Source organism: Procambarus clarkii, chromosome 74 (assembly GCF_040958095.1).
Source record: "Procambarus clarkii isolate CNS0578487 chromosome 74, FALCON_Pclarkii_2.0, whole genome shotgun sequence".
Taxonomy (NCBI): Eukaryota; Metazoa; Arthropoda; class Malacostraca; order Decapoda; family Cambaridae; genus Procambarus; species Procambarus clarkii.
Genome location: NC_091223.1, coordinates 9,964,397 through 10,100,824, shown reverse-complemented (window position 1 = coordinate 10,100,824; position 136,428 = coordinate 9,964,397). Strand labels below are relative to the sequence as shown.

Genomic DNA, 136,428 nt, shown 5'->3' with positions numbered 1-136,428 from the left:
TTTGCCTAATAAGCCAAGTTTTCATGAATTAATTGTTTTTCGACTACCTAACCTACCTAACCTAACCTAACCTAACTTTTTCGGGTACCGAACCTAACCTAACCAATAAAGATAGGTTAGGTTAGGTTAGGTAGGGTTGGTTAGGTTCGGTCATATATCTACGTTAATTTTAACTCCAATAAAAAAAAATGACCTCATACATAATGAAATGGGTAGCTTTATCATTTCATAAGAAAAAATTAGAGAAAATATAATAATTCATGAAAACTTGGCTTATTAGGCAAATTTGGCCTTGCATAGTAGGCTGAGAAGTGCGTTCTGGCTACTAGGTACGACATATATATATATATATATATATTTATGTCGTACCTAGTAGCCAGAACGCACTTCTTCTTCAATGAAGCCCAAAATTAACAGAATATGACACACTCCTAAGGTCAATAACCGTGAAAGTGTAAACCTCTCCCTGCAAGATGACCAATGGGACCAAGCAACGCTGCCAGTTAGACTCGGGGGAATAGGTATTCGCAAGGCGACACAGTTAGCATTGCCAGCATTCTTATCCTCGACCAATGCAACAGGTGAATTAGTTAAGGAAATACTACTGGAACACCTAAGGGACTCCATTGGGATTCATGATCCCAAATTCGCGGAAGGAGCCTGTCAGTGGGACACTCTCGTCAACTCTCATCCTCGACCGACTTTTCCAAATGACTGCAAACAGTCCAAATGAGATAGCCCCATAGTGGAGAACATCGCCACATCATTGCTGGAGGCAGCTTCCAGGAAGGACAAAGCGCGTCTTCTAGCTGTGCAAGCGCCCCATGCCGGGGACTTCCTGTTGGCAGTCCCTAATTCCGCCTTGGGCACCCGCCTGGACCATCGGACCCTAAGTATTGGTGTTGCTCTGCGCCTTGCCGCCCCTATCTCCACCGAACACCGGTGTATTTGCGGCCATGCACGGGCAGACCAATACGGCAACCATGGTCTCATCTGTCGCAAGACACAGGGAAAGATTGCCAGACATGAAGCAGTCAATGACATCATCAAGAGAAGTTTGGCTTCAGCTGGGTGCCCAGCACAAAGGGAACCTCAGTTGTGCAGGCCTGACAACAGCCAAAAACGCCCAGATGGAGTCACCCTGCAGCCGTGGAGAGAAGGTAAACAGGTCGTGTGGGACTACACGTGTGCATCCACATTGGCTGATACCTATCTACCTTACAGCGCAGCTGAGGGAGGCGGGGCGGCCACCTTCAGGGAGACCCAGAAAACTAACAAGTACAGGGACCTAGAACGTTGTTACAGGTTCATGCCAATAGGCTCTGAGACTCTGGGCGCCTGGGGTAAATGTGCACTTAAGTTCCTGAAGGAGCTGGGCGAGGAACTCATTGGGAAGACTAGAGACCCAAGAGCGGCCAGTTTTATGTTCCAGCGCCTCAGTGTCGCTGTTCAGAGGGGTAATGCGTGCTGTATCTTGGGTACGCACCCGACCCCCGAGGAGCTGGACGAGGTCTTCGAACACTGATTGGTATATTGTTATATAAGTGTGTGTTTTCTGTAAACTGTAGCATTGCAATAAAATCAAATAAAAAAAAATAATAGGGGTGGTAGGAGAGGAAAAGATTAAAGTATTCAGTGAGAATCCATAAGGTCTTCTCTGAACACTATTTATTTTCTTCTTCGAGGATGTGGGTCCCTTTAATTAAACCAGTGGTGGTACCCCTAAAAATATATATATATATATATATATATATATATATATATATATATATATATATATATTATTAAATATGACCGAAAAAGTAAGATTAATAATTCTAACACGAATTTTCTCAATCTTTCGTACATTTCTTTACACTGTTGGAGGTAAATCAAAAATCAATTCTCCAAAATTCATTTTTATTTCTAGTCTGACGCGACACGAGCGCGTTTCGTAAAACTTATTACATTTTCAAAGACTTTAGTTCACAAATAAACAACTGAATAGAACTTACGCATCTCCGATTTTATATCTACATTTGAGTGAGGTGGAAGGGGTGATGTGGCATTAACACAAGACAGAACAAGATGTGGCATTAATAGGGTATTAATTTCATCAACACAAGACAGAACAAGAAGTGGTATTAATAGGGTATTAATTTCATCAACACAAGACAGAACACGAAACAATGGATATTGAATAGAAGTGTTTGTAGAAAGCCTATTGGTCCATATTTCTTGATGCTTCTATATTGGAGCGGAGTCTTGAAGTGGGTAGAATATAGTTGTGCAATAATTGGCTGTTGATTGCTGGTGTTGACTTCTTGATGTGTAGTGCCTCGCAAACGTCAAGCCGCCTGCTATTGCTTTGTTTGGCACTTTGTTTGACGTTTGCGAGGCACTACACATCAAGAAGTCAACACCAGCAATCAACAGCCAATTATTGCACAACTATATTCTACCCACCTCAAGACTCCGCTCCAATATAGAAGCATCAAGAAATATGGACCAATAGGCTTTCTACAAACACTTCTATTCAATATCCATTGTTTCGTGTTCTGTCTTGTGTTGATGAAATTAATACCCTATTAATACTCTTGTTCTGTCTTGTGTTGATGAAATTAATACCCTATTAATGCCACATCTTGTTCTGTCTTGTGTTAATGCCACATCACCCCTTCCACCTCACTCAAATGTAGATATAAAATCGGAGATGCGTAAGTTCTATTCAGTTGTGTATTTGTGAACTAAAGTCTTTGAAAATGTAATAAGTTTTACGAAACGCGCTCGTGTCGCGTCAGACTTGAAATAAAAATGAATTTTGGAGAATTGATTTTTGATTTACCTACAACAGTGAAAAGAAATGTACGAAAGATTGAGAAAATTCGTGTTAGAATTATTAAATCTTACTTTTTCGGTCATATTTAATAATATATGTCTACAGGAAAGACTGCTACCAAAATATACTAATATATATATATATATATATATATATATATATATATATATATATATATATATATATATATATATATATATATATATATATATATATATATATTTATTATTAAATATGACCGAAAAAGTAAGATTAATAATTCTAACACGAATTTTCTCAATCTATCGTACATTTGTTTTCACTGTTGGACGTAAATCAAAAATCAATTCTCCAAAATTCATTTTTATTTCTAGTCTGACGCGACACGAGCGCGTTTCGTAAAACTTATTACATTTTCAAAGACTTTAGTTCACAAATACACAACTGAATAGAACTTGCGCATCTCCGATTTTATATCTACATTTGAGTGAGGTGGAAGGGGTGATGTGGCATTAACACAAGACAGAACAAGATGTGGCATTAATAGGGTATTAATTTCATCAACACAAGACAGAACAAGAAGTGGTATTAATAGGGTATTAATTTCATCAACACAAGACAGAACACGAAACAATGGATATTGAATAGAAGTGTTTGTAGAAAGCCTATTGGTCCATATTTCTTGATGCTTCTATATTGGAGCGGAGTCTTGAGGTGGGTAGAATATAGTTGTGCAATAATTGGCTGTTGATTGCTGGTGTTGACTTCTTGATGTGTAGTGCCTCGCAAACGTCAAGCCGCCTGCTATCGCTGTATCTATCAATGATTTCTGTGTTGTTTACTAGGATTTCTCTGGCGATGGTTTGGTTGTGGGAAGAGATTATATGTTCCTTAATGGAGCCCTGTTGCTTATGCATCGTTAAACGCCTAGAAAGAGATGTTGTTGTCTTGCCTATATACTGGGTTTTTTGGAGCTTACAGTCCCCAAGAGGGCATTTGAAGGCATAGACGACGTTAGTCTCTTTTAAAGCGTTCTGTTTTGTGTCTGGAGAGTTTCTCATGAGTAGGCTGGCCGTTTTTCTGGTTTTATAGTAAATCGTCAGTTGTATCCTCTGATTTTTGTCTGTAGGGATAACGTTTCTATTAACAATATCTTTCAGGACCCTTTCCTCCGTTTTATGAGCTGTGGAAAAGAAGTTCCTGTAAAATAGTCTAATAGGGGGTATAGGTGTTGTGTTAGTTGTCTCTTCAGAGTTTGCATGGCTTTTCACTTTCCTTCTTATGATGTCTTCGACGAAACCATTGGAGAAGCCGTTATTGACTAGGACCTGCGTTACCCTACAGAGTTCTTCGTCGACTTGCTTCCATTCTGAGCTGTGGCTGAGAGCACGGTCGACATATGCGTTAACAACACTCCTCTTGTACCTGTCTGGGCAGTCGCTGTTGGCATTTAGGCACATTCCTATGTTTGTTTCCTTAGTGTAGACTGCAGTGTGGAAACCTCCGCCCTTTTCCATGACCGTTACATCTAGAAAGGGCAGCTTCCCATCCTTTTCCATCTCGTAAGTGAAACGCAGCACGGAACTCTGCTCAAATGCCTCCTTCAGCTCCTGCAGATGTCTGACATCAGGTACCTGTGTAAAAATGTCGTCAACATACCTGCAGTATATGGCCGGTTTCAAGTTCATGTCGACTAAGACTTTTTGCTCGATGGTACCCATATAGAAGTTTGCAAACAGGACACCTAGGGGAAAACCCATGGCGACCCCATCTACTTGCTTATACATGTGCCCATCCGGGCTCAAGAAGGGTGCCTCTTTAGTACAAGCTTGGAGTAGTTTCCTCAGAATATTTTCTGGTATGTCAAGAGGAGTACAGGCTGGATCACGATACACTCTGTCGGCTATCATTCCGATTGTCTCGTCCACAGGTACGTTGGTAAACAGCGATTCTACGTCCATCGAGGCTCTTATCCCTGTGGCCCGTGTGCCCCGCAGTAAGTCAACAAATTCCTTTGGAGACTTCAGGCTGAAGGCGCAAGGAACATAAGGAGTCAGCAGGCCGTTGTTCCTTGCGCCTTCAGCCTGAAGTCTCCAAAGGAATTTGTTGACTTACTGCGGGGCACACGGGTCACAGGGATAAGAGCCTCGTTGGACGTAGAATCGCTGTTTACCAACGTACCTGTGGACGAGACAATCGGAATGATAGCCGACAGAGTGTATCGTGATCCAGCCTGTACTCCTCTTGACATACCAGAAAATATTCTGAGGAAACTACTCCAAGCTTGTACTAAAGAGGCACCCTTCTTGAGCCCGGATGGGCACATGTATCAGCAAGTAGATGGGGTCGCCATGGGTTCTCCCCTAGGTGTCCTGTTTGCAAACTTCTACATGGGTACCATCGAGCAAAAAGTCTTAGTCGACATGAACTTGAAACCGGCCATATACTGCAGGTATGTTGACGACATTTTTACACAGGTACCTGATGTCAGACATCTGCAGGAGCTGAAGGAGGCATTTGAGCAGAGTTCCGTGCTGCGTTTCACTTACGAGATGGAAAAGGATGGGAAGCTGCCCTTTCTAGATGTAACGGTCATGGAAAAGGGCAGAGGTTTCCACACTGCAGTCTACACTAAGGAAACAAACATAGGAATGTGCCTAAATGCCAACAGCGACTGCCCAGACAGGTACAAGAGGAGTGTTGTTAACGCATATGTCGACCGTGCTCTCAGCCACAGCTCAGAATGGAAGCAAGTCGACGAAGAACTCTGTAGGGTAAGACAGGTCCTAGTCAATAACGGCTTCTCCAATGGTTTCGTCGAAGACATCATAAGAAGGAAAGTGAAAAGCCATGCAACCTCTGAAGAGACAACTAACACAACACCTATACCCCCTATTAGACTATTTTACAGGAACTTCTTTTCCACAGCTCATAAAACGGAGGAAAGGGTCCTGAAAGATATTGTTAATAGAAACGTTATCCCTACAGACAAAAATCAGAGGATACAACTGACGATTTACTATAAAACCAGAAAAACGGCCAGCCTACTCATGAGAAACTCTCCAGACACAAAACAGAACGCTTTAAAAGAGACTAACGTCGTCTATGCCTTCAAATGCCCTCTTGGGGACTGTAAGCTCCAAAAAACCCAGTATATAGGCAAGACAACAACATCTCTTTCTAGGCGTTTAACGATGCATAAGCAACAGGGCTCCATTAAGGAACATATAATGTCTTCCCACAACCAAACCATCGCCAGAGAAATCCTAGTAAACAACACAGAAATCATCGATAGATACAGCGATAGCAGGCGGCTTGACGTTTGCGAGGCACTACACATCAAGAAGTCAACACCAGCAATCAACAGCCAATTATTGCACAACTATATTCTACCCACCTCAAGACTCTGCTCCAATATAGAAGCATCAAGAAATATGGACCAATAGGCTTTCTACAAACACTTCTATTCAATATCCATTGTTTCGTGTTCTGTCTTGTGTTGATGAAATTAATACCCTATTAATACTCTTGTTCTGTCTTGTGTTGATGAAATTAATACCCTATTAATGCCACATCTTGTTTTGTCTTGTGTTAATGCCACATCACCCCTTCCACCTCACTCAAATGTAGATATAAAATCGGAGATGCGTAAGTTCTATTCAGTTGTGTATTTGTGAACTAAAGTCTTTGAAAATGTACTAAGTTTTACGAAACGCGCTCGTGTCGCGTCAGACTAGAAATAAAAATGAATTTTGGAGAATTGATTTTTGATTTACCTCCAACAGTGAAAACAAATGTACGAAAGATTGAGAAAATCGTGTTAGAATTATTAATCATACTTTTTCGGTCATATTTAATAATATATGTCTACAGGAAAGACTGCTACCAAAATATACTAATATTAAAACGCACGACCCAGCAGCAAGGAATCAAGCCTTCACGATAAAATATCGCCAGGATCTGATTCGTGATCAGATATACAAGGCAGAGAATGAAATCAAAGACAACAAAACGCAACTACTTCATGCTACAAACGAGTGGAGAAATAGCAACATCGACGAAAGTATCCGTACCCGCATTGAACAACACCTCGACATCCTCACAGACCAACATCACCTCAGCACTGAAACAAGGATTATCAAGAAACTAACAACAATATATATATATATATATATATATATGTCGTACCTAGTAGCCAGAACTCACTTCTCAGCCTACTATGCAAAGCCCGATTTGCCTAATAAGCCAAGTTTTCATGAATTAGTGTTTTTTCGTCAACCTAACCTACCTAACCTAACCTAACCTAGCTTTTTTTGGCTACCTAACCTAACCTTACCTACATATATAGGTTAGGTTAGGTTAGGTAGGGTTGGTTAGGTTCGGTCATATATGTACGTTAATTTTAACTCCAATAAAAAAAAATTGACCTCATACATAGTGAAAAGGGTAGCTTTATCATTTCATAAGAAAAAAATTATAGTAAATATAATAATTCAGGAAAACTTGGCTTATTAGGCAAATCGGGCCTTGAATAGTAGGCTGAGAAGTGAGTTCTGGCTACTAGGTACGACATATATATATATATATATATATATATATATATATATATATATATATATATATATATATATATATATATATGTCGTACCTAATAGCCAGAACGCACTTCTCAGCCTACTATTCAAGGCCCGATTTGCCTAATAAGCCAAGTTTTCATGAATTAATGTTTTTTCGTCTACCTAACCTACCTAACCTAACCTAACCTAGCTTTTTTTGGCTACCTAACCTAACCTTACCTATATATATATAGGTTAGGTTAGGTTAGGTAGGGTTGGTTAGGTTCGGTCATATATCTACGTTAATTTTAACTCCAATAAAAAAAAATTGACCTCATACATAGAGAAAAGGGTTGCTTTATCATTTCATAAGAAAAAAATTATAGTAAATATATTAATTCAGGAAAACTTGGCTTATTAGGCAAATTGGGCCTTGAATAGTAGGCTGAGAAGTGAGTTCTGGCTACTAGGTACGACATATATATATATATATATATATATATATATATATATATATATATATATATATATATATATATATATATATATCTATATCTATATATATATATATATATATATATATATATATATATATATATATATATATATATATATATATATATATATATGTGTCGTACCTAGTAGCCAGAACGCACTTCTCAGCCTACTATGCAAGGCCCGATTTGCCTAATAAGCCAAGTTTTCCTGAAATAATATATGTTCTCTAATTTTTTTTCTTATGAAATGATAAAGCTACCCATTTCATTATGTATGAGGTCAATTTTTTTTTATTGGAGTTAAAATTAACGTAGATATATGACCGAACCTAACCAACCCAACCTAACCTAACCTAACCTATCTTTATAGGTTAGGTTAGGTTAGGTAGCCGAAAAAGTTAGGTTAGGTTACGTTAGGTAGGTTAGGTAGTCGAAAAACAATTAATTCATGAAAACTTGGCTTATTAGGCAAATCGGGCCTTGCATAGTAGGCTGAGAAGTGCGTTCTGGCTAATAGGTACGACATATATATATATATATATATATATATATATATATATATATATATATATATATATATATATATATATATATATATATATATATATATATATATATATATATATATATATATATATATATATATATATATATATATATATATAGCGAGTTTTTTCATGAGTAGTTTGGCCCCTTTTTTGGTTTTATAGTAAATCGTCAATTGTATTTTCTGATTTTTGTCTGTTGGGATAACGTTCCTATCAACAATATCACTCAGGACCCTTTTCTCCGTTTTATGAGCTGTCGAAAAGAAGTTCCGGTAAAATAGTCTAATTGGGGGTACATGTGTTAGTTGACTCTTCAGAGGTTGCATGACATTTTGCTCTCTTTTTATGATGTCTTTAACAAAACCATTAGAGAAGCTGTTGTTGACTAGGACCTGCCTTACCCTACAGAGTTCTTCATCGACTTGCTTCCGTCCTGAGCTGTGGCTGAGAGCACGTTCGACGTAAGCGATGATAACACTCCTCTTGTACCTGTTTCTATTGTGGTGCACATGGCATCTGATAAAACCTTCTTGGAAGCATTTTAAATCAGGATTGGTATTACAGTTCAGCGTTTTAAATATATAGAGTAAACTTGAGAGGATGTGCAGTGACTTAATATCTAACTTATTCAAAGATTTAAGTAAGGGGGCAGAGTGCTGTCTGGGGCTAGAGTTTGTTATTGCATTAATAGTAGATTTGTGCTGAGTAATTAGAGGACGTATATAATTTTGGGTAGTAGAACCCCAAGCACAGATACCATAACTGAAACAAGGATAGATAAGAGAGTAATAAAGCATTAACAGAGCAAGGCGAGGTACATAGTATTTGAGTTTAGAAAGAATGTCAACTGTTTTAGAAACTTATTTTGTGCAATATTTTCAATGTGGCCCTGGAAATTCAGCTTGTTATCAATGAGAACACCAAGGAATTTACCACCAACTTCTTTACTAATTTCGATGTTGTTAATTCTTAGATTAATTTGATCTTAGGATTTATTACCCAATAAAATATATATGGTTTAGTCAATGTTAAGGGTGAGTTTGTTAGCAGTTAGCCAAAGATAGACTTTATTTGGTTCAGTATTCACTGTATCATTCAAAATAAAACTGGAGAGAGAATGAAGGCTGTGTCATCAGCAAATAAAATTGACTTGTGATGTTGAGAGGCATTTGGAAGGTCATTTAGGTAGATGTGGAAGAGGAGACGGCCAGTTATTCTGCCCTGTGGAACACCAATGTTGACGGGTAGCGTGGGAGAATTGGAATTATTCAAATAAACATTCTGGAGCTTGTCACTAAGGTAAGAGTGGAGGGAGTGACTTCTGACTCCATAATGATCTCATTTAAGAGGATGGTTATTGTGGTTAACAGTGTCAAAAGCCTTTAAGGTCAACAAATAACCCAAAAGGAAACTCATCTTCATCAAGAGCTGCATGTATTAAGTTGATCATACTAATCAGCGCATCATTGGTACTTTTTTGTTTTAGCTCTGAAGCCATATTGACAAGAACTAAGTACGACTAAGAACAATCGACTTGAGAATGGTCCAGGACGGACCGAAACGTCGTCGTCTCTTCAATTTCTAGTGTGTGGTCTGGTCATCATACTTCTGCCACGTTATTGTGACTCATCGCCTGCAAGAACTAAGTATATTGTATTTAGCTAGTATAGCTGCTTATAGACTAGCTTTTCAAAATTTTAGACAAGGTTGGCAGAATTGATATAGGTTTGAAATTGTTGAGATCAGTGAGATCATCACATTTGTGGACTGGGGTTACTCTCACTTTTTTTGAATATCAGGAGAGGTTTGGAGTTCAAGTGATTAGTTATAGAACAATGCAATGGCCTGAGCTAGAAATCCAGAGGCATTTTTGTAAATTAGAGTTGGTATCTCAGCAAGGGCACTTGATTTTGTTTTAAGAGAAAGGATTTTCTTATTAACATCAGAAAAATTAGTGGGAGTTAGGTACAGAAACTCTGAATAGTTTCCTGTAATGTAGTCCTTAACATTAGTTAGGGAAGATGGGATATCATTTGCAAGGGATGTGCCAATGGATAAGAAGGGATACCTTGAAATGGAGAAAAATAAAAATATTTGTAGTTGTGCTGGAGAAAATGAAGTAAGAAGAGTTCTAAGTGAGGCATAGGTGTCAGACAACCATCGAATTAATTAGAAGCAAGGGAGAGATTCAGATCATATGTTGCCTTCTTTCAAGATGGCAAGTTGCAAATTAATGGCTGCCTGGAGTAATTGGAGTCAATGGCTTACTGGATAAATAACTGGGTGTCCCGGCGCCCGGGTGTCTTGGCACCGGGTAGTCAAAGTGGCCGGGAGTCCCAATGCCCGGGTGTCCCAGCACCTGGGAGTCCCGGCGCCCAGGTGTCCCGGCGCCCGGGAGTCCCAGTGCCCGGGAGTCATGGCGTCCAAGAGTCACGGCGTCTGGGAGTCCTGGTGCCCGGGAGTCATGGGTACGGGCAAGAAGTAGCTCCTCATCCCCGTCACCAGGCGGGAGTGCACGCCCCACCTGGTCGTTCAAGGATGCAGCACCTCGTTGTCAGGGGTGCTATTCAGGCCTCCACGTTCCTGCCAGGTGGATCCTTCTCCGTCTGCAGGCTGCGGGAGGACTCCTCCGTCAGCAGACTGCGGGAGGACTCCTCCGTCAGCAGGCTGCAGGAAGGGGTCCTCCGTCTGCAGGCTGCGAGAAGGGATTCTCCACGGTCTGCAGGCTGCGGGAAGGCCGCTTGTATAAAGAGTTATGGGTGATTTCGTACAGGATGTGGTACGAAAAGTGAATAAACGCCCTGGAAGGGGCAAACTTATTTTTATGGCATGAGTGGCCCCAGATGACTGTTGCAAAGAAGTCGTGATTATCCTACAACAATTGATGCCTGGTGGTGAGCTTCTTGATGTGGTACACTGTCCCGAGGACAGGGAGCATGCAGAACAGCCTCTTTCACCCAGTCCTGCAGGTGGATTCCTCCCCCAGGATGTAGGACTTGGCGGCGCCCGTCCACGAACTCTGTAAAGAGTCCACGTCGTGGCGGAGGTTGCAACACATCCAGTGCAAGACAATCCAGTACACCATCCACATCACCACTATCACTGTATCGTTTAGAGGAGTTTCGCTCATTATTCGTAAAGCAAAATAGATTAGTTTTATGTTATCCAAAAGGATGAGAAGCAACCATTGAATTTGGTGGCAGTGTCAGAGGCAGAAAACACACCATCCTCATTGAATCGGAGTATGGGCTTCTTATTCAAGATCTTTTTTGATCAAAATATTTGGGAGATAGTGCTCCATGTTTTCTTAATATTGCCCTAAATGTGATTAAATATATTTCTTTAGTGTATTATTTTAGCTCTCCTAATTATTTTGGACAGGATTGATGAGTATCTCCTTGAAACTTGTTTGAAGATTACCCCTAACCTATACTTCTTATGGTATTTTTTGTATTAATAGATTTAAGAATACCCTTAGTAAGCCATGGGTTGATGTTCACCATGTTGCCTATTTCAGACTCCCAGTTGATATCAGCAGCAATAAAGTTGCTTATAGAAGTTTCACTGTGCAGCCTAAAGCTTATCTTCATTGAATCTAGAGGTGGTTTGTTAATTAATGTTGGTTAGAGGAAATGTGGGGTAATGGTCTGTGGTCTTATCAGTGATTATTCCTGAGGTAAGTGGAGCGATTATGTTAGTCCAGATGTGGTCAAGAGTAAATGCAATCGCTTCAGTAATTCTAGTTGTTTAGTGATTAAACGTATAAGCAAGCAGGAATTCATACAGTTGAGGAAATTAGCAACTTTAGGGTTATCAGCCTTGGAGATGCCAATATTAAAATCCCCTAACACCATACACCATTCCTTCCCATCCCAAATCCTTATCCTGACCCAAGTTCAAGTTCAAGTATGTTTATTGAGATAAGCAAGAAATACATCTCAAAGGGATAGAGTAGCTTAGGCTATTTCTACCCCCCTCTACTTCAAGTCCCTCAAGGGGCGCACAAATTCAGTGAGTACAAATAGACAAATAACATTACAAGAATCCCATTTAACATTGCAGGTTAATATAGTAAGTACAGCATATAATTGTTACACTCTCGGGGCAAAATTCTTGTAGCTCCTAAGTATACTGTCTATCATACCATTATCACACATCCAAACAATTTGATGTGGTACACTATTTATTTCCTTATTTCTATAGTTTTCAATAAGTTGACACTCTAATACATAATGTTCTAAGGTGTGGGCGTGCGGCATACTACATAATTTACACTCCTTATCTTTTTCACTGACATCAACACCGTATTGCCAGATATATTTGTATCCTAATCTTAATCTCATGTAAATTGAATCCTTCCAAGTAGACTTTCCTTTACCATAAGCCCTGACCCCATCCAGTGCTATATAGTCGTAATGGCTTGGCGCTTTCCCCTGATAGTTCCTTCCTTCCCTGATATTATTAGTTGGTTTTTGTTAAATTTGTTCGTTAGTATTTGATTTCTAACGATAGAGTTGAATTCAGCAATATCAGTGTTAGGAGTTCTATAAACTACTCCCACAGTCAAGTCAGCCTCGACTCCCTTGACTCTGAAACGGGCAAAGATATACTCGCCACAGGTGTCTCTTAGTTTTAATTACTTTTAAGTCAGTTTTTGTGGTAGTAAAGCGCAGTCCCACCACCTCTCTGGATTGGCAGACAGTTGTGAATTGCCGAGTAGTGTGTATGTTAAAGACTTGTGTTGTATCCATTTTCAACAACATTTGAGTAAGTATAGTAAATGTGAATTTGTTGTCAACTGTTTGAATTAGAGCACTAACATCATCAAAGTATTTGCTTAGAGATTTTACATTCAAGTTAATTTTAGATACATTGTGATTATGTGTTGATACATTGTTTACATCGTTTACTGTGTAATACCTGCAATTTTGATTATTAAAATGATGGTTATCTTGAGGTTATCTTGAGATGATTTCGGGGCTTTTTAGTGTCCCCGCGGCCCGGTCCTCGACCAGGCCTCCACCCCCAGGAAGCAGCCCGTGACAGCTGACTAACAACCAGGTACCTATTTTACTGCTAAATGGTTGTCATGGTTGGTTGTCATAGATGCTTGTTAAGAGCTTTAGTTTTGAGTCTATACTAGGTTGCATAAGAAGACTGTTTGATGGTAAAATGGCTAAGGTACAATTACTGATACAAGGAAAAGAGAGAGAAAAAATAATTATATCAGTAGAGTAATGAAAACTGGAGCAATTACAGAAAATCTTGATATTAAAATAATTATAATATGAAATGCAAATAAAATAGGAACATGTAAAAATGAAATAAGAATCAATGTAATTAGATAAGTAGAATACAGATGACAAGTAAAACAAAGATTCAATAAAAATTGACTAAGTTTAGAACAAAATAAACATAGAACAATTACTAAAATTACACAAGAATAAATAAGGTAGATTTCTTTGATTGTTCAGTGTACTCAGGTACACTGAAAACAATAGTGTACAATACAGGCACAGACATGGCCAGAGTACAATGGAGCAAGAGAGTATGGGGAGGCTAGGTAACAATGAAAAGTAGGTTACCAAGTCTCAAGTGGGTAACAAGGGAGTTAATTAGGATGAGTCACTGATAGGGTTAGTCAGGTCTGATAAACCACATTGGGAGAGGAATATATCGAGGTTATCCTCATTTGATATCACAAAGGTTTTCCCTGTAGGAGTTTTTCCTCACCTTTATTATGTTATCTTTAACATAGCACTGATAGATCACTCCTTTGGTTTTGTTTGTGGATTTGCCCCAGAGGGTAGAGGAGTTCCTGCCTTTACTCGTTGATGTAAACCCATTTGTTTACTGGACATTGCTGACTGGTTAAGATTGGTTGAAGGAATGGGTGGGTAGTTTGAGGCAAATTTTTCTTTGATTTTACCTGCTGGATTCTTTTTGCTTACTCTGTAAGCAGCAACAATGTTTTATTGATCTCATAACGTATTTGGTCTTTTATGATATAATTTACAATGTCTATACACTTCTCACCTACGGTCTCCACAGAGACGGCTGAAGATGAGACAATAACAGAGTGTAGTCACCTTTGTCAGTCTTTTTCGCCCTGGAAGATACATTGTTGGGCGGTTATAGTACTGATGAATACAGTCATTTTGTCTAGCGATACCTCTTGTTTGTGTATGGAATCGATGGTGTTGTAACTCTGGGTGGGGGGGAGGATCGACTCTTATCGACTCTACCTTCGCCCTTACCCCTGCCCGTATTCTATTTACTTCAACTTAATACCAAGGGACCCCAGAGTTACTCTATCCGAATCCCGCGCCACGTGGTCTTAGCCGCTCGATCGGCTAAGATTCTACAGCCCCTGTGACGTGGTACCTGACTTCTAGCAAACTCAAGGATCTCCTTCTGCTGCTACCACCACACCATGAACCAGTAGCGTCAATTAATCGGGGTCTGGACCAATTAATCGATCATTAAAACCTTTGGGCTTTATCCCCAAATAACTCGGAAAAGGAGGGATGAATCTACGTTAAGTGTGGTCTCGGTCAACAACGGGAGAGGACATCCACCCTCACCTCTCCAAATAGATCAGTATAACATCAGCTGGTCGCATTGACAAGGTATAGTTGCTACGTTTTTGTATAGGTAAATAGTTCATTTCAAGCCTCGATAGGGAGTGTTAAGGTATAGGGAGTGATATTTCATTTAGCTGTTGTTTAGATTTTGCATTAATAAATAATTAGCTTGTTCTCTGCATTTTATTATTTCCATTAATGTGTTGAATGTCCTTGTCACGTGGTCTCCATGAGTCTGAGTTTTAGTTTGGCTGCAAGTCAAGCAAAGTTTAGGAGTTCATATATCCCTTTGTTTGCTATAATTCCCACACTTAACGTAGATTCATCCTTTCTTTTCCGAGCAATTTGGGGATCAAGCCTCAAGGTTTTAATGATCGATTAATTGGTCCAGACGCCGATGAATTGACGCTTCTGGGTAATGGTCTGGTGGTGGTGGTAGAAGGAGATCCTTGAGTTTGTTAGAAGTCAGGTACCACGTCACAGGGGCTGTAGAATCTTAGTCGATCGAGCGGCTAAGACCACTTGGCGCGGGATTTGGATAGAGTAACTCTGGGGTTCCTTGGTATTAAGTGAAGTAAATAGAATACGGGCAGAGGCAAGGGCGAAGGTAGAGTTGATTAGAGCCGATACCCCAGCCCCCGTGTTACAGTGTTCAGACGCATATTTTCCTCATGGAGTCGGTTTATTTCATGCTGACATAGTTGTTGGTTCGCTTGACAGGCTTTATCATCCTCGTAGAGAAGGGTTATTTGCTGTTGCTCTTGTTCCAGGTTCGCGCGGTAAGCTTGTTCATCACGTTGAAAGCCCCAAATGATCGTAATTTGAGCCTCATAGACGAAACACAGCTTTTGAACCACTGATTCTCACTCCAGCTAGAGAATTCCGGTGACGGACCAGCAGCACGCTTGAGGTGCGAGAAGTGGGATGTTACCGAGAAATTAGCAGTTGTTTGTGTGGACACATTAGCGTGGCTCAGTGATGGAGTAGAGGGGAGAGCAGCGCTGCCACTCACCCCAGAGGGTCACACTAAAAGACCGAGAGTGTGTGGGTGTGCAGGGAAGGTGGAGACATAGAGAGTGAGTGGGTGTGCAGGGAAGGTGGAGACAGAGAGTGTGTGGGTGTGCAGGGAAGGTGGAGACAGAGTGTGTGGGTGTGCAGGGAGGGTGGAGACAGAGAGTGTGTGGATGCTAGGTGGAAGGAGTGGGGAGGGTGTGTAGGGGATGTTGGTGGCGTTAAGGTATTTACAACCTGTTGTGGTGTTTCAAGCATCCTGGAGAGCTGATCATGCCAGAAAAACCCACGAGTTCTTCAAGAATCGTCAACATAATGACCAGTTTTACCGAAAGTAGTGTGAATGTATGTTAGATGTTAGTAGTCCATGGACTACTATGCTATTAGCATACCAGCTCTCGAGTAAAAACTTTTAAATATAGTTTAAAGAAGGATAACTAACTAATCCGGGTTTTATATCATACAAAGTAGGTCCGTAGGAACTGAATATTGCTCTATTTGAGATTTAGACATTGAATTTAGTTTCACTGAACTCCAGGCACTATTACTCAAATTTTTAAAGGTCACTGGACACTATTAATCTTTTCTCATTAGAACTCAAGACAAAATGAATCTTCTGTCATGACAGCAGATTCACATTTTGTTTAATAAGAACACATTTCCTTTAACCTTTTTCACCAAAACTCTTCAACACTTGTTAAAAACATTAATACTTTGATGCTTGTATCAGTAACCCCCATTAAACAATGAATACTGTCACTGTAAATCCCCTAATTTTATGAGACGAGATTTAATAAAAGCTTATGAAATTTTTATGCAAACTGAATTGCTAATTGGTTGATCCTGAAACTTCCCAAAAGTTTGTCAAGATTGTACAGCTGCGTTTGCTTCCAGATTTGGCATTCAAATTACAGGATAGTTAAAATATAATGAAAAAAAAATATAACAAGGCTAGTAGGTAGGGCACAAGGAGCTAGTCTCCACGTCTTCGAAAGCACTGTTAGGCAAGCACCCACACATTCGGGATAAATAAAATACATGTTGTTCTGTAGAGTTTACTTGTTCAGAACAGTTTTTGTGTATAAATGCTCAGTGCAGCACTCAAAAGGCCAATACTGGACCGAACTTGTGTGTATAACAGTCGTATGCATGTAATAAAATATAATTAAATTAATATATTTAACTTGATAAGTAAGTAGTTTTAATGAAGACGAGGAGTCACAGTAACGTGGCTGAAATATGTTGACCAGACCACACACTAGAAAGTGAGACGACGAAGTTTTGGTCCGTCCTGGATCATTCTCAAGTCGATTGCGAACGATCGACTTGAGAATGGTCCAGGACGGACCAAAACGTCGTCGTCACATAACTTTCTAGTGTGTGGTTTGGTCAACATAGTTTTAATGAATATAATATATAAAATAGTGAATGATATGTAGGAAATACTTCATCAAAGTGATGATATAATCATTAAATATAACTATCATATATGTAATTTTACAGATGGCTACGAAAATGCATTAGGGACGACATTTTTTTTTAAATAGTGAGCATTTAAAATTATCTAATATGAATAAACAAATTTGTGTTTGCCATAATATAGAACTAAAGATCTGATTTTATTCAACATTCTTTTAATGTTAATGTGTAATTCACGTGTTTTAATGTACACTTTTAACATGAACACTAGGCAATTTTAAAATGAGTTGACGTGTACTTTTACCATGTGTTTATGTTGTTTTAATGTTTGTCTATGTCGATTTTTAACATGACTAACGTGCACGTTTAACATGTGTTAATATTTACTGTTATAAAGTGTTAATGTGTACTTTTAACATGTGTTAATGTGAACTTTAGCATGTATTAGAGTATACTTTTAACATGTATTAACGTGTATTACTTTAACATGTATTAACGTGTATTACTTTACCATGTACTATTGTGTACTTTTAACATGGGTTAAAGTGTACTTTTAACATTATTAAATATTTACTTCTAACATGTGTTAATGTATTCTTTTACCATGTGTTAATTTCTTCTTTTAACTTGTGTTAATGAATACTTTTAACATGTGGTAAAGTATACGTTTAACAAGTATTAATATAGCCTTTTTACATGTGTTATTATATACTTTTAACATGTGTTAATGCATACTTTTAACATACTTTACCTTGTATTGCGGAAGCAAACTATTTTACCTGCTGAGTCAATATTATTTATCAATAATAATTATTGAGTTTTTGCTTCCTGAATTTTATTCTGAAATTCTCTGATCTTATTGAATTTCCGGTTGTAATCACCGAGGGTCTTGTATTTTTTGCTGTAACCTTCTAAATTGTCCCACTTCCTGTTGTAGTACTGTTAATTGTTAGCTATACTACCGTTCATTTTTGGTTGTACAACTTGAGATTGTTGATCTTGCTAAACTACCCGCTTGTTGAATTGGCTGTACCTCCTGAGGGTGGACCAGTTGTACCACCAGAGGTTGTTGGGCCCATTGTACTGCCTAAGATGTACCACCAGATGTTGTTGGACCCGTTGTACCACCAGAGGTTGTTGGACCCGTTGTACCACCAGAGGTTGTTGGACCCGTTGTACCACCAGAGGTTGTTGGACCCGTTGTACCACCAGAGGTTGTTGGACCCGTTGTACCACCAGAGGTTGTTGGACCTGTTGTACCACCAGAGGTTGTTGGACCTGTTGTACCACCAGAGGTTGTTGGACCCGTTGTACCACCAGAGGTTGTTGGACCCGTTGTACCACCAGAGGTTGTTGGACCCGTCGTACCACCAGAGGTTGTTGGACCCGTTGTACCACCAGAGGTAGTTGGACCCGTTGTACCACCAGAGGTTGTTGGACCCGTTGTACCACCAGAGGTTGTTGGACCTGTTGTACCACCAGAGGTTGTTGGACCCGTTGTACCACCAGAGGTTGTTGGACCTGTTGTACCACCAGAGGTTGTTGGACCTGTTGTACCACCAGAGGTTGTTGGACCCGTTGTACCACCAGAGGTTGTTGGACCCGTTGTACCACCAGAGGTTGTTGGACCCGTTGTACCACCAGAGGTTGTTGGACCCGTTGTACCACCAGAGGTTGTTGGACCCGTTGTACCACCAGAGGTTGTTGGACCCGTTGTACCACCAGAGGTTGTTGGAACTGTTGCACCACCAGAGGTCGTTGGAACTGTTGCACCACCAGAGGTTGTTGGACCCGATGTACCACCAGAGGTTGTTGGGACTGGTGAAGTACCTATGGTAGTTTGACCAGGTGTAGTACCAGGTACTGTTGTACCCTGTGGAGAACCTGGGCTTGAAGAACCCGGTGCAGTTCCTGTGGTTGATTGAATGGGGAATGTTGGTACTGAAGTGATACTCGGGACTGTTGGAGGCGGTGTAGTTGCAGGGAATGTTGGAGGCGGTGTGGTTACAGGAGACGGTGTGCTAACTGGGATTGTTGGAGGCGGTGTGCTAACTGGGATTGTTGGAGGCGGTGTGCTAACTGGGATTGTTGCGAATGGTGTTTCCGTGGGAACGATTGTCTGGGTTGGTGGGACTGGAGGTATAGTTACCGTGGTTCCTCCCTGTTGGCTGATGCTCACCTGAACTAAGATGATATTGTTCACTATAGTGGCTCTCATAGATCTTGCATCCACGACGATACTACTAATATAGGTAACAGATGTTATCACCGTCTTCCGGAAGTTCTCATCGGGTGTATATGCTCCAGAAGTAATATTTTCTGTTATTGTAGTCGCTTTGGTCACCGCCGTTCTCAGTGGCCCGTTCTGTGTAGCTACTTTGGTATAGCTTCTTTGGCTTATCGCTAACTGTGTATCTGAAATGGTCATTTGAATTAAGGCGAATTCATCTGCAAGGACGCTGCGTTTTCGTCTTCTTCCACCTCCTCCTAACGATGCGTTAATTGCGGCCACAAGTCTAGCCAGCTGACTCTGAAGGTTTTGAAGACTTGTAATTGCGTTATCGGTTTCATTTAAGGCGCTTTGCAGTTGGCTAAGCTGTGAAGTGAGATTCGCCAATGTTGCATTGCCGGCAATAGAAGTTGTTGTATTGGCCGTAGTAGTTACATTGGCTGTAGTAGTTATATTGGCCGCAGTAGTTATATTGGCTGTAGTAGTTATGTTGGCTGTAGTAGTTATGCTGGCCGGAGTAATGTTAGCTGTAGTAGGGACAAACGGTAGGTTTGTGAAGATGACGGTGGGCGGAGCGGTGGGTACAGCCACGGTTGTTCCCCCTTGCTGGCTGATGTTCTGCTGTACAGAGTTGATTTGACTGACAATATCGCCTCTACTTTTATACGCACTGGTTATTACATCATTGACAATGGTAACAGATGATTGAGCGGTTAATTGAAAGTCTGAATCGATTGTTAAAGAGTTATTTACAATCAACTGTATTATTAGGATCAATATATTCTGCGCTGCATTTAACTGATCATCAAGAATTGATAAAGTGGCAGTGTTTCTTGCTGTTATCGCATCTCTAGTTTTGTTGACGAGAGTTTGAATTCCCTGGATAACTTGAGAGGGGCTGCGTTTCCTCCTGCGTCCATGCATTGATGCGTTAATTGCGTCTACAAGATTTCTAAGTAAGGCTTGAATTTGGGCAAGAGCCGTAATTGCATTATCTGTGGCATTTAAGGCGGATTGCAATGAACTGAGCTGTGAATAGAGGGCAGTCAGTGTTGAATTGGTGGTTGTAGTGTTTACATTGGTAGTTGTGTTGAGTTGTACGGTTGTGGTACTCTGAGTAGTAGTAGTTGTGTTTGGTGCTGAGGTTGTTAACTGGCAACTGACCAAGGACTCCGGGGTGATTATCAGGGGCAAGATGGTAGGTACAATCACAGTGGTTCCTCCGAGTGGGCTGATCTGTGCCTGAATGGTGTTGATCTTGTCGACCGTAATGCTTCTCAGTGTATTAGCAGCGGATATAGCCTTGTTGACGCTGGCTAGAGCAGACTGTGCGACTGCCAGCAGGCCTGAATCAACTGACAAAGACTGACTAACTGCGCATGAAAATATTTGTCCAAATGTGGCCTGCGCCAGAATTAGCTTTGGAAGGAGACCAATGGCAGTGGCAAGGTCTCCTCGTGTCAGCGCGTCTGTTGTGTTGTCGATGTCATATTGGGTCGCCAGAATGTCTTGTGAGGGGCTGCGTCTCCTCCTCCCTCCTCCTCCTCCAAGTAGTGCGGTAATTGTGGTAATAATATTACTAATTTGAAGTTGAAGGGCTTGCAATGTTGTTAATATATTAGTTGTACCGTTTAAAGTGGCGAGTAACTGGTTGAGTTGCGAAGTGAGATTAGCCAGTAATGCTGTAGTGTTCACTGTAGTTGTGGTGACTACAGTAGTTGTTGTATTTACTATAGTAGTGTTGGCTGCAGTAGTCGTCGTGTTGATTGCTGTTGTCGTCGTGTTGGCTGCTGTAGTCGTGTTGGCTGCAGTAGTTGTCGTGTTGGCTGTTGTAGTTGTCGTGTTGGCTGCAGTAGTTGTCGTGTTGGCTGAAGTAGTTGTCGTGTTGGCTGCAGTAGTTGTCGTGTTGGCTGCAGTAGTTGTCGTATTGGCTGCATTCGTTGTCGTGTTGGCTGCAGTTGTTGCGTTGACTGCCGTGGTTGTCACATTGGTTGTCAAAGTTGTCACGTTGGCTGAAGTTGTTGTAGCGTTTGTTGCAGTAGTTGTGTTTGCTGTAGTAGTTGTTGTGTTTGATCCTGAGGATGTTGTATTTGACACTTGGGTCGTTGTCGAAGCTGTATCAGTCGAAGATGAAAAACGAAATTTAATTAGTAAAAGGAAAATAGAACCGTATATTTAAGTATTGTAAATATGGATTATTAGATAATAGTTTTTCATTAAATAATGATTATATGGTGATGTAGATATTCCTTGAATGAATGTATTTATATCTAAGAGAGAGCGTCTTTTGATTTGTTTGTTCAAGGTTGGGGCCAGACACTTGGAGGTAGTTAGACTCAAAACTTTGCAGGGGGATTTGTAAGTTTATGGCAATTGTCTTAAGGTGGTTAGGGTCGACTCCAATGTGTCTCATTAAGTAGGACTGGCTCATATCGACCTTCAAGACCATCGACCATCGTCTCGTAAGAAGTCTTAAATGTGGGTTTGGTTATCCTTAGTGTTAATATTAGATATTTCACCTGTTATCGACGTTGAATCAATGTCGATAACGTTGATTCAATGTCCATAACACTGATTCAACTTTGGACATGAGGCAAAAAGACCGGAAAGAGGAAGAGAGAACGTATGAGAGGGATGGAGATGGAACGTGAGACAAAGGCAATGGGAGGGAGGTAGAAGGAACAGATTAACTAATCTGTTCTCGCTCTCTCCCTGAGAGTCTGGCTTTTAACCTAACAAGGTTAGAGGCCCACTCTTGGGGCTAGTCTCATGCAACTTTGCATGGTGATTGGTGATTTTTAGCTTCACAGAGTGGTCGGAGTCATCCAGTTTGCCTCCGTTGAAGAGGCATCGGCCACCACACCCTTTTCCGGAAGTCAATATGAAATGTGCAGCCAAAGGTCCGTAGAATTCAGCATACCATTTAAAAAATTGCGTATTCAAACAATGACATGCAAAACGGATGTTTAGACGACAGATTTATATTCTCGGTACGACCTTTTGATTAATGTGATGTAGATAATGCGTAGTGAAAATAACAGCAATGACAGGGGGATATGTGTTGATGGAGATGCAAAGCGTTTAAAGATTGGTATGGCACGAAGAAGTTAGCAGTGATGAAGACAGTTGTAAAAATGGTTACAGTGATGTGGAGAGATATGGAAGGTGCGTGACGAGGATGATGCAGAGGGGATGTTAGAAGAAATGGGAGGAGTGTGTGCGGTGAAGGAGGGGAAGATCGTGTGGTTAGGTGTGGGGAAGACCTGGGAGAATGCAGGCGACGAGTCACAATAACGTGGCTAAAGTATGATGACCAGACCACACACTAGAAAGTGAAGGGACGACGACGTTTCGGTCCGTCCTGGACCATTCTCAAGTCGATTGTGATGAGGAAGTAGATGCAGGCAATACATAGACTAGAGAAAGGTGAGGAGCAAAGTGTAGTAGAGGGGATAGTAGTAGGAATAAGAACTGCAGAGGGCCTATTGACCCATACGAGGCAGCTCCTATTATAACCACTGAATGAGAAGGAGATAGCAATAAGAATAAGAAGAGAATAGTAAAGGAACGTAAAGAAAACATTGAACAGAAAAGGGAGAAGAGAGAAATAAAAGGAAAGAGAAAGAAAGATAAAGGAAGGGTAAGCTTATGTTATATCACGTTTGTTAGAAAGATTAGAGCATTTAAGTATATACTGTGAAAGGGAAGAATCCACAGCAACAAAGCCAGGACTCAAGTTCATGTTGGGTTCATTGTGTATTAAAGCCAATTCAACAAGACGGCGTCTGTGTAGAGTAGAGGCAGGAAAAATTATTTTGGAGGAAGACCAATCAATAGGATGATTGGAATCCCTCATATGACAGAAGAGACCATTGTTAGTGTCTGCAGACTTAACACTTCTCCTGGGTTCTTTAAGTCTGTCATTCAGTGTACGGCCAGTTTCGCCAAAGTATTGGAGAGGACAAGACGAACAGGAAACAGAGTAGACACCAGCAGCATTAGAAGCAGGAGGAGCAGTGTGAACTAGACTGCTACGAAGTGTGTTAGTTTGACAAATTAACTTAGACAGCGAGGCACTACACTTCAAAAAGTCAACACCAGCAATCAACAGCCAATTAATGCTCAACTATTTTCTACCCATTTCAAGGCACCGTATGGGCCAGTAGGCCCTCTGCAGTTACTTCTATTCTCATGTACCCACCTCACCCAATACTCACCTCACCCAAAACAAATAAAAAACAAGAGTTATGTTAAATGTTTCATACACAGTGTATCAAGTGTATCATAAGTGTAGTGTTAAGTGTAAAGAAGTCTTTGAGAATGTAAGAAGTCCTTACGAAACGCCTCTAGGTGTCAGAACATTATTAAAAATGAATTTTGGAGAATTGATATTTCCATTTCCACCGACAGTGAAGAAAAACATAAGAAATATTGAGAAAATTCGTGTTAGATAATATAGATATCTTATTAATATATTAATATTATATATATATATATATATATATATATATATATATATATATATATATATATATATATATATATATATATATATATATGTGTGTGTATATCACGAAAATAAACACGTGATTAAGAATGTGACAATGTCAGACCACGGAGGAAAATGAAACAGGAATTTCCTTAAGTACTTTCGTATATTAAATATTCCTTCTGAAGATGTATTTAATATACGAAAGTACTTAAGGAAATTCCTGTTTCATTTTCCTCCGTAGTCTGACATTGTCATATATGTATATATATAGAACTTTAGAACACTATCCCACCAGGAGACTCGAACCCTAGCCAGCACAGAAGCCTTCCAGCAACTGGCATAACAGGTACGCCTTAACCCGCTCCACCACCCGCTCAGACCCTTAAAAGAGATGGAAATTTCGGAGTATTTATATACACCAAAGATCACCACCTCCCAAGAGCACTAGAGCAAGTGAGGGGTCATTTAGTCGTTAATTTCATCAAGTCCCTGTTAATATGGGAAGACACAGTGTCTATGCTTAAGGCACAACTCTCCTAAACACGAGAGTGAAGTATAGAACTTTAGAACACTTTCCCACCAGGAGACTCGAACCCTAGCCAGCACAGAAGCCTTCCAGCAACTGGCATAACAGGTACGCCTTAACCCGCTCCACCACCCGCTCAGACCCTTAAAAGAGATGGTAATTTCGGAGTATTTATATACACCAAAGATCACCACCTCCCAAGAGCACTAGAGCAAGTGAGGGGTCATTTAGTCGTTAATTTCATCAAGTCCCTGTTAATATGGGAAGACACAGTGTCTATGCTTAAGGCACAACTCTCCTAAACACGAGAGTGAAGTATAGAACTTTAGAACACTTTCCCACCAGGAGACTCGAACCCTAGCCAGCACAGAAGCCTTCCAGCAACTGGCATAACAGGTACGCCTTAACCCGCTCCACCACCCGCTCAGACCCTTAAAAGAGATGGTAATTTCGGAGTATTTATATACACCAAAGATCACCACCTCCCAAGAGCACTAGAGCAAGTGAGGGGTCATTTAGTCGTTAATTTCATCAAGTCCCTGTTAATATGGGAAGACACAGTGTCTATGCTTAAGGCACAACTCTCCTAAACACGAGAGTGAAGTATAGAACTTTAGAACACTTTCCCACCAGGAGACTCGAACCCTAGCCAGCACAGAAGCCTTCCAGCAACTGGCATAACAGGTACGCCTTAACCCGCTCCACCACCCGCTCAGACCCTTAAAAGAGATGGTAATTTCGGAGTATTTATATACACCAAAGATCACCACCTCCCAAGAGCACTAGAGCAAGTGAGGGGTCATTTAGTCGTTAATTTCATCAAGTCCCTGTTAATATGGGAAGACACAGTGTCTATGCTTAAGGCACAACTCTCCTAAACACGAGAGTGAAGTATAGAACTTTAGAACACTTTCCCACCAGGAGACTCGAACCCTAGCCAGCACAGAAGCCTTCCAGCAACTGGCATAACAGGTACGCCTTAACCCGCTCCACCACCCGCTCAGACCCTTAAAAGAGATGGTAATTTCGGAGTATTTATATACACCAAAGATCACCACCTCCCAAGAGCACTAGAGCAAGTGAGGGGTCATTTAGTCGTTAATTTCATCAAGTCCCTGTTAATATGGGAAGACACAGTGTCTATGCTTAAGGCACAACTCTCCTAAACACGAGAGTGAAGTATAGAACTTTAGAACACTTTCCCACCAGGAGACTCGAACCCTAGCCAGCACAGAAGCCTTCCAGCAACTGGCATAACAGGTACGCCTTAACCCGCTCCACCACCCGCTCAGACCCTTAAAAGAGATGGTAATTTCGGAGTATTTATATACACCAAAGATCACCACCTCCCAAGAGCACTAGAGCAAGTGAGGGGTCATTTAGTCGTTAATTTCATCAAGTCCCTGTTAATATGGGAAGACACAGTGTCTATGCTTAAGGCACAACTCTCCTAAACACGGAAATTCCATCTCTTTTAAGGGTCTGAGCGGGTGGTGGAGCGGGTTAAGGCGTACCTGTTATGCCAGTTGCTGGAAGGCTTCTGTGCTGGCTAGGGTTCGAGTCTCCTGGTGGGAAAGTGTTCTAAAGTTCTATACTTCACTCTCGTGTTTAGGAGAGTTGTGCCTTAAGCATAGACACTGTGTCTTCCCATATTAACAGGGACTTGATGAAATTAACGACTAAATGACCCCTCACTTGCTCTAGTGCTCTTGGGAGGTGGTGATCTTTGGTGTATATAAATACTCCGAAATTACCATCTCTTTTAAGGGTCTGAGCGGGTGGTGGAGCGGGTTAAGGCGTACCTGTTATGCCAGTTGCTGGAAGGCTTCTGTGCTGGCTAGGGTTCGAGTCTCCTGGTGGGAAAGTGTTCTAAAGTTCTATACTTCACTCTCGTGTTTAGGAGAGTTGTGCCTTAAGCATAGACACTGTGTCTTCCCATATTAACAGGGACTTGATGAAATTAACGACTAAATGACCCCTCACTTGCTCTAGTGCTCTTGGGAGGTGGTGATCTTTGGTGTATATAAATACTCCGAAATTACCATCTCTTTTAAGGGTCTGAGCGGGTGGTGGAGCGGGTTAAGGCGTACCTGTTATGCCAGTTGCTGGAAGGCTTCTGTGCTAAGCGTTATATGACAAAGAGTACTGGGAAGACGGGACACCACGAGCGTAGCTCTCATCCTGTAACTACACTTAGGTAATTACACTTAGGTAATTACACACACACGCACACACACACACACACACACACATACACACACACACACATACACAGAAGGCCCAGTACTGGGTCGGTGGCTGAGCAGACAGCACGCTGGACACGTGATGTTGGGTTCGATTCCGGGCGCCGGCGAGAAACAATGGGCAGAGTTTCTTCACCCTAATGCCCATGTTACCTAGCAGTAAATAGGTACCTGGGAGTTAGTCAGCTGTCACGGGCTGCTTTCTGTGTGTGTGTGTGTATGTGTGTGTGGTGTGGGAAAAAAAAGAGAAAAAAAGTAGTTAGAAACAGTTGACTGACAGTTGAGAGGCGGGCCGAAAGAGCAGGACTCAACCCCCACAAGCACAACTAGGTGAATACACACACACACACACATGGGCACCCTCCACCCCACTCCCCCCCTCCCCAGGATCTCCCTTCTCCCCCACCCCCCTAATCCCCCATGCACTCCCCTCTCCCCCAGCCCCATGCCCACCATCCCCCCACCAATAAATCCTCCAGTATCCCCCACCCTCCTGAACCCTCCCATCTCACCCACCCTCCTAAGCCCTCCCTTCTTCCTCATTCTCCTCAGCACTCCTTTTCATCCCAAGCTCCCCCTTCCCAAGCCCTCCTTCCTTTTATGCTTCCCAAGCTCCCCCATTCCCCCAAGGCCTCCCTCCTCTCATAACCCCCCCCCCTCCAAGCCTTCCCTTCTCCCACACTCCCTAAAGCCTCCCCCCCCCCTCTCACCCACTCCCCCAATCCTCCCCTTCTCACCCCGCCAAGCCTCCCCCACCTCCCCACCCCCTAAGCCCTCTATTCTCCCCAACCCCCCCAAGCCCTCCCTTCTACACCACCCTCCGAGTACCAGATCCTCCCAGGCCCCGCATACTCCAGAACCCCCACGTCCCGCTTCATAGGCCCTCCCATCCCAATCCCTTGCTGTTTCCCTGCTTCAGGAGAAGCAATAGGATCTCAGAAAGGACAGAAGAGTTAGTTTCAGGGTGATGTACTCGAACATAGATGGGATCACAAGCAAGGCAAGTGAACTAAGGGAAAAAGCACAAGAAGTGAACCCAGATGTAATTGGACTCACAGAAACAAAGCTCTCAGGAATCATAACAAATGCTGTGTTTCCCCAGGACTACACTATAATAAGGAAAGAGAGGGAAAGAAGGGGAGAAGGTGGAGTGGCTCTACTAATGAGAAAGGAATGGAGTTTCAAGGAGATGGTCATCCCGGGCTGCGAGGGATTCAGAGACTTCATAACAGGCACCATGACAATGGGAGGACCAAAAGTAGTAGTAGCAGTGATATATAACCATCCACACAATGACAGAAGACCCAGTCAAGAGTATGACAACAACAACATCGCAGTTAACACTATAATTGACAAAGCAACCTCTGCTACCCGTAGAAATAGATCCCATCTGCTCATCATGGGGGACTTCAATCACGGAAGGATAGGCTGGGAGAACAAGGAACCGCATGGAGGAGAGGATACATGGAGAGCCAAACTAGTGAAGATGGCGACAAGAAACATTCTAAGCCAACATGTCAGGGAACCCACTAGGATGAGAGGAAACGATGAACCAGCGAGACTCGACCTAGTCTTCACTCTGCTCGACTCCGACATAAGGGAAATCGATTTTGAGGCCCTAGTAGGAATGAACGAACACAGTGCACCAATGTTCGAGTATCTGGTTGAAGAAGGATTATTGAACTCGAGGAGGGGTACTGAAAACAAAAGGCTGGCATTCAGAAAGGGAAACTATGAGGAGATAAGAAAATTTCCAACAGACATAACATGGGAACAGAGCTCAGGGGAAAGACAGCCTAAGACATGATGGACTATATCACGCAGAAGTGCAAGGAAGCAGCAAGCAAGTTTGTCCCAGTCCAAAAAGAAAACAATGAAATGAAGATGAGAAACCCATGGTTAAATCAGAGATGTAGGCTAGCTAAGCAGCAAAGTAAAAGGGTGTGGAGAAACTATAGGAATAACAGGACACTTAGCAGAAAAAATTACCAGACTGCCAGGAATGAATGTCATGATGAGAAATGAGGCAGAAAGACAATACAAAGACGACATAGCAAAAAAGGCAAAGACTCAACCTAAATTGCTAGAAAGCCACATCAGGAGAAAAACAACAGTAAAGAAACAGGTAATGAAATTAAGGATAGGGGCAGAAGGATTCACTACAAAGGACAAAGAAGTGTGTGAGGAACTGAATAAGAAATTCTAGGAGGTCTTCACCTTAGAGCAAGGAGAAATTCCAGATAAAAGGAGGGAATAGTTAACCAGGAACCTCTAGAAGAGTTTGGAATTACCAGTGGGGAAGTAAGGAAGTTTTTACTAGAGTTGGATGTGACAAAGGCTATAGGTTCAGATGGAATCTTCCCTTGGATACTAAAGGAAGGAGCAGAAGCACTGTGCCTGCCACTCTCCGTAGTGTATAACAAATCACTGGCAACAGGGGAACTGCCAGAAATTTGGAAAGCAGCTAATGTAGTCCCGATATACAAGAAAGGAGATAGACAGGAAGCACTGAACTACAGGTCAGTGTCCCTAACCTGCATACCATGCAGTGTCATGGTTAACCTGCATACCATGATGGAGAAGATTGTGCGAAGAAAGCTAGTGGAACATCCAGAGCGAAAGAATTGTAATACAGCATCAACATGGATTCAGGGATGGCAGGTCCTGCCTCTAGGGATTAATTGAATTCTACGACCAGGCAACAAAACTCAGGCAAGAAAGAGAGGGATGGGCAGACTGCATATTTTTGGATTGCTAGAAAGCCTTTGACACAGTACCACATAAGCGACTAGTGCAAAACTGGAGATGCAGGCAGGAGTGGAAGGTACTCCACTGGATAAGGGAGTACCTAAGCAACAGAAGACAGAGCGTCACTGTGAGGGGTGAGGTTTCAGAGCGGCGAGGCGTCACCAGCGGAGTCCCTCAAGGATTAGTTCCTGGACCTATGCTGTTCATGATATATGTAAATGATCTTCCAGAGGGTATAGACTCGTTCCTCACAATGTTGGCTGATGATGCAAAAATTATGAGGTGGACAGAGACAAAGGAAGAGAGTATGAGGCTACATGATGACCTAAACAAACTGAAGGAATGGTCCAACAAATGACTACTAAAGTTCAACCCAAGTAAGTGTAAGGTAATGAAACAAGGGGGAGGAAATCGGAGGCCAGACACTGGATATCGAATGGGAGACGAAGGCCTTCGCGAAACGGACAGAGAGAACGATCTAGAAGTTGACATGTCGCCAAACATGTCTCATGAAGCCCACATCAAAAGAATAACATCGGCCGCGTATGCGAGGCTGGCTAACATCAGAACCACCTTTAGAAACCTGTGTAAGGAATCTTTTAGAACCTTGTATACTATGTATGTAAGGCCAATCCAGGAGTATGCGGCCCCAGCATGGAGCTCGTAACTTGTCAAATACAAGACGAAGCTGGAAAAAGTTCAAAGGTGTGCAACTAGGCTAGTCCCAGAACTAAGAGGCATGAGTTACAAGAAAAGGCTTAGGGAACTACATCTCACGTGGCTTGAAGACAGAAGAAACCGAGGAGACATGATCACCATATACAAAAATCTCAGGGAAATTTACAGGGTAGACAAGGATGGCTTATTTCCCACGGGTGATACACGCACAAGGGGAGACAAGTGGAAGCTGAATACCCAAATGAGCCACAGAAACCTTAGAAAGAACTTTTTCAGTGTCAGAGTAGTTAGTAAATGGAATGCACTAGGAAGTGATGTGGTGGATGCTGACTCCGTACCCGGTTTCAAATGTAGATATGATAGAGCTCGAGAAGCTCAGGAATCTGTACACCAGTAGATTGACGGTTGAGAGGCGGAACCAAAGAGCCAAAACTCAACCCCCACGGAAGCACAACTAGGTGAGTATACACTCACACACACACACTCAGCTCGGCCCCCGGCCGAGCGGACAGCACACGTGATCTTGTGTTTCGGGTTCGATCTCGGGCGCCGGCGAGAAACAAAGGGCAGAGTTTCTTTCACCCTATGCCCCTGTTATCAAGCAGTAAATAGGTACCTGGAAGTTAGTCAGCTGTCACGGGCTGCTTCCTGGTGTGTGTACTCACCTAGTTGTACTCACCTAGTTGTGCTTGCAGGGGTTGAGCTTTAGCTCTTTGGTCCCGCCTCTCAACTGTCAATCAACAGGTGTACAGGTTCCTGAGCCTATTGGGCTCTATCATATTCTTGAAACTGAAACTGAAACATATTCAAGTGAAACTTCACTTGAAACTGTGTATGGAGACAGCCTCCACCAAATCACTCCCTAATGCATTCCATTTGACACTCTGACACTAAAAAAGTTCTTTCTAATATATCTGTGGCTCATTTGGGCACTCAGTTTCCACCTGTGTCCCCTAGTGCGTGTGCCCCTTGTGTTAAATAGACTATCTTTATCTACCCTATCAATTCCCTTGAGAATCTTGAATGTGGTGATCATGTCCCCCCTAACTCTTCTGTCTTCCAGCGAAGTGAGGTTTAATTCCCGTAGTCTCTCCTCGTAGCTCATACTTCTCAGCTCGGGTACTAGTCTGGTGGCAAACCTTTGAATCTTTTCCAGTTTGGTCTTATCCTTGTCTAGATATGGACTCCATGCTGGGGCTGCATACTCCAGGATTGGCCTAACATATGTGGTATACAAAGTTCTGAATGATTCCTTACACAAGTTTCTGAATGACGTTATTATGTTGGCTAGCCTGGCATATGCCGCTGATGTTATCCTCTTGATATGGGCTGCAGGAGACAGGTCTGGCGTGATATCAACCCCCAAGTCTTTTTCTTTCTCTGACTCTTGAAGTATTTCATCTCCCAGATGGTACCTAGTATCTGGCCTCCTGCTCCCTACACCTATCTTCATTACATTACATTTGCTTGGGTTAAACTCTAACAACCATTTGTTTGACCATTCCTTCAGCAGTCCTCCTCTGTCTTAATTCTTCTCATAATTCTGGCATCGTCCGCAAACATTGAGAGAAATAAATCTATACCCTCCGGGAGATCATTTACATATATCAGAAACAAGATAGGACCGAGTACAGAGCCCTGTTGGACTCCACTGGTGACTTCACGCCAATCTGAGGTCTCACCCCTCACCGTAACTCTCTGCTTCCTATTGCTCCCTTATCCACTGGAGCACCTTCCCAGCTACACCTGCCTGTCTCTCCAGCTTATGTTCCAGCCTCTTATGCGGTACTGTGTCAAAGGCTTTCCGACAATCCAAGAAAATACAGTCCGCCCAGCCTTCTCTTTCTTGCTTAATCTTTGTCACCTGGTCGTAGAATTCTACTAAGCCAGTCAGGCAAGATTTACCCACCCTGAATCCATGTTGGCGATTTGTCACGAAGTCCCTTCTCTACAGATGTGTTACCAGGTTTTTTCTCACGATCTTCTCCATCACCTTACATGGTATACAAGTCAAGGACACTGGCCTGTAGTTCAGTGCCTCTTGCCTGTCGCCCTTTTTGTATATTGGGACCACATTCGCCGTCTTCCATATTTCTGGTAGGTCTCCAGTATCCAGTGACTTACTATACACTATGGGGAGTGGCAAGCAAAGTGCATCTGCACACTCTTTCAGTACCCATGGCGAGATCCCGTCTGGACCAACAGCCTTTCTAACATCCAGATCCAGCAGGTGTCTCTTGACATCCTCTCTCGTAATTTCACACTCTTCCAAGGCCGCCTGGTTTACCTCCCTTTCTCCTAGCACAGTGACCTCTCCTTGTTCTATCGTGAAGACCTCCTGTAACCTCTTGTTGAGTTCTTCACACACCTCTTTGTCATTCTCTGTATACCTGTCCTCGCCTGTTCTAAGTTTCAAAACCTGTTCTTTCACTGTTGTTTTCCTTCTGATGTGACTGTGGAGTAGCTTTGGTTCGATCTTGGCTTTGTTTGCTATATCATTTTCATAACTTTTCTCTGCTTCTCTTCTCACCCTGACATACTCATTCCTGGTTCTCTGGTATCTCTCTCTTCTTTCTGGTGTTCTGTTATTCCGGAAGTTCCTCCACGCCCTTTTGTTCAGTTTCTTTGCTTCCATACATGCCCTATTATACCATGGATTCTTCTGTTGCTTCTCGGATTTTTCCCTTTGGGCCGGGATGAACCTGTTTACTGCCTCCCGACACTTTTGGGTAACATAGTCCATCATATCTTGTACAAACGTATCTCTGAGGTGTGTGTGTGTGTGTGTGTGTGTGTGTGTGTGTGTGTGTGTGTGTGTGTGTGTGTGTGTGTGTGTGTGTGTGTGTGTGTGTGTGTGTGTGTGTGTGGAGGAAAAAACATAGTAGTTAGTAACAGTTGATGATTGATTGACGGTTGAGAGGCGGGACCAAAGAGCCGAGAAGCTCAACCCCCGCAAGCACAACTAGGTGAGTACACACACATACATATGTCAGACCAATCCTGGAGTATGCAGTTCTAGCAAGGAGTTCATGTCTAATCAATCATAAAACTAAACTGGAGAAGGTTCAAAGGTTTGCCACCAGAGTAATCCCCTAAGTGAAGGGCATGAGCTACGAGGAGAAACTACGGGAATTAAACCTCACGTCGCTGGAAGAAGGAAGAGTTCGGGGAAATATGATCACAACATACAAGATTCTCAAGGGAACTGATAGGGTAGATAAAAATAGATTATTTACCACAGGTGGAAATTGAGTGCCCAAATGATCCATAGAGACATTAGAAACAATATTTTTAGTGATAGAATAGTTGACAACAGGAATGCTTTAGGAAGTGATATGGTAGAGACAGACTCCATACACATTTTCAAGTGTAGATATGATAGAGCCCAAAAGACTCAGGAACCTGTACACCAGTTGATTGACAGTTGAGAGGCGGGACCAAAGTGGCAGAACTCAACACCCGCAAGCAAATCTATGTGAGTACAACAAGATAAATACACACACACTCACACACACACACATCTCAGGACCTCGTTGCTGAATGGACTGCGCTCAGGGGTCGTAGTCTTAAGGGCCCGGGCTCGATTCCCAGCCGAGGCAGAAACATATGGGCAGAGTTTTTTTTCACCCAGATGCGTCTTTTCACCAAGCAGTAAATCGGTACCTGAGAGTTAGACAACCGCTGTGGGCTGCTTCCTGGGAAAGTGTATGTGTGCGTATGTGTGTTAGAGAGAAATATATGTAGTAGCGATAACAGAGGAAAACTAAATTGGTTAGAAAGGCGGGGTCCAAGAGCTAATAGCTCGATTCAGCAGGCACAAAGAGTAAATACACACAAACACACACACATATATAATCAAGAACTTTGATAAAATAGCAAAACTTGTAGCTTTAGATCTGAAATTTGGTTACCTGCGTTGTCTATAAAATAGCCACTATTGGAATATATATATACCAGCGTTACTGATACTACCAAAATCAAATAAGTGCTGTAAAAACAGTACCTTTGAGAGTACTTTCAGAAGCGACCGAAACTCTGACAGTTGAGCTTCGCCTTCCAAGGATACTCTTGAGGTTAATACCAGTTACTTAGGTTTAGATTCCTAACAACAGCTATGAGGAGTAAATATTTAATGTAAATTCGTTCCTAAATGTACACGTATGTGCTTAAGAGAGTGTAATGAATGTCTTACCTGGGTAACAACAGAGACACTTGGTTCCCTTGCAGCCCTTTTTGTTTATCAATCCCGTGCAGAGTTTCTTATTGTCAACACAGTAACCACCGAGAACATTGCAGGCGCTCAATGGCTTGCAAGGCTTGGCACAGCAGACGCACTTCTTCTTGGAGCAGCCTTTGGCTATCTGGCGCTCCGTCGACCCGCACTTCTTCTTGCACACCCCCTTGTATTTCTTACACTTCTTTTTGGGTTTAACTGCACAAGCTGTTTTGAAGATAATTATTACAAATTTATGCTTTTTAATACTAAAATAATATAATTATTTTTCCATCTCAGTTTGGGATTTCATATGAATTTAATCACTGTCTTTAAATATATAGTTATTGTTTTCTCTAGAGCTAAACAATTTTCTAAGATTCGGAGCATCACGTGAATAACCACATACAATTGCAGTTCATAAAGTGATGGCAATTATAACAATAGAATTGGACATTATTGCAGACTATCAATTCATAATCTCTCTACTCCATATGAACCCGCTCATAGATATTCAGCACTTTAATATAAAAAATCATTGTCTGAGAAAGCTAATAGAATCGTAACTACATTTGCAGATGTGTTTCGAGTAAATACTCTGTGATAGAGGTGGCCAATGCACAATACTACATCACAGTATCAGCAGAGGATTCGAGGATAAATAGTAATGGGCCTAAACAGATCCCCAGTAAACAGCAGGCGGTCCAGAAAAGTATACGGTAAGAACAACATAAAAAGTCTGTTGTTGTAAAAAAGACAAACATAAGAGGGAATTAGTAGCAACAAGAACGATTATAAAGATCAAACAGAAAGCATTAACAGTGACAAGTAGACTGGAAGCAAATGAATGACCGGCTCTACAATATTCAGCTCGGGGTCAGCTCGTCTCTACGAGCACAATAAACTGCTGGAGAAAGTCCAGAGCAATTTACTACAACATTGTTGTCAGCAGTAGGAGCGCTGAGCTCAGAGGAGAGATTAAGAGACCAGAATCAGACAATACTAGAGTCGAGTCTCGCTCAGTGCGTGACTTCCGGAAGGAGAAATAGTGGTAGTGATGACAAACAACTTCATACATCAAATGCATTCACAACTAATTACTATAATTGAGAGTCCAGCAAATGGGACATTATAATTATCTACTAAAAAATTTGGTTTCAATATTTATGTTTCGTATTTTGTCACTTAACCTAAATTGCCTCTAATATATCTAGTTTGTGACCGATGTATTTTTCAGAGATATCCTAGTCACAGACGTAAAATATATTTTTGAGCAGGTTTTGTATCTATCCATAGAACTGACATCAGTCATCATATGTAACTGTGCAAGTAAAGTAAACTTAAAACAAATAACTCTTGAACAACCTGGACCTTCAAGTACTAGAGTAATAGTTAAGACATGCAGAAAAAGTTGACATCTCTAATCCAAAGTTACTAATTTAAATAGTAATATCATCGTGGCGAGATACTATTACTATCCCACATATAGTAGAAAGATGATGGATAGATGGATTGATACACCAGGCACAAAATGTGGAGGCAAACGTTTGATAGTCATAAGCAACTGTCAGGTTAATAACTTCCTGCTCCTTCTATTCCAACAAAATGAACAAACAAACATTGAAAACAAATAGACACTTACATGAGAAGCAACACTCGCACGACTTCCCCTTGCACTTGACACCGGCCACTTTGGTGTTGCAGGTCTTTTTCTTCTGGCACTTCCCACCGGCTTGAGTACACTTTTTGTGAGGTTTGCACTTTATTTTAGAGTCAATATCGCCACCATGATTCTCACCCGAGTCTGAATACCCTTTGCTCCCGTCAGACTGCTTCCCTTCCTCCTTTACTGCCGGCTCGTCACCTTTCTTACCTGTCTTGGCTTTACTTTTCTTGGGCTTTTTATTGTTTTTATTAGAGTTCTTGCTGTTTTTAACTTTGGTTTTATTCTTCTTGGTATTTTTGTGTTTCTTGCGTTTGTCCTTATTTATTTTTTTAAGGTTTTTCTTAGTTTTTTTGTTACTTTTCATTTGGATCTTGTTATTTTTTTTTTGCTTCTTTTTGTATTTATCCCCCTTTCCTTTTATGCCTTTAACTTTTTTTGCTCTCTTCCCATTCATCATATTCTTTTGTTTATTTGACGCTGGCCTCCCTTTCTGATTTTTTTGGTGTCTTGTTTTCTTTGAGTTTGTTTTCATTGTTTTTTTATTTTTTTTCTGTTTACGGCCGCCTGTCTTACGGTTTTTGTGTTTTGACTCTTTTAATTTTTTTCTTGATTTCTTCTTTTGTTTTTTCTCTGTAGTGACTTTACGTCCCTTAACGATCTTTTTGGCAGTGGGAACTTCTTTATCAGTCTTGTCACGTCCCTTAGCAGCCTTCTTGACAGTGAAAACCTTTTTACCAGTCTTGACGCGACCATCTTTCTTCTTCTTCTGCCGCCGATGTTTGCCACGTTTGAGTTTATCCTTATTCTTGCCTCCGCGATCTTTCTTTCCGCTCTTGGTGCGACTAGTTTTTTTCTTACTTTTGATGGGTTGACCTACACTATTCTTTATTCCTTTCTTGCTCCCTCGACGTTTTTCTCCTTTCCTTTTGGTAGAACTTTTCCTCTTCTGCCCATCATGGCGCTTTCGTCCATTCTGGGTACGAAAACCCTTTTTCTGTTTTTTATTTCGATGTTTTAACGACTTCTTATCATTTTTAGCTTCTTTTTTCTTAGAAGGAACAGGTTTTCCTCCATTCTGGTGTCGGCGACCTGTTCCTACTTCAATTCTGCCGTGACCAACACCTTTCCCGCCATGTTTGTCAATACCAGTGTTTCCTCTTCTCTGAGTCAGCAGGTCTTGATCATTTACCTCCTGACGATTTGCTACATTTCTTTCCCCATGCACCTGTTCCTGCAGAGTGAAATACTTTGAACAAAACAAAACATATTATATATATATATATATATATATATATATATATATATATATATATATATATATATATATATATATATATATATATATATATATATATATATATATATAAATAGCAAGAGGCAAACGTTTTATCATTATAAGCAACAATCATGCTAATAACTTCCTGCTCCTTCCATTCCAACAAAATGAACAAACAAACATCGAAAGCAAATAGACACTTACATGAGAGGCAACACTCGCACGACTTCCCCTTGCACTTGATACCGGCAACTTTAGTCTTGCAGGTCTTTTTCTTCTGACACTTCCCACCGGCTTGAGTACACTTTTTGTGAGGTTTGCACTTTATTTTAGAGTCAATATCGCCACCATGACTCTCACCCGAGTCTGAATACACTTTGCTCCCGTCAGACTGCTTCCCTTCCTCCTTCACTGCCGGCTCGTCACCTTTCTTACCCGCCTTGGCTTTACTTTTCTTGGGCTTTTTATTGTTTTTATTAGAGTTCTTGCTGCTTTTAACTTTGGTTTTATTCTTATTGGTATTTTTGTGTTTCTTGCGTTTGTCATTATTTAAGGTTGTCAGGTTTTTCTTAGTTTTTTTTACTTTTTATTTGGATCTTGTTATTTTTTTTTCTGCTTCTTTTTGTATTTATCCCCCTTTACTTTTATGCCTTTAAATTTCTTTGCTCTTTTCCCATTCATCATATTCTTTTGTTTATTTGGCGCTGGCCTCTTTCTTTCATTTTTGGGATCTTGTTTTCTTTGAGTTTGTTTTCAATGTTTTATTTTCTGTTTACGGCCGCCTGTCATACGTTTTTTTTTGTTTTGACTCTTTATTTTTTTCTTGATTTCTTCTTTTGTTTTTTCTCTGTATACGGACAGGTATGGACGGCATGGCCTTCTCTGCCAAAGGACAGGAAGATGGCATGCAGGACACGGCGAGGTTAACGACATTATTAAAAGAAACCTTACCACAGCTGGTTGTCCAGCAGAGAGAGAGCCCCGTTACCTAATGCCCCGCAACTCTGATGAGCCTGTCAGTCACCCAGACGGGATCACGGTGAACCCCTGGAAGAATGGTAGACAGTTCGTGGGGGACTACACTTGCATTTCAACTTTAGCCAATACCTATGTTGACTTCAGTGCTTTACAGGCAGGAGGTGCTGCCAATCACCAGGAAGCAGCCAAGTCACGTAAATACAGAGACCTTGAGCACTACTACAATTTTGTCTCCATTGCCTCAGAGACACTTGGTGCCTGGGGTAAAAGTGCTGCTAGGTTTTTGAAGCAGTTGGGGTCCAAGCTAATTGAAACCACTAGAGACCCTAGAGCTATCAGTTTTCTCTTTCAGCGCCTTTGCGTGGCGATCCAGACAGGAAATTCTCACTGCATCCATGGTTCCTGCCCGCCATCTGAGGAGCTGGAGGACCTATCCAACTTATGACAAGTAGCCTTATACCCGGCATGTAACCAATGTTGTATCCCTTTTTGTGTAATGAAATTTTCAAATAAAGTTAGTTATATATACACACATACTATGAGAACAGGGGGTAGTAGGAGAAGAAAATATCAAAGTGTTCAGTGAGGATCCACAAGGTCTTCTCTGAGTACTCTTTATTCCCTTCTCCGAGGCTATGGGTCTCTACACTTGCACCAGAGATGGTACCCCTTCTAGGATAATATATATATTATCCTAGAAGTATCCTATATTATCCTATACTATCCTATATTATCCTATATATATATTATATATATATATATATATATATATATATATATATATATATATATATATATATATATATATATATATATATATATATATATATATATATATATATATATATATATATATATATATATATATGTCGTACCTAGTAGCCAGAACGCACTTCTGGGCCTACTATTCAAGGCCCGATTTGCCTAATAAGCCAAGTTTTCCTGAATTAATACATTTTCTCTAATTTTTTTCTTATGAAATGATAAACCTACCCATTTCATTATGTATGAGGTCAATTTTTTTTTATTGGAGTTAAAATTAACGTAGATATATAACCGAACCTAACCAACCCTACCTAACCTAACCTAACCTATCTCTATAGGTTAAGTTAGGTGAGGTAGCCGAAAAAGTTAGGTTAGGTTAGGTTAGGTAGGTTAGGTAGTCGAAAAACAATTAATTCATGAAAACTTGGCTTATTAGGCAAATCGGGCCTTGCATAGTAGGCAGAGAAGTGCGTTCTGGCTACTAGGTACGACATATATATATATATATATATATATATACACATATGTCGTACCTAGTAGCCAGAACGCACTTGTCAGCCTACTATGCAAGGCCCAATTTGCCTAATAAGCCAAGTTTTCCAGAAATAATATATTTTCTCAATTTTTTTTCTTATGAAATGATAAAGCTACCCATTTCATTATGTATGAGGTCAATTTGTTTTTATTAGAGTTAAAATTAACGTAGATATATGACCGAACCTAACCAACCCTACCTAACCTAACCAAACCTATCTTTATAGATTAGGTAGCCGAAAAAGTTAGGTTAGGTTAGGTAGTCGAAAAACAATTAATTCATGAAAACTTGGCTTATTAGGCAAATCGGGCCTTGCATAGTAGGCTGACAAGTGCGTTTTGGCTACTAGGTACTACACATATATATAAATATATAATATAATATATATATATATATATATATATATGTGTGTGTGTGTATATCACGAAAATAAACACGTGATTAAGAATGTGACAATGTCAGACCACGGAGGAAAAATGAAACAGGAAATTTCCTTAAGTACTTTCGTATATTAAATACATCTTCAGAAGGTCATTTTACAGATCGAGTGATGGGTATAAATAGGCAGGAAGGAGTGGTGAAGTAAGGTGAGGTACAATACTTGGACAACGCAGAAGGCCCATTGGCCCATCAGATGCACCCAATTGGCACATCCGATGTAGCACAATGGCCCATCTGATACGGCAGACATACAAGCATAATATATAGGTAATTATAACATAAAGAAGTAAATATTTACAATAAATTAGTGAGACAAATGTTTTTCAATGATTCTACTTAAATCGCCCTTTAGCTGATCTATTAGAAATGGATCTAAGTTATATAGACCACTGCTAATATTCAAATTACTTTCTTTGGTGATCTGTATCAAAGCAGATTCAATTATGTTTCTGTTATAGGTGCTTTTACAATTTGTTATTGAAGAAGCACTCTCCCAATCAATTTGATGAGCTTTTTCTGACAAATGCACAAACAAAGCATTAGACAATTGGCCATGTCTTACAGAGTATTTATGTTGCGATATTCTACATTTTAAATCTTTAGATGTTTGCCCGACATAGAACTTGTTACATTCCTTACAAGGTATTTTATAAATGACGCAATTATCACTACGAGGGCTGTTCCTTACTAATAGCTTACCAACAGTGTTTTCGTAGCTAAACATTACATCTATATTAAAAAGTTTCAAGGCCTTGACAATATTCTCAAACCCAGAGAAATATGGTAAACATAACACATTCTTTGGGCGAATCCTTTCAATGCATACATTATTATAATATGTACGACGAGCTTTGTTACGACAAACTTCCAAAAAATTCAGTGGGTAACAAAGCTTATGACCAATCGAATCAATATTCTTAAATTCTTCATCTAAGAATTCTGGACTCACAACTCGAAGAGCTCTTAAATACATTGAAGAAAAAATTGACTTTTTTACATTGTATTTATGCCCTGAAAAATAATGAACATAAGATAAATTGTTTGTAGGTTTTCTGTAAACACTAAACTTTAATGAAGAGTTTTCCCTATGAATAAGCACATCTAAGAATGGCAAACATTTATCAATTTCAGTCTCCATAGTAAATTTTATGGAGGTGACTTGGTCATTAAGTTTGGCTACAAATTCGTCTGTGTTGACATCTGAAGGCCAAATACACAAGATATCATCAACATATCTAAACCAAGGAATGATTCCAGGAGTTATTTTTGAAACAAATTTCTTTTCAAAGAATTCCATGTACAGATTTGAGAGCAATGGCGAAAGAGGATTCCCCATTGCCATTCCAAAAGTCTGTAAATAATACTCATTATTAAAGGTAATTTTACATTCTTTAATGCACAACTTAACAAGACTGACAATAATATCAGCAGAAAGAGGTAAGTCATGGCTCATTAGTTCACGAGCAAGATAATCGAGAATATCATCGACCGGTACCTTAGTGAACAAGGAACAAACGTCAAAACTGATTAACTTTACATCAGGAGTGACAGGAACACTATTCAATTTGTTAACTAAATCAAGAGAATTTGTCAAATGAGAAGAGGAGATAGTTCCTAACAAAGGGGACAAGATTTTGGTAAGCCATTTGGAGAGTTTGTAAGAAATGGATCCCACAGAACTGATGATAGGTCTCATGGGATTGTTAGGCTTATGCGTCTTGACAAGACCATATAGATATGGTAATGAAGGTGATGAAGTAGTAAATTGATTAAGAAGATCTTTATGTTTACTTAACAACTTCCTCAAGCTACTATTGAAGAACTTGATGATGTCCTCAAGAGGATTTTTCCTAAGCTTAGTGTACGTTGAAGAATCTAGGAGATCATTCATTTTCGAAATATATTCCTCCTTGTTTAAAATAACAATAGTGATGGATTTATCAGCCTTTGTTATATGAATGGAAGGATCGGCTCTTAGCTCCTGTAAGCTTCGTCTGAATCTTTCGGGAAAATTGTTTATTTGGGGCGTCAACATTGAACCATAAACAATACCTTTAACCAAGTATCTTGGTTAAAGGTATTGTTTATGGTTCAATGTTGACGCCCCAAACAAACAATTTTCCCGAAAGATTCAGACGAAGCTTACAGGAGCTAAGAGCCGATCCTTCCATTCATATAACAAAGGCTGATAAATCCATCACTATTGTTATTTTAAACAAGGAGGAATATATTTCGAAAATGAATGATCTCCTCCTAGATTCTTCAACGTACACTAAGCTTAGGAAAAATCCTCTTGAGGACATCATCAAGTTCTTCAATAGTAGCTTGAGGAAGTTGTTAAGTAAACATAAAGATCTTCTTAATCAATTTACTACTTCATCACCTTCATTACCATATCTATATGGTCTTGTCAAGACGCATAAGCCTAACAATCCCATGAGACCTATCATCAGTTTTGTGGGATCCATTTCTTACAAACTCTCCAAATGGCTTACCAAAATCTTGTCCCCTTTGTTAGGAACTATCTCCTCTTCTCATTTGACAAATTCTCTTGATTTAGTTAACAAATTGAATAGTGTTCCTGTCACTCCTGATGTAAAGTTAATCAGTTTTGACGTTTGTTCCTTGTTCACTAAGGTACCGGTCGATGATATTCTCGATTATCTTGCTCGTGAACTAATGAGCCATGACTTACCTCTTTCTGCTGATATTATTGTCAGTCTTGTTAAGTTGTGCATTAAAGAATGTAAATTTACCTTTAATAATGAGTATTACTTACAGACTTTTGGAATGACAATGGGGAATCCTCTTTCGCCATTGCTCTCAAACCTGTACATGGAATTCTTTGAAAAGAAATTTGTTTCAAAAATAACTCCTGGAATCATTCCTTGGTTTAGATATGTTGATGATATCTTGTGTATTTGGCCCTCAGATGTCAACACAGACGAATTTGTAGCCAAACTTAATGACCAAGTCACCTCCATAAAATTTACTATGGAGACTGAAATTGATAAATGTTTGCCATTCTTAGATGTGCTTATTCATAGGGAAAACTCTTCATTAAAGTTTAGTGTTTACAGAAAACCTACAAACAATTTATCTTATGTTCATTATTTTTCAGGGCATAAATACAATGTAAAAAAGTCAATTTTTTCTTCAATGTATTTAAGAGCTCTTCGAGTTGTGAGTCCAGAATTCTTAGATGAAGAATTTAAGAATATTGATTCGATTGGTCTTAAGCTTTGTTACCCACTGAATTTTTTGGAAGTTTGTCGTAACAAAGCTCGTCGTACATATTATAATAATGTATGCATTGAAAACATTCGCCCAAAGAATGTGTTATGTTTACCATATTTTTCTGAGTTTGAGAATATTGTCAAGGCCTTGAAACTTTTTAATATAGATGTAATGTTTAGCTACGAAAACACTGTTGGTAAGCTATTAGTAAGGAACAGCCCTCGTAGTGATAATTGCGTCATTTATAAAATACCTTGTAAGGAATGTAACAAGTTCTATGTCGGGCAAACATCTAAAGATTTAAAATGTAGAATATCGCAACATAAATATTCTGTAAGACATGGCCAATTGTCTAATGCTTTGTTTGTGCATTTGTCAGAAAAAGCTCATCAAATTGATTGGGAGAGTGCTTCTTCAATAACAAATTGTAAAAGCACCTATAACAGAAACATAATTGAATCTGCTTTGATACAGATCACCAAAGAAAGTAATTTGAATATTAGCAGTGGTCTATATAACTTAGATCCATTTCTAATAGATCAGCTAAAGGGCGATTTAAGTAGAATCATTGAAAAACATTTGTCTCACTAATTTATTGTATATATTTACTTCTTTATGTTATAATTACCTATATATTATGCTTGTATGTCTGCCGTATCAGATGGGCCATTGTGCTACATCGGATGTGCCAATTGGGTGCATCTGATGGGCCAATGGGCCTTCTGCGTTGTCCAAGTATTGTACCTCACCTTACTTCACCACTCCTTCCTGCCTATTTATACCCATCACTCGATCTGTAAAATGACCTTCTGAAGATGTATTTAATATACGAAAGTACTTAAGGAAATTTCCTGTTTCATTTTTCCTCCGTGGTCTGACATTGTATATATATATATATATATATATATATATATATATATATATATATATATATATATATATATATATATATATATATATATATATATATATATATATATATATATATATATATATGTATATATATATATATATATATATATATATATATACATATATATATATATATATATATATATATATATATATATATATATATATACATATATATATATATATATATATATATATATATATATATATATATATATATATATATATATATATATATGTATGGCAAATACGCGTTGCCAACTCCACTGAACTACCCACGTTGGTGTTTTATCACAAGGAAATAACTTGAGAGGATAAAAGATAAGAAGCTCTATGGTAACGTTATAAAACACATACAGTGAGAACCATTTGTAAAACACACCAACAAATAAAACTGTTGGCAAAAAAAAAAGTGTGTATTATCGTTATTGTGTCATCGTACACAAAAGTTTTAGTTAAATTAGAAGAGTCAGAACATATTGGAGAGTTCTTTAAATGCTAAGCAATGTATATGTATTTGACTCATTTTAACTAATGAACACTATTTAGATAAACAAATATTTGAAGAGCTTCCATTACAGAGAGCGGGAGGGAATTATCATGGGAAAGTGCCAAGCAATTACGACTATATAGCATTTGGTCGGGGTCAGAATTAAGGATTTGGTATGGGATGGTGATTGAACGGTTGGGGATAGAACGTCAAACTGCTTGAAACGAACCCGTCGCTCTACCGTCCAGCCTAAGTGATTGGACTTCCACCAGAGAGAGAAATAAGAGAGGAAAATACCCAGCAAATGGACAGATGATATAAATTTTCGGAACTGCATAATTATTGCAAAAACTGAGTATAGATTCCTAAGTTGTATAAAGTTTGCGAAAATATAATCTATTGTTGGTTCTAATTATTTATACCACTGCAGTAAAATTGTATATATGAATTGTATATATATGATTTGTTCATTGCTTATGATGGTATTATAATAAATAGTTGTCATCAATGTCCATTTTTGTGGTCATGTAAACACTGTTATCCTCTTAAGTGTAAAGTTTAAGTGGGTGCATAGAACAGCGCTTACTTGGGCTGCACGTAAGGGATCCTCCGTACCTGTGCCAGGAGGAAAATACAGAAGACCAAAGCAGCTAAAATGAAGGTCTTCATGTTGGTAGCGTACAGCTGGGACTGCAGGAGTGGGCTGCTACTGTCTCTACTGCCACTGCTGCAGGGGACTACACCGACGTGTAGCAGCAACAGGGGCTTGGAGCACAGTCCCAGAACGTCCGCTGACCTGCCAGGGACTAGATGTACTAACACCGTAGGTAGCTCGGAAAAGTCTTTTATACCAGATCAGGACATGCATATGAAGGCTCGTTGCATTAATCGGCAGGTGTTGGGTTCCGTGACACATGGTGCACAAGGCGCACCCCTCGCCTAAACCCTCATTGGTTATTCAGGCCGTTGTCACGATGCGAAGGGAGTCCAATTTATCTACGCTTACTAAACAGAAGCGATTTTAGGATCCAATACCGTCTCACCTAGTCTAAGGATATCGAATGGCATTTGTCATAGAAAATGTACTCTAATAATGTATTTTTTTTCCGGTGAATGGGATTCAATTTGTATCTTTTTACTTTTTATAATTATAATATAATTCTTCACTTTTTATAATTATTGTAAGGACGAGTTGGTTTTATGTATTAACCAGAAGCATTAATTCTCAACTTCACATAGTAAAAATGTATATAGTCACTGTCATAGTTATTTTTCTTCTGAAACTTCATTTAAAATACGTTCTCTCTAAATTGAAAAAAAGTAATTATCTGTTTTTGAGTCTATATAAGTGCGTTGAAAAACGATGGAACTGCACCTTAAGTAATATATAGTTTAAATACAATTTGTCGAATATTGAAAATATCTGATCAGTATACCTATACTGCATAATGCGGTGGATTTTCTCTTCAGTATTTATTAAAAAAAAACATTGCTATTTGGAATGTAAATGTTCTTTAAGATGTCCAAGAAGGTTATGTAGGCGTTGAGTCACAATAACGCGGCTGAAGAAATGATGACCAGACCACAACTCAGAAGATGGAGAACCGACGACGTTTCGGTCCGTCCTGGACTATTATCAAGTCGTGTCGAAACGTCGTCTTCGAAACTCCATCTTCTGAGTTGTAGTTTGGTCATCATTTCTTCAGCCGCGTTATTGTGACTCATCGTCTGAATATGGGTCATGAACATACTGAAGAACATTTACATTCCAAATAGTAATGATTTTCTTTTAATAAATGCTGAAGAGAAATCCACCGCATTATACAGTATATGTATACTGATCAGATATTTACAATTTTGAAAACATTGAAATCTCGAAATCATTAGAGAATCTTCCTCTGGACGTTTAGGAACAATATCTTGGGTTACTTGACACCGCAAAGCTAACAATGAATCCCTTAAGGGTAATAACATTAACAATAAACTCCTGTCATTACTCTGGCCAACAGAAGCATTTACCCGGCTGTTTACCAGATTGTATGTATACCAAGCTGACTCTCAGCTCACTTTAGAAATGTATAATAAAAATTATAGTGCGTCAATATATATAATGACTGTCAAGCAGTAGACATCCTCAGCGCATTTTCACGTACTAGTTCCTATATAGCAACATAAGACAATTTTCTCTTCGTTGCTTGACATTCCATATATTTTTTTATATATTGCATTGCATTTATAAATGTAAATTGACCATTAACACCAAATGTCTTCCTAATGATATTCAACCAACAATATTTAATGATTATATAAAGGTAAATTATGTAAATACCTTATTTGTAATTAAAAAAAAACATGCAGCAATTGACTATGACACAGATCACAGTAAGACTATGTAATGTCAGGATATCTTTGGTGCTGATGTGGCTTTGTGCAGAAATGATGTGATCCTTAATGGAGACTTGATATTGTGCATTGCCGGACGCCATGAAAGAAATGCCATTTAGTCTATATTTTGAGAACGTTGGGGTAAAATATTGAGAAAAAAAGTAGTTGTAGGTAATTAATTATTCAAATTAGATAAAGCGATCCTTACGCTGTTTATTTTAAAGATAAAATTTTTATGAGTGTTGGGAAGAGGAAGTAAAGAGGGAGATTGGATGAAGAGAGTGGAAAGTTTGGGGGAAAGGAGAAGAGATGAAAGGGGGAGTGAGGGAATGTTAGAGAGAAGAAAGGTATAGATGGGAAGGGGAGGATGATACGAAAATGGGGGAAGATTGGGAGAGAAGTTGGAGAGGAAGGGGGGGAGGGAGAGGTCGTTAGAAGGGATAGGGAGAAGGTGAACGTTGGGAGTGAGAAAGGTAGCGAGGGGAAGAGAAAGGAAAACATGTGGGGAAGGGAAAGAGATGGGGATAGGGGAGATATATTTGAGAAGAGGAGAGTGGGGAATAGGGAAAGAGATGAGGGAGGAAGAAGAGGCGGTAGATTGGAAGAAAGGAGGGGGAGAGAAGAGAGAGAGATCCGGGCACAGCCGCGTACCTCATTTACTTTAATATGTGTGGAAGATACATGAACTTCATACACAGCCACACAATCTCCATACACAGCCTCACAATCTCCATGCACAGCCTCACGACCTCCATACACAGCCTCACGACCTCCATACACAGCCTCACGACCTCTATACACAACCTCACGATTAGATACCAAGAAAGACCAGAGAGCAGATGTTCATAGCAAACATGTCGTCAATAATATAATACAGGATGGGAAGGTAATGCATGGTGATCATATCCTCGTATATGCTTATATGTATATATATGTATATATATATATATATATATATATATATATATATATATATATATATATATATGTCGTACCTAGTAGCCAGAACTCACTTCTCAGCCTACTATGCAAGGCCCGATTTGCCTAATAAGCCAAGTTTTCATGAATTAATTGTTTTTCGACGCCCTAACCTACCTAACCTAACCTAACCTAACTTTTTTGGCTACCTAACCTAACCTAACCTATAAAGATAGGTTAGGTTAGGTAGGGTTGGTTAGGTTCGGTCATATATCTACGTTAATTTTAAATACAATAAAAAAAAATTGATCTCATACATAATGAAATGGGTAGCTTTATCTTTTCATAAGAAAAAAATTTGAGAAAATATATTAATTCAGGAAAACTTGGCTTATTAGGCAAATTTGGCCTTGCATAGTAGGCTGACAAGTGCGTTCTGGCTACTAGGTACGACATATATATATATATATATATATATATATATATATATATATATATATATATATATATATATATATATATATATGTCGTACCTAGTAGCCAGAACGCACTTCTAGGCCTACTATGCAAGGCCCAATTTGCCTAATAAGCCAAGTTTTCATGAATTAATTGTTTTTCGACTACCTAACCTACCTAACCTAACCTAACTTTTTCGGCTACCTAACCTAATCTAAGCTATAAAGATGGGTTAGGTTAGGTTAGGTAGGGTTGGTTAGGTTCGGTCATATATCTACGTTAATTTTAACTCCAATAAAAAAAATTGACCTCATACATAATGAAATGGGTAGCTTTATCATTTCATAAGAAAAAAAATAGAGAAAATATATTAATTCAGGAAAACTTGGCTTATTAGGCAAATCGGGCCTTGCATAGTAGGCTGAGAAGTGCGTTCTGGCTACTAGGTACGACATATATATATATATATATATATATATATATATATATATATATATATATATATATATATATATATATATATATTTATATATATATATATATATATATATATATATGCAAACAAGCCTGAATGGTCCCCAGGACTATATACAACTGAAAACTCACACCCCAGAAGTGACTCGAACCCATACTCCCAGGAGCAACGCAACTGGTATGTACAGGGACGCCTTAATCCGCTTGACCATCACGACCGGACATAAGGAAGTGATAGCCGAAGCTATTTGAACCACTTCCCCGCCGGCACTCGGATGGTTTTCTTGGGCATAGCATTTTATCAAATCACCTCATTCTTTGGGGCACATGTGAGGAACACAAATAATGAGGTGATTTGATAAAATGCTATGCCCAAGATTACCATCCGAGTGCCGGCGGGGAAGTGGTTCAAATAGCTTCGGCTATCACTTCCTTATGTCCGGTCGTGATGGTCAAGTGGATTAAGGCGTCCCTGTACATACCAGTTACGTTGCTCCTGGGAGTATGGGTTCGAGTCACTTCTGGGGTGTGAGTTTTCAGTTATATATATATATATATATATATATATATATATATATATATATATATATATATATATATATATATATATATATATATATATATATATATATATATGTCGTACCTAGTAGCCAGAACGCACTTCTGGTACGATATATATATATATATATATATATATATATATATATATATATATATATATGTATATATATATATATATATATATATATATATATATATATATATATATATATATATATATATATATATATATATATATATATATATATATATATATGCTCGAAAAGGTAAGATTAATAATTCTAACACGAATTTTCTCAATATTTCTTATGTTTCTTTTCATTGTTTTAAAATTCATTTTTATTTCTAGTTTGACTCGACGCCTGAACGCGCTTTGTTATTACAAAGCTCGTTCTTATTACATTTTCAAAGGCTTTAGTTTACACACACAACTGTAACCTGTAAACACGCTACTCTGTCATACTTATACTCGCATTTGGGTGAGGTGATATGGTACATCACTTATGGGTAAGGTGAACAAACTTGTGACAAACACAAGACAAAACACGAAACTATGGGTATTAATTGGACATGAGAACATAAGAATGGAAGTAGCTGCAGAGGCCCTATTGGCCCATACTGCCTCTTGATGCTTCTATATTGGTTCGGAATCTTAATGTGGGTAGAATATAGTTGTGCATTAATTGGCTGTTGATTGCTGGTGTTGACTTTTTGACGTGTAGTGCCTCGCAGGTGTCGAGCCTCCTGCTATCGCTGTATCTATCGATGATTTCTGTGTTGTTTGTTAAGATTTCTCTGGTGATGGTCTGGTTGTGAGAGGAGATTATATGTTCCTTTATGGAGCCCTGTTGTTTATGCATTGTTAATCGCCTGGAAAGAGACGTTGTTGTCTTGCCTATATACTGAGTTCTTTGGAGCTTACAGTCCCCAAGTGGGCCTTTGAAGGCATAGACGACGTTGGTTTCCTTCAAGGCGTTCTGCTTTGTGTCTGGAGAGTTTTTCATGAGTAGTTTGGCCCTTTTTTTGGTTTTATAGTAAATCGTCAATTGTATTTTCTGATTTCTGTCTGTTGGGATAACGTTCCCATCAACAATATCTTTCAGGACCCTTTCCTCCGTTTTATGAGCTGTCGAAAAGAAGTTCCGGTAAAATAGTCTAATTGGGGGTACATGTGTTAGTTGACTCTTCAGAGGTTGCATGACATTTTACCTTCTTTTTATGATGTTTTTAACAAAACCATTAGAGAAGCTGTTGTTGACTAGGACCTGCCTCACCCTACGGAGTTCTTCATCGACTTGCTTCCATCCTGAGCTGTGGCTGAGAGCACGTTCGACGTAAGCGTCGATACCACTCCTCTTGTACCTGTTTCTATTGTGGTGCCCATGGCATCTGATACAACCTTCTTGGAAGCATTTTAAATCAGGATTGGTATTACAGTTCAGCGTTTTAAATATATAGAGTAAACTTGAGAGGATGTGCAGTGACTTAATATCTAACTTATTCAAAGATTTAAGTAAGGGGGCCGAGTGCTGTTTGGGGCTAGAGTTTGTTATTGTTTTAATAGTAGATTTGTGCTGAGTAATTAGAGGACGTAGATAATTTTGGGTAGTAGAACCCCAAGCACAGATACCATAATTGAAATAAGGATAGATAAGAGAGTAATAGAGCATTAACAGAGCAAGGCGAGGTACATAGTATTTGAGTTTAGAAAGAATGTCAACTGTTTTAGAAACTTTTTTTGTGCAATATTTTCAATGTGGCCCTGGAAATTCAGCTTGTTATCAATGAGAACACCAAGGAATTTACCACTAACTTCTTTACTAATTTCGATATTGTTAATTCTTAGATTAATTTGATCTTAGGATTTATTACCAAATAAAATATATATGGTTTTGTCAATGTTAAGGGTGAGTTTGTTAGCAGTTAGCCAAAGATAGACTTTATTTGGTTCAGTATTCACTATATCATTCAAAATATGACTGGAGAGAGGATGAAGGCTGTGTCATCAGCAAATAAAATTGGCTAGTGATGTTGAGAGGCATTTGGAAGGTCATTAAGGTAGATGTGAAAGAGGAGACGGCCAGTTATTCTGCCCTGTGGCACACCAATCTTGACGGTTAGCGTGGGAGAATTGGAATCATTCAAATAAACATTCTGGAGCTTGTCACTAAGGTAAGAGTGGAGGGAGTGACTTCTGACTCCATAATGATGTCATTTAAGAGGATGGTTGTTGTGGTTAACAGTGTCAAAAGCCTTTAAGGTCAACAAAGAACCCAAAAGGAAACTCATCTTCATCAAGAGCTGCATGTATTAAGTTGATCATACTAATCAGTGCATCATTGGTACTTTTTTGTTTTGGCTCTGAAGCCATATTAACAAGAACTAAGTATATTGTATTTAGCTAGTATAGCTGCTTATAGACTAGCTTTTCAAAATTTTAGACAAGGCTGGCAGAATTGATATAGGTTTGAAATTGTTGACATCAGTGAGATCACCACATTTGTGGACTGGGGTTACACTCACTTTTTTTAATATCAGGAGAGGTTTGGAGTTCAAGTGATTAGTTATAGAACAATGCAATGGCCTGAGCTAGAAATTCAGAGGCTTTTTTGTAAATTAGAGTTGGTATCTCAGCAAGGGCACTTGATTTTGTTTTAAGAGAAAGGATTATCTCATTAACATCAGAGAAATTAGTGGGAGTTAGGTACAGAAACTCTGAATAGTTTCCTGTAATGTAGTCCTTAACATTAGTTAGGGAAGATGGGATATCATTTGCAAGGGATGTGCCAATGGATAAGAAGGGATACCTTGAAATGGAGAAAAATAAAAATATTTGTAGTTGTGCTGGAGAAAATGAAGTAAGAAGAGTTCTAAGTGAGGCATATGTGTCAGACAACCATCGAATTAATTAGAAGCAAGGGAGAGATTCAGATCATATAATGCCTTCTTTCAAGATGGCAAGTTGCAAATTAATGGCTGCCTGGAGTAATTGGAGTCAATGGCTTACTGGATAAATAACTGGGTGTCCCGGCGCCCGGGTGTCTTGGCACCGGGTAGTCAAAGTGCCCAGGAGTCCCAATGTCCGGGTTTCCCGGCACCTGGGAGTCCTGGCACCCGGGAGTCTCGGCACCCGGGAGTCCCGGCACCCAGGAGTCATGGCGCCCGGGTGTCCCGGCACCCGGGAGTTACGGCGCCCGGGTGTCCCGGCACCCGGGAGTCCTGGCACCCAGGTGTCCCGGCGCCTGGGAGTCCCAGTGCCCGGGAGTCATGGGTAAGGGCAAGAAGTAGCTCCTCATTCCCATCACCAGGCGGGAGTCCACGCCCCACCTGGTCGTTCAAGGATGCAGCACCTCGTTGTCAGGGGTGCTATTCAGGCCTCCACGTCCCTGCAAGATGGATCCTTCTCCGTCTGCAGGCTGCGGGAGGACTCCTCCGTCAGCAGACTGCGGGAGGATTCCTCCGTCAGCAGGCTGCAGGAAGGGGTCCTCCGTCTGCAGGCTGCGAGAAGGGGTTCGCCACGATCTGCAGGCTGCGGGAAGGCCGCTTGTATAAAGAGTTATGGGTGATTTCGTACAGGATGTGGTACGAAAAGTGAATAAACTCCCTGGAAGGGGCGAACTCATTTTTATGGCAGGAGTGGCCCCAGATGACTGTTGCAAAGAAGTCGTGAGTATCCTACAACAATTGATGCCTGGTGGTGAGCTTCTTGTTGTGGTACACTGTCCCGAGGACAGGGAGCATGCAGAACAGCCGCTTTCACCCAGTCCTGCAGGTGGATTCCTCCCCCAGGATGTAGGACTTGGCGGCGCCCGTCCACGAGCTCTGTAAAGAGTCCACCTCGTGGCGGAGGTTGCAACACATCCAGTGCACGACGGCCCAGTACACCACCCACATCACCACTATCACTGAATCGTTTAGAGGAGTTTCGCTCATTATTCGTAAGGCAAAATAGATTGGTTTTATGTTATCCCAAAGGATGAGAAGCAACCATTGAATTTGGTGGCAGTGTCAGAGGCAGAAAACACACCATCCTCATTGAATCGGAGTATGGGCTTCTTATTCAAGATCTTCTTTGATCAAAATATTTGGGAGATAGTGCTCCATGTTTTCTTAATATGGCCCTAAATTTGATTAAATATATTTCTTTAGTGTATTATTTTAGCTCTCCTAATTATTTTGGACAGGATTGATGAGTATCTCCTTGAAACTTGTTTGAAGATTACCCCTAACCTATACTTCTTATGGTATTTTTTTTATTAATAGATTTAAGAATACCCTTAGTAAGCCATGGGTTGATGTTCACCATGTTACCTATTTCAGACTCCCAGATGATATCAGCAGCAATAAAGTTGCTTATAGAAGTTTCACTGTGCAGCCTAAAGCTTATCTTCATTGAATCTAGAGGTGGTTTGTTAATGTTGGTTAGAGGAAATGTGGGGTAATGGTCTGTGGTCTTATCAGTGATTATTCCTGAGGTAAGTGGAGCGATTATGTAAGTCCAGATGTGGTCAAGCGTAAATGCAATCGTTTCAGTAATTCTAGTAGGTTTAGTGATTAAAAGTATAAGCAAGCAGGAATTCATACAGTTGAGGAAATTAGCAACTTTAGGGTTATCAGCCTTGGAGATGCCAATATTAAAATCCCCTGACACCATACACCATTTCGTCCCCCCTTCCCATCCCAAATCCTTATCCTGACCCCATCCAGTGCTATATAGTCGTAATGGCTTAGCGCTTTCCCCTGATAGTTCCTTCCTTCCTTCCTTCCCTGATATTATTAGTTGGTTTTTGTTAAATTTGTTCGTTAGTATTTGATTTCTAACGATAGAGTTGAATTCAGCAATATCAGTGTTAGGAATTCTATAAACTACTCCCACATTCAAGTCAGCCTCGACTCCCTTGACTCTGAAACGGGCAAAGATATACTCGCCACAGGTGTCTCTTAGTTTTAATTACTTTTAAGTCAGTTTTTGTGGTAGTAAAGCGCAGTCCCACCACCTCTCTGGATTGCCAGACAGTTGTGAATTGCCGAGTAGTGTGTATGTTAAAGACTTGTGTTGTATCCATTTTCAACAACATTTGAGTAAGTATAGTAAATGTAAATTTGTTGTCAACTGTTTGAATTTGAGCACTAACATCATCAAAGTATTTGCTTAGAGATTTTACATTCAAGTTAATTTTAGATACATTGTGATTATGTGTTGATACATTGTTTACATCGTTTACTGTGTAATACCTGCAATTTTGATTATTAAAATGATGGCTGTCATAGATACTTGTTAAGAGCTTTAGTTTTGAGTCTATACTAGGTTGCATAAGAAGACTGTTTGATGGTAAAATGGCTAAGGTAGAATTACTGATACAAGGAAAAGAGAGAGAAAAAATAATCATATCAGTAGAGTAATGAAAATTAGAGCAATTACAGAAAATCTTGATATTAAAATAATTATAATATGAAATGCAAATAACATAGGAACTTGTAAAAATGAAATAAGAATCAATGTAACTAGATAAGTAGAATACAGATGACAAGTAAAAACAAAGATTCAATAAAGATTGACTTAGTTTAGAACAAGATAAACAGAGAACAATTACTAAAATTACACAAGAATAAATAAAGTAGATTTCTTTGATTGTTCAGTGTACTCAGGTACACTGAAAACAATAGTGTACAATACAGGCACAGACATGGCCAGAGTACAATGGAGCAAGAGAGTATGAGGAGGCTAGGTAACAATGAAAAGTAGGTTACCTAGTCTCAAGTGGGTAACAAGGGAGTTAATTAAGATGAGTCACTGATAGGGTTAGTCAGGTCTGATAAACCACATTGGGAGAAGAATATATTGAGGTTATCCTCATTTGATATCACAAAGGTTTTCCCTGTAGGAGTTTTTCCTCACCTTTATTATATTATCTTTAACATAGCACTGATGGATCACTCCTTCGTTTTGTTTGTGGATTTGCCACAGACGGAAGAGGAGTTCCTGCCTTTACTCGTTGATGTAAACCCATTTGTCTACTGGACATTGCTGACTGCTCAAGATTGGTTGAAGGAATGGGTGGCTAGTTTGAGGCAAATTTTTCGTTGATTTTATCTGCTGGATTCTTTTTGCTTACTCTGTAAGCAGCAACAATGTTTTATTGATCTCATAACGTATTTGGTCTTTTATGATATCATTTACAATGTCTATACACTTCTCACCTATGGTCTCCACAGGGACGGCTGAAGATGAGACAATAACAGAGTGTAGTCACCTTTGTCAGTCTTTTTCGCCCTGGAAGATACATTGTTGGGCGGTTATAGTACTGATGAATACAGTCATTTTGTCTAGCGATACCTCTTGTTTGTGTATGGAATCGTTAGTGTTGTAACACGTTAATCAGCTCTTATCGACTCTACCTTCGCCCTTACCCCTGCCCGTATTCTATTTACTTCAACTTAATACCAAGGGACCCCAGAGTTACTCTATCCGAATCCCGCGCCACGTGGTCTTAGCCGCTCGATCGGCTAAGATTCTACAGCCCCCGTGACGTGGTACCTGAGTTCTAGCAAACTCAAGGATCTCCTTCTGCTGCTACCACCAGACCATTAACCAGTAGCGTCAATTAATCTGGGTCTGGACCAATTAATCGATCATTAAAACCTTTGGGCTTTATCCCCAAATTACTCGGAAAAGGAGGGATGAATCTACGTTAAGTGTGGTGTCGGTCAACAACGGGAGAGGACATCCACCCTCACCTCTCCAAGTAGATCAGTATAACATCAGCTGGTCGCATTGACTAGGTATAGTTGCTACGTTTTTGTATAGGTAAATAGTTCATTTCAAGCCTCGATAGGGAGTGTTAAGGTATAGGGAGTGATATTTCATTTAGCTGTTGTTTAGATTTTACATTAATAAATAATTAGCTTGTTCTCTGCATTTTATTATTTCCATTATTGTGTTGAATGTCCTTGTCACATGGTCTCCATGAGTCTGAGTTTTAGTTTGGCTGCAAGCCAAGAAAAGTTTAGGAGTACATATACCCCTTTGTTTGCTATAATTCCCACACTTAACGTAGATTCATCCCTTCTTTTCCGAGCAATTTGGGGATCAAGCCTCAAGGTTTTAATGGTCGATTAATTGGTCCAGACGCCGATGAATTGACGCTTCTGGTTAATGGTCTGGTGGTGGTGGTAGAAGGAGATCCTTGAGTTTGTTAGAAGTCAGGTACCACGTCACAGGGGCTGTAGAATCTTAGTCGATCGAGCGGCTAAGACCACTTGGCGCGGGATTTGGATAGAGTAACTCTGGGGTCCCTTGGTATTAAGTGAAGTAAATAGAATACAGGCAGGGGCAAGGGCGAAGGTAGAGTTGATTAGAGCCGATACCCCAGCCCCCGTATTACAGTGTTCAGACGCATATTTTCCTCATGGAGTCGGTTTATTTCATGCTGACATAGTTGTTGGTTCGCTTGACAGGCTTTATCATCCTCGTAGAGAAGGGTTATTTATTGTTGCTGTTGTTCCAGGTTCGCGTGGTAAGCTTGTTCATCACGTTGAAAGCCCCAAATGATCGTAATTTGATCCTCATAGACGAAACACAGCTTTTGAACCACTGATTCTCACTCCAGCTAGAGAATTCCGGTGACGGACCAGCAGCACGCTTGAGGTGCGAGAAGTGGGATGTTACCGAGAAATTAGCAGTTGTTTGTGTGGACACATTAGCGTGGCTCAGTGATGGAGTAGAGGGGAGAGCAGCGCTGCCACTCACCCCAGAGGGTCACACTAAAAGACCGAGAGTGTGTGGGTGTGCAGGGAAGGTGGAGACATAGAGAGTGTGTGGGTGTGCAGGGAAGGTGAAGACATAGAGAGTGAGTGGGTGTGCAGGGAAGGTGGAGACAGAGAGTGTGTGGGTGTGCAGGGAAGGTGGAGACAGAGAGTGTGTGGGTGTGCAGGGAAGGTGGAGACATAGAGAGTGTGTGGGTGTGCAGGGAAGGTGGAGACAGAGAGTGTGTGGGTGTGCAGGGAAGGTGGAGACAGAGAGTGTGTGGGTGTGCAGGGAAGGTGGAGACATAGAGAGTGTGTGGGTGTGCAGGGAAGGTGGAGACAGAGAGTGTGTGGGTGTGCAGGGAAGGTGGAGACATAGAGAGTGTGTGGGTGTGCAGGGAGGGTGGAGACAGAGAGTGTGTGGATGCTAGGAGGAAGGAGTGGGGAGGGTGAGTAGGGGATGTTGGTGGCGTTAAGATATTTACAGCTTGTTGTGGTGTTTCAAGCATCCTGGAGAGCGGATCATGCCAGACAAACCCACGAGTTCTTCAAGAATCGTCAACATAATTACCAGTTTTACCGAAAGTAGTGTGAATATATGTTAGATGTTAGTAGTCCATGGACTACTATGCTATTAGCATACCAGCTCTCGAGTAAAAACTTTTAAATATAGTTTAAAGAAGGAAAACTACCTAATCCGGGTTTTATATCATACAAAGTAGGTCCGTAGGAACTGAATATTGCTCTATTTGAGATTTAGACATTGAATTTAGTTTCACTGAACTCCAGGCACTATGATTCAAATTTTTAAAGGTTACTGGACACTATTAATCTTTTCTCATTAGAACTCAAGACAAAATGAATCTTCTGTCATGACAGCAGATTCATATTTTGTTTAATAAGAACACATTTCCTTTAACCTTTTTCACCAAAACTCTTCAACACTTGTTAAAAACATTAATACTTTGATACTTGTATCAGTAACCCCCATTAAATAATGAATACTCTCACTGTAAATCCCCTAATTTTATGAGACGAGATTTAATAAACGCTTATGAAATTTTTATGCAGACTGAATTGCTAATTGGTTGATCCTGAAACTTCCCAAAAGTTAGTCAAGATTGTACAGCTGCGTTTGCTTCCAGATTTGGCATTCAAATTACAGGGTAGTTAAAATATAATGAAAAAAATATAACAAGGCTAGTAGGTAGGGCACAAAGAGCTAGTCTCCACGTCTTCGATAGCACTGTTAGGCAAGCACCCACACATTCGGGATAAATCAAATACATGTTGTTCTGTAGAGTTTACTTGTTCAGAACAGTTTTTGTGTGTAAATGCTCAGTGCAGCACTCAAAAGGCCAATACTGGACCGAACTTGTGTGTATAACAGTCGTATGCATGTGATAAAATATAATTAAATTAATACATTTAACGTGATAAGTAAGTAGTTTTAATGAAGACGAGGAGTCACATTAACGTGGCTGAAATATGTTGACCAGACCACACACTAGAAAATGAAGAGACGACGACGTTTTGGTCCGTCCTGGACCATTCTCAAGTCGATTGCGAATGATCGACTTGAGAATGGTCCAGGACGGACCGAAACGTCGTCGTCACTTAACTTTCTAGTGTGTGGTTTGGTCAACATAGTTTTAATGAACATAATATATAAAATAGTGAATGATATTTAGGAAATACTTCATCAAAGTGATGATATAATCATTAAATATAACTATCATATATGTAAGTTTACAGATGGCTACGAAAATGCATTAGGGACGATATTTTTTTTTACATAGTGAGCATTTAAAATTATCTAATATAATTAAACAAATTTGTGTTTGCCATAATATAGAACTAAAGATCTGATTTTATTCAACATTCTTTTAAACATGTTAATGTGTAATTCACGTGTTTTAATGTACACTTTTAACATGAATTATTAGACAATTTTAAAATGAGTTGATGTGTACTTTTACCATGTGTTTTTGTTGTTTTAATGTTTGTCTATGTAGATTTTTAACATGCGTTAACGTGCACGTTTAACATGTGTTGATATTTACTGTTATAAAGTGTTAATGTGTACTTTTAACATGTGATAATGTGAACTTTAGCATGTATTAGAGTATACTTTTAACATGTATTAACGTGTATTACTTTACCATGTACTATTGTGTACTTTTAACATGTGTTAAAGTGTACTTTTAACATTATTAAATATTTACTTTTAACATGTGTTAATGTATTCTTTTACCATGTGTTAATGTATTCTTTTACCATGTGTTAATTTCTTCTTTAAACTTGTGTTAATGAATACTTTTAACATGTGGTAAAGTATACGTTTAACAAGTATTAATATAGCCTTTTTACATGTGTTATTATATACTTTTAACATGTGTTAATGCATACTTTTAACATACTTTACCTTGTATTGCGGAAGCAAACTATTTTACCTGCTGAGTCAATATTATTTATCAAAAATAATTATTGAGTTTTTGCTTCCTGAATTTTATTCAGAAATTCCCTGATCTTATTGAATTTCCGGTTGTAATCACCGAGGGTCTTGTATTTTTTGCTGTAGTCTTCTAAATTGTCTCACTTCCTGTTGTAGTACTGTTAATTGTTAGCTATACTACCGTTCATTTTTGGTTGTACAACTTGAGATTGTTGATCTTGCTATACTACCCGCTTGTTGAATTGGCTGTACCTCCTGAGGGTGGACCAGTTGTACCACCAGAGGTTGTTGGGCCCATTGTACTACCTAAGATGTACCACCAGATGTTGTTTAACCCGTTATACCACCAGAAGTTGTTTGACCCGTTGTACCACCAGAGGTTGTTGGACCCGTTGTACCACCAGAGGTTGTTGGACCCGTTGTACCACCAGAGGTTGTTGGACCCGTTGAACCACCAGATGTTGTTGGACCCGTTGTTCCACCAGAGGTTGTTGGACCCGTTGTACCACCAGAGGTTGTCGAACCCGTTGTACCACCAGAGGTTGTTGGACCTGTTGTACCACCAGAGGTTGTTGGACCCGTTGTACCACCAGAGGTTGTTGGACCCGTTGTACCACCAGAGGTTGTTGGACCTGTTGTACCACCAGAGGTTGTTGGACCTGTTGTACCACCAGAGGTTGTTGGACCTGTTGTACCACCAGAGGTTGTTGGACCTGTTGTACCACCCGAGGTTGTTGGACCCGTTGTACCGCTAGAGGTTGTTGGACCTGTTGTACCACCCGAGGTTGTTGGACCCGTTGTACCACCAGAGATTGTTGGACCCGTTGTACCACCAGAGGTTGTTGGACCTGTTGTACCACCAGAGGTTGTTGGACCCGTTGTACCACCAGAGGTTGTTGGACCTGTTGTACCACCAGAGGTTGTTGGACCTGTTGTACCACCAGAGGTTGTTGGACCTGTTGTACCACCCGAGGTTGTTGGACCTGTTGTACCACCAGAGGTTGTTGGACCCGTTGTACCACCTGAGGTTGTTGGACCTGTTGTACCACCAGAGGTTGTTGGACTTGTTGTACCACCAGAGGTTGTTGGACCCGTTGTACCACCAGAGGTTATTGAACCCGTTGTACCACTTGAGGTTGTTGAACCTGTTGTACCACCCGAGGTCGCCGTGACGATGGACAAGGTGGTGAAGATGACGGTGGGCGGAGCAGTGGGTACAACCACGGTGGTTCCACCGTGTTTGCTGATGTTCTGCTGTACATCGTCGATGTCACCGAATATTTTGTCTCTACTCGCTTTTACATTTGTTAATACAGCAGTGACAGTGGGAATGCATGATGTAACGGCTAATTGAATGCTTCCATCGTCTCTCAATGATCCATTTATTATTAATCGTATCATTATTACCAAAATGATCAATATGCCATTCAGCTGACCAACAAAAATAATTATAAGATCGATTTTTTGTCCTGTTATCGCATATTGAGTATTCAAAGCGAGAGTTTGAATTCCCTGGATAACTTGAGAGGGGCTGCGTTTCCTCCTGCGTCCTTGTATTGATGCGTTAATTGCGTTCGCAAGATTTTGAAGTAAGGCTTGAACTTGGGTAAGAGCCGTAATTGCATTATCTGTGGCATTTAAGGCGGATTGCAGTGAACTGAGCTGTGAATAGAGAGCAGCCAGTGATGCATTGGTGGTTGTAGTGTTTACATTGGTAGTTGTGTTGAGTTGTACGGTTGTGGTACTCTGAGTAGTAGTAGTTGTGTTTGGTGCTGAGGTTGTTAACTGGCAACTGACCAAGGACCCCGGGGTGATTATCAGGGGCGAGATGGTAGGTACAGTCACAGTGGTTCCCCCGAGTTGGCTGATCAGTGCCTGAATGGTGTTGATCTTGTCGACCGTAATGCTTCTCAGTGTATTAGCAGCGGATATAGCCTTGTTGACGCTGGCTAGAGCAGACTGTGCGACTGCCAGCAGGCTTGAATCAACTGACAAAGACCGACTAACTGCGCATGAAAATATTTGTCCAAATGTGGCCTGCGCCAGAATTAGCTTTGGAAGGAGACCAATGGCAGTAGCAAGGTCTCCTCTTGTTAACGCGTCTGTTGTGTTGTCGATGTCATATTGGGTCGCCAGAATGTCTTGTGAGGGGCTGCGTCTCCTCCTCCCTCCTCCTCCTCCAAGTAGTGCGGTAATTGTGGTAATAATATTATTAAGTTGAACTTGAAGATTTTGCAATGTTGTTAATATATTAGTTGTACCGTTTAGAGTGGCGAGTAACTGGTTGAGTTGCGAAGTGAGATTAGCCAGTATTGCTGTATTGTTCACTGTAGTTGTGGTGACTACAGTAGTTGTTGCATTTACTATAGTAGTGTTGGCTGCAGTAGTCGTCGTGTTGGCTGCGGTAGTCGTCGTGTTGCCTGCGGTAGTCGTCGTGTTGGTTACTCTAGTCGTGTTAGCTGCAGTAGTTGTGTTGGCTGTTGTAGTTGTCGCGTTGGCTGTTGTTGTCGTGTTGGCTGCAGTTGTTGTGTTGGCTGTTGTAGTTGTCGTGTTGGCTGTTGTAGTTGTCGTGTTTGCTGCAGTAGTCGTCGTGTTGGCTGTAGTTGTTGCGTTGACTGCCGTGGTTGTCACATTGGTTGTCAAAGTTGTCACGTTGGCTGAAGTTGTTGTAGCGTTTGTTGCAGTAGTTGTGTTTGCTGCAGTAGTTGTTGTATTTGATCCTGAGGTTGTTGCAGTTGACACTTGGGTCGTTGTCGAAGCTGTATCAGTCGAAGATGACAAATTAATTGAAGTTAGTAAAAAGAGGTTAGAACTGTAAACTTAAGTATTGTAAATAGGGATTAGTAGATAATAGTATTTCTTTAATCAAAGCTTATATAGAGATACAGATATGCACTTGAATGAATGCATTTATATCTAAGAGAGAGAGGGAGCGTCTGTTGATTTGTTTGTTCGAGGTTAGGGACCAGACATTTGGAGTTAGTTAGCCACTCAAAAGAAAACAGGGGAATTTGTGAGAGAAAGACTAATGTCTTAAGATGGTTAGGGTTGACCACAATGCCTCTCATTTAGTATTACTGTGGCTCTTTTTGCGACTACTAACGTTTCGTATGAAGCCTGAGATGTGGGTATGATTATCCTAAGTGTTAATATTAGATATTTCATCTGTTATCAACGTTGATTCAATGTCTATATTATTGATTCAACATTGGAGAAAGAACACGAGGCAGGAAAAACAGGAAAGAGGAAGGAAGGACGTATGAAAGGGCTGGAGAACGAACGTAAGGCAAAAAGAACGGCAGGGAGGGAGGTAGAGAGAACAGATTAACTGGTCTGTTCTCTCTTCCTGAGAGTCTGGCTTCTAATCTAGCAAGGTTAGAAGCCTGACTCTTGGGGCTAGCCTCTTGCAACTTTGCATGGTGGTTGGTGAGTTTTAGTCGAATTGGGTGGGAAGGGTTGGCCCGTTTGCCTCCCTTGAAGGGGTATCGGTCTCCACACCCCTTTCCCGAAGTCAATATAAATGTGCAGCCAAATGTCCGTAGAATTTAGCATTCATTTAAATATTTATGTGTTATCTGTACCCCACCATTCAAGTATCATACACACACCCCTCACCAAGGAAGGGAAAGAGCTGTCACACTTGAAACAATTGCCTCCTCCATCGAAAAATTAAGATCTCACGAGCACTGTGTCAACACCGACGGCTCAGTCCAATCTTCTACTGGACGGACTGCAGCAGCATGTAGGTTTTATAGAAATAATATTTGCACACAGACTGTCAGTGTCAGGTTAAACAACGGCCTCACCTCCACACGCAAAATTAGCGCCACTACAACTAGCTACCAGTACATTAAAATACATTAAAATACATTGGATGAGGAATAATATGTTTTGACTCAAAGTCTGCTCTTCAAGCAATCGAAAACTTCTCCAGGAAGATCAACAGCAAGAACCTCATACTACCATTTATAAATGACCTAATCACTGCTCAGAGTAAAGGGTTCCGAATCTCCTTTGTATGGATACCATCACACATAATTATAACCCATCATAATGACAGAGACATTAAAGCCAAATTAGCAGGTAATAAAGGTGAAGTTGAATTAGACCTAGGTATCCCCATCTCTGCTGTCGAAACTATATTGGTCCAAACACTCAGGTCTGATAGGAGATAAATTACTGACTCCCAATGATCTGAAAGCACCAGTATAAAAATCTATGATTTGTTCAGATCTGAAACCTATGTTTATGGGACGTACAAAACGTCCACCAAACTGTGCGACACAGTGAGAGATGCAACACAGACAGGAGGCACTGAACAACAGGCAGTGTCCTTAACTTGCATACAAACCAAACTAATGGAGAAGATTGTGCGAAAAAAGCTTGTGGAACATCTGGAGCGAAAGAACTTTGAAGCACAGCATCAACATGGTTTCAGGGATGGCAAGTCCTGCCTCACAGGATTAGTTGAATTCTACGACCAGACAACAAAAATCAGGCAAGAAAGAGAGGAGTGGGCAGACTGCATATTTTTGGATTGTCAGAAACCCTTTGATACAGTACCACACAAAAGGCTAATGAAAAAGCTGGAGATGCAGGCTGGAGTGAAAGGGAAGGTACTCCATTGGATAAGGGAGTACCTAAGCAACAGAAGACAGCGAGTCACTGTGAGGGGTGAGGTCTCAGATTGGCAAGACGTCACAAGTGGAGGCCCGCAGGGTTCAGTCCATGAACCTATACTGTTTCTGATATATGTAAATGTAATCCTATACCCAGAGGGTATAGAATCCTTCCTCTTATTGTTTGCTGGTGATGCGAAAATTATGAGAAGGATTAAAATAAAGAATGATAGTAGGAGGCTACAAGATGACCTAGACAGACTGAATGAATAGTCCAACAAATGGCTTCTAAAGTTCAACCGAGTAAATGCAAGGTAATGAAACTAGGCGATGGAAACAGGAGGCCAGACACAGGATACCGAATGGGAGATGAAGTACTTCAAGAAACGGACAGAGAGAAAGATGTAGGAGTTGATATCACACCAAACCTGTTTCCTGAAGCCCACATAAAAAGAATTACATCTGCAGCATACGCTAGGCTGGCTAACATCAGAACAGCCTTCAGGAACTTGTGTACGGCATCATTCAAAACATTGTACTCCCGCATATGTAAGACCAATCCTGGAGTATGCTGCCCCAGCTCGGAGCCCGTACCTTGTCAAACATAAGACAAAACTGGAAAAAGTTCAGAGGTATACCACTAGGCTAGTCCCAGAACTAAGAATCATGAGTTACGAGTAAAGGCTGAGTGAGATGGCCCTCACGACACTGGAAAACAGAAGAGTAAGGGGAGATATGATCACTACCTACAAAATTCTCAGAGGAGTTGAAATGGGGAGATAAGAATAAACTTTTTAACACGGGTGGTACGCGAACTTTTTCAGTGTCAGAGTAGTAAACAAGTGGAATGCATTAGGCAGTGATGTGGTGGAGGTTGACTCCATACACAGTTTCAAAAGTAGATATAATAGAGCCCAGTAGGCTTAGGAATCTGTACATCAGATGATTGACGGTTGAGAGGAGGGGACCAAAGAGCCAGAGCTCAACCCAGCAAGCACAACTAAGTGAGTACAACTAGGTGAGTGCACACACACACACACATACATACACATACCAAAGAGTCAGAGCCCAACCTCCGCAAGCACAAATAGGTGAGTACGCACACACACACACACACACACACACACACACACACACACACACACACACACATATACATATAATTAAGAACTTTGATAAAACAGCAAAACTTGTTGCTTTAGATTCAGAATATAGTTGCCTGCATCTTGTACAAAATAGCTACATTTTGAATTGATATGTACCAGCGTTCTTGGAATTTCTGGAATCAAATGAATGATGTACAAAGATTGCCTATAAGAGTACTTTCAGAAGCTGCCGGAACTCTGGCAGTTGTGCATGGTCTACCGAGGTTGCTAATGAGGTTAATACCAGTTACTAAGATCTGGATTCCTAACAGCAACTATAAGTGCAAATATGTTATGTAAATTCGTTCCTAGATGTACAAGTATGTGCTTAAGTGATGGTAAAGGATGTCTTACCTGGATAACAGCAGAGACATTTGTTTCCCTTGCACCCCTTTTTGTTTATCAATCCTGTACAGAGCTTCTTACTGGAGACACAGTAACCACCAAGAACATTGCAGGCGCTCAATGGCTTGCAAGCCTTGGCACAGCAGACGCATTTCTTCTTGGAGCAGCCTTTGGCTATCTGGCGCTCCGTCGACCCGCACTTCTTCTTGCACACGCCCTTGTATATCGTACACTTCTTTTTTGGGCTCATTGCACAAGCTATTTGAAAGATAATTATTATAAATTTATGCAGTATAATATTAAATAATATAATTATTTGAGGATCTCAATATGGGTTTTCATATAAATTTAACCACTCTTTAAATATATTATTATTGTTTTATCTAGAGCTACACTGAAATTTTTAAGATTCGGAGCATTATGTGAAAAGCCACAAACAATTGCAGTACAAAAAGTGATGGCAATTTTAATAATATAATTGGACATTATTCCAGAATATAATTTTTTAGCCTATCTACTCCGTATGAACCTGCTCATTGATATACAGCCCCTTAATATAAAAGAGCATTGTCCGGGAAAGCTAATAGAATCGTAAATACATATGCAGGTGCGTTTTGAATACCCTGTGATAGACGTGGTCAATGCACAATATTACATCACAGTAACAGCAGAGGATTTAATGATAAATAGTAATGGGCCTCAACAGATCTCCAGTAAACAGCAGGCGGTCCAGAGAAGTATACGCTGAGAACAACAGGAAAAACTCTATTGTTGTCAAAAAGTCAAACATATGGCTGCATTAGTGGTAAGAAGAACGAAAATAAAAATTAAACATAAAGTAGCAACAGTGACAAGTAGAGCGGAAGCAAATGAATGACTGGCTCAACAATATTCAGCTCGGGGTCAGCTCGTCTCTACGAGCACAATAAACTGCTGGAGAAAGTCCAGAGTAATTTACTACAACATTGTTGTCAGAAGTAAGAGCGCTGAGCTCAGAGGAGAGTTTAAGAGACCTGAATCAGACAATACTAGAGTCGAGTCTTGCTCAGTATGTTACTTCCGGAAGGAGAAATAGTGGTAGTGACGTCAAATAACTTCAAAAATCAAATACAGTCACAATTACTTATTATAGTAGAGAGTCCAGCTAACGGGACATTATAATTATCTATTTAATATTTTTTTCAACATTTGTTTCAAATTTTGTCACTTAACCTAAATTGTCTCTAATATATCTCGTTTGACACCGATGTATATTTCAGATGTATGAAAGTTACAGACTTAAAATATATTTTTGAGCAGGTTTTGTATCTCTCCATAGAACAGACATCAGTCATTATATGTAACTGTGAAAAGTAAAGTAAACTTACAACAAATAAATCTTGAGCATCTTTCACTTTCAAGTACTAGACTAATAGATAAGACATACAGAAAAAGTTAACAGCTCTAATCCCAAGTTACTAATTTAAAAAGTAATATCATCGTGGCGAGATACTGTTACTATCCCATATATAGTGGAGAGATGATGGATAGATGGATTGATACACCAGGCACAAAATGTAGAGGCAAACGTTTGATAGTCATAAGCAACTGTCAGGCTAATAACTTCCTGCTCCTTCCATTTCAACAAAATGAACAAACAAACATTGAAAACAAATAGACACTTACATGAGAGGCAACACTCGCACGACTTCCCCTTGCACTTGACACCGGCAACTTTGGTGTTGCAGGTCTTTTTCTTCTGGCACTTCCCGCCGGCTTGAGTACACTTTTTATAAGGTTTGCACTTTATTTTAGAGTCAATATCGCCACCATGATTCTCACCCGAGTCTGAATACCCTTTCCTCCCGTCTGACTGCTTCCCTTCCTCCTTTACTGCCGGCTCGTCACCTTTCTTACCCGCCTTGGCTTTACTTTTCTTGGGCTTTTTATTGTTTTTATTAGAGTTCTTGCTGCTTTTAACTTTGGGTTTATTCTTCTTGGTATTTTTGTGTTTCTTGCGTTTGTCCTTACTGTTTTTTTTACGGTTTTTCTTTGTTTTTTTGTTATGTTTCATTTGGATCTTATTAGTTTTGTTTTGCTTCTTTTTGTATTTATCCCCCTTTACTTTTATGCCTTTAACTTTCTTTGCTCTTTTCCCATTCATCACCTTCTTTTGTTTATTTGACGCTGGCTTCCTTCTTTGATTTTTGGTGGGTTTTGTTTTTTTTGAGTTTGTTTTCATTGTCTTTTTATTTTTTTTCTGTTTACGGCCGCCTGTCTTACGGTTTTTGGGTTTTGACTTTTTTAAATTTTTTCTTGATTTCTTCTTTTGTTTTTTCTCTGTAGTGACCTTTACTTTTATGCCTTTAACTTTCTTTGCTCTTTTCCCATTCATCACCTTCTTTTGTTTATTTGACGCTTGCTTCTCTCTTTGATTTTTTGGGGGTTTTGTTTTCTTTGAGTTTGTTTTCATTGTCGTTTTATTTTTTTTTTGTTTACGGCCGCCTGTCTTAGGGTTTTTGGGTTTTGACTTTTTTAAATTTTTTCTTGATTTCTTCTTTTGTTTTTTCTCTGAAGTGACTTTTCGTCCCTTAACGACCTTTTTGGCAGTGGGAACTTCTTTATTAGACTTGTCACGTCCCTTAGCAGCCTTCTTGACAGTGAAAACCTTTTTACCAGTCTTGACGCGACCATCTTTCTTCTTCTTCTGCCGCCGATGTTTGCCACGTTGGAGTTTATCCTTATTCTTGCCTCCGCGATCTTTCTTTCCGCTCTTGGTGCGACTAGTTTTTTTCTTACTTTTGATGGGTTGATCTACACTATTCTTTATGCCTTTCTTGCTTCCTCGACGTTTTTCTCCTTTCCTTTTGATAGAACTTTTCCTCTTCTGCCCATCATGACGCTTTTGTCCATTCTGGGTACGAAAACTCGTTTCTTGTTTTTTAGTTCGATGTTTTAACGATTTCTTAACAGTGTCAGCTTTTTTTATCTTGGAAGGAACAGATTTTCCTCCATTCTGGTCTCGGTGACCTGTTCTTACTTCATCAATTCTGCCGTGACCAACACTTTTCCCGCCATGTTTGTCAGTACCAGTGTTTCTTCTTCTCTGAGTCAGCAGGTCTTGATCATTTACCTCCTGACGATTTTCAACAGTTTTTCCATGCACCTGTAGATTGAAATACTTTGGTATTATCTCTCTCTCTCTCTGTATGTATGTATGTATGTATGTATGTATGTATGTATGTATGTATGTATGTATGTATGTATGTATGTATGTATGTATGTATATATATATATATATATATATATATATATATATATATATATATATATGTATATATATATATATATATATATATATATATATATATATATATATATATATATATATATATATATATATATATATATACGAACAAGTCTGAAAGGCTTATGTCCCCAGGACTATATGCAACTGAAAACTCACACCCCAGAAGTGACTCGAACCCATACTGCCAGGAGCAACGCAACTGGTATGTACAGGACGCCTTAATCCGCTTGACCATCACGACCGGATATAAGGAGGTGATAGCCGAAGCTATTTGACCCCCCTCCCCGCCGGCACCCGGCTAGTAATCTTGGGCATAGCATTTTATCAAATCACCAAATCAAATTATGTACAGTCGTGATGGTCAAGCGAATTAAAGCGTCCTGTACATACCAGTTGCGTTGCTCCTGGCAGTATGGGTTCGAGTCACTTTTGGGGTGTGAGTTTTCAGCTATATATATATATATATATATATATATATATATATATATATATATATATATATATATATATATATATATATATATATATTTATAAATATATATATCTATATACATATATATATATATATATATATATATATATATATATATTTATATATATATATATATATATATATATATATATATATATATATACATACATATATATATATATATATATATATATATATATATATATATATATATATATATATACATACATATATATATATATATATATATATATATATATATATATATATATATATATATATATATATATATATATATATATATATATATATATATGCGAAGAAGCTTGAATGGTCTCCAAGTCAGTATGCAACTGAAAACTCCTCACTCCAGAAGGATTCGAACCCAGGAAGCCAGGAGTTCTGTGCACCTTGGCGTACCTGGCTCATTAACCGCTTGACCACACTGACTGTACAAAAATGTTGGAAGTCGTGAGACCTATGTAAGAAATGCTTATGTTCCTTTTTGAAGACAAAGTCATTTAATTGCCAATAGAGTGGATGAACATTTCTCGGAAAATATATATGAAAAATATGTGTTGCCATCGCCCCTGAACTACACACGCTATTGTTTGATCACAAGGAAATAATTTGAGAAAATAAAAAATAAAAAACTCTATGCTAACGTTGTAAAACACATAGAGGCCATCAAATAAAACATTTGGCGGAAAAAGTGTTTTATTGTTGTTGTCGTCACACTAAAAACTTTTAGTTATATTAGAAGTCAGAATATATTGGAGGGTTCTTTAAATGCTAAGTCATAAAAATGTAATAGCCTTAAATCTAAAATATTCCTGCAAAACATACTTCCTGTGATTTACGACTTCTGTATGTGATCTTCGGAAGTGTATGCAATAGTGAAACATTCTTTTCAGCACAAATCTGTTTTATCTCCAAATATCGTAGTGATCATTTTTATATGTTCAAAGAGTATGAATGTATAGTTTGCAGGACATATATTCATTTTAACTAATGAACACTATTTAGATAAACAGAGAGAGAGAGAGAGGAGGGAATTATCAGGGGAAAGCGCCAAGGAATTATGACTATATAGCTCTTGGATGGGGACAGAATAAGGATTTGGAATGGGACGGGGAAATGGTGCCCAACCACTTGGACCGTCGGGGACTGAACGCTGAGCTGCTTGAAGCGAGACCGTCGCTCTACCGTCCAGCCCAAGTGGATGGACTTCCACTACAGAGAGAATATAAGAAGGAAATACTCAGCAAATGGACAGATGATATATTTTCTAAACTGCATAAAAATTGCAACAACTGAGTATAGATTCCCAGTTTGAATAAAGTTTACGTGAACAACATATTATTGGTTCTTATTATTTATACCACTGCAGTAAAATTGTACATATGAACCTCTGATTTGTTCATTGCCCATGATGGCGCTATAATAAATAGCTGTCTTTAATGTCCATATTTGTAGTCATGTAAACACTGTTATCTTCTTAAGTTGAAAATTTAAAGTGGGTGTATAGTACTGCGCTTACTTGGGCTGCACGTAAGGGATCCTCCGTACCTGTGCCAGGAGGAAAATACAGAAGACCAAAGCAGCTAGAATGAAAGTCTTCATGTTGGTAGCGTACAGCTGGGACAGCAGGAGTGGGCTGCTACTGTCTCTACTGCCACTGCTGCAGGGGACTACACCGACGTGTAGCAGCAACAGGGGCTTGGAGCACAGTCCCAGAACGTCCGCTGACCTGCCAGGGACTAGATGTACTAACACCGTAGGTAGCTCGGAAAAGTCTTTTATACCAGATCAGGACATGCATATGAAAGCTCGTTGCATTAATCGGCAGGTGTTGGGTTCCGTGACACATGGTGCACAAGGCGCACCCCTCGCCTAAACCCTCATTGGTTATTCAGGCCGTTGTCACGATGCGAAGGGAGTCCAATTTATCTACGCTTACTAAACAGAAGCGATTTTAGGAACCTATTCCCTCTCACCTAGTCTAATGAAACCAAATGACATTTGTCACAGAAAATCTACTTTAGCAATGTATTTTTTGCCAGTAACTGGGATTCAATTTGTATATTTTGTATTCCGAGCATTAAGTTACAGGTATAATTTATTTATATATATATATATATATATATATATATATATATATATATATATATATATATATATATATATATATATATATATATATATATATATATATATATATATATATATATATATATATATAATTATATATTCTTGTAAAGCCGCTAATACGCCAAGCGTTTCGGGCAGGTCCTTAATCTAACAGATAATTTTAAGTAGGTAATTTCTAGAAAAAATTCTAAAATGTTAACTGGTACATGATAAGACAATTTGACAAAAATTAGTAGGTACTTTAAAGTAAAATTTTAGGGTTATCAACTGGTACATTGTAGCATAATTTGAGGGTTATTTCAAGATATAATGCAGTAAAATATGCGTTCAATATAACAACCATGATTTAAGATGATAGCAATGATTACAATGGTGAGATTGTATGGCATAGGCACATATATTGGGGGATTGGGTAGCACAAAATATAGTTACGAGTTAAAAGCACTAGGTAGGAAACTGTGAAAATTATATTAGAGAGTGAGTTTCATAGACTGGGTCCCTTTATTTGCATTGAGTGTTTACACAGATTACGTATGACTCTGGGGATATCAAAGAGATATATATTTCTGGTGGGGTGATTATGGGTTCTGTTACATATGTCCAGAGGGAGTTTCAAAACAGGATTTGCATTTAAGAACAGGATTTTGTAAATGTAAATGGCACAAGATAATGTGTGGAGTGAGGTTATGTTTAACATGTTTAAGGATTTAAATATGGGAGCTGAGTATTGTCTGTAAGCAGAGTTTGTTATTATCCTGACAGCAGATTTTTGCTGGGTTTAGATGGGCTTGTGGTAGTTTGCAGCTGTTGAACCCCATGCACAGATATCATATGTAAGATAGGGATAAATTAGCGCGTAGTATAGTGAGAGGAGAGCAGAGTTTGGAACATAATATCTGACCTTAGAGAGTATACTACCGTTGATGAAATTTTCTTGGTTATGTGTTGTATGTGGTTGCTGATGTTGAGTCTCTTGTCTAAGTATAGGCCAAGGAACTTTCCATCATTTTTATTCCTGATGTTAACATTATCTATCTGAAGCTGAATTGCATTTGTTGATTTGCTTCCAAATAAGATGTAGTAGGTCGTTTCTATGTTTAGTGTGAGTTGATTGGTTGACATCCATAAGTGGACCTTTTTTTAATTCATTATTTACAACATTATTTAATGAGTGTGGGTTGGGGGTCTGAGTACATGAGGGTAGTATCGTCAGCAAGTAATACAGTTTTAAGAATGTTATATTATTTGAAGACGGCTATATTGCCATATTGGGTTAGCGCTCTATTTAAATTTATAGTAATTATAGAAAGTTTCCTAATTACATGTGTGTAATTAACTGTGTGAATACATTCATATATACGCACAAATATAGACGAGTTGGTTTTATGTACAAACCAAAAACACTAATTCTCGACTTCACATAGTAAGAAAATATATATACCTTTTCATGGTTATTTTACTTCGGAAAGTTCAATTAAAATACGTTCTCTCTATATTGAAAAACAAATGATCTGTGTTTTGAGTCTGAATAAGTGAGCTCTGTAACAGCGGAACTGCACCTTAAGTAAAATATAATTCAAATATATTTTGTCGAATATTGAACACATATGACCAGTATACCTATATTATACTATATAATGCGGTTGATTTTCACTTCAATATATATTAAAAGAAAATCATTGCTATTTAGAATGTAAATGTTCTTCAAGATGTTCGAGAACTTTATGCAGACGATGAGTCACAATAACGCGTCTGAAGAAATGATGACCAAACCACAACTCAGGAAATGGAGAACCGACAACGTTTCGGTCAGTCCTGATCCAATGGTAAGTCGTCGTATAGAAACGTTGTCTCTTCCCCCAGTGTCTGAGTTGTGGTTTGGTCATTATTCGAGAACCTTTCTCTTGACGCTTAAGAACAATAGCTTGGTTTGCTTGACACCGCAAAGCTAACAATGTATTCGTCAACAGAAATAAAATTCACATTAAATTCCGGTAATTACTCTAACCAGCAGAAGCATTTATCCGGCTGATTACCGGATTGTATGTCCACCAACCTGTCTCTCAGCTCACTCTAGAAATTGAGAATGAAATATCTACGTGCGTCAATATACAATGACCGTCAAGCAGTAGACATCCTCATCGCATTTTCACGTATCAGTTCCTAAATAGTAACTTAAGAAAAATAATTCTACGTTACTTGACATTCCATATATTTTTCTAACATATTGCATTGCATTTATAAAGGTAAATTCACCATTAACGCCAAATGTCGTCATAATTATATTCAAACAACAATATTTAATGATTATATTTGTAAATTATGTAAATATCTTATTTGTAATTAAAAAACATGCAGCAATTGACTATGACATAGATATCGCAATAAGACTATATAATGTTAGGATATCTTTAGTGCTGATGTGGTTTTGTGTAGAAATTATGTGATCCGTAATAGAGACTTGTTATGCAGGCGATGAGTCACAATAACGTGGCTGAAGAATGTTGATCAGACCTGGTCTGGAGACCTGGTCTGGAGACCTGGTCTGGAGATCTGGTCTGCAGACTTGTTATTTTGCATTGCGAGACGCCTTGAAAGAGATATCATCCATTATCTACTACCTGAAGAATACAGCGTGGGACGAGTGTGACAGACGTGATGTCGACGTCGACAGAGCTGCCCCCCCCCCCCACCCATAGAGAGGGTTCAAGGAACCCTTTAAATTTGCCCAGCTGTCTGAGTTGCCAGAGGCGGCGAGAGGAGAGCTGCCAACGTTCTCTAGTTCATTTACTTTTATATATCTCTCGTATCACAATTATTATTATTGGAAATATTCTAGTGACCTGTAACACTGAATAACATTGTTATTAATGGAAACGTATCCTAGTCTGGTAACACTGAATAACACTGTGATCATTGAACACGTAACATTGTCTGGTGACACTGAGTCTAACCACTGAGCTACATTGCTGGGTTGCAGAGTTTCAAACCCTGCTGGCGACCTTATTAGTTGAGTGACACTCAACACCCCTTGTGACACCCTTGTGTGACAGGTGACCTGTGACCTTATGTTATGGAGGGCAGGACTCGGAGGAAGTGCTGTAGCTGCAGAAACGACACCTTGAGGTTAGTATCAAATTTTCTTTCACTCTTCCGTGGGTACAAGGCCGGATCGTCTGAAGGGCCCCCAGGGCGACAAATGGCACCCAAGTGTGTGGGAGCAAAGACCCGCGGTGGTGGTCATGGTGTGGTCCTCATCTCAGGCACCGACACCGACCCCTAGGCCTTGTAACAATGGTTAAAGGAATTGCAACCTGGAGTAGTATTGCCCTCACGAGGATCCCGAAACCTCTCCGAAGCACAACCGGAGTTTCACAGAATTCCCCATGCACACGGGCTCTGTCAACCAAATATTCTACCACCACCCGTGACTAGGTTCGAACCCGCGTCACGGCCCTTGTGGATTTGTTAATTTGATATATCACGGTATTGTAATTTATGTGTGTATAGGTAAGATATATTTGGGATGAGGAGCTTGGGGAATAAGGGAAGAGAAATAAGGGAGGAAGGAGCAGGTGTAGATTAGAAGAAAGGGGGGGGGGGGGGAAATAAGGGAAAGAGATCCGAGCACAGCCGCGTACCTCATCTACTTTAATATGAATGGAAGATGCATGAACTTCATTCACAGCCTCACGATCTCCATACACAGCCTCACGACATTTTTACACAGCCTCACGATCTCCATACACAGCCTCACAATCTCCATACACAGCCCCACGATCTACATTCACAGCCTCACTAATAGATACGATGAAAGACCAGAGAGCAGATGTACATAGCATACATGTCGTATGTAATTTAATACAGGATGGGAAGGTCATGCATGGTGATCATATCATTGTATATGCTATGTTTATATATATATATATATATATATATATATATATATATATATATATATATATATATATATATGTATTATATGTTGTTGAATATGACAGAAAGGGACATATTTAACTATTCCTCACTCACTCCCGCATCCCCTCGTCCTCTCCAACAATTCCCCCCTTCCCCATCCCTTTGTCCTCCCCACTCTAACGTGTCCTCGTCCTTCTAATAATTTCCCACTCCACTGTTCCCTCGTCTTCCCCACAATCTTCCACTCCCCCGTCCCCCTCGTTCTCCCTACCATTCCCCCACTTTCCCATCTTCTCGTCTTCCCTACCATCCCCCACTCCCCTGTCCTCTTATCCTCCCCACCATTTTCCACTACACTGTCTCCTCGACCCCACCATCCCCAACTCCCCTGTCCCCTCGTCCTTCCCACCATTACCCCCTCCCTTGTCTCCTCGTCCTTCCCATTATCCTCCCCTCCTGTCCTCTCGTCCTCCCCACCATTCCCCACTCCGTCGGCCGATGCATTCCCAAATGATCTAATGTTTCCATCAGAAAATTGGGAACATCAAATGATCTGATGTTCCGATCACTTAAATTTAAGAAAAACAGTTAAAAAATAAATGAAAATTAATGAAAAAATAAAAAATAAACTATACTCACAAAATGAACTGTATGATAAACAACACAGCTCAATTCGAATGCAATTTCACACAAAATAAATGAATCACAATGAAAAGAAATAGAAATCTATGAAAATTTAATTTATCAATGAAATTGGAAACATTGAAATGGAATCAAAACATATTTAGTACAACGTGTTTTGCTCTTACGTGCAAAAGATGGCGCTGTTTCTTAAAAATGAATGTGTTTACCTGGCATAGGTGTGGCATCTATACTTTTACTTATGAAATGAACGGAATGGTAAGCATCACAACTCAATTCCAACACAATGTCACACAAAATAATTAAATCAGAATGAAAATAAATCGAAATCATTTGAAAATTAAATCGTACCTATTAGCCAGAATTGAAATCATTTGAAAATTAAATTTATCAATGAAATCGGAAACATTGAAATGGAATCATAACATATGTAGTATATCGTGTTGCTAATATGTGCAACAGATGGCAGTGTTTTTCAAAAAAGCGTGCTTTTACCTGTCACAGGTGTGGCATCTATATAGCAGGTATATAAAAATACGAACGTCTTCGAATGGAATATTGTGTTAAAATTTCAAGCAATCAGTGAAGAACTTTCGGAGATTACAGCGTGTTGTGCTTTTACGTCCAACAGATGGCGCTGTTATTAAAAAAAACATGTTTTTTTCGTGTCACTGCTAAGGCATGTATATATATATATATATATATATATATATATATATTACATTTTCAAAGACTTCACAAATACACAACTGATTAGAACTTGCGTTTCCCTGATTTTATATCTACATTTGAGTGAGGTGGGAAGGGTGATGTGGCATTACATTTGAGTAAGGTGGGAAGGATGATGTGGCATTAGAGGATATTAATAGGGTATTAAAAGTATCAACACAAGACAGAACACGAAACAATGGATATTGAATAGAAGTGTTTGTAGAAAGCCTATTGGTCCATATTTCTTGATGCTTCTATATTGGAGCGGAGTCTTGAGGTGGGTAGAATATAGTTGTGCAATAATTGGCTGTTGATTGCTGGTGTTGACTTCTTGATGTGTAGTGCCTCGCAAACGTCGAGCCGCCTGCTATCGCTGTATCTATCGATGATTTCTGTGTTGTTTACTAGGATTTCTCTGGCGATGGTTTGGTTATGGGAAGAGATTATATGTTCCTTAATGGAGCCCTGTTGTTTATGCATCGTTAAACGCCTAGAAAGAGATGTTGTTGTCTTGCCTATATACTGGGTTTTTTGGAGCTTACAGTCCCCAAGTGGGCATTTGAAGGCATAGACGACGTTAGTCTCTTTTAAAGCGTTCTGTTTCGTGTCTGGAGAGTTTCTCATGAGTAGGCTGGCCGTTTTTCTGGTTTTATAGTAAATCGTCAGTTGTATCCTCTGATTTTTGTCTGTAGGGATAACGTTTCTATTAACAATATCTTTCAGGACCCTTTCCTCTGTTTTATGAGCTGTGGAAAAGAAGTTCCTGTAAAATAGTCTAATAGGGGGTATAGGTGTTGTGTTAGTTGTCTCTTCGGAGGTTGCATGGCTTTTCACTTTCCTTCTTATGATGTCTTCGATGAAACCATTGGAGAAGCCGTTATTGACTAGAACCTGCCTTACCCTACAGAGTTCTTCGTCGACTTGCTTCCATTCTGAGCTGTGGCTGAGAGCACGGTCGACGTATGCGTTAACAACACTCCTCTTGTACCTGTCAGGGCAGTCGCTGTTGGCATTTAGGCACATTCCTATGTTTGTTTCCTTTGTGTAGACTGCAGTGTGGAAACCTCCGCCCTTTTCCATGACTGTTACATCTAGAAAAGGCAGCTTCCCATCCTTTTCCGTCTCGTAAGTGAAACGCAGCACGGAACTCTGCTCAAATGCCTCCTTCAGCTCCTGCAGATGTCTGACATCAGGTACCTGTGTAAAAATGTCGTCAACATACCTGCAGTATATGGCCGGTTTCAAGTTCATGTCGACTAAGACTTTTTGCTCGATGGTACCCATGTAGAAGTTTGCAAACAGGACACCTAGGGGAGAACCCATAGCGACCCCATCTACTTGCTTATACATGTGCCCATCCGGGCTCAAGAAGGGTGCCTCTTTAGTACAAGCTTGGAGTAGTTTCCTCAGAATACTTTCTGGCATGTCAAGAGGAGTACAGGCTGGATCACGATACACTCTGTCGGCTATCATTCCGATTGTCTCGTCCACAGGTACGTTAGTGAACAGCGATTCTACGTCCAACGAGGCTCTTATCCCTGTGGCCCGTGCGCCCCGTAGTAAGTCCACAAATTCCTTTGGAGACTTCAGGCTGAAGGCGCAAGGAACATAAGGAGTCAGCAGGCCGTTGAGTCGCTTCGCCAATCTGTACGTGGGTGTGGGTATCTGGCTAATGATTGGCCGAAGTGGGTTTCCAGGCTTGTGCGTCTTGACATTTCCATACGCATATCCAGGTTTATATTCCCCAATGATCTTTGGCAGGTGGAGTCCTGATTTCTTGGCGTTCACAGTTTCGATCAGTTTGTTGACCTTTGCTTTTAATTCGGCTGTAGTGTCCTTCGTTACCCTTTGGAACTTAGTTTGGTCAGAGAGTATGATGTTCATTTTCGCCAGATATTCGTCTTTTTTAAGAATGACATATATTGGCGACTTGTCACCTCTCCTGACAACTATCTCCTTGTTCTCACGAAGGCTTTTAGCTGCCGCTCTAAGCTCGGGGGACAGTATGGTGCTTCTGTAGTTGCCTCGATTCTTTCCTCCTTCTGCAATAAGTTCTGCTTGTAAGGTATCTTTGGTAGTGACCTTCTTTTGTGTCTCGAGGTCGAATATGTCGTCCAACAGAATTTCCAACTCCACTTTCCGGGCCATTTCACTTCTGTTGGACGACATATTCGACCTCGAGACACAAAAGAAGGTCACTACCAAAGATACCTTACAAGCAGAACTTATTGCAGAAGGAGGAAAGAATCGAGGCAACTACAGAAGCACCATACTGTCCCCCGAGCTTAGAGCGGCAGCTAAAAGCCTTCGTGAGAACAAGGAGATAGTTGTCAGGAGAGGTGACAAGTCGCCAATATATGTCATTCTTAAAAAAGACGAATATCTGGCGAAAATGAACATCATACTCTCTGACCAAACTAAGTTCCAAAGGGTAACGAAGGACACTACAGCCGAATTAAAAGCAAAGGTCAACAAACTGATCGAAACTGTGAACGCCAAGAAATCAGGACTCCACCTGCCAAAGATCATTGGGGAATATAAACCTGGATATGCGTATGGAAATGTCAAGACGCACAAGCCTGGAAACCCACTTCGGCCAATCATTAGCCAGATACCCACACCCACGTACAGATTGGCGAAGCGACTCAACGGCCTGCTGACTCCTTATGTTCCTTGCGCCTTCAGCCTGAAGTCTCCAAAGGAATTTGTGGACTTACTACGGGGCGCACGGGCCACAGGGATAAGAGCCTCGTTGGACGTAGAATCGCTGTTCACTAACGTACCTGTGGACGAGACAATCGGAATGATAGCCGACAGAGTGTATCGTGATCCAGCCTGTACTCCTCTTGACATGCCAGAAAGTATTCTGAGGAAACTACTCCAAGCTTGTACTAAAGAGGCACCCTTCTTGAGCCCGGATGGGCACATGTATAAGCAAGTAGATGGGGTCGCTATGGGTTCTCCCCTAGGTGTCCTGTTTGCAAACTTCTACATGGGTACCATCGAGCAAAAAGTCTTAGTCGACATGAACTTGAAACCGGCCATATACTGCAGGTATGTTGACGACATTTTTACACAGGTACCTGATGTCAGACATCTGCAGGAGCTGAAGGAGGCATTTGAGCAGAGTTCCGTGCTGCGTTTCACTTACGAGACGGAAAAGGATGGGAAGCTGCCTTTTCTAGATGTAACAGTCATGGAAAAGGGCGGAGGTTTCCACACTGCAGTCTACACAAAGGAAACAAACATAGGAATGTGCCTAAATGCCAACAGCGACTGCCCTGACAGGTACAAGAGGAGTGTTGTTAACGCATACGTCGACCGTGCTCTCAGCCACAGCTCAGAATGGAAGCAAGTCGACGAAGAACTCTGTAGGGTAAGGCAGGTTCTAGTCAATAACGGCTTCTCCAATGGTTTCACCGAAGACATCATAAGAAGGAAAGTGAAAAGCCATGCAACCTCCGAAGAGACAACTAACACAACACCTATACCCCCTATTAGACTATTTTACAGGAACTTCTTTTCCACAGCTCATAAAACAGAGGAAAGGGTCCTGAAAGATATTGTTAATAGAAACGTTATCCCTACAGACAAAAATCAGAGGATACAACTGACGATTTACTATAAAACCAGAAAAACGGCCAGCCTACTCATGAGAAACTCTCCAGACACGAAACAGAACGCTTTAAAAGAGACTAACGTCGTCTATGCCTTCAAATGCCCACTTGGGGACTGTAAGCTCCAAAAAACCCAGTATATAGGCAAGACAACAACATCTCTTTCTAGGCGTTTAACGATGCATAAACAACAGGGCTCCATTAAGGAACATATAATCTCTTCCCATAACCAAACCATCGCCAGAGAAATCCTAGTAAACAACACAGAAATCATCGATAGATACAGCGATAGCAGGCGGCTCGACGTTTGCGAGGCACTACACATCAAGAAGTCAACACCAGCAATCAACAGCCAATTATTGCACAACTATATTCTACCCACCTCAAGACTCCGCTCCAATATAGAAGCATCAAGAAATATGGACCAATAGGCTTTCTACAAACACTTCTATTCAATATCCATTGTTTCGTGTTCTGTCTTGTGTTGATACTTTTAATACCCTATTAATATCCTCTAATGCCACATCATCCTTCCCACCTTACTCAAATGTAATGCCACATCACCCTTCCCACCTCACTCAAATGTAGATATAAAATCAGGGAAACGCAAGTTCTAATCAGTTGTGTATTTGTGAAGTCTTTGAAAATGTAATAAGTTTTACGAAACGCGCCCGTGTCGCGTCAGACTAGAAATATATATATATATATATATATATATATATATATATATATATATATATATATATATATGTCGTACCTAGTAGCCAGAACTCACTTCTCAGCCTACTATGCAAGGCCAAATTTGCCTAGTAAGCCAAGTTTTCATGAATTAATTGTTTTTCGACTACCTAACCTAACCTAACCTAACTTTTTCGGCTACCTAACCTAACCTAACCTATAAAGATAGGTTAGGTTAGGTTAGGTAGGGTTGGTTAGGTTCGGTCCTATATCTACGTTAATTTTAACTCCAATAAAATAAAATTGACCTCATACACAATGAAATGGTTAGCTTTATCATTTCATAAGAAAAAAATTAGAGAAAATATATTAATTCAGGAAAACTTGGCTTATTAGGCAAATCGGGCCTTGCATAATAGGCTCAGAAGTGCGTTCTGGCTACTAGGTACGACATATATATATATATATATATATATATATATATATATATATATATATATATATATATATATATATATATATACATATATATATATAGAATATATATAAATATATATATATATATATATATATATATATATATATATATATATATATATATGTCGTACCTAGTAGCCAGAATGCACTTCTTAGCCTACTATGCAAGGCCCAATTTGCCTAATAAGCCAAGTTTTCATGAATTAATTGTTTTTCGACTACCTAACCTACCTAACCTAACCTAACCTAACTTTTTCGGCTACCTAACCTAACCTAACCTATAAAGATAGGTTAGGTTAGGTTAGGTTGGGTTGGTTAGGTTCGGTCATATATCTACGTTAATTTTAACTCCAATAAAAAAAAATTGACCTCAAACATAATGAAATGGCTAGCTTTATCATTTCATAAGAAAAAAATTAGAGAAAATATATTAATTCAGGAAAACTTGGCTTATTAGGCAAATCGGGCCTTGCATAGTAGGCTGAGAAGTGAGTTCTGGCTACTAGGTACGACATATATATATATATATATATATATATATATATATTTTTTTTTTTAAACCTAGAAGGGGTACCACCTCTGGTGCAAATGTAGGGACCCATAGCCTCGGAGAAGAAAATAAAGAGTACTCAGAGAAGCCCTTGTGGATCCTCACTGAACACTTTGATATTTTCTTCTCCTACCACCCCTATTCTTTTGTTAAGTGTATATTTATCTAACTTTATTTGAAAATGTCATTACACAAAAAAAGTTACAATATTGATTACATACAGGGTACAAGGCTGCTTGTCACAAGTTGAATAGCTCCTCCAACTCCTCAGATGGCGGGCAGGAACCATGGATGCAGTGAGCATTTCCTCTCTGGATTGCCACACTAAGGCGCTGAAAAAGAAAACTGGCAGCTCTGGGGTCTCTAGTTGTTTCGATTAGCTTAGACCCCAACTCCTTTAAAAAGCTAGCAGCACTTTTACCCCAGGCACCAAGTGTCTCTGAGGCAATGGGGACAAAATTGTAGTGGTGCTCAAGGTCTCTGTATTTACGTGACTTGGCCGCTTCCCGGTGATTGGCAGCTCCTCCTGCTTGTGTAGCACTGAAGTCAACATAGGTATTGGCTAAAGTTGAAACGCAAGTGTAGTCCCACACCAACTGTCTACCATTCTTCCAGGGGTTCACCGTAATTCCGTCTGGGCGACCGACAGGCTCATCAGAGTTGCGGGACATTAGGTAACGGGGCTCTCTCTCTGCTGGACAACCGGCTGTGGTAAGGCTTCTCTTAATAATGTCATTAACCTCGCCATGTCTTGCATGCCATTCTCCCGTCCTTTGGCAAAGAAGGTCATGCCGTCCATATCTGTCGGCCTCTGCCTCGCCGCAAATACACCTGTAATCGGTGTGGATTGGGGCAGCTAGGCGGAGAGCCACGGCAATTCGGAGGGCCTGCGGTGTGAGACGGGTGCCGGTTGCTGACATTGGGGTTGCTAATAGGAAATCACCTGCATGGGGAGCTGCTACAGCTCTAAGTCGGGCAGTGTCATGTGGTGTCGTCGCAGCTTCTAGCAAAGTTGCAGCTTCTTGGTCGGCAATGGGGCGATCCCAGCTGGATTGCTTATGGGCTTCATAAGGCGGTGGTTGGGGTGCTGGTCCTGCGAGAGAGACCCATTTGGTTGTGCAGTCTGTGAAGCTGGGATCATGCACCCCTGCCTGTTGAACTAGGTGCTCAGGTAGGATTTCCTTCACCAGGTTGTCAGACCCCACTGAAGAGGACAGGAATGCTGGTACAGCAATTTGTGTTGCTGTGCGCACGCCAAGGCCCCCGAGTCTGACAGGAAGGGAGGCCTGTTTCCACTGTGAATCGCTGAAAGAAAGATTGAGGGCTTTTTCTAGTGTTGATTTCAGCAAGCTGTCATACTCTTCTAATTTAATATTGTTGGAAGATGGCGAACATCTTAGAAAGTAGGTCAGCCTGGGAAGGGACAAGCATCTGGTGATGAGGTAAAGTGCATCATGAGCATCGATGTCTTCAATCCTCTCGTTCATCCTCTTCAGGTCAGTGATCTTCTTACCGAGGACCCCGTCGATGGCATTCCTTCCAAGATGAGCACCTAGGAGTGTGCTGTCCTCAGGGTTGGTTGTATGAATGTCAGGCAAAACAACCTTTATTTGCTCTATTATGTGCTGGTTGGTGGAGGTTATTTCGCACTTGGAAGGGTTCAGGGTGAGGCCTAGGCTTGCTCCTTGCTCCTGGATTATCCTTATGTCGTCCAAGAGTGAGGCTGGGGAGCCGGCTAGAGTACCATCATCCAAAAACCAAATGTTGAGCTCACTGGACAGGTTATCGGTGACTTCCTTGATAACTAGGCAGAACAGAAAAGGAGCAAGGGGGTCACCTTGTTGGACACCTTCTTGTGATTCAATTTCATGTTCCCCAAAAAGCAGAGTTAGATTCTTGCTGTAGCATGAGTTTACAAACGGGTAGAGGGAAGGAAAAAGGCGATGAACTGCACTGAGTACTGCATCCCTTCTAACCAGATTGAAAGCATTTTTGAAGTCCAGCTTTATCAGGGCTTTTTCATTCGTAATGTTGGCAATGTAGGCTCTAGCTGCATGAGCCGCTGCCTCACACCCTTGGGGAATGCCAAACCCAAGCTGTTTTGGCTTCAGCATGTCGGCTGCTGCCTGACTAACTGCTCTAGCAGCAGCCTTAGCGACGAGACGCCGGAGTGAATTGCCTACAGCTATCGGTCTGATTCCTCCATCTTTTTTCCTCAGGGCACAGAGGGTAGCGCCAAAAAAGAGAGGCCATATGGTCTCTGGTATGTTGCCAGCTAGACATGTGTTGGCGAATCTAGTTAGTTCCACCAGGAGGCCCTGTGCAATGTCTCCCAGTGCAGGGTTGAGCATTTGTTTGATGTGGTTGGGTCGTAGTCCTGTGAACCCACCTGCTGATCCTGGTGGGAAGGATAAAGCTGCTTTGTGCACCATGGATTCGAGCACACACAGGGGTTCTGCTCTGGTGACACCGACTAGGGGAACACTGTCGTCACGAGGAGCTCTGGGTGGGTGTTTTTCTCTCAGGGCTTGTGCTGTAACGGCATCCCTGGTGGCAACTGTGTCTTCACTGGTGATGACTCTGATCGCCCCTATTGTGTTGCCTTCTTCTATTTTCTTGCTGACTGTTGCTCTGATTTTGGATGCCTCGGTTCTGCTGTTGATACCTTTCCTGCGGTGGGTGTTTTTAGCACGAGTGGGGAGGGGTTCCTGGTTGTCCTCTCTAGGAAAACTATTTATAGCCATAATGACCGAGGAAGCTAGTGATTTGTCTCTCCTTGCAGGGACAGCTAGGCATATGTTTCCAAACAGGAGAAGGTTGTGCCATGCTTGGATAGTTCCGGGGGAGTCATTGACCTTTTTCAAGAGGCTGGATAGTTTGGCTGCTGCCTGGGGCCGGGCAACTTTGGGGATGTGCTGCAGGGTTCCAACCGATGTTGCTTTGATGGCTTCTAGTAGATTCTCAGTCGAAATGAAGCTGTTGGAGGTGTTTTCCCTGACTGCTGGAGTGGGGCCTTGATTGATACCCTCTTTGGAAGGGCGCCACATACCCGGACAATCGGTTCCGTTCTGAGCATGCTTGCGCACATCTCCGTTACGCTTGAGTCTCCACACCTTGTCACACACTTGGCATGTGCCATACCTGTCGTCGATTGATGGCTCCTCTTGGCTGAGAGAAGCCTGGCTGTCAGTCGTGACCTGCGACATCGGCGGGCGCTGGGTGGGCGCTGGGCGGGCGCTGGGTGGGCGCTGGGCGGGCGCTGGGCGGGCGCTGGGCGGGCGCTGGGTGGGCTCTGGGCGGGCGCAGGGCGGGCGCTGGGTGGGCGCTGGGCGGAAGTAGCGTGAGGGGGTGGACACAGGGAGGTAGCGGTCGCGGTTGGGGGTGGGGCAGGGGGAAGAGGGTGACTCTTGGGTTGGGTGACGGTACACACTGGCGGGTATGGGGAGGGGGGGAGAGCAGAGGGGTGACACTAACACGTTTGTATAATCACGTGATATATCACTGCACAATATAAACTGGTTCACTGTGGCCTCGATGCACTTAAAACACGATACCAGTTTCCCGAGAGCCGAGGTATCTATTTTTCATTGATATTTTCATAAACACTTACACACTGGTCACCCCCCTCGACTGACCGCACAACAACACCCCATCCCCACCACCCCCCACCCCCACCACCATAACCGAGGGAGCCCCTCAGGGGGCCCTTGTTGGCCCTCACTGCAGTTCACACGATTCCACACTGCCAATCCACTTGTTTGATTGTTTTTGCTTGCGATAGTTCACCCTGGACACTTCCCGCCACCCTCACACCTTCCCAGGATGTTCACACTGCACACTGTTGAGTCTGGGCCCCGTGGGGTCAGGATGTCACAAGATAATGGCACACGGCCGGCAGAGCCTCCTCCCAGCGTCCGTTCCCAGCGTCTCCTCCGTGGCGTCTCGTTTAATTCTTAATGGCGTTTAATTCTTCTTATTATTTTGATTGATTGATTTTATTATACGAATTTGTATGTCCATTTTATTCATGTTTTGTTTATTTAACGTAATTAAAATTTCATTGTTAAAATTTACTTGTGTTTTGTGTGTCTTCTCCTTACCTTATATATATATATATATGTATATATATATATTTATATATATATATATATATATATATATATTGTGACGATAATCTCCTTCAAGAGATTGAGCCTGCTCTTCCCTCCAAAAATACGTCGATACATCTATATAAAACTACTATGGAAGAAATGTCCAACAACGACAACAACACCAGCAAGGTTTGCCAGAGCGCAAAACGTATGCAGCCAGGAACACCTGCTCAGCCTCAAACCGCCAAACTACCTGTCTTGTTGCCGGCTCCTCGCTGATTGGCCGCCGGTCTGGCTGCAACTGCACTCCACCCACCATACTACTTGATGTCTGGGGCCGCCACGACCTCAGTCTTCAGAATATTCAGCGCTTTCATACGGTTAACACTTCTTCCTGGTAGACTGAGCTTTGGCTTACGTGTACTAAGAGAAGTGATAGCTTAAAGCCAATATTCCTGCACCTCTCATTTTATTGTATATTGCACAGCTTGTTATTGCTCACTTGTCTTAACGTAACTTTTCATTTTGTCATTTAATTCTTCTTATTATTTTGATTGATTGATTTTATTATTCGAATTTGTATGTCCATTTTATTCATGTTTTGTTTATTTAACGTAATTAAAATTTCATTGTTAAAATTTACTTGTGTTTTGTGTGTCTTCTCCTTACCTTACCACAGACGAAGTTCCAGATTTTCTATTTTTTTTTATTCTATGTGACGAGGCCATACCCCTAGCTTTAAACAGCCGAACACCACCGCGTTACCGTCACAATATATATATATATATATATATATATATATATATATATATATATATATATATATATATATATATATATATATATATATATATATATATATATGTATATATATATATATATATATATATATATATATATATATATATGTATATATATATATATATATATATATATATATATATATATATATATATATATATATATATATATATGTATATATATATATATATATATATATATATATATATATATATATATATATATATATATATATATATATATATATATATATATATATATATATATATATATACATGCCATATATATGGTATATATATATATACCATATATAGTAGGTATATAAAAACACTCGATTATTCGAATGCAACGTTGTGTCAAAATTTTCAAAGAAATCGGTAAAGTGGTTTCAAAGATTTCCCTCGCATGAAAAACACAGGTTTTTCAAAAAAGCATGTTTTTTCCAATCACAGACGTGACATCTATATAGTGTGTATATAAAAACACTATGGGGCTATCCCATTTGGACTGTTTGCAGTCATTTGGAAAAGTCGGTTGAGGATGAGAGTTGACAAGAGTGTCCCACTGACCGGCTCCTTCCGTGAATTTGGGATCATGAATCCCAATGGAGTCTCTTAGGTATTCCAGTAGTATTTCCTTAAATAATTCACCTGTTGCACTGGTCGAGGATAAGAATGCCGGCAATGCTAACTGTGTCGCCTTGCGAATACCTATCCCCCCGAGTCTAACTGGGAGCGTTGCTTGGTCCCATTGGTCATCTTGCAGGTAGAGGCTTAACACTTTCACGGTTATTGACCTTAGGAGTGTGTCATATTCTGTTAATTTTGGGCTGTCGAAGGAGGGAGCACACCTTAGGAAATAGGTCAGTCTGGGCAAAGCCAAGCACCTTGTTAGAAGGTACAAAGCATCGTGAGCGTCCAAAGCCCCTATTCTTCCCTCCATCCTCCTCAGGTCGTTCAGCTTTTCTTGGAGGACTACCTCAATGGCGCTCGAGCCCAGAGGTGCCCCTAGCAGCACACTGTCGGTGGGAGCGATCACTTGGGCTCCTGGCAATATGATTCGCACTGCATCTATGGTTGGTTGGCTAGATGAGATGATTTTACACTTTAATGGGTTTAGGGTGAGTCCTAACTCCTCTCTCTTAGATTTCACCAACTGTAGATCTTCTAGCAGGGACTCCTGTGTCCCTGCCAGGGTGCCATCGTCCAGGAACCAGATGTTGAGTTCGCTGGTCAACCTGCTTGTGACCTCTTTAACAGCCATGCAAAAAAGAAAAGGGGCAAGTGGGTCTCCCTGCTGGACACCTTCTGCTGAAACAACTTCATGTTCCCCAAAAAGCAGCGTCGATTCCCTACTGTACCCTGCTGAGACGAAGGGGAGTAGAGAAGGAAAGCTTGTTCGAACTGCTTCCAGTACCACATCCCTTTTTACCTGGTTGAAGGCATTTTTAAAGTCTAATTTAATTAATGCCTTATTTTCTGGGAGGCGCTTGATATAGGCTCGTGCTGCATGAGCTGCTGCTTCACAGCCATTGGGGACACCAAAACCTAGTTGATGGGGTCGAAGCATCGTCGCAGCGTCTATGCTAATTTTTCTGACAGCTGCCCTAGCAACAAGGCGGCGAAGTGTGTTACCCACGGCAATGGGTCTGACTCCACCATCCTTCTTCTTAAGGGCACAAAGGAATGCTCCAAAGAAAAAGGGTTTAATTGTATCTGGGATCAACCCAGAGAGGCAGTCGTTGACAAACTTCGTGACCTCTGACAACAGCGTCTCTGCAACTTCTCCGAGAACTGGTTTTACCATCTCCTTGAGGTGCTGAGGTCTTACTCCAGTGTATCCCCCTGCCGAGCCTGGCGGAAATGACATGATGGCTTTGTATACCTCTGACGCTTGGAGGAATAGGGGTTCCATGTCTGGGACATTTGTGTCCTGAGCAGTGGGTTCCCACGGTACTCTAGGAGGGTGCTTCTCTCTCAGTGAGTTGGCGGTAGCGGTATTTCTAGGGGCGATTGTGTCTTCGCTGGTAAGTAACCTAATTGCTCCTACTGTGTTGCCTTTTTCAATTTTTTTGGTCACTTGTGTTCCTAGTTTAAAATTGTCATTGGAACTCTTGGGTCTGCCATGACGGTTTTTGCGTTGAGGAGGGATGGGGATCAAGTTGTCAGCTCTAGGGATATTATTTATTGCCATAGTGACTGATGAGGCTAGTGACTTGCCTCCTCTTTCAGGTACGCCTAAGCATATATTGCCAAAACGGAGCAAATTATGCCATGCTTTGATCGTGGCTGCAGCATTAAGATTTGCAGACCGTTCATTTACTTTCCTTAGAAGGTCTGTATATTTCCCTGCTGCAAATGGGCGCGCTGCTTTAGGAATGTGAGGAAGAGTTCTGGTGGTGGATGCTTTGATGGCCCCCAGGAGGTTCATCTGATTACATGAAGTTTGCTGGGATGTGTGGGGGGTGCAGGGGGGTTCTGTGGGCCTTCTCTCTCTACAGGTGCCGTCCATGAACCCTCACAGTTGTTGTGTTGACGTAGGGTTCCATCGATTCTAAGGCTGTGAGATTCGTCACACACCCGACACGTTCCTCTGAGTCTGGGTCCTCAGGTTGCACGTCTGAGTGCACTGTTCCCAGGACCGTGTTCTTGGCTGAGGGGTTCCTGGTTAGTTGGTGGAGTCCCCTCCATCCCCGGGCGGGTTGAGACATTGGCCGGCGTGGGAGGGATGACAGGGGTGGTGGCGGCAGGGGTGGACACCAGTGTTGGCAGGTGGGGGGGGCTAGCTGTCCCTCACACTCACCACTCGCTGTTGATTGCTGGTGTTGACTTCTTGATGTGTAGTGCCTCGCAGACGTCAAGCCGCCTGCTATCGCTGTATCTTGACGTCTGCGAGGCACTAAACATTAAGAAGTCAACACCAGCAATCAACAGCCAATTAATGCACAACTATATTCTACCCACTTCAAGACTCCGCTCCAATATAGAAGCATCAAGAAATATGGGCCAATAAAAATAGGCCTTCTGCAGTTATCTACCTTTAATACCCATTGTTTCGTGTCCTGTCTTGTGTTAAAAGTTTATTTTCACCTCATCCAAAACTATTGTAACATGTCATCTCACCCAAATGTAGGTATAAAAACTCGAAGATGTTTAAGCTCTATTCAGTTAAAATTGTGTGTGTGTGTAAACTAAAGTCTTTGGAAATGTAATAAGTTTTACGAAACGCGCTCAAGTGTCGCGTCAGACTAGAAATAAAAATGAATTTTGGAGAATTGATTTTTGAATTACCACCAACAGTGAAAAGAAATGTACGAAAGATTGAGAAAATTTGTGTTAGAATTATTAATCTTACTTTTTCGGTCATATTTAATAATATATATATATATATATATATATATATATATATATATATATATATATATATATATATATATATATATATATATATATATATATATATGCCATCGTCCAGGAACCAGATGTTGAGTTCGCTGGTCAACCTGCTTGTGACCTCTTTAACAGCCATGCAAAAAAGAAAAGGGGCAAGTGGGTCTCCCTGCTGGACACCTTCTGCTGAAACAACTTCATGTTCCCCAAAAAGCAGCGTCGATTCCCTACTGTACCCTGCTGAGACGAAGGGGAGTAGAGAAGGAAAGCTTGTTCGAACTGCTTCCAGTACCACATCCCTTTTTACCTGGTTGAAGGCATTTTTAAAGTCTAATTTAATTAATGCCTTATTTTCTGGGAGGCGCTTGATATAGGCTCGTGCTGCATGAGCTGCTGCTTCACAGCCATTGGGGACACCAAAACCTAGTTGATGGGGTCGAAGCATCGTCGCAGCGTCTATGCTAATTTTTCTGACAGCTGCCCTAGCAACAAGGCGGCGAAGTGTGTTACCCACGGCAATGGGTCTGACTCCACCATCCTTCTTCTTAAGGGCACAAAGGAATGCTCCAAAGAAAAAGGGTTTAATTGTATCTGGGATCAACCCAGAGAGGCAGTCGTTGACAAACTTCGTGACCTCTGACAACAGCGTCTCTGCAACTTCTCCGAGAACTGGTTTTACCATCTCCTTGAGGTGCTGAGGTCTTACTCCAGTGTATCCCCCTGCCGAGCCTGGCGGAAATGACATGATGGCTTTGTATACCTCTGACGCTTGGAGGAATAGGGGTTCCATGTCTGGGACATTTGTGTCCTGAGCAGTGGGTTCCCACGGTACTCTAGGAGGGTGCTTCTCTCTCAGTGAGTTGGCGGTAGCGGTATTTCTAGGGGCGATTGTGTCTTCGCTGGTAAGTAACCTAATTGCTCCTACTGTGTTGCCTTTTTCAATTTTTTTGGTCACTTGTGTTCCTAGTTTAAAATTGTCATTGGAACTCTTGGGTCTGCCATGACGGTTTTTGCGTTGAGGAGGGATGGGGATCAAGTTGTCAGCTCTAGGGATATTATTTATTGCCATAGTGACTGATGAGGCTAGTGACTTGCCTCCTCTTTCAGGTACGCCTAAGCATATATTGCCAAAACGGAGCAAATTATGCCATGCTTTGATCGTGGCTGCAGCATTAAGATTTGCAGACCGTTCATTTACTTTCCTTAGAAGGTCTGTATATTTCCCTGCTGCAAATGGGCGCGCTGCTTTAGGAATGTGAGGAAGAGTTCTGGTGGTGGATGCTTTGATGGCCCCCAGGAGGTTCATCTGATTACATGAAGTTTGCTGGGATGTGTGGGGGGTGCAGGGGGGTTCTGTGGGCCTTCTCTCTCTACAGGTGCCGTCCATGAACCCTCACAGTTGTTGTGTTGACGTAGGGTTCCATCGATTCTAAGGCTGTGAGATTCGTCACACACCCGACACGTTCCTCTGAGTCTGGGTCCTCAGGTTGCACGTCTGAGTGCACTGTTCCCAGGACCGTGTTCTTGGCTGAGGGGTTCCTGGTTAGTTGGTGGAGTCCCCTCCATCCCCGGGCGGGTTGAGACATTGGCCGGCGTGGGAGGGATGACAGGGGTGGTGGCGGCAGGGGTGGACACCAGTGTTGGCAGGTGGGGGGGGCTAGCTGTCCCTCACACTCACCACTCGCTGTTGATTGCTGGTGTTGACTTCTTGATGTGTAGTGCCTCGCAGACGTCAAGCCGCCTGCTATCGCTGTATCTTGACGTCTGCGAGGCACTAAACATTAAGAAGTCAACACCAGCAATCAACAGCCAATTAATGCACAACTATATTCTACCCACTTCAAGACTCCGCTCCAATATAGAAGCATCAAGAAATATGGGCCAATAAAAATAGGCCTTCTGCAGTTATCTACCTTTAATACCCATTGTTTCGTGTCCTGTCTTGTGTTAAAAGTTTATTTTCACCTCATCCAAAACTATTGTAACATGTCATCTCACCCAAATGTAGGTATAAAAACTCGAAGATGTTTAAGCTCTATTCAGTTAAAATTGTGTGTGTGTGTAAACTAAAGTCTTTGGAAATGTAATAAGTTTTACGAAACGCGCTCAAGTGTCGCGTCAGACTAGAAATAAAAATGAATTTTGGAGAATTGATTTTTGAATTACCACCAACAGTGAAAAGAAATGTACGAAAGATTGAGAAAATTTGTGTTAGAATTATTAATCTTACTTTTTCGGTCATATTTAATAATATATATATATATATATATATATATATATATATATATATATATATATATATATATATATATATATATATATATATATATATGCCATCGTCCAGGAACCAGATGTTGAGTTCGCTGGTCAACCTGCTTGTGACCTCTTTAACAGCCATGCAAAAAAGAAAAGGGGCAAGTGGGTCTCCCTGCTGGACACCTTCTGCTGAAACAACTTCATGTTCCCCAAAAAGCAGCGTCGATTCCCTACTGTACCCTGCTGAGACGAAGGGGAGTAGAGAAGGAAAGCTTGTTCGAACTGCTTCCAGTACCACATCCCTTTTTACCTGGTTGAAGGCATTTTTAAAGTCTAATTTAATTAATGCCTTATTTTCTGGGAGGCGCTTGATATAGGCTCGTGCTGCATGAGCTGCTGCTTCACAGCCATTGGGGACACCAAAACCTAGTTGATGGGGTCGAAGCATCGTCGCAGCGTCTATGCTAATTTTTCTGACAGCTGCCCTAGCAACAAGGCGGCGAAGTGTGTTACCCACGGCAATGGGTCTGACTCCACCATCCTTCTTCTTAAGGGCACAAAGGAATGCTCCAAAGAAAAAGGGTTTAATTGTATCTGGGATCAACCCAGAGAGGCAGTCGTTGACAAACTTCGTGACCTCTGACAACAGCGTCTCTGCAACTTCTCCGAGAACTGGTTTTACCATCTCCTTGAGGTGCTGAGGTCTTACTCCAGTGTATCCCCCTGCCGAGCCTGGCGGAAATGACATGATGGCTTTGTATACCTCTGACGCTTGGAGGAATAGGGGTTCCATGTCTGGGACATTTGTGTCCTGAGCAGTGGGTTCCCACGGTACTCTAGGAGGGTGCTTCTCTCTCAGTGAGTTGGCGGTAGCGGTATTTCTAGGGGCGATTGTGTCTTCGCTGGTAAGTAACCTAATTGCTCCTACTGTGTTGCCTTTTTCAATTTTTTTGGTCACTTGTGTTCCTAGTTTAAAATTGTCATTGGAACTCTTGGGTCTGCCATGACGGTTTTTGCGTTGAGGAGGGATGGGGATCAAGTTGTCAGCTCTAGGGATATTATTTATTGCCATAGTGACTGATGAGGCTAGTGACTTGCCTCCTCTTTCAGGTACGCCTAAGCATATATTGCCAAAACGGAGCAAATTATGCCATGCTTTGATCGTGGCTGCAGCATTAAGATTTGCAGACCGTTCATTTACTTTCCTTAGAAGGTCTGTATATTTCCCTGCTGCAAATGGGCGCGCTGCTTTAGGAATGTGAGGAAGAGTTCTGGTGGTGGATGCTTTGATGGCCCCCAGGAGGTTCATCTGATTACATGAAGTTTGCTGGGATGTGTGGGGGGTGCAGGGGGGTTCTGTGGGCCTTCTCTCTCTACAGGTGCCGTCCATGAACCCTCACAGTTGTTGTGTTGACGTAGGGTTCCATCGATTCTAAGGCTGTGAGATTCGTCACACACCCGACACGTTCCTCTGAGTCTGGGTCCTCAGGTTGCACGTCTGAGTGCACTGTTCCCAGGACCGTGTTCTTGGCTGAGGGGTTCCTGGTTAGTTGGTGGAGTCCCCTCCATCCCCGGGCGGGTTGAGACATTGGCCGGCGTGGGAGGGATGACAGGGGTGGTGGCGGCAGGGGTGGACACCAGTGTTGGCAGGTGGGGGGGGCTAGCTGTCCCTCACACTCACCACTCGCTGTTGATTGCTGGTGTTGACTTCTTGATGTGTAGTGCCTCGCAGACGTCAAGCCGCCTGCTATCGCTGTATCTTGACGTCTGCGAGGCACTAAACATTAAGAAGTCAACACCAGCAATCAACAGCCAATTAATGCACAACTATATTCTACCCACTTCAAGACTCCGCTCCAATATAGAAGCATCAAGAAATATGGGCCAATAAAAATAGGCCTTCTGCAGTTATCTACCTTTAATACCCATTGTTTCGTGTCCTGTCTTGTGTTAAAAGTTTATTTTCACCTCATCCAAAACTATTGTAACATGTCATCTCACCCAAATGTAGGTATAAAAACTCGAAGATGTTTAAGCTCTATTCAGTTAAAATTGTGTGTGTGTGTAAACTAAAGTCTTTGGAAATGTAATAAGTTTTACGAAACGCGCTCAAGTGTCGCGTCAGACTAGAAATAAAAATGAATTTTGGAGAATTGATTTTTGAATTACCACCAACAGTGAAAAGAAATGTACGAAAGATTGAGAAAATTTGTGTTAGAATTATTAATCTTACTTTTTCGGTCATATTTAATAATATATATATATATATATATATATATATATATATATATATATATATATATATATATATATATATATATATATATATATATATATATATATATATATATATATATATGCCATCGTCCAGGAACCAGATGTTGAGTTCGCTGGTCAACCTGCTTGTGACCTCTTTAACAGCCATGCAAAAAAGAAAAGGGGCAAGTGGGTCTCCCTGCTGGACACCTTCTGCTGAAACAACTTCATGTTCCCCAAAAAGCAGCGTCGATTCCCTACTGTACCCTGCTGAGACGAAGGGGAGTAGAGAAGGAAAGCTTGTTCGAACTGCTTCCAGTACCACATCCCTTTTTACCTGGTTGAAGGCATTTTTAAAGTCTAATTTAATTAATGCCTTATTTTCTGGGAGGCGCTTGATATAGGCTCGTGCTGCATGAGCTGCTGCTTCACAGCCATTGGGGACACCAAAACCTAGTTGATGGGGTCGAAGCATCGTCGCAGCGTCTATGCTAATTTTTCTGACAGCTGCCCTAGCAACAAGGCGGCGAAGTGTGTTACCCACGGCAATGGGTCTGACTCCACCATCCTTCTTCTTAAGGGCACAAAGGAATGCTCCAAAGAAAAAGGGTTTAATTGTATCTGGGATCAACCCAGAGAGGCAGTCGTTGACAAACTTCGTGACCTCTGACAACAGCGTCTCTGCAACTTCTCCGAGAACTGGTTTTACCATCTCCTTGAGGTGCTGAGGTCTTACTCCAGTGTATCCCCCTGCCGAGCCTGGCGGAAATGACATGATGGCTTTGTATACCTCTGACGCTTGGAGGAATAGGGGTTCCATGTCTGGGACATTTGTGTCCTGAGCAGTGGGTTCCCACGGTACTCTAGGAGGGTGCTTCTCTCTCAGTGAGTTGGCGGTAGCGGTATTTCTAGGGGCGATTGTGTCTTCGCTGGTAAGTAACCTAATTGCTCCTACTGTGTTGCCTTTTTCAATTTTTTTGGTCACTTGTATTCCTAGTTTAAAATTGTCATTGGAACTCTTGGGTCTGCCATGACGGTTTTTGCGTTGAGGAGGGATGGGGATCAAGTTGTCAGCTCTAGGGATATTATTTATTGCCATAGTGACTGATGAGGCTAGTGACTTGCCTCCTCTTTCAGGTACGCCTAAGCATATATTGCCAAAACGGAGCAAATTATGCCATGCTTTGATCGTGGCTGCAGCATTAAGATTTGCAGACCGTTCATTTACTTACCTTAGAAGGTCTGTATATTTCCCTGCTGCAAATGGGCGCGCTGCTAGGCTAGTGACTATATATATATATATATATATATATATATATATATATATATATATATATATATATATATATATATATATATATATATATATATATATATATATATATATATATATATATATATATATATATATATATATATATATATATATATATATACCGTACCTAGTAGCCAGAACGCACTTCTGGCTACTAGGCACTTCTGACAACACTCCTCTTGTACCTGTCTGGGCAGTTACAATTGGCATTGAGACACATTCCTATGTTTGTGTCCTTAGCGTAGACTGCAGTGTGGAAGCCTCCGCTCTTTTCCGTGACTGTTATATCTAGAAAGAGCAGCTTCCCATCCTTCTCCATCTCGAAAGTGAAACTCAACACAGAATTCTGCTCAAATGCCTCCTTCAGCTTCTGCAGACGTCTGACATCAGGTACCTGTGTAAAAATGTCATCAACATACCTGCAGTATATGGCATATTTCAAGTCCATGTCAACTAAGACCATCTGCTCGATAGTGTTCATGTAGAAGTTCGCAAACAGAACACCTAGGGGAGAACCCATGGTGACCCTGTCTACTTGCTTATACGTGTGCCCATCTGGGCTCAAGAAGGGTGCCTCTTTAGTACAAGCTTGGAGTAGTTTCCTTAATCTCTTTTATGGTATGTCAAGAGAAGCCGGATCACGATACACTCTGTCCGCTATCATCCCGATTGTTTCATCCACAGGAACGTTGGTAAACAGTGATTTTACGTCCAACGAGGCACTTATCCATGTTGCCCGTGTTCCCCACATTAAATCAACAAATTCTTTTGGAGTCTTCAGGCTGAAAGCACAAGGTACATAAGGAGTCAGCAAGCCATTGAGTTGCTTAGCCAGTCGGTACGTGGGTGTGGGTATCTGGCTGATGATTGGCCGAAGTAGGTTTCCAGGCTTGTGGGTCTTGACATTTCTATACGCATACCCAGGTTTGTATTCCCCAATAACCTTTGGCAGGTGGAGTCTGGATTTCTTGGCGTTAACAGTTTCGATTACTCTGTTTACCTTTGAGTTCAATTCGGCTGTAGTGTCCTGTACCTGTACCTTGGTCCTGTCCCAAAGCGGCCTGTACTCCCACTTTGAGCTCGGGGGGACAGTATGTTGCTTCTGTATTTGCCTCGAATCTTTCCTCCTTTTGCAATAAGTTCTGCCCGCAAGGTGTCTTTAGTGGTAACCTTCTTTTGCGTCTCGAAGTCGAATATGTCGTCCATTAGGATCTCCGACTCCACTTTCCAGGCCATCTCACTTGGTCTGGATATAACGTGACAGTTTATATCCAGATTTAGGAGAATGATTTGGTCCTCAGTGAGGTTGATTCCAGCTAGGTTCAAGAAGCCATCTCTGGGTCGTGGAATTGCTGTGGCTGTTGCTGAGCCACAGCAACCTTCCCCTGTCTCCCAGTCCTTCCCCACCATTCCCCTCGCCCTCCAAACCATTCCTCACTCCTCTGTACCCTCGTCCTCCCAACCATTCCCCACTCCCCCATTCCCTAGTCTTCCCAACCTTTCCTCACTCCCTCGTCTCTTTTTCCTCCCTATCATCCCCCACTCCAGCATCCCCTCGTCCTCCTAACCATTCCCCACTCCACCATCCCCCTCATCCTCCCCACTATCTCCTACTCCCCCGTCCCCTCGTCCTCCCTACCATTTCCCTCTCCTCCATCCCTTCGTCTACCCCACTCCCCTGTACCCTTGTCCTCCCCACCATTCTCCATTCCCTTGTCCCCTCGTCCCCACCATTCCCAACTTCCCTGTCCCCTCGTCCTCCCCCATCATTACCCCCTCCCCTGTCCCCTCGGTCTCCACCATTCCCCACTCCCATCCCCTCGTCCTTTCCACCATTCCCCACTCCCTCATCTGATGATCAAATGATCTGATGTTCCCATCAGAAAATTGGGAACATCAATTCCCAATTCTGTTTAAGGCTATTTTGATTAATAGATGTATAAGTATATAGATTCATTTAAATATGCGCAGTTTGGGTATATTATATACGCATTTGCGTATTTAAATATACGCAATCCCTTCCCCCAATACTTTGGGGGAGGGATTTCTGGTCTGTATTTCATCTGGGAATTATGTATTGTGGGGCTGGGTTTTCATCTAGTAAATCGAGGCTCTTGGGCCACCAGCTGTGGGAGCGGTGCGTCTCACCTTGGAGTAATCTTACTGACATTGGGCCTTCTAACATTTTGATGGTGTTCCACACCCTGATGGCTTGGTGCTGTAGTCTGATGTTTAGTGGCTATATGTTCAGGAGTTCATGGAGCTCCTGGATTGTCTGATCATATGGTGGACGGTGTTTAGCTGCTCTCCTTAGTGCCTTATTTTGCACTTCTTGTAGTTTTTGCATGTTAGTTTTCTTTAAGGTGTGTAGTGGTTCTGGGGGATATTCTAGATGCGGCGAAACTAGAGCCTTATATAGGTGTATGTGTATGTTTGTACTGAGGCTTCGGAATCTCCTCAATTTTCCTAAGGCTGCTTTGGCTTTGTTTTGTCGGTCCCTTACGAAAATTTTGATCCCTGTTCTATTGATTGTGAATCCCAGTATTCTGCCAACCTCCGCATATTGTATAGGACGATTGTCAAGTATAATGGGATTCGGATTTCTTTTTGCAATGGGTATTATCTGGAGGGAAGGAAGGAATTATCAGGAGAAAGCGCCAAGCCATTATGAATATATAGCATGTATTATCTGGAACTTTTGTTTGTGCTAATTTTCCATTGCTTCTCAAAGTTGTTTATGAATTCAATTGCTGCCTTGGTCTTGTTGGCTAGTAGCGGCTTTGATGGTCCTGGTTTGCATATTATTTGGGTGACATCGTCAGCGTATGTGATGTATTCTCCATGCTGGGGTTGGGGTAGGTCAGTTGTATATATGTTGAATAGAGTGGGGGAGAGGCAGTTTCCTTATGGTACCCCACTTTTAAGTTCTATGAAGTCACCCAAGCAGCTGCCGATATTAAGCCTAGCAGTTCTCTTGTCTATAAAGCTGCAGAGAGTAGCAGTAAATCTCTGTGGGAGTCCTAGCTCTTATATCTTATATTTCAGGCCTGTGTGCCAAACTTTGTCGAAGGATTTCTAAACGTCTCTAAGCACTATATTACACTGATCTCTTTTCGACATTGCGTTAACTATATGCTCGTAGATCAGGGCTATAGCTGAATGGGTCCCTCTGCAGTTTCTAACCCATGTTATCTGGTGTTATACTTCGCTTCCTCTTCCATGTACTTCACACATCTCTGATTATTTTTTTTCGAATATTTTGCTTGATACTTCGAGGAGGGAAATTGGTCTGTAATTTTCAGTTTGTGTTGGAGGTTTTCCTGACTTGTGGATTAATCTGATTGTGGCATTCTTGAAGTATGTGGGGACTAGTCCAGATACAAGAGCTGCATTTACTATACATGTGTATTGATGGAGTGCAATCACTGGTAGGTAGGTTAATACCATCTTATTTATCCTGCTACTGAACTGGCGCCTTGTTATTGAAACCTATTATTGTTTTATGGACCTCAGCAATAGGTATGTGTTTCATAAGGTGGCATTCATTGCGACTATTGTTAAGGTCTATTGTTTGCGTCGAGAGTAGTGTTGCAGGTCTGTTATCGACTTGAGTAGTAAAATATATAACGAAACAAGTATAACAAGGCTAGTAGGTGGGGCACAAGGACCTAGACTCGTTTTCGAAAGCACCATTAGGAAAGCGCTCACACACTCGGGATTAATAAAATACATGTTGTTCTGTAGAGTTTTCTTGTCCAGAACAGTTTTTGTGTGTAAATGCTCAGTGCAGCACTCAAAAGGCCAATACCGGACCGATCTTGTGTGTATAACAGTCATATGCATGTGATAAAATAAAATTGAATAAATACATTTAACTTGATAAGAAAGTAGTTTTAATATATATAATATATCAGATTGTGAATGTGATATTTAGGAAATACTTCATCAAAGTGATGATATAAACATTACATAAAACTATCAAATATGTCAGTTCACAGTTTGCAACGAAAATGCATTAGAAACGAATTTTTTTGTTACATAATAAAGAATTAACATTTGTGCATTTCATTAAACAAATCTGTGTGTCATAATATGGAATTAAAGATCTGGTTTTATTTATCTTGCTTTTAAGGTGTTAATGTTTACCTTTAACATTTGTTAATGTGTAGATTTACCATGTTTATATTTGTACTTCTAACATGTGTTAACATGTAATTTAATCATGAGTTAATGTTTCCTTTACAATGTATTAATGTGTACTTTTAACATTGTTCATGTGTACTTGTAACATATGTTAATATGATGCTTTTATATTTGTTAACGTATATTTTAACAAGTTTTAATGTGCACTTTGAACAGGTGCTGATATATACCTTTAAAATGTGTCAATGTGTGCTTTTAACATGTGTTAATGTGTATGGCCGAAGAAAACTATTAAAACAGCTAATTAACTATATTGTATCATTCATACTAATAAGTGACATTTGACTTCCGTATATTATGCTGATATTCCCTACTCTTATTGAAATTCCGGTTGTAATCACTGAAGATTTTCTATTTCTTGTTGTAGTCTTCTAAATTGTTTCACTTACTGTTGTAGTACTGTTAGCTGATAGCTATACTACCGTTCATTTTTGGTTGTACAACTCGAGGTCGTTGAGCTTGATACACTACACTTTTCAGGTTGAACTAGAACCAGATGTTGAGCCAGTTGTACCACCCGAGGTTATTGGACCCGTTGTACCACCAGAGGCTGTTGGACCCGTTGTACCACCAGAGGCTGTTGGACCCGTTGTACCACCAGAGGCTGTTGGACCCGTTGTACCACCAGAGGTTGTTGGACCCGTTATACTACCAGAGGATGTTGGGCCTGTTGTACCACCAGAGGTTGTTGGGCCTGGTGAAGTACCTATACTTGTTTGACCAGGTGTAGTACCAGGTACTGTTGTACCCTTTGGAGAACCTGGGCTTGAAGAACCCGGTGCAGTTCCTGTGGTTGATAGAATGGGGAATGCTGAAACTGAAGTGGTACTCGGGATTGCTGGAGGCGGTGTGCTAACTGGGATTGTTGCCAGTGGTGTTTCCGTGGGAACGATTGTCTGGGTTGGTGGGGCTGGAGGTATAGTTACCATGGTTCCTCCCTTTTGGCTGATGCTCACCTGAACTACTGTGATTTCTTCCACTATAGTGGCTCTCAGAGTTCTTGCATCTATGACGATACTAATAATATCGGTAACAGTTGTTATCACCGTCGTCCGAAAGGTCTCATCGGGTATATATTGTTTAGTAATAATACTTTGTGTTATTGTAGTCGCTATGATCACCGCCGTTATCAGTTGCCCGTTCAATGAAGTTAATGCGTCAATGTTACCTAGTTTTATCACTAACTGAACTTGTGTGATGATCGTTGTAATCTTGATGATTTCATCTGCAGGGCTGCGTTTTCTTCTTCTTCCTCCTCCTATCGATGCGTTAACTGCGGCCACAAGGCTAGCCAGCTGACTCTGAAGGATTTGAAGATTTGTAATAGCGTTGTCTGTTTGATTTAAGGCGCTTAGGAGTTGGCTAAGTTGCGAAGTGAGACTCGCCAATGTTGCATTGACGGTTGAATTGTTGGCCGTAGTAGTTATTATGATGGCTGTAGTAGTTATGTTGGTACTCGGAGTAGTTGGGTTTGGTGCTGAGGTTGTTAACTGGCAACTGACCAAGGACTCCGGGGTGATTATCAGGGGCGAGATGGTAGGTACAATCACAGTGGTTCCTCCGAGTTGGCTGATCTGTGCCTGAACGGTGTTGATCTGGTCGACCGTACTGCTTCTCTGTGTATTAGCAGCAAATATAGCTTTGTTGACGCTGACTAGAGCAGACTGTGCGCTTGTTAGCAGGCCTGAATTGACTAACAACGACCGATTAACTGCGCATGATAATATCTGGGCTAATGTGGTCTGCGCCACAATTAGCTGGGGAAGGAAACCATTGGCAGTGGTAAAGTCACTATTTGCCAACGCGTCTGTTGTGTTGTCGATGATATATTGGATCAACAGAATTTCTTGTGAGGTGCTGCGTCTCCTCCTCCCTGCTCCAAGTATTGCGTTAATTGTGGTAATAATGTTATTAATTTGAACTTGAAGGGCTTGCAATGTTGTTAATATATTAGTTGTACCGTTTAGAGTGGCGAGTAACAGGTTGAGTTGCGAAGTGAGATTAGCCAGTAATGCTGTATTGTTCACTGTAGTTGTGGTGACTACAGTAGTTGGTGTATTTACTATAGTAGTCGTCGTGTTGGCTGAAGTAGTCGTTGGGTTGGCTGTTGTAGTCGTCGTGTTTGCTGCTGTAGTCGTCGTGTTGGCTGAAGTAGTCGTTGGGTTGGCTGTTGTAGTCGTCGTGTTTGCTGCTGTAGTCGTCGTGATGGCTGCTGTAGTCGTCGTGTTGCCTGCTGTAGTCGTCGTGATGGCTGCTGTAGTCGTCGTGTTGGCTGCTGTAGTCGGCGTGTTGGCTGTAGTTGTCGTGTTGGCTGCAGTAGTTATCACACTGGTTGCCAATGTTGTCACGTTGGTTGAAGTTGTTATAGTGTTTGTTGCAGTAGTTGAGTTTGCTGCAATAGTTGTATATGATCTTGAGGTTGTTGCATTTGACACTTGGGTCGTTGTCGAAGCTGTATCAGTCGAAAACGACAAAAAATTTAACGTTAGTAAGTACAAATTAAAACTGTACATATAAGTACTTTAAATAGGGATTATTAGATAATAATATTTCATTAAACAAAGCTTACAGAGATATTGATATGCACGTGAATGAATGTATTTATATCTAAAAGAGATCGTCTGTTGAATTGTTTGTTCGAGCTTAAGGGCCAGACACTTGGAGGTAGTTAACCTCACAAAACTTTACAGGGTGATTTATGTGTGTATGGCTGGTTTCTTAATTGGTTAGTGTCGACCCCAATGCCTCTCATTAAGTAGGACTGACTCCTATTGCGACTATCAACAACTATGAAGCCTGAAATATGGGTTTGATTATCCTTAGTGTTAATATTAGATATTTCTTCTGTTATCGACGTTGAATCAATGTATATAACATTGATTCAACATTGGAAAAAGAACATAATGAAGAAAAACAGGAAAGAGGAGGAGAGAACGTATGAGAGGGATGGAGATGAAACGTGAGACAAAGAAAATGGAAGCAAGAGGAAAGGGAACGGAATAACTATTCTGTTCTCTCTCCCTGAGAGTCTAGTTTCTAACCAAACAAGGTTAGATGCCAGACTTTTGGGGCTAGCCTCTTGCTACTCTGTATAGTGAGTGGTGATTTTTAGTCATGTCGGGTGGGCAGGGTCGGCCCCTTTGCCTCCCGTGAAGGAGCCTCGGCCTCCACACCCCTATCCAAAAGTCTATATAAATGTTCAGCCAAAAGTACGTAGAATTTAGCATTCATTTAAATATTTGTGTATTCATGCATTAACATGCAAAACGAATGTTCAGGCGACCGATTTGCATTCCCGGTACGACCTTTCGATTATGGTGATGTAGATAATGTGTAGTGAAAATAATTGTATTCATAGCGGGATATGTGTTGAAGAATAGGCGAAGCTTGTAAGTTGAGATGGTTATGGCACGAAAATGTTTGCAGTGATGAAGACAGTGTTGTAAAAACTGTTAAAATGATGTGGGGGAGATGTGGAAGGTGTGTGACAAGGATGACGCAGAGAGGTATGTCAGAAGAGATGGGAAGAGTATGTGTGGTAGGGGGAGGGGGGGGAGAGGATGATGGCTAGGGTAGGTGTGGGGAAGACCTGGGAGAATGTGTGGGAGAGGCCTGGGCACAGGGACTACCCGGGTGCTGCCGGGTACCCCGTCCAGAACCAGAGATAAATGTTTTAGCAATTTCACTGGGCATCACATCCTGATATGTTTATGTTATTAGATATATGAAATATTTGTTTTGAATATATTTGTGACACAATAGTCCGAAAAATTTCATTTTAAAACAATTCAGTGACAAAGAAAAATATTGGTTTTATGTAGAAATTTTTGTTCAGGTGAGAACAACATATAAATTATTTACCGATTTCATATCCTGAAGCCAACACACAAACGCACACATACAAACACACACACATATACACACACACACATACACACACACACATACACACACACACAGTACCTAAGTACCCTGGAGTACCTAACTACAGTACCGGGAGTACCTAAGCAACAGGACACAGCGAGTCACCGTGAAGGGTGAGGCCTCGGAGTGGCGGGGAGTCACCAGTGGAGTCCCAAAGGGATCAGTCCTTGGACCTTTACTGTTTCGGATATACGTAAATGATCTCCCAAAAGGAATTGATACGTTCGTCTCGAAATTTGCTGATGATGCAAAAATTATGAGGAGGATCAAGACAGAGGAGGATAGTATGAGGCTACAAGAAGACCTAGACAAACTGAAGGAATGGTCCGACAAATGGCTGCTAAAGTACAACCCAAGTAAATGTAAGGTAATGAAACTTAGAGGAGGAACAAGGAGGCCAGTCACTGGATACTGAATGGGAGATGAAGTCCTTCACGAAGCGGAAAGAGAGAAAAATCTAGGAGTTGATATCACGCTAAACCTGTCTCATGAAGCCCACATCAAAAGAATAACATCAGTGGCCTATACGAGGCTGGCTAACATCAGAACTGCTCTCAAAAACCTGTGTAAGGAATCCTTCAGAACCTTGTATACCACATACGTAAGGCCAATCCAATCCGCGCCTCGAGCCCGGATCTAGTCAAGCACAAGACGAGGCTGGAAAAAGTTCAGAGGTATGCCACTAGGCTAGTCCCAGAACTAAGAGGCCTGAGTTATGAGGACAGACTAAGAGAACTGCACCTCACGTCACTGGAATGCAGAATAGCTAGAGAAGACATGATCACCACATACAAAATTCTTAGGGGAATTAACAGGGGTGGGCAACGATGGATTATTTAACACGGGTGGCACACGCACAAGGGCACACAGGTGGAAGCTGAGTACCCAAATGAGCCACAGAGACATTAGAAAGAACTTTTTCAGTGTCAGAGTAGATAGTAAATGGAATGCACTAGGAAGTGATGTGGTGGAGGCTAACTCTTGACGGTTGAGAGGCGGGACCAAAGAGCTGAAGCTCACTCATATAAGCAAGCACAACTAGGTGAGTACAACTAGATGAGTACACACACACACACACACACACACACACACACACACACACACGCACACACACACACACACACACACACACACACACACACACACACACACACACACACACACACACACACACACACACACACACACACACACACACACACACAATTTTTTTCAGTGTCAGAGTAGTAGACAAATGGAATGCATTAGGCAGTGATGTGGTGGAGGCTGACTCCATACACAGCTTCAAGTGTAGATATGATAGAGCCCAATAGTCTCAGGAACCTGTACACCTGTTGATTGACGGTTGAGAGGCGGGACCAAAGAGCCAGAGCTCAGCCCCGCAAGCATAATTGGGTAGGTACACACACACACACACACACACACACACACACACACACACACACACACACACACACACACACACACACACACACACACACACACACACACACACACATACACACATTCAGGAAAATTTGATGAGATAAGAATATTTCTAACACGAATACCATGGGACACAGAACTCAGTGGAAAGTATGTACAAGGCATTATGGACTACAACCCCCCCAGATGTGCCAGGAGACAGAAAAAGGTTTTCCCGGCCCAGAAAGAAAAAACTGAAAAACAAAAGGGGAATCCATGGTTTAATCAGGCACGCAAGGGAGCAACACAGCTAAGCACAAGGGCATAGAGAAACTACAGAAATAACAAGACACCAGTGAGTAAAGAGAGAGAGAGAGAGAGAGAGAGAGAGAGAGAGAGAGAGAGAGAGAGAGAGAGAGAGAGAGAGAGAGAGAGAGAGAGAGAGAGAGAGAGAGAGAAATCAGAGAGCTTGAAATGGGTACCTCAGTACCTAGTGTGAGAAGAGAAGATGAGAGGCAGTTTGAAAATGACAGCAAATAAAGCCCAGACAGAAGCAAAACTGCTATAGTCACATCAGTAGGGAAACAACAGTGAAAGAACAGGCGATGAAACTTAAAAAGGGAGAGGATGGGTGCAAAGAGAATGACAAAGAGGTGTATGAAGAACTCAACAAGAGATTCCAGGAGGTCTTAATCACAATAGAGCAAGGAGACGTCCATGAACTAAGATTGGTGGTGATAAACCAAGCAGACTTGGAAGATATTGAAATTACTAGAGATAAGGTGGGGAAATATTTGCTTGATCTAGAAGTTACTAAGGCTGTTGGACCTGATGAAATTTCTCCATGGATGCTAAAAGAAGCACTTTATGTGTCACTATCTATGGTCTATAACTAGTGACTGGAAATGTGAGATGTACCAGAGAGTTGGAAGACGGCTAATGTAAATCCAATCTACTAAAAGGGGGATAGGCAGGAGGCTCTTAACTACAGGTCGGTGTCCTTAACTTCTATACCATGCAATGTGATGGAGAAGATCGCGACAAAAAGCCTGGTAGCACATCTGGAGAGAAGAGGCTGTGTAACACGTCACCAGCATGGGTTCAGGGAAGGCATGTCGGGTCTAAAAGGTTTAATATAATTCTATGACCAAAAAACTAACATTAAGCAAAATGAGAAGGAGGGGCAGACTGCATTTTCTTGGACTGTCGGAAAGCTTTTGACACCATACCCCATAAGAGATAGTTGCATAAGTTGGAGAAACAAGCTGGAGTAAGTGGTAGGGAGCATAAGAATAAGGGAGCATCTAAGAAACAGGAAGCAGAGGGTTACTGTAACGTGTGAGACCTCAGACTGGCATGATGTCACCAGTGGAGTCCCGTTATGTATTCGAACCTATCCTATTTTTTATATACGTTAATGATCTTTCATAACAGATGGAATGCATTAGGCAGTGATGTGGTGGAGGCATACTCCATACAGAGTTTTAAATGAAGATATGATAAAGCCCAGTAAGCTCAGGAATCTGTACACCAGTTTATTGACAGTTGAGAGGCGGGATCAAAGAGCCAAAGCTCAACCACCGGCCAGCACATATAGGAGAGTACAACTATGTGAGTACAGTGAGTATACCTTTGATACAGTACTACGTAGATGGGTACTATGTAAACTTGAGAGGCTGGCGGGAGTAGGCGGAAACGCACTATCATGGGTAAGGAATTACCTAGCAGATAGGTGTCAGTGACATTGAGGGGCGAGGAGTCCGACTGGCATAGTGTAACATGCGGAGTGCCTCAAGGATCGTTGCTGGGACCCATTCTATTTCTTATTTATGTAATAACTTGATTACAGGAGTTGAGACTTTTAGGTTGATGTTTGCAGATGATGCAAAACTAATGAAGAGGGTTGAGACAGATGAGGATTGCAAGATTCTCCAGGACGACTTGAACATGTTGAAGAGCTGGTCCGAGAAATGGCTGCGTGAGTTCAACACTAACAAGTGCAAGGTGATGGAAATGAGAACAGGAGCCTTGAGACCGAAAGGTCAATACACATAGCAGAGAGACTATCTCCCTGTAACAACTAGAAGAAGAGACCTGGGAGTGGACATAACACTAAACCTAAATCCATAGGCTCATATAACGAAAGCCACAACAGAATGATGTCCGCCGCATACGCTGGCAAAAGTCAGAATAAGAGACACTTGAATAAGGGGGACACTTATCTACAAATTCGCTACCATTAGAATAAATATGTTACAGAAATAATAAAACTCCCAAAATCAAACGAGTGCTGTTATAAAGATTGCCTTTAAGAGTACTTTGAGAAGCTGCCGAAACTTTGGCAGTTGTACATGGTCTTCCAAGGTGGCTATTGAGGTTAATATCAGTTACTGAAGTCTAGATTCCAAACAGCAACCATGAAAAGTAAATATTTAATGTAAATCCGTTCACAGATGTTCAAGTATATGCTTAAGTGATGGTAATCGGATGTCTTACCTGGATAACAGCAGAGACACTTGGTTCCCTTGCAGCCCTTTTTGTTTATCAATCCTGTGCAGAGTTTCTTATTGTCGACACAGTGACCACCAAGAACATTGCAGGCGCTCAATGGCTTGCAAGCCTTGGCACAGCAGACGCACTTCTTCTTGGTGCAGCCCTTGGCTATCTGGCGCTCCTTCGTCCCGCACTTCTTCCTGCACACGCCCTTGTATTTCTTACAATTCTTTTTGGTTGTCAGTGCACAAGCTGTTTAGAAGATAATTATTACAAACTTATGTTCAATAATACTAAAAGAATATAAATATTTTGCTATCTCAGTATTGGCTTTCATATAAATTTAATCATTGTCTTTATTATTGTTACTATATATTATTATTATTTTCTCTAGAGCTATACGGAATTTGATAAAAGTAGGAGCATTATGTGAAAAAACACAAACAATTGCAGTATATAAAATGACGGGAATTAAAACTACAGAATTTTGCATTATTCCAGACTATCAATTCGTAGCCTATCCTCTCTCTATGAACCTGATCATAGATATTCAGTCCCTAAATATAAAAGAGCATTGTCTGAGAAAGCTGATAGAATCGTAACTACATTTGCAGATGTGTCTTGAATGAATACCCTGTGATAGAGGTGACCAATGCACAATATTACATCACTGTTGGTAGATAAGAATATTTATAAGACAGAGGATTTGAGGATAAATAGTAGTGGACCCCAACAGATCCCAAGTAAACAGCAGGGGGACCGAAGAAGTGTACGTAAGGTCAAACATAAAGCTGTAAAGTGGCAAGAAGAATGATTATTAAGGTAAAAAGGAAAGCAGCAACAGTGACAAGTAGAGCGGAAGCAAATGAATGGCCGGCTCTACAATATGCAGCTCGAGCTCTGCTCGTCTCTGCGATCACAATAACCTGCTTGAGAGAGTCCTGGGTATTATACTAGAACATTGTTGTCAGAAGTAAGAGCGCTGAGCTCAGAGGACAGTTTAAGAGATCTGAATCAGACAATACTAGAGTCGAGTCTCTCTCAGTACGTGACTTCCGGAAGGAGAAATTGTCGTAGTGATGACAAACAACTTTACAAATAAAATACTGTCACAACTACTTACTATAATTGAGAGTCCAGTAAATGGGTCATTATAATTATCTACTTAATGATAATTTTGGTTTCAATATTCTTGTTCCACATTGTATCACATAACCTAAATTCCTTCTGATAGATCTAGTTTGAGGCCGATGTATATTTCAAATAAATTCATGTTACAGACTTAAAATATATTTTTGAGCAGGTTTTGTATCTCTCCATAGAACAGACATCAGTCATCATATGTATCTGTGCAAATAAAGTTAACTACAAATAAATCTTGAGCAAGTTTCACTTTCAAGTATTAGACTAATAGTTGAGACATCCAGAAAAAGCTAACATCTCTTATCCTAAGCTAATTATTAAAAAGTATTATAATCGCGAGATTATATTACTATCCCACAGATAGTGGAGAGACACACTACACACAGACATCACAATAGCGTGATGCATCATATGAACAAATCCACAAGGGCTATGGCGAGGGTTCGAACCCTCGTCACAGCCCTTGTGAATTTGTTCATAGTGGAGAGATAATGGATAGATGGATTGAATCACCAGGCACAAAATGTAGAGGCAAAAGTTTTATTGTTAAAAGCAACTATCATGCTAATAACTTCCTGCTCCTTCCATTCCAACAAAATGAACCCATCAAACATCGAAAACAAATAGACACTTACGTAAGAGGCAACACTCGCACGACTTCCCCTTGCACTTGACAGCGACAACTTTAGTCTTGCAGGTCTTTTTCTTCTGACACTTCCCGCCGGCTTGAGTACACTTTTTGTGAGGTTTGCACTTTCTTTTGGAGTCAAAATCGTCACCATGACTCTCACCCGAAGCTGGATAACCTTTCCTCCCGTCAGACTGCTTCCCTTGCTCCTTTACTGCCGGCTCGTCACCTTTCTTACCCGCCTTGGATTTACTTTTCTTGGGCTTTTTGTTGTTTTTATTCGCGTTCTTGCTGTTTTTAACTTTGGTTTTGTTCTGCTTGGTATTTTTGTGTTTCTTGCGTTTGTCCTTATTTATGGTTTTAAGGTTTTTCTTAGTTTTTTTGTTACTTTTCATCTGGTTCTTGCTAGCTTTGTTTTGCTTCTTTTTGTGTTTATTCCCCTTTACTTTAATGCCTTTAACTTTCTTAGCTTTCTTCCCATTCATCATATTCCTTTGTTTATTTGACGCAGGCTTCTCATTTTGATTTTTTCGGGGTTTTGTTTTCTTTGAGTTTGTTTTCATTGTTTTTTTATTTTTTTTCTGTTTTCGGCCGCCTGTCTTTCGATTTTTGTGTTTCGACTCTTTTAAGTTTTTTCTTGATTTCTTCTTTTGTTTTTTCTCTGTACTGACTTTTCGTCCCTTAACGATCTTTTTGTCAGTGGGAACTTCTTTATCAGTTTTGTCACGTCCCTTAGCAGCCTTCTTGACAGTGAAAACCTTTTTACCAGTCTTGACGCGACCATCTTTCTTCTTCTTCTGCCGCCGATGTTTGCCACGTTGGAGTTTATCGTTATTCTTGCCTCCGCGATCTTTCTTTCCGCTCTTGGTGCGACTAGTTTTTTTCTTACTCCTGATGGGTTGATCTACACTATTCTTTATGCCTTTCTTGCTTCCTCGACGTTTTTCTCCTATCCTTTTGATAGAACTTTTCCTCCTCTGCCCTTCATGACGCTTTTGTCCATTCTTGGTACGAAAACTGGTTTTCTGTTTTTTAGTTCGATTTTTTAACGATTTCTTAACATTTTTAGTTTCTTTTTTCTTGGAAGGAACAGGTTTTCCTCCATTCTTGTCTCGGCGACCTGTTCCTACTTCTTCAATTCTGCCGTGACCAACACTTTTCCCGCCATGTTTGTCAGTACCTGTATCTCTTCTTCTCTGAGTCAGCAGGTCTTGACCATTTACCTCCTGACGATTTGCTGCATTTCTTTCCCCATGCACCTGTTCCTGCAGAGTGAAAATACTTTGAACAAAACATATTATATATATATATATATATATATATATATATATATATATATATATATATATATATATATATATATATATATATATATATATATATATATATATATTAGTATATTTTGGTAGTAGTCTTTCCTGTAGACATATATTATTAAATATGACCGAAAAAGTAAGATTAATAATTCTAACACGAATTTTCTCAATCTTTCGTACATTTCTTTTCACTGTTGGAGGTAAATCAAAAATCAATTCTCCAAAATTCATTTTTATTTCTAGTCTGACGCGACACGAGCGCGTTTCGTAAAACTTATTACATTTTCAAAGACTTTAGTTCACAAATACACAACTGAATAGAACTTACGCATCTCCGATTTTATATCTACATTTGAGTGAGGTGGAAGGGGTGATGTGGCATTAACACAAGACAGAACAAGATGTGGCATTAATAGGATGTGGCCACAACAATATTCTACCCCCCTCAAGACTCCGCTCCAATATAGAAGCATCAAGAAATATGGACCAATAGGCTTTCTACAAACACTTCTATTCAATATCCATTGTTTCGTGTTCTGTCTTGTGTTGATGAAATTAATACCCTATTAATACCACCTCTTGTTCTGTCTTGTGTTGATGAAATTATTACCCTATTAATGCCACATCTTGTTCTGTCTTGTGTTAATGCCACATCACCCCTTCCACCTCACTCAAATGTAGATATAAAATCGGAGATGCGTAAGTTCTATTCAGTTGTGTATTTGTGAACTAAAGTCTTTGAAAATGTAATAAGTTTTACGAAACGCGCTCGTGTCGCGTCAGACTAGAAATAAAAATGAATTTTGGAGAATTGATTTTTGATTTACCTCCAACAGTGAAAAGAAATGTACGAAAGATTGAGAAAATTCGTGTTAGAATTATTAATCTTACTTTTTCGGTCATATTTAATAATATATATATATATTATATATATATATATATATATATATATATATATATATATATATATATATATATATATATATATATATATATATATATATATATATATATATATATATGAATTATTTCATTGTGTCTGAATGTAAGTGCTTATTATGTTTTTTCATAAGCTTAATCTCTCAAATATATCAAAAGATAAACCAAATATATATATATGTATATATATATATATATATATATATATATATATATATATGTATATATATATATATGTATATATATATATATATATATATATGTATATATATATATATATATATATATATATATATATATATATATATATATATATATATATATATATATCAATCCTTCCACGGAGGAAGAATTGAGACAGGAATTTCCTTAAGTACTTTTGTATTTGATAAAAAATCTTCAGAGGAATGGACTTACATAGATTTATATATATGGGGAAAAGACGTGAGGTGAAGTACAATGTCATTAATGAGATGAAGGAATATTAATAAGGTATTAGTGAGAAAAATGTGTATCAGTGATCCTACTCAAATCGCCCTTTAACTAATTAATCAAAAATGCATCTAAATTATACAACCACTGCTAATGTTCAAATTATATGATTTTGTGATATGTATTAAAGCAGAATCAATTATGTTCCAATTGAAAATGATTTTACAATTCGTTACTGAAGAAGCCTTCTCCCAATAAATTTGCTGAGAACTTTCTGACATATGAACAAACAAAGCATTATATAATTGGCCATGTCTTACAGAGTGTATATGTGACAAAATTCAAAATTTTAAATCTTTAGATGTTCCCCCTACATAGAACCTATTACAGTTTTACAGGGTGTTTTGTAAATGACGCAATTATCATTACGAGGGCTATTTCTAACTAATAATTTTCCAACAGTATTTTCGTAATTAAACTATACATGTATATAAAAAAGTTTCAAAGCCTTGACAATATTTTCGAACCTAGAAAAATATAGTAAACATAATACATTTTTTTGGGTGAATTTTCTCACTGCATATAACATTATAATATGTATGACGTTCTTTGTTATGGCAAACTTCGAAAAAACTCGGTGGATAACAAAGCTTGAGATCAATAGAATCAATATTCTTGAACTCTTCATCCAAAATTTTTGGAGTAACAACACGAAGAGCTCTTAGATAGAGGAAAAATAGATTGTTTCACATTGTATCTATGCCCTGAGAAATAATGAACATAACATAAATTATTCGTAGGCTTTCTGTAAATACTGAATTTTAGTGAAAAATCTTCCCTATGAATAAGAATATCTGAGAATGGCAAACATTTGTCAATTTCAATCTAGATAGTAACTTATAGAGATGACTTGGTCATCACGTTTAGCTACAAATTCGTCTGAACTTATATTTGCAGGCAATATTTACAAGATATTATCAATATATATATATATAAATATATATATGGCCTACATTGCCGACATTACGGATGAAAAAGCCCTGATAAAACTGGACTTCAAAAATGCTTTCAATCTGGTTAGAAGGGATGCAGTACTCAGTGCGGTTCATCGCCTTTTTCCTTCCCTCTACCCGTTTGTAAACTCATGCTACAGCAAGAATCTAACTCTGCTATTCGGGGAACATGAAAGTGAATCACAAGAAGGTGTCAAACTGGGTGACCCCCCCCCCCCCCCCTTGCTCCTTTTCTTTTCTTTTCTGCCTAGTCATCAAGGAAGTCACCGATAACCTGTCCAGTGAGCTCAATATTTGGTTTTTGGACGATGGTACTCTAGCCGGCTCCCCAGCCTCACTCTTGGACGACATAAGAATAATTCAGGAGCAAGGAGCAAGCCTAGGCCTCACCCTGAACTCTTCCAAGTGTGAAATAACCTCCACCAACCAGCACATAATAGAGAAAATAAAGGTTGTTTTGCCTGACATTCATACAACCAACCCTGAGGACAGCACACTCCTAGGTGCTCCTCTTGGAAGGAATGCCATCGACGGGGTCCTTGGTAAGAAGATCACTGACCTGAAGAGGATGAACGAGAGGATTGATGACATCGATGCTCATGATGCACTTTACCTCATCACCAGATGCTTGTCTCTCCCCAGGATGACCTACTTTCTAAGACGTTCGCCATCTTTCAACAATATTAAATTAGAAGAGTACAACAGCTTGCTGAAATCAACGCTAGAAAAAGCCCTCAACATTTCCCTCAGCGACTCACAGTGGAAACAGGTCTCCCTTCCTGTCAGACTCGGGGGCCTTGGCATGCGCACAGCAACACAAATTGTTGTACCAGCGTTCCTGTCCTCTTCAGTGGGGTCTGACAACTTGGTGAAGGAAATCCTACCTGAACACCTAGTTCAACAGGCAGGGGTACATGATAAATGGCTCACAAACTGCTCAACCAAATGGGTCTATCTCGCAGGACCAGCACCTCCAACCACCGCCTTCTGAAGCCCATAAGCAATCCAGCTGGGATCGCCCCATTGCCGACCAAGAAGCTGCGACTTTGCTAGAAGCTGCGACAACACCACATGACACTGCCCGACTTAGAGCTGTAGCAGCGCCCCATGCAGGTGACTTCCTATTAGCAACCCCAATATCAGCAACCGGCACCCGTCTCACACCGCAGCCCTTCCAATTTGCGTGGCTCTCCGCCTCGCTGCCCCAATTCACACCGAATACAGATGTATTTGCGGCGAGGCAGAGGCCGACAGGTACAGACAGCATGGCCTTCTCTGCTAAAGGACAGGAGGATGGCATGCAAGACACGGCGAGGTTCACGACCTTATTAATTGAAGCCTTACCACCGCCGGTTGTCCAGCAGAGAGAGAGCCCCGTTACCTAATGTCCCGCAACTCTGATGAGCCTGTCAGTCGCCCAGACGGAATCACGGTGAACCCCTGGAAGAATGGTAGACAGTTGGTGTGGGACTGCACTTGCGTCTCAACTGAAGTCAACACCTATGTTGACTTCAGTGCTACACAAGCAGGAGGTGCTGCCAATCACCGGGAAGCAGCCAAGTCACGTAAATACAGAGACCTTGAGCACCACTACAATTTTGTCCCCATTGCCTCAGAGACACTTGGTGCCTGGGGTAAAAGTGCTGCTAGTTTTTTTTAAGGAGTTGGGGTCCAAGCTAATTGAAACAACTAGATACCCTAGAGCTGCCAGGTTTCTCTTTCAGCGCCTTAGTGTGGCGATCCAGAGAGGAAATGCTCACTGCATCCATGGTTCCTGCCCGCCATCTGAGGAGCTGGAGGAGCTATATAACCTGTGACAAATAGCCTTGAGATGTTACTACTGCTCGGCTTAGACTCGGTTACAAGTATCTCTGGGAATTCTCATTATCTGCTGATGTAGACCTGACCAAATGTAAACTGTGTCAACAAAATTATTCGCACACCCTCCGTCACTATGTGATGGAGTGCGAAAAGATACGTGAATTTAGAGACAATTCTATAACCAATGTTCCAGCGATGTGTCAATATTTCATTCAAAATGATCTGCTACCAGAAATTTTAGCCAAATATCCCCAGTTTGCTAACTGTAGGTAGTAACTAAGTGATTGTAACCTATCCACCGCTGCCCACTGGATGGGGGCGGTGTGCAGGACAAACATATAAATTTTGACACTAGCTCTCCACATATGTCAGTTGCTTAATTTAGAACCTGTACTTGAGGTCGATCTCGAACCCATTGTTGATGTGATGACTTATATTGAATTTTGTAACTAGCTCATCAAGATTGTAACTTGCTTAGCTAAATGAATTGTGGGGTTCAATCCCTGAGCCCATTATGTGCCTCTGTAACCTTTTCCACTACCGCCCACAAGATGGGTATGAGGTGCATAATAAATGAACTAAACTAACTAACCCTGCATGTAACCAATGTTGTAACTTTTGTTTGTGTAATGACATTTTCAAATAAAATTAGATATATACACACATACCAAAAGAATAGGGGTGGTAGGAGAAGAAAATATCAAAGTGTTCAGTGAGGATCAACAAGGTCTTCTCTGAGTACTCTTTATTTTCTTCTCCGAGGCTACGGGTGCCTACAATTGCACCAGAGGTGGTACCCCTTCTTTTATATATATATATATATATATATATATATATATATATATATATATATACATATATATATATATATATATATATATATATATATATATATATATATATTATATATATATATATTATATATATATATATATATATATATATATATATATATATATATATATATATATATATATATATATATATATATATATATATATTTAAATATATATTATATATATATATATATATATATATATATATATATATATATATATATATATAAATATATACTTAGCTGCTACTATCACAAATAATAATTGGTCATATTACATGTGTGAGCGTTGCAACGCTTAAGGCAATTGTGTGCTCAGAACCTGCCACACACCTTAAACACCAGGTCTGAATTTCTTCTAAGATAACCTCTGGTGATTTAGGTATGTTATTAACAGAGCATACCTGGTTCACCAGAGATTATCTCAGGGGGAGTGAATTGTCCTTGTGTCGCGACAGGACCGCTGCTATAGACGGTCTTAGCTCAACCCGGTCTCTCGTGTAATGTGTATCATTAGAATACGTTACCTTAGAAGACTGGCTTGGGTTTGTGCATTTCTGGTTAGGTTAGTACTTTGTATTTTGTGCGTTGTAGCAAATCAAGAGAACTGGCTGTTCCGCAAGTTCCTGTACTTTATTTCAGCTTTTGAACTTTTCAAGCTTTAGATTTAGGATATTTTCTCATGTTTGTACCTACTACTTTTATTAAAGGTAGTGGCATTTGTAAGTACTAAACTCTAAACATTGCTGATGCGTTTTGAAGTGTTTGTCATATGACTCTCCAGCAATTAACTCCAATTCATTCAAAATACAGGCATCATCTTGTTTAATTAACTATGAATATTACTCATAATTGTTCTTTGTTTATCTTCCCCTATTCTTCTTTTATCACTACTGCCCAATACACCGGCCTGTGAGGTTCATACCGACAGTACTCTTCATAACATAATATTGCATTTAATGTGGGTTACACGTACGAGATCATACATACCTGCACCAGAAGGAAAATACAGAAGACTAAAGCAGATAAAATTATGCTTTTCATGTTGGAAATGTGCAGCTGATACTGCAGGTGTGATGCAACTCTTGACTCTGCTGTGCAGGAGTACACTGGCGTGTAGCTAAGTGGTCAAGTCCCACCGACAAATGGCAACAACAGGGGTTGGGAGCTCAGTCTCTCCGGTGAATGGCAGCAATTGAGGCTGGGAACGCAGTTCCAGAACGTTCAATGGCTGGCCAACGACGAGATGCACTGACACTGTAGGTACTGTGGGAAGATCTTTTATACTGGATCAGATCATTCATATGCAGATTAGTGGCTTTGATTAACAGGTGATGTGTTCTGTGACGCAGACGGAACACATAGTACTCCCATCGGTTAGGGCCCTAATTGTTTATTCAGCCCGTTGTTACGATGTAAATATCGTTCAATTTATATGCGTTTACTATATATAAGTAATTTTCGTAATCTATTCCATATGAGCTAACCTATAAAAACAGACTACACATTTTAACAGAAAATGTACATTAGCAATGCTTTAAATTTAAAAAAAAACATTCAGTTTATACGATGTATATCGAATGTTCAAGTACAGCCTCATTTAGTATAAAATCGTTTATATTACTATTTTGACTTAACACTTACTTTCCATGTTAACATACTGTTAGACTGAATAGATTTTATTCATTAACCAACAGCTCCTCAACTTCACGTAGAAATTAACAATACATTCTATCATGTTAACTTTTTTCCTTGGAAGCGTTAAAATTAAATAATTTTTCTCAAAACTTTAAAATACGAAATATATTTTTTCGTGTTCTGTTAGTCAATGATCAGTACCGAAGAAGGTTAGCTAAAAACAGTGCTTCTTATCGACAGGTCAGTTTCAGGGTGATCAGAACGTCAACGTACATTACCACATATTTGAAACACGTACTAAATATACATGTGAAGATGCTTTAGTCTCCTGTGTTATATATGTTTTAGTTAAAACGGCTTGAAAGGCCAATTTGAATAATTAATTGAGTATTCCTGACCTTTAATAACCGTGGAGCTAAAAATTCATATACTCACCTAGTGCGTAGATGAGTACGTGTAAATAGGAACTGTTCTCCCTTAAGTTTGTATATTTATTTAATAAACTTCATATTACTTTTTAATTAATTTTCAGAATTTAATATCGATTTGCTGAAATTATAATGTGTGGAAAAGAATACATCAGTTGCTCTACAATTTTGTGCACAAGAACACAGCAGCTGCTTTACAATTCCTTCATTGATACGAATTTTAATGAAGCACTTTATCGTTTTCATGCCTATTTTCCAGTTCTCCTTCAAGATTCGCAAGATATATAAATAGAAAATGTGGCCCATTTGTGGATATAATATGGCCAAGATGCTTTTCAGAATACTTTATTAGACTATGCCAATAAATTTTAGTTTAAGATCGGGATAAAAAGAGTTCAGTTGAAAAAAGTACAGACATTTATCAGGATTGAATGTGAGGTTGTATTCTGCACTATATCTTTCTCAAAGTTTTCTTAATTAGCGTAAGGTTTCACATAGGAGATGAAATGAATCCTAGCGCTTTCGTTTTTCTCTCCTATGTGGATAGTTATGCATAACTAAATCATGTGTTTTTGTTATTATTCTTGCATTTATAAATTTTTCAATGAGACTAGAGTCAAGCTCAACAGGGTTTTCTTTCCCCGCTGTTTGTTTTGCCCTGTGATTACTTGTGTTGGTGACATCAATGACTTTACTACAATGGTTTACTACATTAACAGTATTCTCATTTTGATTGTGATCTTTTATTTGTTAACTGGTAAGATTTGTGAAAACCTACATTAACTAATGATTTGTTATTGCTAATTAGTACATAATTTATATATAAGAAACTTATTGATTTTTGGAAACATATATTATTGATTTGACAACCTTATTTTTAAGAGAGGTTAGACGTAACGGCAATTTAAAAGGTAATTCCTGGTATTTAAGTATATATGAAAAATCTTCATTAATTTATTCAATGAATACACATATAATTAATGTTGTAATGATGTGACTTGGTGGATATAACGCATGTGAATATCTGGGTCGTGTAATGTCACCAGAGTTATCCAGTACATATGTGACCGAGGTCATGAGAGGGGTCACGAAAATGTTGCTAGATAGGGAACATAGTCCTCCCGAATGGTCACAACGGACAGAAAATGATGTACTAAATTTCCCGAACCTAGTATAATCTAGCGTAACCTAAGACCCACGCATAAAAAACAAACTTGAATGTTAGCGAGCCGCTATGATATATATTACACCATGTATTGTCCGTTGGGAATTTTGATGTCAAAATGCGATGACGTCAAGATTATAGAGAACAGGTTGAGATAAAGGTATAAATCAAGCGTATATATACCTAATATTTGGGTGTTGGGAGCATGTTTGGGTGTTTGATATAAGAAGAATAACATTCTTTCAGAAAAAGAGTAAAGTTTGTAATTATCAAAAGATAGCCATTTTGATATATAATTAATAACTTTTATTATTATTTCAGAGATAGCAAAGAGTGATAACGAGCAATGCAGACTACTTGAACGTTGTATTGAGGTTTGTGAGATAAGAATGTTAAAAGGTGATTATGGACAGAAGTAATGTTATGAGAGCGGAGAGAAAAGGCATCACTATATGTGAAATATTTGTAAATATTTAAATGATGGAAATGGTCAAGATAGTTCATACCTGGAGCATGTGAGTGCTAAAACAATTACTTGTTCAAACAAAGTTGAGAGAAGAGTCAGCACAGGAAGGAAAGTGGCTGTGGCAATAGCAAACCTATTTAGTAAAAACAAATAAGAATGAGCACAGCCATAGGTGTGCATAAAAGAATGGTGATGTCAGCTCTTATAATAGCGGTAGTGGATGGTAGTGTTCAGTGAATGCTTTTTAGTTTGTTTTCCAGTATTATCTTGCCGGAGTGTTAACTCCAAGACTTCTCCGTAGTCTTTTAATTTACATGACATAGTCTACAGCGGAAACATCCAACCGTTTCTCTCTTCTGCAGCAGCTAAATTTGCGTCGGGACTTAGATGGTGAGAAAGTTGAATTTGGCAACAAAGAAAGTAGAATTTTAGTTGTTGAGTATTCTTTGGTGCGTTATATGAATAAGGCCTTCTTTTCCAGGGATTTAAGAAATATAATTAAGGTATGATATCTGTCGGAAAATCCGACACCATTTAATATATCATACAGACAGATAATAATTGCTGCTGTATTACCAACAAGTTACCCATAGAAAACGTAACTTGTAGTGGAATTACCGTCTAAAGAAAACGGGATATCATCACCACACACTATTATAATTCACCACCTATTATGGTGGGAATTATTCTTAAATACATTAGTCTTTGGGATTTACCATCATAAAAACATCTCATATAAATTAACTTAATTATCAATATTAAAGTAGAGTAAATGTGACCCTTCTATCACTTTCCGTCATCTGGACAATGTAAGCCAGGCGTCAGTGAGGAAGGAGGGGCAGCCATTGTGTGTCACCTCCGAGACGTGTGAAGCAAATTCGGCTCCTATCATATCTGGACAATGTCGGCCAGTAGCGTCAATAGTATGGAGTGTTAGACATTGCCATTGTTGAGACTAGACCAGAGGCTCACACGGGAGCAAATTCGGCTCTTGTTAATTTTACTTGGACGTAGTGTTATGGAAACCAAAGGTGTACCATCTCCAACACGCTGTCATCAAATCAAGTTAAGTGTTCTTTCCGAAACCCATTATCTATCATTAGTGGCCATTAATGTCATTGGGTAGGGTTAGCCGGTTAGAGCCTCAAACTAAAGGTAATTAAGCCAGGTCTTCATGTTCCATGTATAGTGTTTTCTCTGATATAGCTTGTCATATATAGAACCTGGCTTCACAGCTAGCGCCCTTTTGACAGGTCAAGACGAGGAAGCATGCTTTGTACATTAGTTACCAGGGTGATGGAAGCTACCTCAAAGAGGGAAAATGTGGTGTCTACATCCTGGTTATACCTGCTGTACAAATAAGATAAGGAACCTCTTCAATGTATGTAGTCTAATACTGTAGTTTGATTGGCTGCATATATATAAATTTAATTAATATAAACCCCCCTAATGTGTAGAGGATCGATTTGTGAGATTGAGATTATTGCAGAAATACAGTCCACTTAACATCATATAAATTGCTATCGAAGTATATAAATTAACGTAAATATAAATTTATATAAATTAAATAAATATAAATCTCACAGGTCGGTTCCCACAATATCCTGACAAAAAGTGAGTGACATAGTAGGTAGAATGGATAATTTATTGTCAGGTAATGGGATCAAGGTCAGTGCCTGCCTCTCAATATTTGGAAACGATATTTGCCGAGGTAGGAGGGAGTTCTTGATAAAAAAAATAATATTAAATTATCAATAAACCAGGTGCCCTGAAAAGTGGGTTAACCTCCTGGTGAACATGTATACAAACGATAAGATCAACAATGTTACCTTTACTCAGATTGGTCACGCAGCCGGTGTTAGGTCACGCCTCCTGGACAACGTGGCTGCTTTGGGAGGCGTTCAATGTGCGGTTTCCACTGGATATGTTCCCGGGCAAATATGTACACTGATTTCATGTTACTGTAGTTGTTGTTTTTGTTTGTATTCTTGGCTTGTTGGGTGCTGTGCGAAGTGTCTTGTTATGTTTCTTGATATACTTTATGTTGTGTTTTATTCTCGGTCCTTCAGGCCAGTGCATGTATATTGTTGTGTTTGTACCTGTTTGTTTTCTGGTTTGCTTGTTTATTATTATTGTTTATTTTGGCCTCGCCCTTTTTTTGTTGCGGGGCGGATGGTTTGGTGTGAGTGTTTTTATTCCTGTATTGTTTCTGTGCTGTACGTTTGCACTGGTGTTTTCATATTGCTTTACCTGTTGTACGTGTTTGTTCTTTATGTTTTGTTTGGTATGTATTGTGATTGTCCTGTTGTGTTTCCTGTTATGCCTCTTGATGTATGTTTTATTTTATGAAGGTTTTGTTTTGTGATGTTACTGTGCTTGCTTGTTTGCCATTGTATTATGTTTTGTGCCTTGATGTATGCAGTACTTTTCTATGCATTTATCGGGTTTGTGTTTTGTTGTGCTGTGCTGTGAGCCCTTCTGGCCGGTGGTCTATTGTTTTAATTTGTTCTGTTCTGTTTTCTGTGTTGTTTTTATTGTATTTAATTTGCATGCTTTGCATGTAAAAAAAAAAAAAAAAAAAAAAAAAAAAAAAAAAAAAAAAAAAAACAATGGACGGTCGGGGATGGAACGCCAACCTGCGTGCAGCATGAAAGGCGCATACCTCGCTAAAAAGAGGAGGCCCAGAAACTGTAGTTTGCGCGAGCACATATACATGAGTACAAACATTCGGGATAATTAAACACAAGCTTGTACTGTCAACTTTACTTTGTAACAATTTTGTTAATGCTTAGTGCAGCACTCAAATGGCCAACACAGGGCCAGAATATTGTGTCGTATAGCTATGTATCAACGTAAATATACATTTATATATTTACCTTCATTAATAAATAACACTGGGCAAAGGGTAAGACAAATATATAATTTTCAGCAATCTCTTCGTTATTAATATTCAAGAAACAATTTGAAGCTTAGTTGTACTATGCTCTAAACTTAGTTTATTTTTGTATTTTTGTTAATATGTGTATTGTTAAAACATGGTAGCTTAAAAATTGACATGACAGTATAACTATGTCTCTCTCATCAGCTTGATAAACCATTGTTCAGCTGCTGAACATACAATAAGCTTGAACGGAAGCTTTCAGTATCTGAAAGTTGGGTGGGTGTGCAGCAAGACTAGTAACTGTGTGACTCTCTATAGATGTAAAGTGCCTCGTATAGTGACTGTTGTGAGCCTCTTGTAATGTCACTTGTGACACCTCTTTGTGTCACTTGTGACACAAAGATTATTGATGTGTGTAATTGTGTGGGTGATTAGATATGTATGTGTATGTATATGTGTATACGTATATATATATATATATATATATATATATATATATATATATATATATATATATATATATATATATATATATATATATATATATATATATATATATATGTACATGTATGTATGAGGGTGTGTACATGTGTATACAACATTGATAATTTTGTAACTAGCGTCAAAAATTGTTATTTACTTAGCTAAACGAACTAGAGGGTTCAGTTCCTGAACCGATTATGTGCCTCTGTAATCCTTTACATCACCGCCCACGGGATGGGTATAGGGTGCATAATAAATGAAAGAAATTGAATTGAATTGATTCAGTATCTGTACAGCATTTCAATACTGCTTAATCGACTGTTTCCGTTGATCTCTTGACTTTGCCATTAACATGCTGCTCCGTTATTAAGAGCGCGAGGTGCTGGATTATCAGACCAAGCTGTGTCTCAGACCACCTGGTTGTTGAAGCCACAGTATTTAAAACAGTTATTGTAACTAAAGTTGCTGTTGCCAGAGTATTTATGACTATTGTACTGCTCAAGGTTGTAGATGTTTTCGTAGTTACAGCTGTTGTTGGAGGCGTGGTAATCATAACTGCAGTTCCCGAGGTCTTGGTAGCAACGATAGCTCTAATTATTGTTGCTCAATTTAAATGGCAGTGAAAGTTATGTCTTGTAGTTCCCGAGGCTGTTGTAGTCATGATAGTTATAGCTGGTGTTGTACCCGAGATCGATGTAGTCATGGAAGTTATATTTGTTGTTGGACACGAGGTTGTTGTAGTCATTGTAGTTATAGTTGTTGTGCTCGAGGTTGTTGTAACCATTCAAGTTATAACTGATGTTGTAGCCATGATAATTATAGTTATTGTTGTAGCCATGGTAGTTATAATTATAGTAGTACCCGAGAATGTTATACCCATGGTAGTTATAGCTGTTGTAGCAATGGTAGTTATAAACATAGTTGTATCCAAGGTATTTATAGCTGTTGTAACTGGGGTTGTTTCTATGTTATTTATATAGCTGTTGTTGTACACAAGGTTGTTGTTGCTATGGTAATTATAGCTGTTGTTGCACCCGAGGTTGTTGTTGCTATGGTAGTTATAGCTGTTGTTGCACCCGAGGTTGTTGTTGCTATGGTAGTTATAGCTGTTGTTGCACCCAAGGTTGTTGTTGCTATGGTAGTTATAGCTGTTGTTGCACCCGAGGTTGTTGTTGCTATGGTAGTTATAGCTGTTGTTGTACCCGAGGTTGTTGTTGCTATGGTAGTTATAGCTGTTGTTGTACCCGAGGATGTTGAGCCTGATGCTGATATGTCCTCCCGTCTGTAATCACTTGATGGCTGTTGTTATTCGTGTGTCTGTATTATCTTCCAGTACCTGAGGCTGTAGTTGATGTAGTACTGGTAGTTGATGTATCGGTAGTCGATGTGCTGGTAGTTGATGTATCGGTAGTCGATGCGCTGGTAGTTGATGTGTCGGTAGTCGATGTGCTGGTAGTTGATGTATCGGTAGTCGATGTGCTGGTAGTTGATGTATCGGTAGTCGATGCGCTGGTAGTTGATGTATCGGTAGTCGATGCGCTGGTAGTTGATGTAGTACTGGTAGTTGATGTATCGGTAGTCGATGTGGTGGTAGTTGATGTGTCGGTAGTCGATGTGCTGGTAGTTGATGTATCGGTAGTCGATGTGCTGGTAGTTGATGTGTCGGTAGTCGATGTGCTGGTAGTTGATGTGTCGGTAGTCGATGTGCTGGTAGATGATGTATCGGTAGTCGATGTGCTGGTAGTCGATGTGCTGGTAGTTGATGTATCGGTAGTCGATGCGCTGGTAGTTGATGTATCGGTAGTCGATGCGCTGGTAGTTGATGTATCGGTAGTCGATGCGCTGGTAGTTGATGTATCGGTAGTCGATGTGCTGGTAATTGAAGTACTGGTAGTTGATGTACTGGTAGTTGATGTATCGGTAGGCGATGAGCTGGTAGTTGATGTACTGGTAGTCGATGTGCTGGTAATTGATGTACTGGTAGTTGATGTATCGGTAGTTGATGTATCGGTAGGTGATGTGCTGGTAGTTGATGTACTGGTAGTTGATGTGCTGGTAGTTGAGGTGCTGGTAGTTGATGTACTCGTAGTTGATGTTGTGCTAGCAGTCGATGTTGTAATAGCAGTTGATATTGTAGTAGTTGTTAAGGTTGTAGTAGACATTGAACCAGTGGTAGACGTCGTTGAAGTAGTAAATATTGTTGAGCCAGTAGTAGTAGATGTTGCTGAAGCAGAAGTTGATGTTGTTAAAGATGTAGTAGAAGTGGTTGCTGCACCTGATGGACTAGTTGATGTTCCCAACGAGGTTGAGCTAGTGGAAGTTACCGAGGTTGTTCCTGGACCTGAACTGGTTGTAGATGTTGTTCCAGATGAAGATACTCCCGAAGTAGACGTTGATGAATCTGTCGTAGAGCTCGAGGTCGTTGAGGAACCTGTTATCGCTGAGGTCGTCGTTGTACTGACTCCAGCAGTTGGCAGCGTTGGCGGCAGTGTTTGTACAAGCACTGTGATTCCTCCCAGTGAGCTGATCTCCTGTTCTAATGTCTTTAGTTGATTTATTATATTATTTCCAAGCACTTCTGCAGCGGTGATGGCAGCGTGGACGCTGGTAAAAGCTGATTGCACAGCTGATTGAAGGGTTGCATCGACGGTCGAGGTCCCTATGGATTGCTTTATTTGATTTAACGTGTTCACCGCTGCAATTATTTGCGGGATAAGACTTTCTAAAGTAACAAAGTCATGCTGATTTATTGCTGCTGTACAGTTGTCGATCACACTTTGAATGTCCTGTACGTCAGTTAGGGAACTACGCTTCTTCCGTCTCCCAAGTAGTGTGTTAATTGCAGCTGAAATATTAGCAATTTGAGCCTGGATGGTTCGCAGATGCGTAATCGTATTAATTGTGGTATTTAAGTTAGAGAGCAGTTGGTTGAGTTGTACATAGAGAGAAGCAAGTGTTGCATTTATGGTTGTTGTTGAGTTTGCTGCAGTAGTTGTCGTACTGGACTGTGTGGTTATTGTATTTGATCCTGTCGTTGTTGTACTTGATCCTGTCGTTGTTGTACTTGATCCTGTCGTTGTTGTAATTGATCCTGTCGTTGTTGTACTTGATCCTGTCGTTGTTGTACTTGATCCTGTCGTTGTTGTACTTGATCCTGTCGTTGTTGTACTTGATCCTGTCGTTGTTGTACTTGATCCTGTCGTTGTTGCATTTGATCCTGAGGTTGTGCTTGATGCCGAAATAGTCGAGCTTAATCCTATTATTGTACTTGATATTGAAGAAGCAGTGTTTGATCCTGAAGCTGTGGTGTTTGACCCTGAAGATGTGGTGTTTGATCCTGAAGATGTGGTGTTTGATCCAGATGATGTGGTGTTTGATCCAGATGATGTGGTGTTTGATCCAGATGATGTGGTGTTTGATCCAGATGATGTGGTGTTTGATCCAGATGATGTGGTGTTTGATCCAAAAGATGTGGTGTTTGATCCAGATGATGTGGTGTTTGATCCAGAGGGTGTGGTGTTTGATCCAGATGATGTGGTGTTTGATCCAGAGGATGTGGTGTTTGATCCAGATGATGTGGTGTTTGATCCAGAGGATGTGGTGTTTGATCCAGATGATGTGGTGTTTGATCCAGAGGATGTGGTGCTTGATCCAGATGATGTGGTGTTTGATCCAGATGTTGTGGTATTTGATCCAGATGATGTGGTGTTTGATCCAGAGGATGTGGTGATTGATCCAGAGGATGTGGTGTTTGATCCAGATGATGTGGTGTTTGATCCAGATGATGTGGTGTTTGATCCAGATGATGTGGTGTTTGATCCAGAGGGTGTGGTGTTTGATCCAGAGGGTGTGGTGTTTGATCCAGAGGGTGTGGTGTTTGATCCAGAGGGTGTGGTGGTTGATCCAGAGGATGTGGTATTTGATCCTGGGAGAGTTCCGGTTGGGTTTGAGGTCGTGAGAGTCGTCGATACTAAAATTTTAAAGAATATTACAATATTAGATATTTATCATCTAGAAAAATCGTCAATCAAGAAAGCCTTATGGTGAGACAGTTAATTTCAGTAACACGATCGACAACGCTAAGTTCGTTGTTGATCGTGTTACTGAAATTACCTATCAAATTGGTAAAGATTTCTTAGGCTAATTCATCTTAACCCTTGCACTGAAACCCTCCAGAATTTCTTTATTGAAGGTCAACATTGTTCCAAATGAATAACTAGAACTGGTACTGAACTCAGAACGTATCATATTTATAATTTGTACCAAGAGAGACCACAACGGACACTCTCCTGCACCGTGGGAGATTACTCCCTTTCCAATTTTAATCCCTCCCTTTCGACCCAAGAAGCAAATTAGAGATCAGCCCAAGCCTCGTCTTGAGGCAAAGCTCAACGCCTTAAGCCATATTGATGCTCTGTCCACAGAGCATTCTCTCTCTCAAATCATTATACAGTGATGGTTCCGTACACCGCACCACGGGTGCAGCTGGAAGTGCAGTTGTCCTGACAATGGGCGATGGCTTTTATTTTGAGTGGGGGAGTCCGTATAAACAACTGGTCCTCTATCCTTCAGATCGAACTATTTGCCTTGCTTCTTGCACTGAAATGTGTAAAAGTCTCCAAACTTGATATATTAATTATAAGTGACTCTGTTATAAATAATTGCTCTCAACTTTTTAAGACATGACTGTAACATGCTAGTGTCCGAAGCTAGACACAAATAAAACAAAATTATTTATGATGGTAACAGAGTACATTTTATGTGGACTCCATCTCATGTTGGCTTCCAAATGTATGATAGAGGTGGTGAGTTAGCCAAAGAATCTGCCTTTAAAGGAGAAATTGAGTATTGAGTAAATACTCAATTGAAATTGAGAAATTGAGTAAATTTAAACAAAATTATGTAGATCTGAGGCAAAGTGAAATCGACACCAGTAATTCCATGTATCATCATACTATCATGCAAGAGGAGCCACATATCTATGGTTCATTCAATAAAATCAGCAGAAATCTAGATGTTACTACTGCTCGGCTTAGACTCGGTTACAAGTATCTCTGGAAATTCTCCTTATCTGCTGATGAAGACCTGACCAAATGTAAACTGTGTCAACAAAATTATTCGCACACCCTCCGTCACTATGTGACGGGGTGCGAAAAAATACGTGAATTCAGAGACAATTCTATAACCAATGTTCCAACGATGTATAAATATTTCTTTCAAAATGATCTGCTACCAGAAATTCTAGCCAAATATACCCAGTTTGTTAACTGTATTTAGTAACTAAGTGATTGTAACCTATCCACCGCTGCCCACTGGATGGGGGGGGGGGGGCGGTGTGCAGGACAAACATATCAATTGTAACACTAGCTCTCCACATATGTCGGTTGCTTAATTTAGACACTGTACCTGTGGTCGATCTCGAACCCATTGATGATGTGACGACTTATATTGAATTGTGTAACTAGCTCATCAAAATTGTAACTTGCTTAGCTAAATAAATTGGAGAGTTTAGTCCCTGAGCCCATTATGTGCCTCTGTAACCCCTTTCCACTATCGCCCACAAGATGGGTATGGGGTGCATAATAAATGAACTAAACCAACTAAACTTACGCTAGTTCTTCACATATGTCAGTTACTTAAACTAGAAACTGTACTTGTGGTCGGTCTCTAGCCCATTGCTGATGTGACGATATACATAGAGTTTTGTAATTAGCTCATCAAGATTGTAACCTGCTTAGCTATATGAATTATGGGGTTCAGTCCCTGAGCCCATTATGTGCCCCAGTAACCCTTTCCACTTCCGCACACAAGAAGGGTATGGGGAGCATAATAAATGAGCTAAACTAACTCTTGGTGAGACGTTCCGCTCCTTGCACGAATTCTGTACAAGACTGAATTTCTTCCATTGGTTATTACCCATCATTCCTTCCATACAACTCACATGCTCTAATAATGTTCCATTTGTATTTTTAAGACAAAATGATTTGTCTTGACGTGTGGGTTTACGTGTTATTGTCTTCAATAAAACAAGTTTGAAATATACAATAAGTCTAGTGAAGGTGTCTTGTACTACCCATGGTGTTGAGTGAAAGTGTCGTAAAATACACAGTGTCGAGTAAAGGTGTCGTAAACCACACAAGGTGTCATGAGCTACACAACCCTCCCTTACGATTTCTGAAACCCAGTCAAAATTGGTGGCGAAGCTTGGTAGCGAGGGTCTTCCCACAAGGACTTGAACCTTAAGCTTCTCGTCTGCGAATTGAATACACTAACTCGTAAAATTATATTTTGAATATTGTAATATGTAATTACATGCACATGTAACTGTTAGTACGCGTTATGACAAGGCTTATGATGTTTGTATTACGAAAGCTTTCGGCTGGTCACTTGTGTATTCTTCGAAATCGAAACCTTTGGAGACCCAAGTGTTTCATACAGCTATTCGGAATATTTTGGAAGAAAAAAAAGGAAAAAAATATCCGGCAAATACTGCAGTGAATGTTTCACTAGTTACAGCTTCATTGATTCCAAAATCACCAACAAGTTTAGTCACAACGTAAATCTCTTGAACATACATGTATATGAAAAGACAAGTTCGAATATATTGTATACAGGTAGTAATGTAGGTATTACCAAGATAACAACAGAGGCATTTGGTTCCCTTGCAGCCATCCTTGTCTACCCATCCTGTACAGGACTTCTTCCTGTCCACACAGAAGCCTCCGTTAGTCTTACAGTGGTCCGTGGGCTTGCAAGCCTTGGCACAGCAGACACACTTCTTCTTGGTGCAGCCCTTGGCTATCTGGCGCTCCTTCGTCCCGCACTTCTTCTTACACACGCCCTTGTATTTCTGGCACTTCTTTTTATGGCTCACTGCGCAAGCTGTTTAAAGGAGATATAATTACTTTTAAATCTGAAAGAATAACGTGAAGATTCCAATCAATACCTGGATTCTTTCAAATGTACCACAGCCGGGAAAGCTAGACACACAAACACAAGTTACAGAGATAAGATTCAAATGGAAATTCAGATATACATAAACGCAATGTTCAAGTGAATAGCTACATAATGAGGAGATATATATGGATACAATACATAACTTAGTCATAGAGTGTCAGTAAGATCATTAACTTAAGATCGGAAAGTATATATGATGGAATAGACGTATTTGATAGTGTAAGCGTATGTAGGCGAGTACACACACACGTACAGTAGATGAGTCCTGGAGTATAGAGAACCAGTATGGAGAGTTCGCTTCGCTAAACCCCCCTTAACAAACTTGAAATGAGCCACTTGCGAAGACAGATTAAGAGAAGTGGGCAGGATTCATCAAGCACTAAGATGTAAATTTAATAATAATATACAATCACGAGCTCCGAAGTACTAAGAGGTCATCAGTAACAATAATAAGATTTAGATCTCGTAAACAGTTTAATAAAGACTGATGAAGTTGTCATGATCGAGGTAAGAGGTACAGATCTTGTTAGTGAACTTGTAAGTGTTTAATTAATCGTGAACCTTAAGCACTGTTGGAGACAGGACACAGGAAGAGTGCAAAGCATTCCCGCAGCTAAGATATAGCCCGTCACTATGAGAAATTACCCACTACTAAAAATACACCGCTTCCAACTGAGAAATACCTTCTTGCACAAAAACATATCCTCTGCCAATATGAAATTGTCCAAAAAAAAAGACCTATCCCACAAAAATGTGAATACTTTTAAGAAATTACAAAATCAAAAAAACACGTTGCCTGTGAGTTGCCCGAGGTCGGCAGTATGCCGAGAACTTCTGGTAATTTTTTTAGCCAGAATAACAGTGAAATGTACACTAGCTATATCATCTATATTCATACTGCTATGTAGAAAGAGCGACAAATCTTCGGATCATCTCGTAACGTCGGAAGACCTCTAGACGTTACTACTGCTATGCCTAGACCCTGCTACAAATACCTCTGGAAGTTTGCTTAACTTATGCACAAAGAAATTACATTAACATGATGAATCTCATTCACGTTACTGTGATTATTTTATGCATTTGAAGTGTGCGTTAGGAGAGAACTCTTATACCACACCAGAGTGCAGGCAGATATGTGTGAAACATTGATCATCAGCTCGAGGCCTCAAGACCCCTTGTGGATTCAGTTATCTCAGGTTACATTACTTAGAGCGTATTGTAGTTTAGTGGTTAAGGTGTGGACTTGGGAGAACCTACGTTATAGGTTCGAATCACTCTCATGGCTCCAACTGCTTTTCTCATTGCTTAACTTATTGAAGTCAATATGCCCAATTGTTAACTGTCAACAGAACAAATCACATATCCGCCATCACTATCTAACTGGATGTGAAAAATCCAAAAATATGAAGGTAACTCAATTACTAACGTTTAATAAATTTTCAAATATTGTTCAAAGAAGACATATTTACCCCAAAGCCAGGCTAGGTATCTCGAGTTTACCAATTTCATATAGTGCACACACGGTGTATAGGCTTGCTCTGCCGGCAAGACTGTTAACTGCTTATCTCATGACTATGCAGTAACGCAACTTTAGCTAATGTAAAGCACAACCTTTAAAGCACAACCCTCGTACCTTTATCACATATTAAAGGCAATTAAAACTGTATTAAGTGCACAACACACACATGTTATGAGACTAACCCTCTTGCTAATCAATCTAAACTAACCAAAATTGTTAACAAGCTTTAATATCGAGCTCATCAATCGTGTTACTTACTTAGTTAAAGGAATATTAGCGAGTCAAGTTCGTGAGCCCATTAGGCACCTGTGTAACCTTTTCCTCTACCACACACAGGATGGGGTGCATAATAAATGAACTAAACTAAACTTACATGAGAGGCAACACTCGCAAGACGCTCCTTTGCACTTGCCAGCGGCAACTTGGGTCTTGCACGTGTTTTTCTTCTGGCACTGTCCTCCGGCCTTGATGCACTGTTTCTGATGCTTGCACTTTCTCTTGGGACCTAAACCACTGTTCTCCCCCGAGTAAGGATTAACTCTGCCACCAGCGGACTGTTCTGCCGTCTTCCCAGCAGACTTGACTGCTGCTTTGTTACCTTTTTTACCCTTTTCCTGTTGACCTTTGTTGGAATCGTTTTCCTTGTTGATTTTGGTTTTGTTTTTTCGTTCCTTTACATTCTTATGTTTCTTGAGTTTGTTTCTCTGTTGCATTATCGGCTTTCCAGTCTTTTTGCCTTGCGTTTTATTGTTTTTTGTGCGAACATTCTTATGCTTAAGGGCAGCGTGGATTAGCGTCTTCTTTTTCGTTTTTTCGTTTCTATTGCCTCTTTGCCTGTTGTTTTTTATCTTTTTAGCCATTTTTTTATGCTTTACATCATTGGCTGTTGGTGACTTATTTTGATTTCCTTTGGATTTTGCTTTGTTTCCTTTTCTCTGCTGATGGTTGTCATTCTTGTGTTGCTGGTTTTTCAACTGATTTATGTTCTTCCTAGAATTCTTCTTCCGTTTTCCCACAGCGATGGCTTTCTGTCCCTTGACGACGTTCTTGGCGGTGTGAACTCTTACTCTCTTGAGGCGGCCATCTACTTTCTGAGTCTTAACATGGCCAGTTCCTTTCTTAGTCTTAACGCGGCCAGTTCCTTGCTTAGTCTTGACGCGGCCACTTCCTTTCTTAGTCTTGACGCGACCAGTTCCTTTCTTAGTCTTGACGCGACCAGTTCCTTTCTTAGTCTTGACACGACCAGTTCCTTTCTTAGTCTTGACACGGCCACTTCCTTTCTTAGTCTTGACGCGACCAGTTCCTTTCTTAGTCTTGACGTTGCCAGCTACTTTCGGAGTCTTAACGCGGCCAACTACTTTCGAAGTTTTAACTCGACCAGATCCTTTCTTAGTCTTGACACGCCCAGTTACTTTCTGAGTCTTGGCACGGCCAGTTACTTTCTGAGTCTTGACACGGCCAGTTACTTTCTGAGTCTTGGCACGGCCAGTTACTTTCTGAGTCTTGGCACGGCCAGTTACTTTCTGAGTCTTGGCACGGCCAGTTACTTTCTGAGTCTTGACACGGCCAGTTCTTTTCTTAGTCTTGACGCGGCCAACTTTTTTCAGAGTCTTGTCACGGCCAACTTTTTTCAGAGTCTTGAAGCGATCTGCTCCTCTTTTATCCCGGGCGCGGCCAGCCCCTTTCTGAATCTTGACGCGGCCAGTTCCTTCTTGAGCTCTAACGTGGTCACTCTTTCCAACACTGACAACAGTGTCCGCATCCTTGCCACCCAAGCCACGTAGGTCTGGATTCCTCTCCTCTTGATCTTGTATATTTTTATTTCCGTGTACATTATCCTGTGAAAAAAATGCAATTTAGCGAATGAAAATTTATGTAATTTACAAAAATTGCATATATTATATAATCTATTAAATTTATAATGTTACTAAAACTAATTTTTTTTTTACTGTACATAAATTATAAATATTTGTATCATAATCATAGGTATTTTATATTTATTTAACCGTTTCAGTCTTACTGAATAACAATTATCTATAAGAAAGACTTGTTGAAAATGAAAAACTCTTGACCCCTGAAGGATTTGAACCCAGTGAGCCTTGACCTCCCTGCCCCTTGGCGTGTCCAGTACTATAACAACTCGACCTCAGACTATATAAAAGTACTGGCAAGTTGTCTGACTTTTTAACCCCAATACCCGACAGCGCTCGTGACTATTATGGGCATGTAAAATAAATATTTATACTCAGCTCCGCAGATGGAGGATTTAGTCGACTAGAAGAAAGTTGACTGGAGCTCCCGGTCTGTACAATGGCCAAGATGGTTGTGACGGTTTCATATGTTATTATTTTGACTTCATATTAATGATAATGAATGAGTCACTAAATGATTCTTCCAGAGCACCGGCTATATCGTAAGGGTTATTACCCCTAAACTAAGTACGTGATGAATGATTTAATATATTGTTTATTTGTTACTATATTTGAAATAATATTATACTGAAGAGAATTGATTCTTGAGACTAGGCTACTGATAATTATTGTTGGTCATCACATGCGAGGCAACGAACTATCGTCTTGAGGTTATTTTGAGATGATTTCGGGGCTTAGCGTCCACGCGGCCCAATCCTCGACCAAACCTCCATTTTGTTACACATCCTCAGGAAGCAGCCCATAGCAGCTGTCTATCTCCCAGGTAACTATTTACTGCTAGGTGAACAGGTGCATCAGGGTGTAAAAAACTCTGCCCATTTGTGTCGGCCTCCGCCGGAGATCGAACCCAAAACCGTAAAACTACGAATATCGAGCGCTGTCCACTCAGCCGTCAGGCCCAGTCCACTCAGCAGCTGTCGATTGTCTAAATATAAATGCATTGTGTGCAAATGTGGGACCTCTGGTCAGGTGCCTAAGAGCAGCGCTAGCATACCTGCATTCTATATCTTCTTTTTCCCAGCTGTGGACTTAATGACGGACGCTACACTACTATTTCCAGTTATATTGACTTCTTGTTCATTTATTATTTGTTAAGTTAAGAAGTGGTAGACTTCCAAGGAAATTTCTTTAAGTAAACTACATACATTTATATAATCAGATTCATTTGAATTGTTTCATTAATACCTAGACAGAAGTTTATTGGAGTATTTTTAATATAAAAGATTCGATCGGGAAAGAGTGCTGAGAGCCAAAATCATACAATATATATATATATATATAAGGTAATATATATATATCAGCAGGTATTAAGCAATCCAGCTGGGATCGCCCCATTGCCGACCAAGAAGCTGCAACTTTACTAGAAGCTGCGACAACACCACATGACACTGCCCGACTTAGAGCTGTAGCAGCTCCCCATGCAGGTGATTTCCTATTAGCAACCCCAATGTCAGCAACCGGCACCCGTCTCACACCGCAGGCCCTCCGAATTGCCGTGGCTCTCCGCCTAGCTGCCCCAATCCACACCGAATACAGGTGTATTTGCGGCGAGGCAGAGGCCGACAGATATGGACGGCATGGCCTTCTTTGCCAAAGGACGGGAGGATGGCATGCAAGACACGGCGAGGTTAATGACATTATTAAGAGAAGCCTTACCACAGCCGGTTGTCCAGCAGAGAGAGAGCCCCGTTACCTAATGTCCCGCAACTCTGATGAGCCTGTCGGTCGCCCAGACGGAATCACGGTGAACCCCTGGAAGAATGGTAGACAGTTGGTGTGGGACTACACTTGCGTTTCAACTTTAGCCAATACCTATGTTGACTTCAGTGCTACACAAGCAGGAGGAGCTGCCAATCACCGGGAAGCGGCCAAGTCACGCAAATACAGAGACCTTGAGCACCACTACAATTTTGTCCCCATCGCCTCAGAGACACTTGGTGCCTGGGGTAAAAGTGCTGCTAGCTTTTTGAAGGAGTTGGGGTCTAAGCTAATCGAAACAACTAGAGACCCTAGAGCTGCCAGTTTTCTTTTTCAGCGCCTTAGTGTGGCCATCCAGAGAGGAAATGCTCACTGCATCCACGGTTCCTGCCCGCCATCTGAGGAGCTGGAGGAGCTTTTCAACTTGTGACAAGCAGCCTTGTACCCTGCATGTAATCAATATTGTAACTTTTTTTGTGTAATGACATTTTCAAATAAAGTTAGATAAATATACACACTTAACAAAAGAATAGGGGTGGTAGGAGAAGAAAA

The 136,428-nt window shown here is 40.4% G+C and overlaps 6 protein-coding genes across 6 annotated transcripts; 2 read left to right on the top strand and 4 right to left on the bottom strand.

Annotated features, from left to right (window-relative positions):
• Window positions 1-16,745: 16,745 nt before the first annotated feature.
• Window positions 16,746-53,569, bottom strand: LOC138356810 (uncharacterized). The gene is made up of 6 exons (XM_069313134.1): window positions 53,397-53,569; window positions 47,879-48,020; window positions 37,666-38,016; window positions 36,185-37,439; window positions 34,522-34,770; window positions 16,746-21,756 (listed from the first exon to the last, which is right to left on the bottom strand). The coding sequence occupies exons 1-6, from the start codon at window positions 53,567-53,569 to the stop codon at window positions 18,500-18,502; spliced, it is 5,427 nt and encodes a 1,808-aa protein (XP_069169235.1). The 3' UTR covers window positions 16,746-18,499.
• Window positions 53,570-58,657: 5,088 nt separating this feature from the next.
• LOC138349805 (uncharacterized) lies at window positions 58,658-97,969 on the bottom strand. The gene is made up of 5 exons (XM_069313133.1): window positions 97,599-97,969; window positions 96,954-96,978; window positions 67,612-69,091; window positions 65,956-66,204; window positions 58,658-62,596 (listed from the first exon to the last, which is right to left on the bottom strand). The coding sequence occupies exons 1-5, from the start codon at window positions 97,967-97,969 to the stop codon at window positions 60,168-60,170; spliced, it is 4,554 nt and encodes a 1,517-aa protein (XP_069169234.1). The 3' UTR covers window positions 58,658-60,167.
• Window positions 97,970-101,238: 3,269 nt separating this feature from the next.
• Window positions 101,239-101,691, bottom strand: LOC138356809 (uncharacterized). The gene has a single exon (XM_069313132.1). It carries the CDS (start codon window positions 101,689-101,691, stop codon window positions 101,239-101,241), a length of 453 nt encoding a protein of 150 aa, XP_069169233.1.
• A 13,747-nt stretch (window positions 101,692-115,438) lies between these two features.
• On the top strand, window positions 115,439-126,324 carry LOC123767448 (uncharacterized). The gene is made up of 7 exons (XM_069313131.1): window positions 115,439-115,619; window positions 120,263-120,315; window positions 120,731-120,910; window positions 121,994-122,021; window positions 124,411-124,610; window positions 124,769-125,051; window positions 125,105-126,324. The coding sequence occupies exons 1-7, from the start codon at window positions 115,439-115,441 to the stop codon at window positions 126,322-126,324; spliced, it is 2,145 nt and encodes a 714-aa protein (XP_069169232.1).
• Window positions 126,325-126,735: 411 nt separating this feature from the next.
• LOC138356808 (SUMO-interacting motif-containing protein 1-like) lies at window positions 126,736-127,818 on the top strand. The gene has a single exon (XM_069313130.1). It carries the CDS (start codon window positions 126,736-126,738, stop codon window positions 127,816-127,818), a length of 1,083 nt encoding a protein of 360 aa, XP_069169231.1.
• A 1,020-nt stretch (window positions 127,819-128,838) lies between these two features.
• Window positions 128,839-135,178, bottom strand: LOC138356807 (axoneme-associated protein mst101(2)-like). Its single transcript, XM_069313129.1, has 5 exons — window positions 135,173-135,178; window positions 132,621-134,085; window positions 130,507-130,653; window positions 129,941-130,023; window positions 128,839-128,856 (listed from the first exon to the last, which is right to left on the bottom strand). The coding sequence occupies exons 1-5, from the start codon at window positions 135,176-135,178 to the stop codon at window positions 128,839-128,841; spliced, it is 1,719 nt and encodes a 572-aa protein (XP_069169230.1).
• Window positions 135,179-136,428: the final 1,250 nt, after the last annotated feature.

Excerpts from the sequence above, each read along its gene's own strand:
- LOC138356810 (XM_069313134.1), bottom strand. The coding sequence starts at position 53,569 with ATGAGCGAAACTCCTCTAAACGATTCAGTGATAGTGGTGATGTGGGTG. Across the intron at positions 48,021-53,396 it reads GAATCCACCTGCAGGACTGG|AGGTCGTGAGGCTGTGTATG; the intron begins GTGAAAGCGGCT and ends GGTTGTGTATAG. Across the intron at positions 38,017-47,878 it reads CACATATTAAAGTAAATGAG|AAACACAAAAATACCAATAA; the intron begins GTACGCGGCTGT and ends GACAAACGCAAG.
- LOC138349805 (XM_069313133.1), bottom strand. The coding sequence starts at position 97,969 with ATGGTGGGGAAGGACTGGGAGACAGGGGAAGGTTGCTGTGGCTCAGCA. Across the intron at positions 69,092-96,953 it reads TTGATGACATTTTTACACAG|GTGCATGGAAAAACTGTTGA; the intron begins GTACCTGATGTC and ends TTCAATCTACAG. Across the intron at positions 62,597-65,955 it reads ATGTCTCTGCTGTTATCCAG|CTTCGACAACGACCCAAGTG; the intron begins GTAAGACATCCT and ends CGACTGATACAG.
- LOC138356809 (XM_069313132.1), bottom strand. The coding sequence starts at position 101,691 with ATGGTAACTATACCTCCAGCCCCACCAACCCAGACAATCGTTCCCACG.
- LOC123767448 (XM_069313131.1), top strand. The coding sequence starts at position 115,439 with ATGTCCCGCAACTCTGATGAGCCTGTCAGTCGCCCAGACGGAATCACG. Across the intron at positions 115,620-120,262 it reads CCGGGAAGCAGCCAAGTCAC|AGATAGCAAAGAGTGATAAC; the intron begins GTAAATACAGAG and ends TTATTATTTCAG. Across the intron at positions 125,052-125,104 it reads TGATGCTGATATGTCCTCCC|TACCTGAGGCTGTAGTTGAT; the intron begins GTCTGTAATCAC and ends ATTATCTTCCAG.
- LOC138356808 (XM_069313130.1), top strand. The coding sequence starts at position 126,736 with ATGGTTGTTGTTGAGTTTGCTGCAGTAGTTGTCGTACTGGACTGTGTG.
- LOC138356807 (XM_069313129.1), bottom strand. Across the intron at positions 130,654-132,620 it reads TTGCGAGTGTTGCCTCTCAT|CTTGCGCAGTGAGCCATAAA; the intron begins GTAAGTTTAGTT and ends TCCTTTAAACAG. Across the intron at positions 130,024-130,506 it reads TTGCAAGCCCACGGACCACT|ACGAGAAGCTTAAGGTTCAA; the intron begins GTAAGACTAACG and ends TTCAATTCGCAG.